Source organism: Anas acuta, chromosome 6, assembly GCF_963932015.1.
Source record: "Anas acuta chromosome 6, bAnaAcu1.1, whole genome shotgun sequence".
NCBI classification, from domain to species: Eukaryota; Metazoa; Chordata; class Aves; order Anseriformes; family Anatidae; genus Anas; species Anas acuta.
Genome location: NC_088984.1, coordinates 21,031,361 through 21,175,539, shown reverse-complemented (window position 1 = coordinate 21,175,539; position 144,179 = coordinate 21,031,361). Strand labels below are relative to the sequence as shown.

Below are 144,179 nucleotides of genomic sequence, written 5' to 3'. Positions count from 1 at the left end.
AGTCTTTCCCAGATGGTTGAACAGCCACATGAATGTATAACAGTATGAATATGGACATATTCTGTGACATCTGTTTGTTCAAAGCATACAAGGTCTCACTGCATAGATTTCCAGGCACAACAGGCCACCCAAAATGTTGTGCCTTACACCAAATACTACCTACTTCAAAACACAGGCCATGATTTTCAGAGGTGCTGAAAAGCTAAAGCAACTGGATATATCTGCTGTAGCTATACAGAATTCCTAAGGAAAACCTGCATATAACAGTGTGGTCTTGGACTTGGCAGTGTTTTCACTCACAGCCCCAGCCCTGATGATGAGTTCCTTACGCTGTGTACTGCTCCCTGCATATATCCTTGTGCCACATCAGCCACCATCTGCTCTATCACATATGGTGCATACAGCATTTTGGGACACATCTGTTAGTTAGAAGCCAGGGTTTACATTTTATCATTGTAGCTATTCTGTGCACCACCTCCCTGTGTGGACACAGTTTGCAGAATGCCTTCCTTCTGCTTAAATTAAACCACTTCCACAACAGGTTACTCTAACAGCCCCAAAACTTTACTTTTATTTTCACACCTTAGTGTATTCCTTGCTACATGCCTTGTCCAGCCAAGCCATTAGATAAGCGCACCCCTTTACTTTCTTAGTGAACATGTAAACCAACTGTAACAGCCTTTGTAAAAGCAAAAAATTACCCTTCTAAATATCTTTCTCTTTCTAACTGGAGCGACCAAATTGCATTCACACAGAATGAAAACACGTTGCCTCAGAAAATCAAGTCTTTTCCATTCCTAGTCTTTGAGAGTTAAAAGAGAGCTCAGACAGAAAGCAAGTGAGCCAATCAAAGCATTCTCCTTTTTCCCTTTTCCTATGTACCATATATTAACTGGTTGGTCTGTCAATTAATAAGCACTGGGAATACAAAAATAAATGTTAAACCTCCAAAAAAGAAAGTATGCTTACCACTTAAGTGTACAGCTTTGTACTACAGGATAAATGTCCCATCAGATGCATCAGCACGGAACAGTGGGGACATCCTGTGGCCACTTATTTTATTTACACTTGAATGTTCCCATTATTAATATTTTCAATTGATTTGTTCAACCAGTTTTGCAAATTATATGCAAAGTCACTTAATAATGTAAGGCCTGAAGACAATAGAGTTTTCTTAGCTAACTTCCCATCTACCACATCATGTAATTCCTTATTGGAAATTGCTGTGCCCTACCTCAGTATTCAATACTTTCCATTCTCTCTCTCATTCTGTGTTATACAATTTCCCATTAAAATAAAAAAAATAAATTAGGGAGCTTGAGCTAGTCTAGGTGGCAACACTAACCCCTGACAGCCATGCATACATGTCAAAAGCAACATTGTAATTTCATTTATTTAGATTTATAGCAGTGTTCATAAAAGGCATGTAATTCTCAGATCTAGGCATTCTGCCAACAGGAAAATACTATCCAATGAAGTACATGTGTAAAGCACCTGCCAATAGTGTAAGCTAAGAAACCACAAGAAAATGAAAGGCAGAAACACTTGCGAATCCAAACACAGCTCCTTTCATCCCCTTCCCTCCAAAGGAGAAGAATTTTAGGATAGATGTGTGTGCAGAACATGAGGTTCAGAGTTTCTCATGGACAACTCACTGTCACAAACCTCCTCTGTTTTCATACTTCCAGCCATACAGCTTGAGGAAAAGGGTCCCCCAGCCAGTTCATGGGACGGCTGTGGCTCTGTAAGTCCAGTTCACCTTGACTTACTCACTGGTGACCATGTTGACTTGGCCACTTTTTAAAACAAAAAGGAAATGAATTTCAAGGACAGTTTTTTATTTGTTTTGTTTTGTGGTAGTAGGTACATATTTCTCACTACAGGAAAGAAGAAAATTTTTCTTTTAGATTTATGTCTTCAAGCAATTCACCGGCTCTACCTAAATGGCCTACAAAGGCTGGGCATAGCCACTGGCAAATCCCAGAACACATGCCCAAGTGCTCCCATGAAGAGCTCTAGAGTCTGCACCACCCACAATTTGGGTCCATTTAGTGTGTTATTCCAAATGGAAGCCTTCATCTAGTATTCATCTCAGGTGTGTTGCAGCTGTATAATCCACTCAGGAGGCATGGTTTTGCGCATATCTTCCTTAAAGAACAATGAATATTCTGTTCTTCCAAGCAAGACGTTCATGTTTTCCAGCAGGGACAGACCTTGCTATTTGCCCGTCAAAGGAGGCATCAGTTCAAGAAACAGGCTGCAGCAGAAACTGCACTCCACACCTCAAATACTCCGCTGGTACTACAAATCAGAATTCATCCGAGCACATTGAGGAGATACAACATTTCTCAGTTCCAAATAGCATTGTCCACTAAATTGAACCTTAAAATAATCACACAAAGTAAAACCAAAGCAGTCCAGGTTATTTTCCATGTTGAACAGCTTGCTTAAACTGTGTTTAGACTGTAGAGGTAGGGATTGTGCAGATGTTACCATGAGAAGGCAAAAAAATCTTTTCTCTGCTACCTGTGACAAATGGAGCTCATCATGACACAAATGATCAACTCAGACTAGATCTGTTCCCACAAAACACAGCTCTCTTCTCTCACATTTGTCATCTCCAGCAAAATTAGAAATGACTTAATGATTCATCCTGAGTGTTTTTCCTGCATGATCTTACTAAAGGTTTTTGCCATCTCACAAAGCATTTTAAATAAAGATTTACTTGTGGATAAACCTGAATTTGCTCAAATCCCCTAGGAGGTGGGCTCAGATCCATTTGCTCCAGTGTGTATACATGTCCGCAGACACGGCTACAAAGCCTGAAGCTGGTTAATATTGCTATATAACAGTATAAAAAGTATTTCCTAGCTGTTCTACCAACTCCCTGCCTGTTGAAAAAAAAGATTATAGCTTTTGTCAGTTCTGCTACTTTGGTACAGTTGGCTATGAAAAAAAAAAAATATCTGGAAACACAAGAGGTGGTCAGAGCAGCCAGAAAGGCCTTACTTCAGCACTGGGGGGGACTTCATAGCCTTAAGAGGCAAGAGCAACTGCCCAAGCACACTCTGCTTTATTCCCCAAACGTGTGGAGGGCTGATGCTTTAACACCCTGAGGGATTAAGTGTATCAGAGGGATTAAGTGTATCAGCTTTACACTGATAAAGTGTAACACCCTCTTGTTCTGCACACACACCTCCCATTCCACCCCCTCCCATCTGTAACAATAAGTAGACCCCTGAATATGCTGATATTAGACACTCGCCCCAATGCATCAGGCTGTGCATTTCCTCAATACAGTACATGGAAACAAGGGAAGAACACCTGTGATAAATAACACTGGGCAATTCCACTATTAAAAATCCTGGATTGTGCTCCAGTCTGCAAAGGCTTCTACTGAAGAAAGGTGCTGAGCTGCCAGCAAATCTTCACTGAGAAAGAGAAGCTGAGGCCAAGACAGTTTAATAAACAACTCTGAAAGGATTTTACAGAGCCCATGTCTCCTATCACACTTGTGTAAGCTGTTTACATCAAGGAGCTAAGAACTGAAACCTTGGGGAGCCAAGCAAGGGGGCATATTCTTCCCAGAAGAGTTTGTGAGTTTTGGAATGAAGTAATCTGATGCACAGATGGATGAGACAATAAACAGTTTTTGGAGAGGCAAATGGTAACGCTGGATTCTGAAACTAAGCACAGCAGGTAGCAAGCTTCCGGATGGGTGTTGAAAAGACTCATGCAGTTTCCTAAAAGCTGATACACTTAATCCCTCAGACATGGAAGATTTAACTGTTGCCATTATTAATACCAGATCCGTTGTACCATAGGTACAATGCTAGCATAAACCCTCCCCACAGCTTCATGTGACACAAGATTTAAATGACCTTTCTATTATGAAGACCAATGCTCAGGACCATGCCAGGCACTGTATCACTATGAATCCACTGGAAAGCATTTCAGAAAGCCATGAAAAGAAACTTGTACTTGTTAATGTGCCATTGCAGCAGAGACTACTGTCTAATTAATTTTTTTAACATTGTCAGAACAAATAGCAAGCCCATTTCCCAAGATTCATCAGATTCCCACTGAAATAAGTGAAATAAATTGTTCAGAGAGGTGTGGGATTATAATGGATAAAATAATAAACACAGCAACAGTGGATTAAAAACTAATCTCTTTCTTAACGCTGAGTGTGGTTCCCTTCAAGTCAAACTTGAGATAAAACATCATGGGACAACTTGCTGTGCTGATCCCTAGGTTAAACCTACACCAAATATATAAAGACTGGGGACACCAGGCTTTAATTGTGTTCACATTTATCTCAGATGAGGTCTGTTTTAGGAGGAGAAGCACAATAATAATATTAATTAATAATAATAATAACAAAACATACCAGGCAGGCGTTGCTGTAGACTTTTCTGAGTCATATACAGTTGCCCTGTAAAAAAATAAAAATAAATAAATAAATACATGTGTACTGATCAGCTGGAGGGAGGGATGATGATTTTGAAGAGTGATGGTACTTTCTCGAGCCTGTACACAGTGTGTTCGGTATATTTGATAAAGAATGCCCACAGTCCTAGCAGCATGTGGATGCTTCTGAAACAGAAGTAAAACAAAGTGAAACACCAACAAAGCCGCTCACCTGTTCTGCAGCCCCAGGCAATGAGAGCTGCACAGTTACGTAAATAAACCTCACAGCCCGGTCTTTGAACACTGACCTCCTCTGCAGTGCAGGGCGAGCGCCCTTCTGTCGTGGGCAACCGAACGAGCAGGCTCCAGGAGAGGCTCGGTTGGGCTGATCCACGCGTTGCTGCTCACGGGACGCAAGTGACACCACACGGCCTGTCACCCCGGCACGGAGCAGGGCTGACGGGCACGCAGCACACCCCTCCGCTCCCTCCTTCGGGTTTAACCGCTCGCCCTGCCCCCCCCCCCCCCAGCACCACGCACCGCTTCTGAGGCGGGGACCGGCGGAGGTAGGAGCGGCGCGGAGATCTCCACACGACCCACGTAGCCGTGGGCCACCCGCTCCCGTTTTGCCCCCTCACTCCCGACTAACACCGAGCAGGCTGCGCGCTGCGAGCACCCGGCGCAGTCCTTAATTGCTTCAAAATCGATGATTTTGCGGTTGCTTTTTTATTATTATTATTTTTTTTTTCTCCTGAGCACCCACAGCCGCTCCCCGCCGCCCCGGCCCGGCCCCGCTCACCTCAGCGCCCGCCGCCTCAGAAGCGCCCCGGGGGAGCCGCCCGGCGCCGCCGCCGCCGCCTCACGGTGAGGCGCTGTGAGGGGCTGAGGCGGGCGCGAGCGGGACCGTTGAGGGGCCACGCGCTGGGCGCGAGGGGCGCGAACATGAGGGGGGCACGCGGGGAGCACGCGGGGGGCACGAGGGGAGCACGCGGGGAGCACGCGGGGGGCGCCTGCCCCGTGCAGAGGCAGCGCGGCCACGGCGCCCCCGCCCCGCTGCGTGCCCCCTCCCGCAGGGGGGCGCCACCCGCGGCCGGGGGCTGCCGGCGCCGCGCGGGCGTTGCTGCGGCCGCTCCCCCCGCCAGAGGGCGGCCGAGGCCAGCGCCGCCGCCTCGCCCGCCCCGACGGAGCGGCGCCGCCGGCAGCGGGCGGGGGCGGCCGCCGCCGTGCCGGGCTGTGTGGCGGCGGGCACCGGCTGCCCAGCGGGCGCCGTCGGCGGAGGCTGCGCGAAACGCTCGGTGCGCCCCGACGGGGCGGCCGGACCGCTCCTGGGCCGGCAGGGAGGGACCCCGGGCGGGGATGGGAGCGCCCCGTCGGGGCGCGGGGACCGGCAGGGAGACGGGGAGCAGCGGGACGGGGCGGGACGGGACGGGACGGGACGGGGCGGGGTGGGGCGGGACGGGACGGGACGGGACGGGGCTGCCGCGCGTCCCCGCGCGGTGCGCGCCCCCGGTGCCGCACGTCCCCGCGCCCGCGGGGCCGGGGCGCGCGCGGGCGCCCCATTGGCCGTTGCTAGGTGACGTGCGGCGCGGCCACGTGACCGGTGTTAAATGCCGCCCCGGCGGCGCGCGGCGCCGCAGAGCCCGTCCCGCTGGCGGCGGCGGGAGCGCGGCTGCCCGCCCCGGCCCGCCCCGGCCCGGCCCCGCGGGCGCGCAGCGCGGCGCGGCGAGGCGAGGCGGGCATGGTGGGCATGGTGCCGCGGCCCTGACCTCCGCGCCCCGGTGGGGACGGCCGCGGGGCGGCGGCCCGTGCCCCGTGCCCCGGCGGGAGGGCGGCGGGCGGGCGGGGGCGCGGGATGACCGGCGTCCTGGAGAGCCTGGTGCCGGACATGCACGCCAGCCAGATCTCCGCCGGCGGCTACCAGCAGCAGCAGCAGCAGCAGCAGCAGCACGGCGGCCTGCACAAGCCGCAGGAGTCCCCCACGCTGCCCGTGTCCACCGCCACCGACAGCAGCTACTACACCAACCAGCAGCACGGGGCGGCGGGGGGGCCGCCCTACGGCCCGCTGGGCTCCTACCCCTACGCGGCCGGCGGCGCCGCCCCCTACTCGGCCAAGGCCGGCTACGACCTGGGCTACGCGGGCGCGTACGGCTCCTACGGGCCCTACGGCGCCAGGGCCTCCCCGGCCAGCAACGACCCCGGTACGTCCGAGCGCCGGGGGGGGGCCCGCGGGAGCCCGGCGGGGCCGCGCTCGGGGCCCCGGGGAGGGAGCGGGGAGGGCGCTCGTGCCCGGCAGGGCCGCCCCGACGGGGCGGGCGGTGCCGGCGGGCAGGGCCCGGGGCGGCGGGGGCGCCCGTCCTCACCGGGACCGCCGCGTGTGCCGCAGCAGAGAAGGAGGACTGCGAGCCGGAGATCAGGATAGTGAACGGCAAGCCGAAGAAAGTGCGGAAGCCGCGGACCATCTACTCCAGCTTCCAGCTGGCGGCCCTGCAGCGGCGCTTCCAGAAAACCCAGTACCTCGCCCTGCCCGAGAGAGCGGAGCTGGCGGCCTCCCTCGGCCTCACCCAGACGCAGGTAGGGCCCTCCCGCCGCGGGGCCCCGGCACCTCCCGTCCCGACGGGGCCGGGGCGGGCGGGCGGGCGCCGTCGGGGCGCGGGAGGGGGCTCGGCCCGCGGCGCCTCGACGGCCCGGGGCGGGCCGGGGGCCGGGGGTCGGGGGCCGGGGGGTGTCTGTCTCGGGGCCGAGCCAGCGCCGGAGCCCGCGGAGCTGCGGAGCCCGCCCGGCCCCGGCGCGGCGGCGGCCAGCTGACGCGGCTCTCCCCCCAGGTGAAGATCTGGTTCCAGAACCGCCGCTCCAAGTTCAAGAAGATGTGGAAGAGCGGCGAGATCCCGGCGGAGCCCCCCCCGCGCCGCAGCGCCTCGCCGCCGCCCCCCGCCTCGCCCCCGGCCTGGGACTTCGCCGCGCACCCGCGCACGCCGGGCGGCCCCGCCAGCCCCAGCCCCGCCGCCGCCTTCCTCGGCACCTACCCCTGGTACCCGACGGCGCCCGGCGGCCCCGCGCACCTGCCGGCGGCCGCCCCCCTCCCGCAGCCGCCGCAGCCCCCGCACCACCACGGCGGCGGCATCTTCTAGGCGCCGCAGAGACTCGAGCCCGCGGGGCCCCGACGTGCAGCACTGGTGCTTTGGAGCAGCCCCGTCCCGTCCCGTCCCGTGGCGGCACCGGACCGAGCTCCCCGAGCTCCCCCCAACGCCCCCCGCAGCCGAAGTGAGCAGTGCGGGATCGGCGCTCCTCTCCCCTCCTTCCTCCCCGTCTTTCTCGTCAAATCACCAGTGCAGAACTTTGCTTAATTTTATTTTTTATTTTTTTAAAGTTGATAGGTGCCTTTGCGGAAGACCTCATTTTGATGTTGGGGACTAAACAAAAAAATAATAATAAAACGATAAAAAAAAAAAAAGATAAATAATTTTTATATGTAGATTTAAAACGAGAGCCTCCCGTGTTTAAGTTGTCCCTTGTAGCCGTGTAGGAAACAGCCCGGCGAGGGGGGTCTCCCGCCCGCACGGTGCTTTCGGGCGGGGGTCGGGCCCCGACGGGGCCCCCCCGGCAGCCCCCGGCCCTGCCCCGGCGCGGTTCGCCGTTCAGACCCGTGAAACGAAACGAAACGAAACAAAAAAGGGTATTTGGGGTTATTTATTATGGAAAACTTAAACACTCTTTAATGTTTCTTTTACGATAAGCAGAGATTATTTAAATAAATTATTGTTTCCATGGTGCCCGAGCTGAGTTTCTTTGGGGACGGGGGAGGTCGGGGTGCTCACCTGGGGGGAGCCGCCTCTCCTGCTCGCCACCGCGACGTTGCCGCAAGCCGGCAGCCTCCCCCCTTCTCCCCCCCGTCCTTTCCCGTCTACAATAAAGTCTCGCCCCTGCCAGTCTTCGCGGCGAGGCCATGAATCACTCAGCGCTGCCTCCGGCAGCCCAGACCCGGCCCTCCCCCCTGCCTGCTGGCGCCAGGGACATTTCGCCCGGGACTGGCTCCTGCCGTCTCACCGCCTCCCAGACGTGCCGGAGGGGTTTGGGGCACGGCCCCGGAGTAATTTCTCTCTTCTGCCTCCCCGTCGTTTGTACCCAGGCCGGAGGCACCCCCGGCTACCCCCTTGCAGGGGCTGCCCCCTCCGAGCCGCCCCCCCGGGGGATGCCGAGTCCGCGGAGGTGCCGCTGGGAGCGGAGAGGGGCGAAAGGCGGCTGCTGCCGGCCCCCGCTGCCCCCCGCTGCCCCCCGTTGCCCCCCGTTGCCCCCCTTGCCCCCCTTGCCCCCCGCTCCCCGCCAGGCCGTGTGTTCGCCCGGGACCCTCCGGCAGATGGGGGGACGGCAGGGGGGAGTCCGGGGGGCGGCTTGTGCCTGAGAGCCTCGGGGAGAGCACGGGGAAAGGGGTGGGGGCAGAAGGCGAAGGAGGAGTGCGGCAAGGAGAAGGAAGGGGGGGAAGGACGGGAGAGGAGGCTGCAGGGGAGGAGGGAGCGGGAGAGACAAAGGCGAAGCCGCCCCGGGGAGCGGCGGGGACACCGGCCCCGGGCGGCGGGGGGCGAAGCGGCGGGGGCCGGGCGCGGAGCGGAGCGGGGCCGGGAGGGGAGGCGGCGGGGGCCGCCTCCGGACACACGGACACGCGTGGCGGGGGGGGGGCGGGCGCCGGGACACCCCTCCGGCAGGTGACGGGTTTTGCTGACACCCCGCGTCCGAGCTGCGGGAGGAAAGCAGGAGCGCGGGGCAGAGCCGGGACGGGGACTCCCCGCCCCGTCGCTTTTCCAGGCGCTTCTGGTTACCGAAAGAAGTTCCCCGAGACCCCCCCCATCCCCTCCCTGCCCCTGCCGACCCCCTCGCCCGGCTGCAGCCCGGTGCGGCGGCGCCGAGCCTGCCTCGGCCCCGTGGGGAAGGGCGCGGTACCCGCAGCTGCGGGGGGTCCCTGCTCCGGGACTGCCCCTGGCCGGGGCAGAGCGCGGAGCCCTCCGCGCTTTGCTTCTCCTGCTCGGCGCGTTGCTTTTTGCTGATGATCCGGCGGCACTTGGTTGCGGCCCGCCGGCAGCGGCTCCCCGGGCCGGCTGTGCGGGAGCCGTCGGGGCACCCCGCGGCACCCTCGGGCACCCCTAGGGGACAAGGGGACGCCCAGGCGTGCCCACGGCCACCCGCGCCGCAGTGGCATCCCTCCGTCCATCGCATATACACGTCCCCGCACACGTGCGGCGTGAGCTTTCTCCCCTGTGCCCGTGCTCCCGGCTGGGGCAGGCTGCACCGCAAACCGGCCGCCCCCCGACGAGGCGGCTACCGGGGGCGGGCAGGGGGGAGCCCGGGGCCGCCCCGCCGAGGAGGGCAGCCCAGGGGGCGAGGAGCGCCCCGGCCCCGGGGAGACCCCGAGGGGGGGGCTCGTCCCGTTCCTCCCCGGCCCCCAGCAGCGATCCCCCCCCCGATCGTCCCCCCCCGTCGGGCCGGCCCGGGGGGCTCCGTCCGCTCGCCGCGCACGGGCGGGGCCGGCCGCGCTGTGCCGAGGGGAGGCAATTTGCTCGTTTGCCCCGGTGAAAAGAAAAAGCACGAGAAATTCAATTAAAGCGGCTCTGGCAAAAGGAGTTATTTGAGGCATGAATGTCTCCCCTAAAGCTGTAGCAATCATGTGGCATTAGACACTTCCGGAATCCTATAGCCAACTTGAAAAATCCCAGACCCCTTTTTTCCCTAATTTTTGCTCTGATCTGTAATTTTATCCACATTTGCACTAGTTTGAGCATTCTGGCTCTCCCATCTGAAAGCCTGCAATTACTATATAATTCTTCGCAATTTCACATGTCCTAATATGGACTGTAATTTTTGCGCAAGACAATTTCCTGCTATTTCAAGCATCAACATTGTCAAAGTTGTATGTACATAATAAATGGGAATATCAATGCATAGTTTTTAGCATAACATCTTGACTCCTCGATAATTATATCCGTTCGGAGCCTACGCAGAATTAGCCTGAATTGCATGGTAACTGCTGCTGCTTTAAAATTTTTAAAAATTACTCATAATTTTCCCAAAGATTACCAAGATCTCGAGTGCACAATGTCATCAGCGTAATGAAGAGTAAACATTTATGCTAATAATCTGCAATTTTTTTCATCAGCTATAAAGACAGAGGCTATATAGCAGAAAATTTCAGTCATATTCTGCAAGAGCAGAGCTGCAAAAAGGCTCCTGCGCTCAGAGGCATGTACATCTCTGGGGGATCTCAATCCACATTTGCACTCTCAGGATATTATTATTGTGCTTGGCTTCTTTTTTTTTTTTTTCCCCATTTTTTTTTCCCTCCCCAGCCCTCTCTCCCCGTCTCTCACACTCTCTCGCTCCTGTAACTTTCATAGCCAAAAAGCCGCCTTCGGTCCTTCGCTTTGCCGCACGGAGCCGTGCCCCGGGGCGGAAGGTAAGGGCGGCGGCGCCGGCTCCGCTCCCCCGGGGGTCGAGGTGAGTGCGCGGAGCGCGGCGCGGCCGGGAACCACCGGCGGGGCTCGGCCGATGCCTCTGCCCCGCGGACTCGTGCCCGGGGCCGGCCGGAGCGGGGCCGACGCCGGGCCGGGGGCTGCCGCCGGGCCGGGGGCCGCGGTGCCGCTGGGCTCCGCCGGCGGCCGCCCCGCGCCCGGGCGTGCTCGGAGCGGCGGAGGCCGGAGCGGTGCGAGCGGGAGCCCCACGGCCGGGCCGCCGCTCCGGGAGCCGGGGAGGCGGGGGGCGGGCGGGCCGGCGCGGGGGGGGACTGAACTTTTTCCGTGGCGTGCGAGTTGCGCCGGTGGCAGGAGCGGGGCCGGCGGAAGGCGGCGGGGCGAGCGCGGAGCGCGGCGGCGGGGTCGCTTTTTTTTTTCCCTCTGTCAGGCGAAGGGAGCGAGCATCGAATGCAAACGGGTTTGGACTCTGATATTTGATTTTTTTTCTAGTTTCAGGGGCTGCTCTGTGCTCTGCAATTAGATTGACACATGTACAACATCCCCAGCCATTCAAGGGGGTTCGCAGGGACACTCCAAAGGGATTTTTTTTTCTTTCTTTCTTTTTGGGTGGAAGATATTAAAGAGGTATCTGTTGTTTGGCAATTTTGCTAAGTCTGTCTTCATTACTTCAACATTGTGCATTTGCTAATTTGGAAGCCCCTTCCTATTGACAGCTCTGCTCCATACACCTGCAAGCAATTTGCAGAGCTCCAATATAGGAGAATTGCAGAGATGGCAGCTCGCACCTATTTTATTTTTTTTTTCTTCGCTTTTCTCAATGCACAGCAAATTTGGCTTTCAGTGCGTTATCTCTTTTGTTAATGCAAAAAGATTCCCTGGGCGAAAAAATTGCTCATAATTACCAGAGAGATGGGGAAACTGCATTAGAATAAATAAACCTGAAATTACTGTAATTATGTTGTGTTTGATGGGCTCGGCTTGTAATCAAGAAGAGAATACAGTGAAATGATGCTGACCCTCTTGGGTTTGCAGCTGTACGCGCACTTTGGGGTCTTTTTTTGCAGAAAAGAGTCATTTTGATCATCATTAAGCTGTGTGTAACCTATTTCAGAAGTGTTTGAAAATGAGGGGCACTTTTTTTTCCCAACAAGGGAAAAAATATATCCCAAAATTACATTTTGCCATTTACAGACTCATCCATAAGGTTGTGTTTGCGGGGTGACAATTGTTAAAGGTATAATATTCGAAATCAGGACTTAATCATTGTAATGAGGTATTGTTTCAATATAAGCACCTTTGGATTATTCATAGTTTAATTAATATCCTCATTATGAAAATCTTCGAATCAGATATTTGATGAACTACTTGTCAGCAACAAGGCAGAATTAATTAGGCCTGTATTGAGATTAACATTTTCAAATGTACAATTATAATAGACTCTAACTCAAGACCGCCTCGCCGAGAGAAAACTAATAATTTCTCTATTTGAACTGTTAGCAAGACGTTATTGAATTACTAGGAGCTAACATATCTTAAAGTGCTCCCCTCTGCTCCACCGCACCGCTGCTGTCCGGCCAGGGGCGGTTGGGCTCGGGACCTGCGCGCGTCCGCGGCCACTGCGCGCCCGCAGGGCCGCCGCGCTCCCGCTCCCGCTGCGCTCGGGCGCGGAGCCGAGCCTCTAGCCCCGGTTGCCGTTCTGCTCGCCCGACGGCCGCCGGGCAGCCTCGGGGCTGGGCGAACCCGGGAGCAAACCGGGACGGCTCCGCCGCCGCGCAGCGGGCGGCCCGGAGCAGCCGGACCGGCCGTCGGGGCCTCCCTGACGGGGCGCGGCGGGGGGACCGCGGCCCCCCCAGCCCTCCTCCGACGGCTGTGGGGCGCGACCCCCGTCCTGCGACCCCTCTCTCGTCCCCCGCGGAGCGCGTCGGGGCCGCGCAGTTTGCGCGCTGCGCGGAGCGGCCGGGGCTGCCCGGGGCCGGGCACGGAGCCCGGCCGCGCTGCGAGACAGGGAGCAGGCGTGTCTCTTTTTCCAAACCATAATTTTACTGTCTCAAAGAAACTTTATAACTTATGTACAAAGATTTGTTGTGTGTTTTTTTTTTTTTCCTTTCCTTCCCCAGATACAAAGCAATAAGTTAACATTCTCAATATAAAACTAAACTTTGACATATAGAACACTAAACACAGCTGAGCTCAGTTTATCACATCTTCCGAGTTTCACAAGTAAAATGTCAAGATCTCAGTACACAAAGCATCATGTTTTACAGCCACACGAAACAGAACGGAAATAATCATTTAAAAAAAAAAGAACAAAACAAAACAAAAAAAACAAAACAAAACAAAAGGCTAAATTTGTGCAACATGTTTACAGAACAATAATAATAATAATAATAAAGAATAAAATATGTACAGCGAGTAGCTCCTGCACGTCGGTTTGGGCATCTCTGCTGCGGCCGCCTTTCCGCGGGGAAGCCTCGGCGGGGCTGTGTGGGGCCGTGCGGGGCCGCGGGTCCCCCCCGCCGCCCTCGGGGCTCCCCTTGCGCCCCCGGTGCCTCGCTTCGCCTCCGCAAAGCGGCCGGCAGCTGCCGCCGTCCCCCTTCAGTCTCAAACAATGTGCATCTCTTCCCTTTGTCAGAGAGGTGAAAAACGCAAAGCATTCGGACCAAAGCTTTCCACGCACCACCGAAGTAGAAAAGTTATTTGTAAAAGTTAAAAACCGCATCCTTCTTTTGGGGGGATTTTGTTTGTTTTTTTTTGTTTGCTTTTTTCCCCCGGAGGGGCGGGTTGCGGGGCCGGGGGTTTTGGGTCGAAGTAAACCGTGCGTCCGAACCGTGCGCTCAGCAAACCGGGTCGTCCGTTTGTCTCTAGCACTCTCATAGTGGTAATTTAAGTCAATAAATAAAATCCCTTTCTTCCCCTCTTAACAACAACAAAAAATATACAGATGAATAGTGAGAGTTACAGAAAACGTAGAGGAAAAAAAGCTCTGGAAATTGTACAGCTCGCTCCCCCCCTGCGACCGCAGAGCCCGTCAGATCGGGGTGGCAAATAGCTGACCTACATTTCAACAGACACAGACAGACAGACAGGACAGAGGAGAGGGCTCCCCCCCACAAACATATTTTTCTGATTGTCCCACAAAGCCGCGGCCGGCGCTCGCTCTGCTCCCAGGCTGTTGTGCGGTGCTCGGGGCCGCTCCGTCAGCTGTCAGCGGTGGGAACCGGCCCGCATCACATCTGTGCCCTCCTGCACCGAGCTACAGCGCAGCGTGCTAACGGCTCTATGGGCAGAGACCTCCTGTTTGTTTGTTTGCTTCCTTTTTTTTCTCTCTCTTTCTCTTTCCCCCTCTTTTTTATTATTTTTTTCCTTTTACTTAATTTCATTTTTTTTTTTCCGTGATGATTTTAATTCTTTTGGGGACCAATAGTGCTTGCGGTAGGGGATGGACGGGTGTGAAATCACATCAGCTGAGGCTGCTGCATAGCTTCTTGGTGGGCCGAAGGGTACCACGACGTGTAGCTGGGGATGTAGGTGCCCGGGGTCCCCGACGAGGCCTTACCAGAGGCGGAGGTGGTGTTCCACACCGGGGGCACCGGGGGCGAGCTGCCCGAGAGAGCCCTGCCGTTGGTCAGGGCGCTGCTCTCCAGGGCGGCCCCTCCCTGCTTCATCAGCTTCTTGAATTTGGAGCGCTTGTTCTGGAACCAGATCTTCACCTGCAACGGGAGCAGGGCACGGCTCAGCACGGCTCGCCACGGCTCGGCGTCCCCCGGCACGGCCCCAAGCGGGGCCCCTACAGCCCCCCCCCCCCCGCCGCCCGCCCGCCCCGACGGGGCCCCCAAAGGTCCCCTCGCCTCGCCCCCCCCCGAGCCCGCAGCTCCCCCGCTCCTCTCCCCCTGCTGCCCCGTGTCCCGGCCGGGCCCCCGCCGCCGTTTCGTGCCGCCGAATCGCCGGGACGCGCCCCCCCCCACCCCGACCCCCTGAACCCCCAGGCCGGGCCGTGCCCCACGGACGGGGCGGGCGGCGCCGGGCCCCGCTGCCCGCGGCTGCGGCCCGGCTGCGGGAATCGTGGCCCGGGGGGAGAGGGGAAGGGGGAGGCCGGGAGCGAGGCGGCCAGGGCCGTACCTGGGTCTGGGTGAGTCCCAGAGAGGCCGCGAGCTCGGCTCTTTCGGGGAGAGCCAGGTACTGAGTTTGCTGGAACCTCCTGTTCAGAGCCTGCAGCTGCAAACTGGAATAAATAGTCCTGGGTTTGCGGATTTTTTTCCCTTTCCCATTAAAGCGAACTTCCCCTCCTTCTACCACAGTGCTTTTCTCCGATTCGGCCCCTACAACCACAAACGATGCACAATAAATAATAATGATAGCGGCAATAGTAATAATAGCAGTAACAGCAACAGCGACAGCAATAGTAACAATAACAGCAGCGACATCGACAACAACAATCATGAGAAGGAAGAAAAGTGCGGCTCGAGTAACGCTAACAAAGGCTCCGGGCGATTATGGCAGCCCAGGCTTCTTCCCAGAGAAAGTTTGCTATTTTTACAGGCTGCAGTTTAGGTTTAATTACCCTTAATTGCATACATTGTTTATAGCGCTACGCAATAAATAATTACGAAGACTAATACGTGCACATCTGGGTTGATTTCTTTTCCAGCCGGGCATTGTGTGCTCTGTGTTCTGCTCCCCTGTGATCCTCAGCCTCTCCTGACTAACATTTTGTAATTTAATTTTAATCCCCCCCCGATAGATTGCTCTTTTTTTTTTTTTTTTTTTGATCCAAGCATCCTCCCTCCCTCCCTGCCTTCCCTGCCCCCCCGCCCCAAGCCGAGTGCACCTACCTGTCTCCTCTAACCGGGTCTGAGTCAGGCTGGAGCTGTTGGGGTAGGACTGCACTGAACTGATGTAGGGGTTGGTCGAGTGGCTGCTGACCGAGTTGACATAGGGGTAGCCCAGCGGTCGGGAGAAGGACGAAGCTGTGCTGTACGAGCTGTCAGGCTGAGAGTGGCCCGCGGAGTGTAAACAGTGCATGGAATAGTGTCCGTGGGACATGGGAGAAGGAGACATTTGCTGGCTGGGCGGCCCAAACTCCATAAAGACAGCCTTCCCTGAGACGGGGCTATTTAGACTCTCTGGCATGGTAGTCATGGTCATTTCTTGTCGCTTGGTCTGTGTGTGTGTTCTCTCTTCAGCTTGCCTTTTTGGGGTCTGTTGTGTTTCTCAGGACAGGAAAGAACCCAATTTAAGCGGAACAGGGTTTTTCACTTTCCATTCATAAGAAAATGGAGTTTGTCTCTTTGAAAAGTCTAAGCATGATGCTGGAGATCTACACAAACTCGCCTAAAAGCTTTGACTCAGCCAAGCCTATGAATATTCATGAGACGGCGGAGCTGATTGGTCCGCCGTCTTGCATAATCGCTTTGGATTGGTCCGAGCCGCTCGGGGCTCGCCTGGACCCCGGTGAGCGCCGAGAGCCGGACTCGCAGCGCCGCGCGGCCCCGAGCGCCGGCCGCACGCCCCGACGGCCCCGACGGCCCCGCGGCCCCGCCGCCGCTCCCGGCCCCGCCGGCCGGCCCCGGCGAGCGGCTCCGCCGGATCCCGGGCGAGGCGGGGGCCGTGGCGCCTCCCCCCGCCCTTCTCCGCCCCCCGGCGCGGAGGGGCGCGGGGCCGACCCGGGAGGGGCCGCCGGGGTGCTCCCTCCCCCCCCCGGGCACCGGGCCCCGCGGGCGAAGTGGGGCCGGGGGTCCGGGCAGCGGCTCCGCGCTCCTTGCCGGGGGTCCTCCGGCTCGCCGGGCAGTCATTGTTTGTCTGGGAGGGGGCGAAGGGAGGGGGAAAAAAAGCAAAAAAAAAAAAAAAAGCAAAAGAGCTCCGGGAAAACAAATGCAAGGAAGCAAAGCTTGCCCCGAGCGGCGGCACTGAGCTTGAAATGGAAACTTCCGCGCGCGTGAGCGGTGAATGAGGTGGGACTTGGGAGATCCTCCCCAGAAAGCCCCCGATGAATCCCAAATTACTTTGTTAGATAATTAGAAAGTGTTGATAATTATTTCTTTCATAATTCGGCGGTGTGGCTGTAACAGGAAAATGATCTCGTGAAAGTTCACACGTGCAGATGTATTAGTTACTGATTCATTTGATTAAATGCTAGTCTCAAGTGCTCTGATCCACAGCTGAAGGCGGCCCCATTAGCATAACACTGATGTTTAATTTTCATACGCATAATTAGCCATATATTTAACACTAATAGCAACATGCAGCCTTTCAGCATTAAACAGCCTGGGATTTGATCTGGCCTGGGCTGAACTTTCCCGGTTACACCTAGGCTGTCTGGGGCGCGCGGTTATCGCGGCACCAAGTCTCTGCAATCGAGCACGTTTTGGCAAAGGGCGAACACCAATAAAAACCAACACTCAAAACAAATCGCCTGGCTGAGGTCGCCGGAGGTGGCAGCGCCGACTTCTCTTCCCCGCCGCCGGCTGCCGCCTGCCGTCGGGGCTCCGGGGCTCCCGGCACGGCGGCACCGGGCACCCCCGGTCCCGGTCCCGGCCCTGCCTCGCGGCAGCCGGCTGCTGGCTGCGCCGAGCTGGCAGGAGCGAGCCCCTCTGTTCCTCTTGTTCCTTTTTTTTTTTTTTTTTTCCTTTTTCATTAGTCGCTCTGTCGGTTTTAATTGCCCATTTCCCAACGCCTCTTTTACTCCCCCCCCCCCCTTTTTTTTTTTTTTTCGCTCGCGACGCGTAAAGTTCATTTCCACAAAATAGCTGCGGATTGGTGCGGGAAGGGGCAGGAGCGGTGAAGCCCACACGGACTCCTCCGGCAAGCGGCACTGCCCCCGGCGATGTAAGTGACCGTCCGAGGCGGGGCTGCGCGCTTGGCCGCGGAGGGGACGGGGCGCGACGCCGCCTTCGCCGTCCCCGAGCCCGGGGCCGGGGGTCCCCGCTCCACCGCGCCCCGAGGACGGGCGGGCAGGGCGCAGGCAGCCGTCGGGAGCGGGGCCGCCGCCGCCCGGAGCACCCCTCGCCTCCCGTCCCGTGGAGCGGGGCCGCCGCCGTCCCAGCGGAGGGGGCGCGGAGGCTGCGAGCGAGCCCCGGGGAGCGGGCGGGAGGCAGCCGCCCCGTCGGGGCCCCCCTCGGGCTCTCCCGGGAACGCGTCCCGCCTGAGGGGAGGCCGAGCGCTTCTGCTGTTTAGTTTGTAATTAGGATTACAAAGGGGTGCCGCAAATGCCGGGATTACCCACGGGAGGCCTCTGCGCACGGCGGCCCCGCGGCATCCTCCGCGACGGGACGGGACCGGACATGGTCCGACGGGACGGGACTGGACAGGACGGGACGGGACAGGAGAGGACGGAGTCGTGAAGCTGCGGCGGCCCCGCGGGGCCGGGGGGAGCCGCTCGGGCTTTCGCTTAGCACCTGCGGTGCCCCCCGGGGGCTGTGCCCGGACCGCGAGGGGCCCCAAACTGCTCGGGACGGCCGCCGCTGGGATTTTGGGAAAGCCAACCCGCTTCCCCGGGCAGTGCCGGGCGTCCCTCGCCTTGCCGGCCCGACGGCACGCCGCGTAACCTCTGCGCGTTTGTAAACTTGTTTGATGCATCGTTTATTTTTACAGGTTTTAAGGCCTTCCAAACTAATCTAGGGGACGAGCGAACTGAAAGGCTGCCCTGCGGTATTAGAAACGGCCTGGGGGGGGTCCTGCTTCCTGAAAAGATGCTGTTAGAAACGATTCGAGCTGACAGCTCGCTGTACGCGGGTGAAAGCAAACAGCGCGGACAAACGGGAAGACGCCGGCTCGCTTCTGGCCCGGCCCAGCCCGGCCCGCTCCAGCCCCGCCAGGCGCGCTCCCGGGCGGCAGCGGCAGGACCGCGGGCCGGGCGCGCTCCCGAGTGCCGCCTGCTCGTGGCCGAGGCAGGAGCGGGTCCTGCAGCCGGTAAGTGTCACCGCCGGACACGTCCGGCCCGACGGGGCGACGAGGCGGCCGCCCCCCGCAGCCCAGAGCCGCCCTCCCGCCCCGTCGGGCCCGCAGCGAGCTCCGGGGTCGGTCGTTCCCCGAGGGCCGTCCCCGCGGGCCCCATCCTTCCTCCGCCGCGCTGCCACACGCCGAAATCGCGCAGTGTCCCCCCGTTAGTCCCCACGCCGGCCAATTCTCCAAGCGGGGCAGCCATCGGGCTGCAGGAAAGCGCGCCCCGCATCTCGCCTCCAATCGCTCCGTGTGCCGCGCCGGGAGAGCAGCCGTGGGCAGGGGGCAGCTGCTGGGGAGAGGCTGCAGCCCCCGGGCCAGCCCCCGGGAAACTTTCCTGTCCATCCGAGCAGAGTTATACAGCCCGGGATGCAGCACCAGGTAGCTACAGTGAGGCCAAACTGAGCCACAGCTCAGCTGTGAAGTCCTGTGTGTGCCCCACATGGGACGTGGAAGAGGGGGACCCGCTCGCTGCCCTCACCCCAGACAACCCAAGCCCCCGCAGGCTGTGCGTGGCTGCCTCCAGGGTCACAAACACACCATTGGGTTTTTATTAAATACTCACCAGGTAACACACAGAGAGGACCATGTCCAGAGCCAGTCCCTCGGGCTGCTTTTTCTGCCCCCTGCAGCAACTTAGGCAGCACCCGTTCCCCAAAGAAATTACAAAAATCTTATCTCTGTCCTGGGTGACACTGGCAATTTCGCAAGCACGAGTCCCTCCGCTCCTTGCTCCATCTTTAGGCTTCTTCCACCACTTTAGAGAGGATTTCTGCTCCCTCTGAGGTAACCACGATGGTATGCTCAAACTGCGCTGACCTGCAGGGCACACGCAGCGGTTATCAGGGGGCAAACGCGGCCACCACCGTGCCCAGCAAACTCAGGCGGCTTTTGGCTGCCGGTGACCAGCTCGGGGGCTTGGGGAAGGTAAAAAACCCAAATCAGGCACCTTTTGTTGTCTACAGAAATCGCGGTCCATTTATCCTCCAGGATCTCAAATTCGGGGGAGCCTTCCATTATTATCGGCTCTGTAACAAGGAAAAAAACAAACAAAACCCTGTTTTCTCAAGTTAGTCGCGCTCCCTGCGAGCTGCGGGGTGAGGCAGGGGCCCAGCAGGCAGCTGCCCTTCGGTGGGTCCCGGCCCCGGGCCGGGTCTGAGCTGCCACTGCCACGGGAACCGAGGAGGAAGACGAATCGTTAAGGTAGGGGCTTGCCCACTCCTCTTTTGTAAAAGCGAGGAATTTTAATCAAGCTTTAATTAAGACCCCGTGGATAATAACCAAAGCGCCAACCACGCTTATAAACAGCAGATAGTTTGAAATATCGGAATTTTTTTTAAACAGCCTTAAAATGTTCATTAAAGCAGCAAAACAACAATTTTCTGATTTCCCTCTAATTGCCGCGCCATTTAGCCTCGCGGGGAGGAAGAGCGGCTTTTCCCCAGCAGCCCCGTGCCTGGCGCTCGGCGGCTGCGGGGCCGGGCTGTGCCTGGCAGCTCCGCGCTGCCCCCGGCCCGGCAGCGGCTGCGGCAGGCGGGAGGCAGCCGACAGACACCCCCGGGGTCGAGCTCTTCACCAAGATTCACGCCACGGGCTTTTTCCCTTTCCCAAATCTCGGTGCTCGGAAGTCGTCTCAGCTCAGCGCTTCCTTATGGCATTTTAAGAGTAAGGTTTTAATCTGTTGCCTGAGGGGTCAGTGCCGCCTGCACCCCCACATCCGACTGGACATTTCTATATTCAAATAAAGAAATAGCTCGCAGCTGGGTCGTTGTGTGCGTGCTCATTACAGACAAACACAGAATACATTTACTAACCTATTGTGAATGCCATTCCCTCTTCCATTAACAAGTCACTGTCATTGGCTAGAAAAGAAAATAAAAACGCATTTATACACACACACACAGATATATACTGGCAAGAACAGCCAGCTCGCCTCAGAGCCCATCTGGGTGTGCAGGTGCCGTGCTGCCCACAACCAGCCCCACAAAGCGCCAGGGCCTCCTTACCGTGGTGCCACACCTCGGGGTGCCCATGGAAGTACGACCCGATGCCATGGCCGACGAAGAAGGGGCAGACCTGGAAGCCGCCACGCTGCGCCACCAAGCTGTAGGGGCAAAAGGGACACTGTGAGGGAGCACGCCCCAGCTCCCGACAGCGCACCAATGCCAGAGCATCATATTGGTGTGGGGTTGACATTTCGTGCTCACTCTGAAAGAGTGGTCATCAGAGCTAGTGGCAGTGAGCCATCGTTAGGTTTCAGAGTTAACACACCCATGGGCTGAGCTGAGACCTCCCTGCCCGCAGAGCCCCCACTGGACCATGTGCCTGCGGCATGCACCGGGTTGTGAGGGCAAGGAGGGTCCTGCTGCTGGTGGGGTTGGTAGAAGGCAAACCTATTCCCTTGCAAAATACTAAAAACACTCAATGCCGAAACATATTGCAACTCCAGATCTGTTCACTTCAATTCACAACGTATTTCTAATGAGCTCACCACAACAGTACCGAAAGCAAATTATAGCAGATACGGCATTTGAGTTCTGCCTGGGAGCTCTGCCTTCTCCTCATGGCCTATCTCAGTAAGGAGCATCTCCGAGCAAGATGTTCTTGCCTGCAGGAACAGGGCCCAGCACTGCGCCTTGCCCTTGCTGGGAAAGCAAAATCCTATCCTAATCCCTAAAAGCTGGAGGACCTGGAGACAAGTGGGGTGTCCTCTGGCTGAGGGGCTGCCCGATGCTTGCAGGCCTCTTGCCAGGGCCCTGCTCAGTGCTGACTGGAGGCTGCTCAGGCAGCAGGGCCAGCCGGGTCCAAAATGGAAACACGCGGAGATCTGGGGGGCCGGGAGACGGATTAGAAGTGACAAGGAAGCTGCTCCTGCATATCATCCCCACATTGTTTCTAAAAGCAAACTGGATCACAGGAGCAAGGCAGGAAGACACTCAGTCTGAACAGATTTTGTCTGTGAGATCAAAAGCCTCATTTGTTCATTTTAAATCAAGGCAAGCACTTAACACTTATGGTTTGGCTATAGCTGTGGCTGAGCAAATCCTCCTCAGAGTGTGACTACAGGCTGACGAAGAGCGGGAAAGACGAGAAAAAAGAATAAAGGTGCCAGCTGTCTCCTCACGTAGCCATTGCCCTGCACACAAGGCCATGCAGCCTCCACAGCGCTCGTGCCGGCACCCGCCTGTCACTGTCCCTGGAAGCAGCTGCCACTGCTGAAGGACATGGAGCGCCTCCACTGTGGTGCAGGAGTGAGAGAGGGGAGACAGGTCAACAGTTGACAGTGCTGCCATGTCCAGGCCTTAAAAGCATGTTTTAACAGGATTTGTGTAGTAGCTTTTACCTACCCGTCACCCCAATACAAGGACTCATCACATTTCTTTCATTACTTCTGGAGAAGAATGGGAAATTCAGGTTTAGTTGTTACTAGTAACGCTAGAAATTGGGCTTCATTTAGTTATATTCAAGGTCCAGAGTTTCATCTTCTACACAATTTACATGGAAAAAAAATCATGAAGGCTTATGCAGTGAAAAGTCCTACTAGTGATGGAAAAGTCTTTCTGCTGTGCCTCTGTCATGCCAGCCAGGTCTGGGTCACAGACCTGGACTGTTTAGGATGATGCTGAAGGCCAAGGAAGAACAGGGAGGAATTAGAAAGTCAGATTACTCAGAAACATACACAAAATGAAATGGAAGATCTCCGGTGACCAAGCCCAGAGCAATGCAGATAATGGTTCCCATACGGGGGAAGTGATTCTCTGAAGAGACGGGAGAAGCCGTATATGCACCGCAGGGTAACCTTTTCCTTTGCCTCCTTCTGTGAGTCTTTTTGCAAGAGCCTAAATGATGCCAGCAGCTGTTCAGCTCCACCAGTGCCTGCCCAGGGCACCCCTGACTGCTGCCAGGCCCCGCACCCACCCCCAGCTGCTGAGTGGCAGCAGGGGCAGCTGCTCGCGGGGCACCCAGGCATGAGAGGCACTGCTGCAACCACGTCCCCTCCTCTTGTGGTGAAAGAAGTGGTTCTTGCGCGTTTTAGTGTTGAATTCTGCCACTTTCTTGACAAAGAGCTTGAAAACAACTCAGCTGGTATCAGTACTCGGGTGGTTACCTTCTGTGACACCAGCACTGCCAGCCACATGCGTTCCTCCGCCTCCCCACTTAAACGTGTCTACATACAGAGCCTGGGCCTTCTTTATATAAATTTTAACGTGACCAACGAACTTGGAGTGACACACAGAAAACCTGTGGAGAAAATAAGCTGCAGGCATGAAACTCAGCCATGTTCAATCTGGTTTTAATATCTGCATGTGCTTCGGAAGCACTGTATGGGGAATTTCAAAGCTCTCCGCAACTACTAGCTTCACTTTGGAGTATTTAAAAAATCCTAGTGAGCTGTCACATCCGTGTGGAGGTACAGTGAAACACATGCAGCTTCCATAAAAGAAGGTTGCTAATGCCAGCTGCGACTTGCAAGGGTAATTCTGTAAGCACGAACGTTCATGTAGACCGTAGATACTTGCAGGGAGGACATTGAAAGACAGGTCTGGGAAGTGTGAACTGAACTGCTGATCTTGATCATTCCTCTGGCCACTGGAGCTCCCAGGCTGTGGAATCTGGTTAAAAAGCCTGGATGTCACAGAGTGGAGCAGTTTTGCCTAAGTTGGCCATTTGCTGCCAACAATAGCTCAATGTTTTGGTCTTGCTGCCTCACTGCCTGGCTCGGGATCTGTCAGCAGTGGCCTTTCTCTCCAGCTTTCTCCAGAAGGCAGCTTCATAAGATTACATTTCCTGCTCTGTAAAAACAGGGTGCCGGAGGAGTCCTGGCTGCAAGTGGGAAAGAAGTGAAGGAGGGTGGCAGGAGCTGGTCAGGCTGAGTGGGGCTGAGGAACTGGGCTGCAGGGCCTCTCATCTGTGGGTACATCCCAGTCCCACCACTGCCTGCGGTGCAGCTGGGCAGCAGAGCCACACTGCACCGACAGCATAAAGGGAGGACAAGGATTCTTCAGTACAATCGTTGTTAAAAATATCCATTGATAACATTTACCATCACACATTTTATTCTTCGAGCCATGTTGCGTGCTTGGGCAGAGGTGAATTGGGCAGGATTAAAAGCATAATCATTTAATGAGCTCAGTACTTGATTTCATGTTTTGCTGCCATGTGTTACAGCCCAGCGGCTGCAGAGTCAAGAGTCCCTGCAGCACTGCTCCTCTTCTGCAGGCGGCAAAGTGCGTAGTGTCGGGATGAATTGGCTGTGGCCAAGCTGGTAAAGGAAAGTCACTGAGGGCAGGTGTCTGCCTAAAACCCATGGGCAGAGCCTCCCAGGTGGTGCCTTCATGCTTCTGAGAGTGGACAGCGGAGCTGGGTGTCAGTTCCTTCCCAACTGCTGCCAGACAACAGCTAATTCCCTGCAAAAGGAGGGATGAGCATGGAGACACTCAGCCTTCCTGCCAGCAGCCCAACGGGGAAATTCCAACAAAGCAGCAATAGGCAGGACTGCTCCTCTACAAAGCTCTCCTCGATGTTCTGGAGCATCCATTGAGAGTTTTTGGGTGAATGGGATAAATCCCTCTTGCTGAAAAGCAGCTTGAAAGAATTTCTTTGGGGGGCTGGCCCTGTGCCTCCCCAGAGAGCCTCAGATAGCCTCTGGGAGCACCCAGGGGACAAGGGGCATCCCAGCTCCAGAGGAAAACACCATACACTCAGTCTCATGACTGGGACTCCCATTCTGGGACAAAAAATAAACAAACAACAACCCAAACCTACACTTTATTTTCTTTTTACCAGATTCTGTTGCTTTTTCCTCAAGGCAAGTCAGGCCCAATAATCTAAGCCCTCACTGAGGAAACAAAATAAACCAAATCCTGCTTTCAGCCTGGAGCAATACCTCCCTGTGCCCTCTGGTGCCAGAGTGGAAGAGTTGGCTGATCAGCTAGGGCGGCACAGACTTGGGCTGAACATCCTGGGGAACTGATTCCCAGCTACAGCTGCTTCCCACTCACTGCCTGCGTCTCTCCCCAGAGATCAAACTTTTACACCGATGCTCTGCTGCACGACACCAGAAGCCAAAGCTCCCAAACAAATCTGCCCTACACCACTGGGCAGGGGGCACGCTTGGGAAACACTGGAAGAGAGAACAGATCTGTGATAATTGTTTTCTTGTTCAGGGACCTGTATGAATGCATCTTTTTTATTTAAATTAAAAGTATTCATGCTTTTCTTAAATATATTGTTAACAAAATGACCATTGAATAGCATTTTTTTAAACATTCTTGAAAATGGCATCAGCCTGAACTAGATTTGCTTATGATAAAAATATTTATTTTCAACAGCACTATATTAACTAATTTGAGAAATTACAAATGTATATGGGGAAAATATTAAAGTATTTTTCTCTCAAATAGTAATGCTAGACTGAGGGAATGCACAAGTTCAGGGATTCCCTATAATGACAATAAATGTTGAGGTATAATTAGTAGTATTTTTGAAAGCCAACAATTGTTTTTTGAAAGAAAGGTACATTTTAGTTTCAAACTGGAACACAAATTACTGTATTTTTCTTACAATAGTGCTGAACTTTTATTTGAGGTTCTCTGTTTCTGAAAGCAGACATGATGGATTGAAATAAAAGATAATTTATTGCAATGCTTACTTTCAAGTGCAGAGAGAAGCAGTGTAATTGTAATTTACAGTAGCTGTCAAGGAAAATCTATCACAGATGACATTAAAATGACTTATTTTGCCTGAGCCACTTATTGTTTAAATGTGCATAATCTGATAGAAACAGATTTTTTTTAAATTCTGCTTTATATTGTTCTAAATTAATATCAAAACATATACTTACGAGTTAAACATTTTAAACCATTTATTAATACTTTCCTCACTACTATTTTTTCCTAGGACTTGGAAACTGGTTTATTTAACAATATCACGTTTATGTTTTTTAGCTCTATACACTCACCACACTTGCACATATCTAAACTCAATGGCTAAAAAGTAGATTGCAAACCAGATTTATTTCTGTCTGAAAGAGAAATGTCATTAGTGTTAGAAGGAAATGGGAACACAGGGCCCGATTCTGTTCCCAGTGGAGTTGATAGACAGTTTTGCCACCATCTTCAATAGGAACAGGTTAGCAAAGATTCACATTTCTCTAAGCAGAGTTACTCATGAATCCATGTAATCTTTTATTTGCAACTTCCAGCCAATGTAAGAAGGAACCGCTGCCCATGAAATACTTGCTTTCAGCTATCGAGCTTCAGTAACAAAGAGTATGTTACAATACTGAATGCAAGCTTACCTCTGTGATATAATTATTCCCAAGCCATTTACAGAAAGCAAATACTCTGATTATTGTGTCTAAGATATGCTCTGCATACCACTTGAGCACGTTTATAGAAAATACTAATGAAAGATACCTAGACAGATCTCCATTCTGATGGGCCTAAATGTTCTCAGGTATTTATGATCTCTAAGTCTCCTGAAATGGAAGATTTCTACGTATTTTTGTATGTATGTATGCAGATGCAGAAAGATAAATAACCAGAAACATACAACTTCACTCAACCAAGGCGATCTTTCAGCAGAGGCAGTGTTGAAGTAGTTCTAAACACATCAGCACATTTAAATTGTCTACACGATAAAATCTTGAAAAATAAAGCTAATGACCTGCTATTTCATATGTAGTTTTGGACATCTACTAGCTTTGATTAATCTGCTTTTCAAAGGGGGTGCTGACTATATATTTACACTTTGCAAGTAAACTGACCTCCGTAGCAACACAGCAAAAATCCAATGTCAGATTCAATTCTGTTCTTTTTCTTCTTCCCTTTTTTTTTTTTTTTTTTTTTTTTTTTTTTTTTTTTTAATACAGCTAGAATTAATGTAGTGAATCTGTAATGAAATGCATTATCCTGCATGGAGATTTATCAGATTTTCCAATTGAATGCCATGCTTTGCTAGCACTAGCTGGAGTTCACCTGCATGTTGGTGTGGCGTGTGGCTCTTTTTTGTAAAGAGTTAAGTTGAACACAAAAAAAGGGAACAAAGGTCAGCACCCAGCCGCCACTTGAATGTGAGATTTTTCTTTTTATTCCCCTTGATGTATACTAGGCTCTGTGTTATTAGTCTTAATGATGGAAAATTGTAGTGTTGATACAAATCTTTTTTTCAAAGTAGTAGGCGGGAGCTCCATTTGTTAGTAAGTTTTTTTGTGACTAAAAGCCATGGACAGTACATTTATGTAGCAGTAAAAGGCCTAGATGCTCTTTCCATAGCAGAGCTAATTATTCCTACTGTGACCTTACTGATCTACCCTGTTCCTAGTACATCTCATCTGCACGCCTGTTCCTCTGTGTAGATGGTGTCAGAGAATATGAAAAACCCTATAATGAAACCATTTTCATGATGGAGAAAGGCTACTGGAGTTGCACTTGCTACAAAGAGGCTCAATTATATGAGTAATTGTGATAATTTTCTACATTCATAGCCTTCAATGGGGAAAAAAGAATGAGAGCCACAAAGGAAAATTACTTTAACAAGAAAGTACAGAGAGTAAAAATGGAAGAAGAGACAAAAAGGGGGAAAAAAATAACCAGAAAAAAAAGTTTAAAAAATAGATCTGGAGGGAGGAATAGCAAGACAGGGAGAACAACAGAAATGCTCAAAAAGCCTATGTGCAGCTGTGTTGCACAATTAAATTGAATTTTTTTTCTGCAGTTGATGAATGTGACTACTGCAAATGTGCCTCTGTAGTTAGCTATCATTTGTTGTTCCGTGACAGGAAAAGGATAATTACCTCTCAGAGAGAATCAAAGGCTGACATGCCCTTTAGACACAGCCATGAATGCAGAGCTCGATAGAATGCTTGAATAAGAATCTAGTGTTCTGTGCCCCCTTCTACTCAAGAATAAATTTTGTTAAAATGCAAGAGCACCACCAGTAAATTTGTTGAACCCTAGGTGTTCAAAAATATGAGGTGCATCTATCGACTCATCCCATTTGCAAAAATAAAACTACATTTTGAATTCACTTCTATTATATTCATGGACAGTAAGATAGTGAGATATGCATTAAATTTCTTTTCCCAGTAGGGGTCTGATTCAACATTTCCTATGAAAGAACAGAAAGACACTATCCTTTTTCTCCAGGCTAGTTAGCCTATAATTTAAAACTGTCAAAAACACAATTTTATACAAAGTCTTCAATAAAAGCTTCTCAGATATAACCCAAAGAGGTTTTACTAAAGTTTGATTCAGACTCTGTTACAATATTTTTAAAGCTATAAATACATCTAACTGATATTTTGCCGCTCTCTTTTTTCCTTAAAGTATTTGAAGATTTACAAAGAAAAAAAGCAGCATCCTTTCAAGGTGACTAAGCCTTGCAGCTTTTAAGTAATCGCAACGTATTCAATAGTATGTTGGGACCATTAACAGTCCACTGAAGGATTGCTTAATGAAATGTATACAATATATGTCTTTTTTTTTTCAAACATTTAGAAATAATCTATAGGTACCTTCAAAAAATTAAGCCATATTTTTATTCAAAACTGCCAGAAGAAAAGTCATGACTGCATTTCTGTAACAGCTAGAACAGATGCAAAATAGGGAAAAATCTCTTAATGTGAGCTCTTTCTTCCCTCTGACGTTAGTCTTTGTAAGATAAGAAGCTCTCGAGTTAAATATTTTTGTACGTTTTAAACAAAGAGACTTATTTATGTTGACTAATTCCTTTGTAACAATCATTATTGCTATACAATGAAAACAATGGTTTCTAACCTTCTTGCATTGTTAGACAGATGTGATATAGTTTCACACACAAATAGAAAGAAAAAAAAAAACTCACCACAAATTACATCTGTTAATATAAATCTACCTTATGAATATCTTTGACTCTTTCCACAGTTATCTTTGCTGACCCTGGTGTAATTCACTTTAAAAAAAAAAAATCTCTCTTACCCAAGGAACAACATTATAGCTTGGCAGTTCACATACTGATATCAGACTGAAATGATGGTTTTGAATCATAAAACATGTCATCAGCTTTATACCAAACCACCAATAACCTTTGTCCCACTTGCCAGCCCTCCCTTTACTTGTCAATATAAGGCTTACCTGATTGTGTTTCCAATTACAGAGAAGGGAGCCCCTGGTCTGCAAGCTGCAATTGCTTCATCTCTACATTTCCTGGCAACCTCCACTAACTTTTGACCAGATTTATCCACATTGCCCACCAAAAAGGTTTCAGAAGTGTCACCATGGTAGCCATTGTAATACACCTAAACACATGCAGAAATGTAAAGACATTTTCTCATTTTGTATTTAGAAACAGATTACCTCCTGCATTAAATCTGTTCTTTCTAGGAATGAGCTATGTGTTGCAACAGATAGGTCACTGGTAGGCTGCATTTATGAGAATGAGACCAGAAAAGTGAAACATTGGAAAAAAAAAACAACAAAAAGCACATGAAAGACTGCAAGGTGCGTAAGGGTTGCCAATTAAAAACTCAACAAATGAAAAAGTTGTGCATCGCTGCCTAGCAGAGCACCAGGAGGTGACACAGGCAACATTGCTCAGCTACGGGCCATGATGCCAGCGGGGCCGTGAGCAAGATGATGTTTTCGTGCCATGCATGGGCTGGAGGGGGGCTTGGGGGCCACCCAGAGTCCTGAGGGGTCCCTGGTGTTGGTCTCCCATTGGTGTCCTGCAGGGGTGAGGTGCTGAGCTTTATGCTGGCCGCAGGAGACCCACCAGCATCTGGCGGGGAGACCCGTCCCTCTGTGGGGAATGTCCCCTGAGGGGCTTGGGGGTTATGCTTAGGTGGCAAATGCAGCACCCTGTTGAATTAATGACAGGCTTTTTTGTTTTGTTTTGCTTTGTTTTTGACATTTCATAGGCTTCAAGCCTTAGCTCTCCTGAAGTTCCCTCTGGGGCACGGGAAAGCCATGCAGAACTCTGCAGCGCTGCACAGAAACGCGTTTTACAGCTCTGCAGTACAGCAGGCAGACACACAACTGTGAGAGCAAGCCAAATTTCCCTACCAAAAGACAAATTATAATGGTGCACAGTTTTGATCTTCTAAAACATTTTTTTTCCCCAAACAGTGGGCAACTATCCTCCCAGGACTAATGATTCACAAAGCTTGAAGCACTGAACTTTTGCCACTTGAGAGCAATTTGTGAAAGACACAGACTCACATTCCTTTTGGTCAATTCCAAACTGAAAAAAAAATAATTAAAAAATGGCTACAGACACTTTATTCCAAGGCCAGGTTTGTGTTGGGGGAGAGATTTAAAGAAATGCAAGCAGTTCCCAGTGAACAGCATTGTACAGGAAGATGAATGTCAGCGAGGATCCAACTTTGCCGTTTCCCCGTTGTACACCTCCCTCTGTCAGCTGAGGCTATCGCTAAATCTGCTTTTACAATTTAATGCCTGATGGGCAGATTTTATGCTAGCCAGTTCATATTTAAGCTGAACTAGTTCATTTTTAGCTCTAGCAAGTACGGCACTTAAACAAACAAACAAAAACATTACACATCATCATCCTGGAAAAACAAATACAGATTTAAAACACAGTAGAGCTTAAAATTAATAGTATTTACTGCAGGCTATCAACCACAATGATGTATTTTTGACATTAATAAACTACAACCACAGCACTAATTCCTTAAAAGTCAATGAAAGATTCAAGGTGTAAGAAATGTTACCTGGTAATGGCTGGCTGAAAATTGCACTGTGTTGTAGATTCTCTGATGCATAATGCTTCTGTTTCTACACTTAAATACATCCTAAAGGCTATTTGAATCAAGCCAATAAAATCTGTGTTTCATCTATGAAATTCTACCATTTTAATTGTGCAAAAATAGATTTTTTCTTCAAATAATTTATACATTGTGTGAAGTGTTTATAGTTAATAACCAGAATATTATTTAATCATTTTATAGAACCTGTACATAATTATAAACAATTTGTTGTGGCACATTTACTTTGATTTTTACTCTCTTCCCCTGAGAAACATTCCAATTTTGCTCATTAAAATAAACTAAAAGATCAATTAACTAAACTGTAAAGTAATATTTCTTTCTTAGATAGTTTGGAACTGAACAGTTATCAAACACAACACAGTTCAGTTTCAAATGTTAAAAAAAGTCTTTACAAAGATAATCAGCAATTCCTACCCTTGTAGGAATCTTCACTTTTACAGAAACTTCAAGATTTAGTTTATTTTTTGAGGGTAAACAGAAAACAAATAAAATATATTTTCAAAAAGACAACTAACCTTTAGTCATACATAATTTGTAAACCAGGGTGAACAAGATGTGCAGACCACATTAATATAAAAATGTCTCACTTAGAATATCAGGGAAAGGATCTGTGATGTGAATTTACACTTTTTTTTTTTTTTTAAATCTAAGGAGTTAGTATTCTGACAGATTAAGCTAAAAAAGAAAACACACAAACAAACAAACAAACAAACAAAAAACTTAAAAGTACCTAAATGACTTACAAAGAAATCAGATGTTAAATCCTTAGCTGTGACAAGCTGACTTAGTCTAGCAAATTAAGTAAAACTACATCAATTCACCACAGTGAAAAAATGAGGCCCAAAATATACTTTAAAAATGGTAGATCACTCTGTGTAAAACTGGCAGTCATAATTGTACAATTAGAAAGTACGGAGATGGGGAAGAAATTAGTAGAATTAAAAAAAAAAAAAAAAAGAAACAGTTCTGGATCAGACGCGAGTATACCATGGAAAAAGGTCACTGACCCTAATGTTCATAGAAAAAATATTTTAAAAAGCTTGAATCCCATGCTCAGAGGTAAGTCCACTTGAGATTTCTTTGCTTTTGCCAGTATGAAATTTGGGCCCATGGAAAATAGTATCAAATTACCAAGAATTTTTTAATGATTAAAAAATCGTGTTCCTATGTTACTCCCATATTGTAAAATAATGGTAGAATTCAAAAGACATCTGCACCCATATTAGAAATAAATTCACATTGGGAAAATAAAAACATCTACAATAAAAAAGGAAAAAAAAGCTTCTGCAAAACATGAATGCTTTTTGCTTTCTAAATGAAACAGAATTAGGTTCCCAGTTTCAGTATTTTCTTGCTCCTACAAAAATCCAGCCAGTGTTTATTTAAGTAGCTATAATTGGCCATTCTCTGGAAATATTAAGTCACGGTTATATCACACTATTTCTGTTTCTGTGCAAAAGGTTCAGGGCTTTTATACCAGAAATGGAACACAACACTACCTTCGGGGATTTTAATAAATGTAGGGAACACTGCTAGCAAAAGAGTTGCTGTCCAAATAGACTGACATACACAGGCCAATGTAGCCTCTAATGACAGAGTAAGATAATGACAGGCCCCACTCAAAATCAGCAGGAAGAGGAAGATCAATCTTGGCAGAGTGAAGGAAAAATGCTGGCTTTCTTCATGTTAGCTCATCTCATACATATCTATCTTCAGCTGCTGCCCAGTACTGCGGTGCTCTGCATTAACTACACAGTGGATCAATAACAATTACACCTTCTCAAAAACATGACACATAGCAGGATTGGGTTGACATTTCACTTAGGCCAACATTGATCTCAGTGCATCTGATTCCAGTCCTAAATTCAAGTCAGGCCTGGGTCTAGCTGGAATAAACACACAGTTAAAAACAAAAAAGGAAACCAGCTGCTTGTGCCTTGCCTTAGAAGTAAACAGCACATCCATCTGTGCGTTCCCCATCTCCGATCCACTATTCTTCCTGTTGCTACCAGGGACTCTAAAGTTGATCAAAGACTATTTTTTATATGAATTACTCACCGTGACATCAATGTTGATAATATCTCCATCCTGAAGAGGTCGACTGAAACATAAACAGAAAAGAAAAAAATAATGGTGACAGACAGTTCCCAACAAAGGGAATATAAGAATAAACACCTAATGACACATACATAAAAATCAGGGGGTAGGTATTTTGTGACGGAGGAAGGCAGAGGCAAACAGAATAACCATTTTTAATGTTCAGCTCTCACTACGTAGAGAACAAGTGTAGCTGAATATAAAATAATGAGAAACAACTGGCAGAAAAACATATCAACATCTGAAAAATCTACCATTATATTCATTCTTTTTCTCTCACTAGGGTTCGTATTTTACTTTGTGAGTAGCTGAATGTATTGCAAATAATAAAAAAAAAAAACACAACATAAATTCAAATATATTTATTCCCTACCCTATACTTATTTTGCTGGAGAAAAAAGAAATCAGAATTATTCTTGGTTCTATTTTTTCCCACACACTAAACTCTAAAGGCATTATGTGCTTTTTTGTTGTTGTTTTCTGTTTTTTTTTTTTTTTTTTTTGAAGCACTTGGACAAGCAGGATAATATTATTGTTGTTCTACTTCACATACATTTCTATAACATCTATCAGCATTGTGTGGTAACATAATATGCATCTGCAATACATTTACATATGACATGTAGTTAAGCTGAAATATGTTCAATATTAAACACAATTTATTAATTTCAGTTTAACATTTTCATCCCCGGCGGTAAAATGTATATTATTGGGGAAATACCTGTCAGGAATACCATGACATACCACGTTGTTTACAGAAGTACAAACAGACTTTGGAAAACCTCCATAGCCCAGAGGTGAAGGATAGGCATTCTGTCTGATTATTTCATGATGAACAATGGAATCTATTTCTTCAGTTGTCATGCCAACCTAAAATATCAAACATAACATTCTGTTAAAAAAGCAAAGATAGTTTCTCATATTTACTGAATGTGATTGCAGCCAAACGTTTCGATGAAACCTTGAATGTTTCAAATTCACTGCTTTGATACAAAACACTAAACTGTCTGATATACTTTATTGATATATTGGACTACTTCTTTTTTTCTTCCTTTAAGAGAAAAAGGTTTTAAATCAAGCATGCAGTAGAAATAAGCATTCAAAGGTTCCTAGAAAACCTAAAATACGATCTACTTCCTTTCCATCCGTTTTTCCACATTTGCTTTCTCAAAGACACCAATTTTCCATGGCATCTTGTTTCAGTAGCTGCTGTAGAAATGTCTGGTTTTAATGCTTCCAGTCCTATAAAACACATTACTTTCCCCTTTTATTTGTAAAATAAAGGATATTAATTCTTCTAACTGTGCAGTACATATATCATTATGCATTTGTGCATTTTATGAAATTGTTCTCCAATTATTCTTTAATTTTGTAAAAGATTTAAATATTTGGGTTCATATCTTGAAGATATTTTACTTAAAGTTTCCACAGCCTAGGCAGTCGTAGTGAATCTACAGGCACTTATTCATCATTTTTAGGAATGTTCACTTCTATGTTTGACATTTTCTAGATTCATCTTTTTCTTGTGATTTTATATATTTAAAAAACTCATAAATCACTCAGCCATTTTCTGAGTATCTGTGGAGTGGAAAACGCACATGTTTAAAATAACATTCTTGTAGCTTTTCTTTTGGATAGACTGTCTCCAAAATGGTTAGAGCTGGGATTTGAAATTTGGTAGGGAAACCTCCCTCATTGAGAAGAAGTGCCTTTGAGGGTTCCTGTGCAAATTGATTTTGATTTGAATGAGTTTTGAGCCTTTGAAAATCATACTTTGTACACACACGCTACGGCAGCTATGATTTTCGAGGGCTTTTTCGCAACACGTGGAATATAGGTAGGCTGTGGTGCAGAAGGCATACATAACCGTATGTTGAAATATTCAGCGATCATGTACAGTGAATACAACAGAGTGCACTTGTGTCGTGCACTGAGGATAAAACCAGGTCTATTTGCTCAGCTTGCACCTTGTTCAGCACAAAAGCATATGAGGAGTGACAACCCCACCCAAGACACAATTTGGGGTTTCTGTGCAGCTCCCCTGCTTTGTAGCAGCTGTGGTGGTTGGGATGGCAGCCACAGCCCCGCGCACTGTCTGTATCGGATGCTGCAGCCACTGGTTCTGGATTAACACAGGTCTGTTGCTCCTGCCTTCGCTCACCCATCTATCACCTTCAGCATGTAGGCAGACTGAAGCGTTATGTAGCACAATGGGTGCTGCCACCGCCCAAGGAATTCAGTGTGGCTTTTGGATGCTCAGTGGACAACTCTGTGTTCTCTGTGGGGGAGGGGCTTATGTCCTACAAATAAATCTTGTTTTAGTGGTACCTGTTTTGCTTTTAAATGATCTTTTGTTAGCTTCGCAATTTTGGGGAGACACCTACTGCACACCTCATCCCTTACATGGGGCAGGGCAATGTGATGGTATCCAACAAAATACTTCCGTGTCATAGATTTTGCTATTTTTTCCCAAATCTTTTCCCCAAGCCTATGAAGTGCTATCATATATAATACCATATGGTGGTTTTAAGTCCAACAGGCAATATATGGCAACAGCAAAAACATATGCCTGGCCCAAACATTGTTCTTCTGCATCTAGATGTTATAATGCCACCTTTGTCATACTGGGGGATGTTACTGCTGTTAGATAAATCACAGACATGAGCTTTTTTCAAGGGCTGTGTGCAAGGTAGGCTTAGCAGGACCACAGGAACAAGTGGAGGGATGGGGCTCTTCAGATAAAATAGGAATACAGAGCCTACCTTACAAGGATAGCCTAAAACAGCTTGGTTTATTTCGTCTGGCACCCTGAAAGCTGTAATAGCTCTATTACTGCGTGAAGGGGATAGGCTCAAGGAAAGGCAGCAAGCGGTTTAAATTAAAGAGTAGGGTTGGCAGAAGAATAAACTTGTTGCACGTAGAAAACGCTCCCTGTTGATAATAGAAGGCCTTGCAACATCCCTCCATTCAGAGCAGCCATAGCCAAAAACTAGTGCAGAATGGAGCTCCCACATCTCTGAAATGGGCTGGGGCTGGCCTGGGCAGTGGTCTCAGCTCTCTCTGCCAGCTCCCTCCCTCCCAGCCCCACTGCCCCATCTCCTGGTGACCACTTTTCTTACACAATTTCCTTCTCTACAACCTTTGTTAAAATATGTAGCATTTTGCTATTATGTACTATATGGCACCTACTACCAACTGCATCATAAGCTACACTGTGCTGCATACAGATGCATTTTCTGCATAATAATAACCAAAGAGTTTTAGTGAAAAACTGCTCTCGTTCATAGTCCACACCGCACTCTTGAGGTAAGGTCCTGGTTCTTCAGAAACAGGTATGTGTCTGTAACTTAACACAACTAAGTTTCACTGTACTGGGAAATAATTGCACATAAGTTAAACACTCATGAGCATATGTAAGATTAAAAGCCTCAGGCATTTTTGCTATCGGCCACCCCAGCTCCAGAATTAAACCTCTGGGACAGCATGATGAGAACTGAAAGAAAAATGCATGGTAAACTGATAATTTTTTCCCCTTTTATGTCAATGGCGTTGACTTACAGCTCCCATCTATCTCTGCATCTCATAGCTACTCAACCCATTTTACCTTATTCAGTATGCTATTACATGAAATACCAAGGCAAGGTAAAAAAGCACTCCTTCATCTGCAAAAACTTGTAGTAGGCTCCTCCCGGTACATTTTTACTTGGGTGGTATCCCAAAAACCATACTGTAGAAACATTACTGGAAACCATGAGGCTTTATTAGCAATGCACTCTGGAAAATTGTATGGAGCCTGGCAGCTGTTTTTTCCAACAGCAGTTCAAAGATTTGTGTTGCGCTGACCCCATGGGACAGCGAGGAGCTGAAGGATGGACGGTAACAGAGGCAGCAGCCCAGCCCCTGGGCCTTGCACACATGCAGAGCCAAAAAGCAGAACGTATAGAAAGATGGGCCATGAAATTACAGGAAAAAATGTATCATGGGCCTTATGAGAAACTCATTTGATTTGGCACATCCAAACAGCAGGAGATTATAGACACACATGAGCCAGCAGCTCTAAGTACCACATGGGTCTAAAATACTGAAATAATTAAGCAGGTATACCATGGATGGAATCAAAAGTTAATAAATCCTTCTTTTATCAGAATCTAACTTCAGGTTGGATGCATATTAAGGTCCGTAAACAAACAAACAAACAAAAAGTAGGAAAAAAAACAAAACAAGTATGTGAAAGCATAAAAGACATCCAAGCTGTTTTGGGACTTACGCAATCATTACCTTTAAGCCCTTTCCAGCCAGAAGCAGGACACGACGGGCCAATTGACAAGCTTGACGAAGCCCTTGAATCTGATCTTCATTCTTAATTTCTATGTCGTCTCCCCAGTCTGGTACAATGCCTGTCGTCACATAGTCTGGCTTCTTTATGTGCTTGGAGAAAAAGGATTGAAAATGAAGATCAGAAAACTGAGCATGACAATGGGATCATTTTCTCAGATACTGCCTCCTGCTCCATGGCAGCTTGCCCTTTCTGTCGTAGTATCGACCTTCCTAAGCCATCAGGGCAAACCCTCAAGGCTGCCTCAGTATTTCTTCCACTGCCCTTTTGAACTTAACATTGCCTGTTACTACTGACTTATACAGTCTGTTAAGCTCCCTGTACTGAAATCCCGGATACTGCATCCCACTTTCAGCACAGTCTCAAGTTCTAAAACTGTGGAAGACTTAAAAACTTTTTATTTTCTTTTGCAAAGAGTGACACATCTTATAGAAAAGGCATCTAAACACCAAAACTGACTGGAAAACAGACAGAATTAGACTCAATAACAAAATCGTTCAATTCCTCAGTTTCTTGCTCAGACAAAACTTCTATTAACTTTCTTCACAAGATTGTGTTTTGACTAAGAATCTTAGGATTTAACTTATTTTAATTTAGAGGTTTTACTTATTAATCCAGTTTTCATGTTTATGTGCAAACCTATCCATCTATAATAGTACGTGAGGGTATCCCAATTTGCTGTGACAAGGAAAGTGTAATAAACTTTATTTTCTGTTCCTGCAGAAAATTCTCAGACTTTACATAGAGGTGAAATTTCATTTCTCATTTTTTTAAGAAAATCCACAATAATTTCATGATGAGTACATAAACACAGCAAACTAGTAACAACGGTAACATCTTGCAGTGTGAGGGAACCGTGCTTTGTCTCAGTGGGTGCTGGGCTGTTTCACCTGTGGGGTGCGAGAGTCGCTTCACCCACCACAGCTGGGCTTTGCGTTGATTCACAAAATACAGAATCAAGCTGGCAGGGCAGAAAGTAAAGTGGCCAGTTAGGCTGTATACAACAAGACCATACAACATCCCGGTGTAGGAGCGAAGAAGAGTGGTGTAGCCTATTAACTCCAGTGGGACTTCCAATAGGGAGACTATTGTTACTCCCACCCGTATTTTGTCATTTCTACTCTGAGAGAGTGCAACTGTATCCTTAATGAACTCACATCAACAGAATTTCACATTTCCATTCCATTCCAAATAATAGAATATCAGCCCTTACAGCATTTGCAATAGTCTGGGACTTAATTTAGAAGAAATTTAGAATTAATTTAATTTAGAAGAAAGAACAAAAAAAACACATTTGCTGGATTACCAACTCCATACACTACAGCACCCCCACCATCCCCTTGGAGGGCACTGATCTTGTAAACTGCTGAGACCTGACCCTGCTGACCTGTGAGATCTGTTAAGGAAAAAGCCCAAAGCAGTGGATGTACAAGTATCTATGTATACAGTTTCACACCAAGATTTTGGAAAAAAAAAAAACAAAACCACCGTGTTATTTTAATATGATTTCTGGCACACTCTGTATAAAGTGATAACCTTGTCCTCAAGTTTTCAGAATTGAAAAATTGGACTGATTTTTGACAGTCTAAGCACAGTAATCTGTGAACTCTACTTTTCAGTATGATAATGTATTTGTTCCTCTTTATCCTAAAGGAAGTATCTAAATACAGAAAAAAAAAAAAAAGTTCTATAATTTTTAAACCTTTGAAAACATATAAAGCACAAAACTTTATACTTCAAAGCTTTCTTTCCCTGCACACCAAGCTTCCACGGTCTTTAGGAGACCTGATGTAACTGCCCTACTACATTCAGCATCATTACCTGCTTTCGTATACAACATGGTTTTTGTACTTTAGGCCCATGGAAGTATTCCATATTTTGCATAAGAAATCTATAATCACGTGTAAAGTAAGATAAAATATAAGTACTAATAATCATCCTGAAAAGCATGGTTTAGAAAGGGTAGTTTTTTGGCTAAAGGAAAGATACTAAACAGTTGAACTGTATGTTGTAAATAACAACAACAAAAAAGGAAACCATCAGTGGAAAACATGCTTAAATTACATGAGAAAAAAAAAAGTTATTTTGGCTGTAATGTAAATAAAAACAAAAATATATGTTGGAAGAAAAAAAAATACTCAGAGACGGTAAAAAATAGTTTAAAAGGAGCAGTGGGGCTATGCGGCAGCTACCAGCAGGTATTGTATGCTCTTATCTTAAATCTGATGTAACCAATTAACAAAACATTCAGGAAGAGATAAATATTTTTGTAATTAGCTTGTGAGAGATTTATACAGAAAAGGATTCAGATGATCACAAATGATTCCTAATGATTTCTGGTAGGGCTGTCTATACTATAATAGAAAGGAGAACCTGGACCCAGAAGCGTTAAGTGTTGACAGATGATTATAATATTCCATGTTTATACTACAGTAACTTAACAAGCCCCAGGTTTAAACTCCCTAATAACTAGATATGTCACTCTGTTTTACATGGTAGGGAGCTGAAAACTTCTCTCACCAGTGCTCCTATTTTAAATACCTGATCATACCACAGGACTGTATCCAAACCCCCAGCTGTTGGACAACGAATGCACTTGAACACGTGTGCAGCCAACTCCTGTATTGACTGAAAAACTGATTAGATAATAGAAATTGCAGTACCTTGGGAACTGGGTGAGCCGGAGAAACTGTGGCTGGCAAAACTATACTATAAGCAGTATTTCTTTGTCCCTGAAAAAAGAAGCATCTTCGTTGTTGATTGCTTGACTGCCTGTGCAGGTAGACACGATTGCACGAAGAAAAAATTCTGTGGCAGCCAGTCACAGAACCTGTTAACAGATTAAGTTAAAATTGGTTAACATTTTTTTCCTACTACTATGGTATAAAATGTAAGTATGAAAGAAGAAAGACACCATGTAATAGAAATTGCAAAACACATGCAGCAGCCATAGGTAGTTCAAGAAGTTGTTCAAATCTTGTACCATTAGGGCATTAACACCAAGAAGCAATGAGAACAAAAAACCTCCCAAAGCAATACATCACAGCTTTACAAAGCACTATATCTAATTTGGTTTGATGCATTAAAAAGCAGTGTGGATAAGTTCCCCAAACCAGGACTGACACCCCAACCTGTTTGTAACAATTTGCACGGCTGGGAGGGGCACTGCACAAGGCTTGGGGAAAGGGTATATAAGGCACAACAGCAAGTAATCAAGAGAGAAAAAAATAATTTTGTGTTTATTTCAGACATTTTGATCTGTATTCTTGATGAATTGGTGACATATTTGAGCATAAGCATGTTAACATTGCTCTCGTCATTTGCATGAAGATTCAAAAAATGGAGTTCAATCTGGAGTCACCTCCCGCCTGGCAGGGAACAAAACAAACGTCGAGAGATTTTTAAACTTGGCCAAGGGCAATTGAGGGAATTGAAGTTTGTAATCGACTTGGAATATTTGAATCAGATTTCTACTTAATTCATATGGGAATTTGGAATGATAGTTCCTCAGAGTATTCATTGCCCAAACAAGCATGAAAACAGGGAAGTACACTAAATTTGAGAGGATTCTTTACACTGCCCAGCTAAACACTGATAAAACATAGCACATTTTTTTCAATGCATAAAAATTCTATAATGTAAATTTGTTTATTTATTTATTTTAATTACCTTAGAATAAATTCCACATAATAGTTAAGCTACTTTTGAAAAAGATCATATGTAGACAAATACATGAGCAATCTTCTCTGGCAAGTAACCAATATTAATAATTACTCTTTAGTAAAATAAAGTGGCTTTGTTTAGATGGAAGTAAATAAACTTTTCATCACAGAATTTAAGAAATTCATCTACTGCATATTTTAACTACGTAAAGATGATTTCTAAAAGAGTTTCTTCCATAATTTGTACATTTTTATTTTACTGTAAACTTCCTTCCTTTCTTTGGATACATTTATCATGTCCAGACGCAAATAATATCCTTCCACACGCATGCTGGGCTTACAGATGTCCCTTTTACAACATCCCATGATATACAGATTTGAACTACAAAATTCTTTTGGAGCCCCAAGAAACTGAATGCAGTTGTTGAGTGAGGTTTGTTTCAGAAGGGTTTGTGACTGTCTCTTTGCACACCGAGCGGTGGTAAGTTTGGCTAACAGAATCTTAATTTGTGCAACACCTGAGAGGTTGTAGAGACTTTTAGTCAATGCAAGAAGATTTTTACTGTTGTTTTAACTTGTTTATAAGTAATGAGGTGGAGTTGGTGGGAGAGGCTCCGATCTAGCTCCCAGTATAACCTGGGTACCTATGGAAAGTTGCCTACTTCCAGAGGGAAGAGAGTGCCTGCGTGGAGCTGGAGCTGTGCCCTTAACAGGGGGCTAGATTGGTTTGAGGCTGTGTAAATAACCACCTAATCATTAGCCTCCTCACATACGACTTTCCTAGGGTCATCTTCACAAGAAAAGATTCTTGTCCAGTTTAAAAAAATAAACTCTAGGCCATCTACCATACAGAGCACAGACACTCATCCACAGAGCCTGAAGCATCTTGCAAACTCGCCAGCCAGTTTGCACACATTTCTGGAAGCTAGAAACACAGAATCTGCAGAGGCAGCAACTTCTGGCTCCTCAGAAGTAGCGCTCTACTTTTACAAAGAGCAGCAGAAGTACCTGGCTCTTACCGCGGCTGAACGTATTTACACTCAGCTCCATATGGCTGCAATAAACGCACTGAAACCCCACAGTCAGGGACATGGTCAGCTGAAGTCCACACAGACATCACTACGTGACCGTGTGTTTCAAACACTCTCCCTGATGATCGGCACGCTGCCGCTGCACCTGTCCTACCGCTGCAATTTTAATTGGTGGAAAAAAAGGTGCAAGTGCGCCTGTCAATTACTCTACAATAGAACTTCAAATGTCCCAAATACGTGATCTCAGATGCATCAAACCTATTTAGATCCGTGTGTGTGCGCCTATCGACTATCCCGCATTCAGGAAGGGATGCCTTTTTATTTAGAATAAAATTTTTACCTCTGTTCCCCCAAAGACACACTGTAAGTGTTGTCACAAGATAACAGGATAATAAGGTAGTGTAGCCTGTTGTTATACCACTAACTACTCATTATAAACCAGACACACACAAAATATCTCCTACTCGAACAGGTGAAATGCGACAACCAAATAAATATCACTATAGTATAATCTGACTCCTATAGCACATCGTAAGAATTACAAACACAGGACAACTAAACCTTTATTTGAAATATAAAAAAAAAATATAAGAGAAAACATTCTCCTTCAAAGTAAAAATAAAATGGCATTAAAACATAATGAAGTTACTGTTTTATAATGAAAATCTGGACTCCATCCACACACTTCCTTCCTTAAGAAGGCCTTCCTAATGTCTCCACAGCTTCTTCTATTTTTTAAGCTTCCATATTCACAGCTAATTTGATATAGCAACATCATCAATCACCGGAGACAGGAACAACTGGCTGTAAGCTCCAAGTCTTGCTCAGATTGCTGGGGCTTGCTCCCCAGCCCTTCCAGCCAGCACAGCTTTTGTCAGCATCCGATTCACTTCCACAACACCGACGCTCAAGCGCATCCTTTTTGTTACGCTTTCTGTGTATATTAATTACGACGAGATGGCTCATAAAGGCAGGATTTATGCGGCTTCCAGTGGAATTGCAGCCATCAGAGAGCCGGGTAGCCCCGTAACACACACCAGCGCAGGCAGGATGCAAAGCTGCCCATCTGCGCCTTTCTTCTCTCCCTCAACAGCAAGGCCATGCCACTTGCCATGAATAACAGAATATTTACTAGCAACCGCAATAATGAAAATTATTATCGGTGTTACTGAAATTACATCAGCAGATACGATGCTCCGAGCGCAGAAAATTACAGACAACTGCTCCCCTGACTCCATGGTGAATCACCCTGTGCAGTCTGCATGCACGCGCCTTCTGCTGGAGCTGCTGGATTCCTCAGCACACCTTCTATGCTTTAATTTGTATTAATAATATAAATATGCACTGCGAGCTTTTGTGAATTGCCAGATGGATTTATCTTTTGTGGAAATTACATTTTCTTTTCCTTTTAAATGAGCCAGCCAAAGGGGCTGAATACAGAATTTGAGTATGATGATGGGTGGGAGCATTTTAAGTGACTGATTTTGCAGCACAAATGTGCCCTATATTTATTAGCCTTTTACTCTAGGTCTATTTTAATTGTTATCTGTTCATGCATGCTACACTATATAATGAAATGCTCCCATTTCACTCTCAGAGCAGAGAGTTTTTTATGTGTATCTCTATTAATGACCCTTAATTAAGTTGATTTTAGTCATTTAAATGTGATTTTCCTCTGGTCAAGAAGTATTTTTAAAGAGAGATGTTGGAAATGAACTCTCATTTAAGCACTTTTCTTAATGCTTTTTGTTCAACAGTTACAGCAATTTACCAGCTATGTTTTCAATGAGGTACGAGGTGGCCATGCAAAAAACTGTTCATCTACGTGAATCATCATATGTGATTGTTAGCAAACAATTTTTTGGTATTTATTTATGATGGACTTCAAATTTACAAACAATTAGCAAAAATGTTACCACAGGCTAAAGTTCATGACAGTTCTAAGCCACAACAAGCACGAGTACATGGTATAACAGCCAAAAAAATAAAATTTGAATATTTTAAAACAATTTACATCACAAAATCCATCAAAGTGTCTACAGAAGCACAGTAGTGACATTATTTAGGATTACAAGAATTAATACCTAATTGATTTAGTAAATAAAACTAACTTGCTCTCATTAAAGTGAATCTTACTTAATATATATGAACAATTAATAACATCAAAAGCATTGTTCAGATAACTAATTTTTAAAAATGTAATTATATCTATTTTATAAACTGTAAAATAATGACCAAGGAGATGTTCTTAGTATATGGATATTTGAGGATAAAGAGGATAAAATACTAGAGATCCTTAATTTGGCTTGCCGGGTCATCTTATTATCATATCATAATTTTGCATCTTGTGAATTTTCCTTTTTTTTTTTTTTTTTTCCTGAAACTTCAGAGCAATGAAGTTTACAGTAAGGAACTAAAAACACAATAGGCAATAATATATGGAATCCAACCAATGCAACTAGGTAAGATTTTATACATTTTTTTACTGTTAATTACTTAACGCTCACATTTTTCAATCTGAAACAATGGTTGTGGTTTTGTAGATCTTTATTTGTTACTGTAATTACAGCTGTCTTAATAAAACACTGACTTTGTAATCCCAGTGTTTCAGGGGTATATATAAGCTTCAAAAATAGAATGGGAAAGATTAAAGGTTCTCTCCAACTCTGTGTAACCTGTGTAACAGAAGAGTAGCTCACATTTCACAAGCAATAACCTGTGCATTTTCTAAAAAAAAAAAAAAAAAAAAAAAAAAAAGAAGAAGAAGAAGAAGAAAAAGAACAACATAGGGAAATGCCTCAGGCAGAAGTTGAAACTGATTGGGCAAAGTAGAAGGACAAGAGCCCTTGAAATTAAACAAAAGCAAATTCATTCTGTTGACAGATGTTGATTACATCAAAGCCGCGAAAGAACTTTTTTCTTTTTCTTTTTTCCCCTTTTTTGCAACTAATACCTCTGCATTCTCTATACATTAAGGATATAACATATCTTAATCAACACAACCCAACATGTAATAATTTTTAAATTTGGTCAAAGTATATTGTAACAAGGTCTTAACGACAGGCTTCTCTAAACAAGAGTGTATTCACATGGTCATGTCTGCATACCCGTGCTGGTCACGCCATCATCAGCCCCTTACTTCCAGGGGTTAACTGCTCTGGCAGCCAAATAAAATACAGAGAGAGCTGTGTAATTATGGAGACAGTCAAAGGGCAGACTCTATTTTGAAATCTATTTGCACAGACAAGGTCTTCCAATTTCGCTTACAGGAAACAAGCTGGTAAAGGGGGTCTCCTCCTCTCCAGATGCTTTCCACACTTTTTTCCCACATCAGGAAATCATGGACATGGACACCATGCAGCACTGTTTCCTGGATTACAGGACTATGTCATTACAGGGAGAAGAGCAAGCCCATGCTCTTGAGAAATATTTCCTCCTAATTGCCCATATTAGGGGAAAGCAAAACCCACAAGGACTACTGAAAATGCGACTAGCAGCAATTTGTAAACAGGACACAGCCACAGTCATCACGATGGTACTGGAAAAGAGAAAACAGAAATGAAAGGGTAAAAACACTCTGTTTTTAATAGCATGATTGGGGAAATGAAATATTCATCAGGGTAGATGTGACTTCAGTTATAACAGCAACACATTGGTGAAAACCTCGACAGCAATATGATTATGACCGTACCCTGACCAACCAAAATCAAGACCAGTATATTGCAAGCATTATATTCAGGTTGTCATTGTTCTATTCAATTACTGAAATTAGCTAGATATTGATGGTAGAAGTTGTTTAGTTAATAAAGGAAGTGAAGGGATTGCTGTCCTTATTACCTCCCAAGAGCCGGTAAAGCAAGCCAATGGCCAAATACTGACCGGCTCCAGTGCAGCAGCACAAGCCCTGGTGCCGCTGCCACTGGGATTCCCCTGCGATGCTGAACAAAGCCGAGCTGGGCCCTCAGGACCAGTGACGCTCCCTGCTAATTAAAATTTTGCCCTTACTTCACGGAGAGTGGAGACAGGCAATTTGTTTGCTGTGCGCTAATACAAACGAGTGTTTTAATTGGTTGTAAATTTATAAACTGTATGGAAATGCATTCTTGTTTGGCTTTTTGTTGTTATTACTCGCTTTAGACTGGCACGCTAAAATGATGAATCGGAGCCTTCTGAATAATACAGTTCTTCTAATTCATTATTCAATCAGACTTATGGCCAACAAAATAGCTGTTCTGCAAGTTGGTAAACTGGGAAACCACAGAGAATCAGAAACTCTTCTATTTACAGGAAGGATGACAGCCTAAGGGTACTTCATCCCAATAATAACAACATTCAAGTAATAGTGCCCAGGTCACGACAAGCCATGACCCTCCCCATAGCTCCGTCAGGAAGTTGGCTTGGTGCCACCTTTTATCAGCAGCAACCGAGTGCAACTTCAACAAACAAGAAGAAAAGGAAAAATTAATGTTATAGTCTCAAAACCCTCTTCAAACACTTCCCTGAGTTCCTGTGTGTATATATATATATATATATATATATATATATATACACACATAGTCACACCAAGCCAGTGACTGAGCAAAATTCTGGTGTCATTAAACAGCACTTGTCATTTTATTACAGGATTTAAAAAAATTGAGAGTACCATCTAGCTATATCTAAATTATATTGATTCATATACCAAGGGAAATTAATTGTCTGCTACACAAAATGTGATTGGGCTGTAACACTTAACTTTGGAAACAGAGCACTGTAGCTCTCCACTACAGTTTTCCATCCCAGTGCAATTTCTACTAAATCTCTCTCCAACAGCATAACACGAGTAGAAAATAAAAAGAAAGAGTTGCCTAAAGCAGTATCACAGCAAAACGAAACAAGTCAGATACAAAAGCTGGACAAAGCAATATTAAGAGTTTCACACACAGTTAGGGGAATTTAGGCTCCAAATCACAGCATCTGGCAAATTTCAACTTCTGTGACTAGCAGAAGAAACATTCCTCTTATGTTACTACATTGCTATATTGAGTAAATTAATTTATCATGAAGTCAATAAATTAGAATGAGAAAGATATCTGCTCAGGTCTGCATATTTAAATACACCTTTCAAACACCTTCTGTCTATCTTAAGGTTTTGTAAAACATCAGAGGAATTATTTATGCTTGACAGGTTAGTTATTGTACTCACTATTTTCATTTTGTAGGGAAGTAACAACTGTTGGAACAAGTTCGTCAGTTTAAAAAATAGCAGTTGTTTCAGATTAAAATAAAAAAGCTATTCAAATAGTCCTCACACATGCACAATACAGGATCTTGTTGTTAATATGCACCCACCCACAGCTTTAACATTCACCGAATCCTACTGGGATAAAATCTTTTCAGGTGCTCTGTGAAACAACTGTTTTTCAACTGGCATGTTTATGTCCTATGTGCATACCTGATACAGTACTAAACGTTACTGGTGGCACGTTAAAAATAATCTTACTTTAATAACTTAAATTACCAGCTGAAATGGGAAAAATATGTCTGAATCACCACAAAAAATGTTTTCAACAAATCCTTTCAGTGGATGAGCAAGGCTGCTGAAATAAGAGTAACATTTGCACAGAAAACGTAGGGGCTTCTGAACATTGTATCAGGATTTTCTCCATAGCTTGATATACGTGAAGAGTACTGCCAGTTAGCAGTCTTTTCCCCACGCAAAACTCAAGACCCCTTACAATAAACATCTGCATCCAAATCTCTAAGGATAAAAGATGATTCCTGAATCATAACACAGTCTTACCTCTAAATGAAAAAAAAAAGTGTACATCGCTAGCAATTTTTGGATGAACATCTTAATAAAATGCTTACATTACTTCTCATTTGGTAAAAAAGACAGCTAGCAGCATTTCTTGCTTTGTACTGATTTTTGTTAATTACTTGTATTATCCTGTTTCCACTTGAAAATGCAAGTTTTATTGGGACAGTGAGTCTTTTAGTGAGAAAAGATGTATGTGTCCTCTGCTGGAGTGGAGTGTAAGTTTGAGGCACTTTATCCTATACACTGGACTTCAAAATATATTAGCTGATAGGTGTAAGAGTTTACAGCTGTTTCTACTATACTGTTGTGGTATTGGAAACAATCTATGATTTTTATTTTTTTTTTCAAGAAGATGCTTTGCACAAGGAAGATGCTCCAGTCAAGAGCTTGCTGCAGATAACTTCTAGTATCCTTGATAAAGCATTTATTTTTAAACCTGACAGTCATCAGAATGTGCTTTTAATGCATAGCTTGGAAGCTTATTCATAAATATGTGACACTGGGTCACTGAATGAATTATAATGATAGGATTATGGATTGAATTTGGAAGAGTACGGTATAATGTTTGGGGGCTGTTTAAAACATTTTTTAAAATACCTTTCATTTATCTCCTTGCTTAACATTTACAAAGACCTCTTTCTTATCATAAAAGTCCCTGTTTATCAAACACTGATACAGGAAGAAGTTGTTTACGTTTTCAGAAGTACCAACATACATCACTTATGACAAAAAAAAACAAGCACTCCATAAGAAATGCTCAATCACTGTCAATCATATGCACTAAAATATACATAAACCAAAGCATGTGGTGTGAACTATATTGGATTCAAACTGAACACAGAATTACAACTATAACAAACAAAAAACAAATAATTACAAGTGACTCATAGGCCTATTTACACATCTCACAAAACCGCTGGAAAGGTAGGTAACCATAGAAACCTGACAGCCTAAATTCAGTATTTTAAAATTTGTATTTAGTTTAAAATGCTGAAAATGATGTTTATATTAGATGAAATTCATATTTTAAAGGCTTCAGTTTTTGCTTTGATACTTAAATAAATACTTAAAATTATTTCATCTCTCCGTTATTAACAATTTGCCTTTTAGATTTGATTTTATTCAAGTAAAGATTACGATTTATCCTTTGTTATAAAATGTCACAAATGAGGTATTTTAATACCACAAATTAATATTTCTAGCACCTCTTTAATGATCAAAATTAAATAATGATATCAAACAAACATTGCTGAACTTATTATTAAATGTTTTACATACGGACTTTCCTGAGCTGCACAGCAGAAAAAAAAAATAAATTACTCAAATTAACTGTTAAAGCTGAAATGCTAATAGCCTTTTCTACTTATAATTCTTTTTCACTGACAATTACAATTTGCATGGCTTAAAATTTAATACTATGATTAGTACTAATGTCCTATATTTTACTTCATAATCTAAATGAGTAAAATATTATTTTTGTAGTTCACTGGCTCTTATACTTAGGTTGTAATGTTCAGTGTGTATTTCATTATGCAGATGAGCAATGGATGTCGTATAACGTGATTTAAATGGGTCAACAGTATTTTCCTATTCACATTAATCATCCAGACAGCCACAAAAAAAAAATAGGTTTTTTTTTTGAAAACTAACCCAGGAAATCTCTCTCTCTGCCCCTGATCCTTCCCACCAGCCCACCGCCACGAGCCGCAGCCATGGGGCTGCGGGAGCTGGGCTGGGTGCTGGACTCCTGCTGGGGCAGGTGCCAGGCCCTGGCGGGCGCAGCTAGGCCAGCTCCGTGCCTCCCTGTGCCAAGAATGATTCTCCTCATGGAGCTCAGCAGGAGCCACGTGTTGACAAACTGAGCCGATCTGGATCGGCAAAATTCGCTCTTGGCACGGGGACAGGTGGCCGTGATGCATGCCCAGGCGGCCTGCCCGCAGACGTGGCGCTGGCAGTGAGGCGCCTCCTGCCTCACGCACTTGTCAGGGGTCTCCCGCTGAAGGCAGCGGAGACAGGATCAGGCCACTTGTTGCCAGTTGTTTATAGAGCACATCCAAAGCACAGGCTCTGCTCTCAAGCCACATAACCATCACCAAAGGCCTTTTTTTTATCATATATGGCACCTTGCAAATAGAGTGGCTATTTATAAATAACATAGCGCTTCTGCAGGAAGGCAAGCCATGCTCACGCATGCTAAAGGGAAAGCACACAAGTGCAAGAGGCCAGAGGCAACACGTGTGGCGGTGCTGGCAGTGCTGGCCTAGGCTCACCCCAAGGGGCAGGCCCCACAGGATGACCCGTGGGCCACCCCAGCTGCCCAGGGCTGCCAGTGGCCCCTCACTGGGCCCCACGCCTCAGCGCTTCTGCGCAGCAAGGCCAGCTGCAAGGCTGGGCAGGCGGCAAAGCTGGGGGGGGCTGAGGGAGTGAGCTCCATGGAAGAATCAAAAAAGCAGCCTGAGCTGGGGAGAAGCTTTGGGTTGCATCCCCTGCTGCCTCGGTAGTTCCTCCAATGGATACAGACAAACCTCAAAAAGGGCAGAAATTCGGCATGTGCTGACACCGTGCTCTCAGCAGCCTGGGGGAGGTGTCCATCCTGAGTCAGGATGGCAACTGCCTCCCCCACAGACGCTGAGTTTTAATAAGCCTTCATGAATGTCAGACACAAAAAGGGGCTTTATTCTGTGGTAGAGAAAGGGTAATAAGGTGTTTTGCATTTTCCATGCAGTGGTTTTGAAGCGCATTTTCTGGCTCCAGACACAACACCAGCCCTTCCCCACAGCACCGCCACATCCAGGAATCTCCCTCCTGAAGGCACCAGCCACCCTTTCCAGCACGGTGCCCCCCTTGCTCTTTGCACAAATGCTGGGATGTGCCAGCTTTTTTCTGTCAGGAGCAGGAGGGAAATGGTTCAAGGAAGCATCTGGAAAAACTTCCCCTGGGTTTGCACAGAGCATGGGGCTGGGGGAGAGGGCTGCAGTGCCCTGGGCACACAGGCGGTATGCCCCCCTGCCTACCCGGCTGGAGACCCCGGGGGCTTTTGAGCCACCACTCTCCTCACTTCACAACCACCACCTTTCCTCTTCTAGTTCATGGACACAGATGAAAAGGAGTAGGACCTGAGCTTCAGCTTTTAAAGTAAACTAATCAACATATGGCACAATATGAGGTTTACAACTATTTGGATCTCACCAGATTATATTTGCAGTGCTTGTGTCCCTGGACAAATGTTTCACCAGTATCTAATAAACAGCTGGCTACAACAGGCACCTTAACTGGGAAAGAGCTAAGGCATCTGTGGGCACCAGCTTTGTGGTTGATTTACAGTAAATTAAACAATAATCACCACAACAATGACTACAGGTTCAGTTTTGACCATGACCCTCCCTAGGTATCAGGAACATGAAGGAATTCAGCATATTTCATTGGAGTGACAACCTATATGCAGGTCAGGATCTGACACACTTGTTTCCCCTGTGCCCATCTCATGTAATGCACATCAGGAGGAGTTGAGCCAGATGGCATGCAACATCTATGAATTTCCGATGCATGTCTTCAGGATGGGCTCCAGCCCTGCCTATCTGCCCCGCCACTCTCCAATGAGCAAACTACACATTCAGATCCCAAAAACTAGGTGGTAAGGAAGGACCTCTGGGTTTCCTCACTACTCCATATCCTGCCAACAACACCCCAGATACTATTACAAGAGATTTCCTGGAGGAACTACAAGCAGCACTTGTTGAAACAGACAATATAACACAAACTACAGCACCTGGTTATTCCCTCAAGACTGGATCAAGTCCAGTTGCACTTTAGGAAATGCTTTCTTACCCCCCAAACCTTGACCTTGCTCCCTGTCACTTTTCCTCCTGCACATGTTACAGGTGTAAGTTACCCAAACAAAACCACGCTGTCCTATCAGGTGCTTTAAAGATGGATACAGCAATGCCAACAACTGTTACTTCCTACAAAACCGGCCTTTAAATAAATAAATAAGCAAACAAATAATTAAGTTCTAAACTATCTTCATCAGTCTATTCCCTCACTGTGTACATTTTATTGGGCTATTCCACCATCTGAATTTCTAAAACACATCAAGTAAGCAATGGGTTTCTCAAGAGAGGAGGTCTACAAATCCTTTTCCTGAACTGAAAAGGATTTGAGCATTTTTTTTTCTGCACAGATAGTGAATCGATAAGCAACAGTAAATGTTTTGCTTTCCCTAAGATGAAGATAATCTAACTTGCCAGCTAAATATGACAGGCATTTCTTCAGAGCATGCTTAGCTACCTTGTCTGCAATGCTGGGCAGCAATCCATGAAATTCTCCATGGGGACATCCCACTTAGCCAATTACTAATTCACATATTCAACACAGAACACTTAGATTTTCTTGCATGATTTGTCAAACATCCACTCTAGTGCTCTTGTTCTTGTTGCTACAGGTTTGTGGTTTAAATATACAGCTTTACAACAGTATTGCCCACTGGAGATACAGACCAATGGCAGCAATTTGAGCCCACAGCTGGATCTCCCAGTTGCTCTGACTGGACTTGTCTGCTTGCAATTGAGGAAAAGTTTCAACTAGAACCCAGCTCACTTTTGAACTTATTAATTCAGAACTTTGTTTAGATAGAAGGAGCTCTGGAGGCAAATCTGACAGAACAGACACAATTTGTGGAGATACTAATTGCATGAAAAGAACTATTTTGCAAAAGACTTCCCATTCAAATTGACACACCAAAAAAGGCATTTTTACCTTTTTACTTAAAGGCAGAGGCATATATAACCTTAACATGACTGGAAGAGAAGGCTGTATAGCCATCTCCTTGTGAGCTGTCTCTCACACGTGAGACATGGGCACATACTGCATTGCATGATGCTCATGGGAAAGACTGAAGAAATAAAAAACAGGCTACCAGTAAAGCCATGTATATGGCAAATTATACAGACTGGTGCTATCAAGGAAGGTCAGTGATCCCGGCAGCCCCTGGTAAATCCAGTGACAGTGCACACCCATCTTGAGAGTACTATACTAGAACCACAGATCTGCATGTGGAAATTTTGGTGTCTTAATTTCAATAGTGCCATTGCAGCTGAAACCATCATCTTTATAATTTAAAATGCAGGCTAGTAAAGCTCTTCTTTAGACAATAACAATTAGCATGTTATTGCTCCATCCAGATGTGTTTCATGATGCACTATAAATTATTCTGACAATTATGAAACAGAGCTGGACAGAGAGAGTACAAAAGCTTCATCTGGAGAATGAGCACTGGTATTCCCACAGCTTTCTGCAGCAGTCCAGCCACAGAACCAGACACATTCCACGTTCAACCTGTCTTTGGTCTGGATCTTGGCAGACTTTGTCCCAACACCTTTTTTTTTTGGGTGAGGAATTTGGGTGCTAAAATATACAAAGGATGTGACAACAGATGTTATGTGTATTGACAGAATCATACCTGAAATATGTACTGGAGAAGGTATCAATTCATTTTGACTCTAAAATCATCCCCAGATCAGCAAATTCAGTGAATTATGTGCTAGAAGCCCTGCTGTACACTTAAATCATGGACAATGCGAATTCCATTTCAAATTACCTGCATGGCCTATTGCAAAGTAACATGATCATGAATTTTGATTTTATGATTCTGACCACAACTTTATTAACATCAGGGATCCTGAATCCTACTCAGTGAACAAAACAACTACAGTGAAGTCGACTGACTTGTTTGCTACCACTGCAGTGGTACAGTCAGCAGAAGCAGCATGCCCGTGCCCCAGCTATGGCTGCTCACAGTGCAGTGTATCATCACCTGTTGCGCCAGAGGTGACAGGAGAGAATGTGTGCCTTCACCTCAGCCACATCGGCAGATTACTTTCAGCTGGCTGAACTTCCAGTCACAACTTCCAAACAACCTGTTTGCAACCTCCAACAAGGAACATGGTCCCAGAGCTGAGGATACTGCTGCAGCAAAAGCCACCCAAATTTGTCAAGCAGTTATATTATTCTATACCTAACTCACATAACTGGAAAAAGAAAAATGATTTCAATTACTCAGTGAAGTTAACATGAAAGGCTATCAAAATTTACTTTAGCCTGCTTCCCTCGGGTGATTACAGTGAGAGTCAGTATCACCAACTTAGATGCAGAGAGTTAGGTTGACTGAATTCCACCTTTATTGACTTGGATAGTCTCTTCAGGAAAGCTGAGATATACCTTATATTTCACTGAAGAACCAAGACTGATTTTATGCAACAGTTCTCATAAAAAGAGTTATTCGGATAAAAGAGACCAAAATAAACAAAAGCAAGATTGTCTTTATCAAGCAGGTTTTAGAAACAGCTGCCATATACTCCTTCTGCACTTTTGCAATTTTGGGTTGCTCTGCAATTAAAATTTTGCCAGAAAACATGTAGTAGTTAAGGAAAGTTCTCTGCAATGCTAAACTCTTAGATAATTTAACTACACCACCCAGAAAACAGCTGGGACAGAAACATACCAGCAAAGTAATTCTGACTGGTACAACTTGATCTTTCTGAGGAACTATTTAAGATTTCCCAGAAGAGAAATCTTCTCATGACTAGAGCTTCTATTGAATTAGTAGGGTCTGCTAGAGCATTAACAAATCTTTAAATAATAAACCTAGACAAATCCCACTACTTGATATATTTCTTTTAAGAACACCCATTTCATTTAGGTCTCTGTCTTGAGCCATAAGAAGTATGTCAATAATAATCAGTACACAACAACTAGAAACAGCTCTCAGAAATGAGACTTGCCCAGTCACCTCACAGGTGTTAATTCAGAAAGCACAGGGCAATGAAATTAAACCTTGTCACCACCCACAATTTCACCCATAATGCAAAAGCGTAATTCAATTCTCAGACCTGCACAAATCAATGCAGGCAACATCTCATCTTGGTGTCAGACAAGGATGGCTTTGCAAGATGACTGTCCGCTTGGTTATTAGAGTAGAAGATCAACTCGTCTAGATGAGTTTACAAGCACATTCAAGAGCTATGAACTCAAGCAACATACAAGCAGACCTGGAGAGACTGCATCATGTATTAAATAAAGTTCCTCATTTTTATGACTTGTGGAATGAGGTCAGGAGCTCACTGTTATTTTTTTCCAACTCCAATCAGAAGATCTGGGACCAAACGGCTGGATTTCTGTGAGAAAAATAATTTGTCATTTTCTTTAAGTGTTATACCATGTGTGTTGACTTTCATAATTCTGAAAAATACACAATGCAGGACCTAAATTTAAGTTCATGTACATCTCAACATGAATCAGTTAATCTGAGAACATCTGATATGCCCTAGGTGTTAATGTATAAATATAGATCATGTTCATTACTGCAGTAGCCTTTCATGGTTCAAAATAAGCTTGATCTAAAATCGAAATATCCTTTTAACAGGTATTTTAAGTATAAATACATGAAAGTAAACATCCTTAAGATGTGAAAGTTGGAGACTTTACACAGCTGGTTAGAGTGGCTCGTTATTTATCTTCTAAACTAGAGAGACTACAATATGACCTTCAAAACCCTCACAAAAGTTTTCTCAGGCTGCACTCTATAGAATAAGTCTGCCAAAAGACTTCTGAGGAGCACTGAAGAGTCCTTTATTACCATTTTCTAAGACTTCCATGTAGCATAGCAGTTTATTGAACACTTGTTTTACAACATTTTCCTCTTTGTTTAGAAATTAGGACATACAGGGAAAGACATCTACTGATTTGGAAAGGATAACAACTCTAAAAGGAAAACTCCCCAGGGAATCAGTCATTTAACAAAACAAACAAATGAACTTTTCCATACTTTGTTTCTATGTCATAAAACATTTCCAGATTGTTTTCCATTCAAATAATATGTTTTTAATACGCACTATGTTAAAGGAACTTAAAAACTAATTTCAAACTTCCTCTGTCCAAGAATCTCTGTGGTATCATATGCTATCATATGGATAAAGCCCTTTGCCAACAAACAGTTCCATTTGTAAACATTACCTTAGATGTTTTCTCTTATACCCTTTCCATATTTCCTTTTCCTATGCCCAATTACAAGGACTGAAAAGACTTTATTTAAGTAAAAAAAAAAAAAAAAGTTTATTATCAATGTGTTCTACTTCTCTACACAGGAAGAGAAGTTACAGCTGTTCAGACAGAAGTGTAAGAAGGCACAAAAGGAGCATTTGCCAAAAGAGAAGAAGGAAGAAGATCTACATGTTTGACAAACAAAACCCAAGACATACAGACATCGTGAGATATGACTGAATGAGAAGAAACCCTTACCATATAATGACCTGACTTCAGATGTTCTGACATGGTTCCTTTAAAAAAATCTATAATCTTTGTATCACTACAGAACACAGCCATCCAATGGTGTGACTTGAACTGCTGAACACAAAGTATGAGTAACTTTTCTTAAACGGAAACTAGAGCTTGACTTCATACAGTGCCTTTCATACTTAGTGCATTACAAATTACTTTAAATACTGGCAGGCAAACAGCCATTATACACTCAAGAGCTCATACATAATAATACTTAGCATTTTTATAGAGCTTTTCATCTTCAAAGTGCTTTACAAACAACTCATTACTCTCAACCAACGCACCTGCAAAGTAGATAAATATCTGTACTGTAGGTGGAGAAAGAGACAGGAAGTTCACTGGCTTATCCAAGGCCATGCACCACCAGCCTTGAAGCCCCTAGCTTAGAGGCTTAGAAGCCCCCAGCCTAGAAGCTCCTGGCTTCTAGTCCTACAAATAACTTCAACACAGTCTTGTGTTGAGACTGTAACTCTTCTTCAGCCATACAGCTGCAGGAGGACTTGCCTCACTAACAAGAGGATGCCAGCAGATGAGCCTACCATTCCTGATGCTGGCAAGCTCCTCAGGGCTGTTTTCTCCCACCAGAACCATCAACCCAGAGATGTATGAAGCCCAGACACCAAGGTGAGACTCACGATGTACACTCTGAAGCTGATTCGCCACCAAACAGCAAGCTGGCAAAGCTTCTACTTCAGCAAAAGCCTCGGTGTCTCCCTTACTTCTCAAACTGCCACACATTTTCTGTGGCAGGAGACTCGTACAATACAGACCAACAGAAAACTTAAGTTTGTGGCCTCCAGGTACAGCCACAATACAAGAAAACAACTTCAGCTTCCTGCCTCAGGCAATCTAATGATTCAAAACTTTGAATGAATGGCAGTAACTCTCTCCCTTGCTGGTGAATGGAAAAATAATCTTAATGGGATTTTACCACATGATTATACTTCTACTTTTTGACACATAAAAATATCCGATATGATTTTTTTTTCATGCCTTTTTTAAACCTCAGAAACACCAAGAATGTCAAACCTGGAACAGAAAAGAAGCCTGGGAGATGTAAACTGTAATACAATACATGTAATGTACTACAGCAGACTTTCTATTCCCTAACCACAGGAACAGAATCACTGAATTTTTAGTAAAGGCATCTTTATTTTAGATACTTGTTTGTCACTAGATTTAAATGAATAAATCTGAGAATCCTTATCTGTTCATTTTTCACATTTATGATGCCAGAGCTTTACATGTTCTCCAGACACTGTAGTTCCTCCCACGGAAAACAGCTCATGCTCAGAAAAGTAAGTTTCAGACAAACTGCTAGAACAACAGAAAAAATAAGAAATTGTTGAAGGCCAATTTTTCCACATTTTTTCTACAAGTAATGGTGTATATATAAAGTTAGGTAGGTAAATGTGAGCAGTAAGAGACAAATGAACAATGGCAGAAGTGTATGTAGATAGAATAATAACTAACATGTTCTGCATGCGTGTCCAATCAACCTGGTCATAAAAGCTAGAATAGGAACAACACAGCAGCTGTTAATTACTCTTCTCATATCTTAACTTTCTAAATTTTACAAAAACAAAACAAACAAACAAAACAAAACACAAGGTCACACAATTCAAAACAATGAGGAAACAACTCTTGACCATTGAGCAGAAATTACGAGTTCCCCACATTTAGAAGAATTTTAAGATATATATTTTTTTAAATGACAAAAATACATTTTCTCATGAACATAAAGGCATATATATAAGAGCAAGCTAAAAATAAAACATACAGGAAATGCAATTAAATTTAATTAGATTGACCAGTAACTCTCTCTCTGCACTCAAAAAAAAAAAGTTAAAACATTTTCTAAATACAAAAATCCAGCATGATAAAGTTCTGCTGCTAAAATTATATGCAATGTTTGTGTAATGCAGCTTTTCTCACAGAATGAAACAGATTAAAGGAGAGACATGTAAGAAAAAAAAAATCAACATGCACTAAACTCTGAAAACATAGAAATGACAATATCATAAAAAAACAACACATCAGAGTAACACTAATGCTGCAACATTTTTTGTTATTTTGTTTATTAACTTGTTGCTTTATTTGTAAGCAGTAATCAAGAGATGCAAACAGAATTTATTTTGTTGCCTGTACTTTTAGCTGCTCCTATTTTCATTCTATTTTAAAAATAATCTTTTCTCCTAATCATCAACAAAGTAAAACCAGATTTTACTAGTGGTGAAGTACATTATCCATCAGCATAAGGTGATACTATGCAAAAAACTACACAGAAAATAAGAGGAGTCAGTGCTTGAACACAGCTTTCCTTCAATTCCCTTGGGAATCCTGGTACTACAGGTCTTGGATTCCCAAGCAGAGGGGATCATGTTCATCATGATCTACAGCTCATCTGGGACTAAATCCAGGTAAACTGCTTGATGAAATATAGGCGCCATCAGGTAACAGGAGTGGTCATGGAGACTACAGAAATGTGTAACTAAAAACTACAAAATGAAATTAAAACATTGCTGTAGCCAAACAGCCCCCTTCTACTGGATGCAGTAACTCTAAGTCAGAGAACACACAAAGCACAGACCACGCCCTATTTACTTTCTCTTCCTTTTTCACCTGTGTAATACAAAAGTTAGACTAAGCACACAAGTATGTTTTAACAAACATTTCTGATTTTAATACAAATACTTAGGAAAGGAACCACTGGGACAAATGCACACAGCTTGAAAAGACAAAGCATAAATAAATAAATAAATTTTACATATCCTACTCCTCCTCCCACTTCATTACTTCAAAATATTTTCAAATTAAAATTTATTGCTAATAAATATAGCAAGATCAACAGCACTGGGGTGTGGTGGTCAGAAGCACTGCAAGCCATCCAGCAGTGGCACCTCACCACCCCAAACTGTCAAAGAGAAGAAAAGAGCAAGTGTTTTGCCATGTGTGAGTTTCCAAGGGCTATGGGACTGTGCTTGTTCAGGAGCGGGAGGAGAGAAGGATTAGAAAGAGGAAAAAATATGCAATCCCAAATGGCAACTGAAGAGTTCATTGTAATGAGGCAGTTTTAGCACAGAGAAGGCCTTGTACAGACTGTATACATGATCAGTCTCTATATTAAAATTACAGTTTGCAATGAAACTGCAAAATTATCTCTGAACATTGTTAAAAATTCCTAAGCTTTCACTTAAATTTGCTCATGGATCACAACTGGCAAAACCACAGCATCATATCTCATATGTACAAATATAATGGAAAGAAAAAACAGCTTAGATTTCACAACATTGATCTCCACTGCAGCTTTAGCTGCAAATCCAAAAACAGAAGGAGCCTATCTTCAATTTGACTTCAGCAGAAACCCAAACTTCAGAATAAGAAATGAAAATACCACAGCACTATGTTAGGGCAATTGACTAAAACAGACTTTTATTTGGAGGGTAGCCTCAAACTTATCCTCTAATTATAGCTGTACGTAAAAAAACACACAAGAAATAATTGGTGTTGTATCAGAACAGAATAGTTCAGTTTCCCCTGCAGAACTGTTAACCACCTGTAACACAAAATTTCAGATCTTTATAGCTATGTGGGATGTCATTTTTGTGTACATCTTTAATGCAGCTTCTGGTCTGCTTAGGGAAATTCAGCTTTATTACTTTATCAGAATCTGGAAAGCCACTTCATATACATCCACTTTTAAACTATGTGTTAACCTGGCAGCTTAGAAATAGCAGGCATTAGCGCAGGCTTCAGACTCCATTTAATTCTCCTGATGACACTCTTACACAAGACCCTCCGCAAATTACTCCCTTGGCACTACAGTTTCTCCATCCATCAACTGCTGTTAACAATTTCAGTCCCTTTTGTCTGCTGTAGATACCTGGGCTGTGAGCTCTCTGAGGCAGAACCTGTTACACTATATGCTCACGTGGCATCTCATCCTGTTACTTCAGTTAGAGAAGCTATCTGATCTAAAATACAGTATCACTCACAATTTGAGATCCAGAATTTCCTCAGCAATGTTTCAGTCCTTCATCCTTTCCCTTCAAATGCTACGTATTGCAGTAAACAAGCTCAGAGACCACCAGAGACCTGTCATATACTATACCACTGTTCCTGATGTTTTAGTAAAAGAACATGCAAGAACCAAAAAGCCAGACTTTACTTGCAGTTTAACTCTGCAAAAAGGCTTGTCAGTGTGATCTTCTGATGCAGACTTTAAAGGCCTGGATCTTTTTTTTTAAATTGAATCCTTAGATCTTGTGAAGCAGTATCTGTTATATCACTGATACACTATATCCATACAGAGAAGCCTGAATCAGTCATTTAGGTCTCTGCAGAGCAACACTAAGGCTCACATGCTAACACCACTTCTGTTCCGAGTATAGATTTCAGCCTGAAGAGACTGACCGCTTTAGAAAGAGATGAAGCAAAAGAGTTCAGAACAAGTTTGCCTGTCCCAAGACAACACTGAAATACAAACCATAGACATGACTTTGTTTCAGACTTTTCATTCTACTACACAGTGTTATTTTAAGCCTTTGCTTATATACCTGAAGCCAGGTAAGGAAATGTCACACAAGGAAAGCAAAGTGGAAGTGGTGCATGCAAACAGGGAGTGCTCATCATTGATGGGTATCTTAACGTCTAACTCTGAAGACTGAGTACTGCAAAACTGTGTAGAACACAGCTGAAAGCCAAGTTCCTGTAATGGGCCACATCAATTTCTTAGTAGATGACTTCTCAGAACATCTGGGCATTTTCCTTCAGGGTCAGTAGCCCACAAACACAGCTGGGCACCAGCCCTCATAGCGAATCACTGCACTAGGGCACTGAGTTGCTGCAGGCTTTAAAAGTTTCAGAGCTCTGTGATGGAAATAGATAGAAAAAAGCTCCCTTCCATCTAGGAAAAGGTCCGGCTGAATGTTAAGAAGAGAGACTCTGCAAAATGGAAAAGGATACATGTAACACATATTTCCCAAACAGTTCAATTTTGCCAGGATTACAACTTGGCTTACCATACCACTTCCAGTATCTAAAAATGTACCTGTCCAATACATTTACTACAGACTAAATACTGGCTGATGTAAGATACTGTCTGGGACCTGGCCACCCAAGGCACAAGGCGTACAGAGCAGAAAAAGCTTTCATAAAACTGGTGGAACTACGCAGTCTTCAGGGATATGTTATGAATTTTGTCTCCATGTGGATATTAGTTACAGCCACAGTGGTGGCAATCCGGCACAAGGCCAATGTGTACCCTTCCACAGAGAAGATGACCAAAACTGGGGCAAGTGGCTGCATGAGGGGGCACAAAACAGCAGAGCTGATTGTAGCAGAAGACTCCAAGTTTCTGCTGCTGGGTGAGCCAGCTGCTGCATGGCGACGGCAGCCTTCCTCTCCCAGCCATGTCTGCAGCTGAGGGCCAACAGGCCCGGGGAGCTGGCCAAGGCTGCATGGCCTCCACTGCAGCAGCCGGTCTATGGAGAGGTGGACAAGGTGATCCAATTCTCAGCCACGGCTGGACACCTGCAGAGGACAGTCCTCCCTTTGAATATCATCTTGGCTGATGCCAATTGAGAAAAAGAAGCTAACAGGAAAACCGCGCCCTACCAATCCACCCCCAGTTAGAAGTGATGTATCTTGTCAGAACAAAGGCTCTGTGTGCTGCCAACAACACATTACCTCTCAGCTGAAAGAAGAGAACAATTAAACACTTTATTGAAAGGGGAATATTTTTTCTCTCATGCCTCAAACCATGAAAGTATATGTCTCCCTGAGAGTTACTCATTGCTGCACTGTTGAAATGGGAATAATTCCTTGTCTGCCTGCTTATTTGCAAGACAGGGATGGAAATACCTCAGGATCATTTGAAAATGTTAAAAGTGTACTACGATCAAATGGTTTGAACTTCCACCGTGCATCATTTGCAGCTGATAATGCTAATGTTAAATCCTGGAGACATGAGTCTGTCTACAAATTAATGGAAAATGTGAATTAACATTTGCTTCCAGCTAATTGCCCAGCTCATATATTGCACAGTGCAGCCAAGCATCATTTGATCTTGAAAACTCTCTGACAAAAGTTTTCAATCACTTTTTCTCATCTACCAAAAAACCTTCAGACTTATAAGACATATTTCATTATCAGTCCGGAATACTAGGCAATGTTTAGTCAAGTCCCCCAAAGACTGATATATGTTTATTGTACAGTTATTTTTTTTTTTTTAAGTGAATTAGATAGCTTTAAAGTATTAGAAGTTACCATAGATGAGGACTAAATATTTGTAAATTTTTGCACTGTACATTTCTAAGTTTAACAGTGATGAAGATAGGGGTGAAAAGATGTTTTTTGTATTTGAATATCAATAGTGCTGAGAATTTTTTTATGATTCATTCTTAATATGAGAATAATCTCATATATGCTAAAGTTTATGGGTACACTTATGAAAAGGTAGGCTGCTTTTAAAATTTTACTCCTATTCCAAATCTCATTACCAAAAAGATGGAAACAGACTGATTCAGTAGCATACGACAATTCAAAAACCTGGCATTCATGTTTCAATTTGACAGAGAAGGAAAACAGTCCTCTCCCTTTGCAGGTAGTTGAAACTAAAGAGGTTTTGGATATATATTACTCAGTGAAGCTACAGATTTGCCCTTGACTGTGTTCCTAAAATCAAAAACCCATTACATGGGTTATTTCCAGCAGGTACTTTATTAAGCTATTTATTTAACCACCTCTCAGATGTTAACTCTATAGAATGTTTCTGTATGCTAGCATGTAGAGTTCACCATAAAATGATACTGTAAAAATTGACTGTCTGTTTTACCATATTAAATGGTAAAGCCATATCTGATCATACAGAAAAAACAAGATGTGAAATTAAATATATACGCTTTAACTAGAGGAAGTAAACTAATTGCTTCATAGTGCCTCAGTTACTTGTCTGCATCTTTTCCTATTACTCCACTCTCTGCAGGGTCTGAGCTAACATTTCTGATTTCTGTGATGCTTCAGAATAGCTTGATTATTTTCTTAAAATTACCTTATTGGAGAAGAGGTTGTTACTCCTTTGAAATACTCAATTTTGCCTAGAGTAGCTCTGAAGGATAGACAACATTCAATCATCGCATCATTGACTACACTTGCAAACTGAACAGATCTATACAGCCCAACTAAAATGCATTGCAATATTGAAAATTATACTAATTAAAAAAGACCTCTAATGAGATTCAGCACTTATAGGCAAACTTGGATTTGCATGGTTTTGAAGCCACAATGCAACAAAATCATACTCCAGCTATGCCCTCCTCTCTGTTTTTTTTGAGGGGGAAGATTTAAAAGCATGTATTTATGTATCTCCTCTTCATGTTACTAAGGGAGGTGAAAAAAATGAAATTCTCAGAAAAATCTTAAAAAACTAACATTTTGAAATAGCTATGCATCCAAAGAAGAATAATATCTCACAATAACTCTGGTGCTGGACATAAAAACAGCCCAAAGAAGAAATCTACTGCTTCTACACATGAGCGGGGGTGAAGTCTTATTGGCACCTGTTTAGGATGCTTGCACAATTTTCCAGTTGTGCAAGTATGCAGACTAGGTAAAGCACAAGCAAACATACAGCCTGTGCACACAGACTACATATCTGAGAGATGTATCACACACCTTCAATCTACAATAACCTAACCTTAAAAGTCTGGCAATAACATGCAGCATAGGTGGACCACTCATTCATTGGTAGATAGGGAAGCAAGATAAGAAATCAGTTCTATCTATTTAACACAGTAAGTGACTTGTTTTACATGAGATGTCTACTCATCAATTATTTTCCCATGGCTCCAAGTCCTGAAACTTCATTACAAGCAATTAGGGGCTTCTACTCTACAATAATTTACTTGCCTAAAATTAATAGATCAATAAAAGATTATTATGCCTTAAATCATAGAAATTGTATTTGGAGACATGCAGTTCTTTGACGTCTTCCACTTTATTTTATTACCAATGAACATCACAGATGCAATTATTGTAATACTTGAGACTATCGTAGTATGCAAGTAGACCATTTACAAGCCCATAAAACACCATATAATCACTATCATTTATAAGTACAAACCCTGACAGGTCAACATACCGTTTGATGCGTTTGGATTCTGTCTTAGTTTTCTTTTACAAATGGTAAATGCAATTGGCACTCCTATGCCCCTCACACTCTTATCAAGTTGTGTACCTTCTCCTTAGGTTGACAGTATTGCAATTCTGACACTAGCAAGACAGGGACTGTTCAAATAAATTGTCTGATATGCCTAACAAAAAAATCACAGACTGTCTTTTTAACTTTCTGCAAGCACAATCATTCAACGTTTCTTTTTCAAACATATTAAAGACTTCTTTATGATAGCCTAATTCCTTCTGATATGTGGAGGAAGTATTTAAACAGTATACAAACTTCCAAGATCTCTGCTTTTCAAGTGTGCTAGACACAGTTCCATAATTATGAAAATTTTCTTTTCATCATTTACAGAAATATAACATCAGATGTATGAAGAGATATCACATAAGGGGCTATCAAAAAGTAATTTTCATTCTATTTAGGTAGAATAGACTCCCTTCGGTGAGCAGAAATCTAATTTAAATTACTTCTGTCTTTCAATATTTGCAAATTAAATTATACTGAACTGTCCAATTCAGGGAAAATTGGATTTAGCTTAATCAGTCTTGTCTGAACTATGACAGTTTTGCTTTTTCAACTTCTGGAAATATGCATCCACTAGGGGAACTGAATAAGTTTTGATGTCTGGAGGGAGGGATGAAAGCTTAACAAATTTAAATGGCTTGGGTCTATTAACTGGATGATAGACACAGAGTTTCCAGGTGTGGATGCAGCTGGAGGCAGTTGTACTGGTCACACATGACCACAACAACATCCAGAACAAAGTCTGCAAATGAAGAAATGCAGAAGCAAGAAATCAAGAATAGTATGAATTTGTACAATAAATTTCAATTAATTTGAGATTCAAAACAAACCAACAACAGACATTCTATGGTACTACAACTACAGATGTGATTCAGTTTCTAACCGGCACATGTGCTAGTGTAAAGGTTTTGACCAGTGTCAAAAATAAAAAGGAGACAAATGCCAAATGCCCCAGCTCTTCCTAGTGTTCAGTTGAAGCTCAGATTCTAAGATTCCAGTCAAACTGAAATTTCCTTATGAATACGAGCCTTCATCAATGAAAAATTTGATGTGGCTCTCGTGCCCTGCAAAATTCAGGATCAACTGTGAAGAAAAGGCTGCTATATTCTCAAAAGTTTGAAAAGACTTGAACAGAACAAAAAATAGAAGTACAGCAGAAGATTATTATCAACAACATGAGAAAATGGATTGAAATTTTATGTCAGCTGCAGAGCATTGCAATATTGTGCTTTGGCTGAAAGATAAAGAATTTACGTCTTAAAAAGAAAAAAAAAGACTCATACAAGTCTTTCACTGAGACCATTGTAAGGAGTTTCTTTCTATTCACACATTTAAGATTTTACAACAGGAGCCAAAACGAAACACTCACTTAACTGTATGCCCCAAAGAGCCTTATTTAATCTGAGAGACAAGGTAACGCAGAGGGGAAGGAATGAGAGGTAAATAACATAACACCAGTACGAAAACACGTTTATCAGTGAGGTACAGAACCGCGTACAATTGCTCTGATGTGTCACCAAGGCAGTAAAACACACGGGACTGAATCGTTTCTGCTGGGCTGTGGTAGAAAAGGCACTTTCAGGAAGACTGCGCTGTGAGGGACGGCAAGAGCTGAAGAGCCTCTACATGCACGCAAAAGTTACGCGACTCAGTGGGATCGGACAGTAAACGTACTTATTTCAGTCACTATTAATTTTATTCATTTTTTAACAGAAAACTAAATTTCTGACAGGAATAGCACAGTAACACAGCCCCGCGGCCGCCAGCAGCGCTCAGGGCCAGCTCCCGGCACGGCGCACACCGGGGCCGAGCGCTCCTCACCCCCTGCCCCCCCGCACGGCGCCGAGCCCCCCGCTCCCGGTGCCACCGGCCCGGCCCGGCCGGGCCGTCCCCCCGCCACCCTGCCGGGTGCTCCCACCGCCCGCGGGGCGAGGCCCTTCGCGCCCCGTGCGCTGAGGCGGGCGGGCACGGCGCTCCGGTAGTTTCTCCCGCCGGCATCAGCCACCAACGTCCCCGCCGGGCAGCGAGACAGCAGCGGCGGCTGCGGGCTGCCGCGCGCTGCTCCGTTTAACGGGCGGCGCCTGCTGCCCGCCCCTCTCCTCCTCTCCTTCCCTCCTCCCTTCCCTTCCCTTCCCTCCCCGCCCCGCGGCGGCGCGCTCACCTCCGCCCCGCAGCACGTTGACAGCTCTGGGCGCCGCCATCTTGGCCGCGTGAGGCGGGATCACGTGGACGCGACAGGCGGGGCGCGGCGGGAGCCGTCCTGCCTCGCGCCGCGGCCGTTGCGCGCGCGCTGCGTGAGGCGAGTGCCGCCCGCGGCCGTTAGGGCAGGGCCGGGCCGGGCCCCCGCGCCCGTCAGCCCCGGCGGGGCGGCAGCGCCCCCGCCGCGGGGTCTGCGAAGGGCGCCCGGCTGCTCGCCCCTGCGCCGTGTTGTGCGCGGTGAGGCTGAGGCGTAACGCCCCGCGGTCTGACAGCTTCCTAGGGGGGCCGGCGGTCCCAGCGGGGCTGCAACCATGGCACTCCCCAAGGGCTAAAGCTGCCTCAATGTTTTATTCGAGTTCTTTTTAAAGTTTTTTTCCCCCTGTACTTTTTTATTCCGTTGTAGCAGAGTAGCTTTTGTGAGGAAAAGAATGAACTACGCAGTCCAGAATGCTGAAGTAAGTTTTTGCTGTTAAGTTTGCTGTAGAGGCATATGCAGAATATGAAAACTTAAACCATAAAGGTAGAAACGGCAATTAACAAGAATAGACTCAAAGCCCAAGGCAGATAGGAATGGTGATGTTATTTACCCCCATTATTTACTCCGGAAAAAAAGCTTGAAAAATATATGAACTTAAAAGTTACACTATAAGAATTTTTGCCTTTAAGGAGCAAATTCCAAGAGTTCTCTGATCACAAAAAAAAAAAGGTGCTACAGTCTTCTCAGTGGTCCTGCGTGGACATCACTAGCACAAGTGCATCGGCTGATTAGCTGCCACGGCACGATAGGCGGCCTATCATGTAGCTTATACCCAGACCACATAGCAGTTTAAAGATCAATACAATATCTTGCACTGCCTCCAAAAATGAAACAATTCGCTTTGTACAGCCACATTCCGCACCAACTGACATGTTTCATGATAGTTACTCAGTGAGGGCACTATGATAGGATTTTAACAGAAGAAAAATAGAGCTAGAAATAAGTCAAGAAACAGCATTCCTAAGCTGCCTAGTTACACCTTATGAGCATCGTTACCAACTACTCCCTGGTGAGAGGTATGTACACATCTAATTCACAGAGCAAGTCTTTTCCTTGTTGCTAGTTCAACAACACAGTATGGTCTTTCAGGAGTTTGAATTTCATCAGGCACCATCTTACCTTATTTTTCCTCCTGGCAAGGCTTTAGGAAGGCAGATACCCAACCACTGGTTCTATGACAATGATGTACAGCGTAAAGCAGTCACACGTTATGGCTGCTTCGCATACGTAACTACATGTCTGCTGGAGTGGGAGTGCTTATATGTACCTGTAGAGAACAGTGTACTTCAGATAAAAGTAGCCATGGATGATGAGTAATTCACTATCATCTTTTCCTGAACTGTCACTGAAGGAGAGAAACAAAATGCCCCAAGTTAACCTAGTCTCACCTATCTTACGTGAGTCAAATATTTCCTACTTGGGGGAATCAAAGGCCACTGTGAGAGAAAATAATGCAAACATTTGGCTTTTGTCTGTTGCTATAAGGCTGTAATTCCATATTGTAACAGCCTGAAAATGGGTTGATGGCATAAGAAAATGCAAGAATTGGATACAATGCTAGAATTGTGGTGCTGCCACCCTTGTAATTACCATGTCCTTTAGCATTACGTTGTTTCACAAATACTTGCAGATATCTGTTAGTGGTTAGGCTGGACCAGTTCCTTTTGGAGATCAGACAACAGTCATTATTTGGTAGTCTTTAATTTGTACTTAGATTAGGGTTTTCTCCTTTTACTAAGGAATACAAATAACAGATTTAGGTTTGTTAGGAAGTTTATACAAATAAAACAAGAATGAATATCTCAGAAAAAGGAGAGACACTCTATATCCTAACACAGTAAACCCAAAGAATCATACTCTGCTGTTTTCAAGTCCTGTTACCAAAATAAAATGTCACTTTTTCCTCATGTATATAACTATCTTTTGTTCACATTTGGAAAATCCTCTGAAATATTTGAGGTGACCAGTGGTGCCTTGACTTGTCCTTATCTAGAGCAATATAGAAATATGCTTCTAGTTAAAGTATAGCAACTGGATACTTTGGGTTTAGGCTCAAACTCCTTAGACTTCCCTATTTGAGATTGTCTTAAGAGATGATTTAGTTTACAGCATTTTTTGCTGGTCAGGCTGGTGCTGTTTGGGTCCTGGTCTAGTCACAAGTAGGTGTCCTTTTTTCAGCACTTGTGTTTATCTGGTCCATGGTGAGATAACTTGAAGACACAACAATAAAAAACACAAATCACTAGCTCTACAAGGGGAAAATAGTAATAATAATTTTGTGCTAGTTTAATTCAGTGGAACAGTTCATGGTGAGACCAAATGAATGCCAACGCTGATGCCCAAGAAAGTGGAAGCACACTTATGTGTGGCTGGGAGACTGCAGTGTGGCCACTGATTTAGGGTGGCTTTATGTGCTGTGGAACTGAATTCTTAATCATTACCACTTGCCCCCTAATCCAGCAAATTCAGTGATTCTTATTTCCCTTTATGATCCTGAATCCTGGCTTATTGATCCCGTGTACTTGCGTGCTGGTCCTGGAATGCATCTGGTATCTCAGTGAGACAGCCCAGCATCCTAAAGCCAGTTAGTTTTTTTTTTTTTTTTTTTTTGTTTGTTTGTTTGTTTTAATCAAAGACAAAGGAAGTGGAAGAGCATGTAAGTAGGAGTAGGGGCCGCTTCTTGCAACAGGAGCTAAGTTATGAGGTTGCCTCAGGTAGTCTTGCTGAAACGTGTCCTTAAAAAAGATAGACAAAAACAGGAGAGTGTGTAGCTTTGGTCCCATCTGTATGATTATGCCTTCTAGTGATACCTGAAGCTCTGAAACTTTGATACATATCGTCATTTGTCAGTGAGCAGCAGGCATTTAGAAGCTGCTCCTACATCAGTGATACAAAATGTATACAATCAGGCAAAGCTACACCAAACTGTTACAGCTCTAAGGAAAGCAAAGGCAGGATCACAGTCGCTATCATATTAAACTTACTCTAGGGAAAAAATGTATCATCTTTTCCATGAAACTATGAAAGTCTCAAAAATATGAAAACTCCATACAATTTTGAGGAAGGCTTCACTGGAAGAAAACCATCTAAAAATAGCAGATATTGAACATGGAACACCTCCCTTATTGTCACACCATTTAGAAACAACAACAACAACAAAAACCAACCTGGAAGTCAAGCTCTTCCCATTGATATAGATTTCCTTTATGGTTGATCTCTTCTGCTCAAACTGTAAAACAACCTTAAATGGAGCACATACCCCCTACCTGAGGAATGCTTACAGCATTATGTGTTCTTTATTTGCTGAAGAAAGAAGCTAGTGCTACTTTAGGAAAAAAACAAAGCGCAGTTCTGCTCTTGCTGTATAGATTTTTTTGCAATGGCAAAGAGGGAATTCTGAAACACTACTCCCAAGGCCATGCCTTCATTATGTCATTACCTGAGATTCCTTCAATTTGAGTGGGAGTCTTGTATCTGCAATGAGCTTTGAAGAACGGAAGGATTTTTTTCCCCCTTTATTCTATTTGCTTCTCTACACTGGAGAAGTGAAACTATCTTGAACATGGAAATCTGGGAATTGTTAGATCAATGATCCTTTTCACACTTACTTGTACCGTTATAGGTCTAAAAGGAGGCTCCTACAGCGTCTGTAGTCTCATTTCTAGCAATGCCTGTTATGGCACAACTAACAAAGAGTGAGGTAAGCAATTATTTGAATGAGTAGTTCTGAGTGCTGGTATTTGTATTATTTTTCTTTTTACACTGTAGGAAGATTTGAGTGGGACCAGCCCATTCCCACAATTTTCCCTCCAGAGATACAAGCCACTATGATGGCAGCTAGTATGCCCTGCATGAGTGGGGCTTGCATCTATTTGTATCGCTTTGGGCAATAGCCTTCTATTTTTACTAGTTGCACTACATTTCTAGCCTCACTGTTCCAAATACTTCCAACTGTGTGGCTAATAGCCATTTGTATATGGAACATTTTAATAGAAAGAACTCATGGTTTGATTGAAATCTTTCTGACCTTTGGAGGAAGAACTAGCAGAGTAAAATTACTGCAAATATCGATGGCATGGGGAAAAATGCTCCATGACTTTTAGTTGATTTTTTTTTTTTTGAGAAAACAAATGTCTGCAATAGATATTTGCTTATCAGATTTTAATATTTTACCATGCTGTCTTTTTGTCAAGTTCAAATTATCTTAGCAAGCAACATCTCACAAAGCAGTAGCATTAGAAAATAATGTTATTTTCAATTTCAAAGCTGAGATTCCAAGTTCCTAGGTGATGGGCTTACAAATATAACATGTATTTCTAGTTCTAACAGTTTGAAACTGATGAAATCAGGTCAGAACTGACACTGTGAGAAAAAGTGAAATGGTAAAATACACAACATCAGATTTGCAAGCCTTCTGATGTCTGACAGTCATACAATATGATAAAGGGAAGCATAAAGAGCAACAAAGTCTCAGTGAGAGACAAAAAGGAATTGAAAAAATGACCTATGTAAGCAGACGTAAATCCTTCGTATAGACATTATGGGCTGCTTACCCTCCTGCCGACATTGCAGAGAGAGACAATAGGTCAGTTTTGAATTGCCTAAACTGCCACATAGCAGCTTTGTGTGTTGGCTCAGAGGAGGCACGTACATTTACTGCTCAAGATACTGCCTCAGTTATATAGACTTTTATTCCCACTACTGTGGTAGTTAAACTTTCCTTCAAATCCTATGACTTCAGAAGAACTTCCTCAGTTCTGAAACTATAGGTATTTTGTTATATTTCTTCAAGTTATTAGCTGTTGAACTAGAAGTTTCATGGTATATGAAGTTTGTAACATTTATTTTTCAAAATACATGAGAGGGAACAGTTTGACCAAGGTTGCCAAACAAACATTTTTCACATCTTCATTTAACTCTTAGGATAAAGCTGGAGTTGCTCAATATTATTCTGTATTTCTGCTCTTCACATGCATGATGTTTATGTATGTTTATTTGCAATACATCTGTTCCTTCTGTCAATAGGAATGAATTTGGCTGGCCAGTAAGTTTGTGGAAGCTAAGAGAAGCAGAGTTATGAATAACTCCTGGAATCTGTGATCCCTTGATGACTACTAAGAGAAAGCTATGGAAGAGAGGCAAGTTGTCTACCTGTATAATGACATAGGAATACAAAATTAACCAGGAAAATTTAGTTCTCTGAATTCCCAGACAGAACCTAAAGGAAGACAGGTTAAAAACACAGATGGACTCAGGAAGACTCAGGAAGTGCTAGATTGCAAAATGCACATGTACTGGTGCCTTATGGAGCACAGCAAATGGTGTAGCCATTGCAGGCAGCTGGGTACAGTAAGTCCTGCAAACTTTGAGCAGAGTTTATTTCTGGCTTTAGGAAAGAAGGACAAAGCAGTTGCATAAAACTTTAAAGGACTCAACCAACATCTCTGTCACTACCTGAGACACGCACAGGGGAATAGAATTGAATGCCTTTTGCTTTGGCTAGTCCCTCGTAAGGCCTTGTGTATGTGGGGCTGGCAGAAAGGCGACACTGTCTCAGACTGAAACTTACTTAGTTGGCCACCAGAGTTACGATGTGGCTTTTGACTTGTGATATTATCAGGCATTACAATTAGAATAAAATTTTGTCACCAGAACTATGAAGTTTTTGAGAAGTATTCCTTTCCCATTCTTAGTGAGTTATGACAGCCTCCATTCTTGCAGAGGAAACCTAGAACCATGTTTTGAACTTTACTGCTTAGTCTCCCTGTTTGAATGTTAGTTCAAGCAGACTCACCCAGAAAGCATACAGAACTAAACTGACACATGCTACCCAAACAGAAGTGCCAGAGGAACCACTACTGTTCTTTAGCTGTTACATAAGATATTACCTCTTTCTGTCTGCCAAGGGAAAGGACAGTCCAGACACTTCTTTGATCACTTCAGGCAAAGTCATCATCAGTGCTAGTTTAATTTGGCGATGAATGTTTTTTCAGATAATTGGCTTAATTAACTGTAATGGATTATGGAGTATCATGCAGTCTTTCCTGGCAGCAGCACTGCAGAAGCTGTAATCTGCTGCAGGATAGCAGGATTCGAAGTTTCCATATCCCAAAGAAGTTGCTTATTCATTGTCTTGGTGCCATGAGTTTTAAGATAGTTCCCAAACAGTTCAGAATATTCCCAGACCATGAAGAAACCATGCTCAGGCTAAGACAGCACTTTTACCACAAAAAGACCTGGACTCACTATCTCACTAACTTTCAACAGTATCAACAAAAAAAAAAATCCAATAGGTTATGAAAAGATGAGTTTGCCCCAAGAGGTTTCACAGCATGTCTAAGAAAAACAATTTTGTGCTCCTTTCTCAGTAGCTTCTTTTGTATCTATCTTCCACCATCAATGGAATATTAGTGTTCACCATCTCTATGATTTCATTACATTGTTCAGCCTTTTTAGAATATCCATATACCCTGTGGGTTACAACAGACAAACCTTCCCCACAACAGGTGCTAGAAAGCAGAAGCAGACCTACAAGACTCTTCAGCCTTTCTATTCTCCCCTCATAGGGATAACAACTTATAAAGAGGGTAACAACATTCAAACAATATAAAGGGACAAACAGCCATCAAGTGTTTTTTTCCTTGTTAGTCCTACAGTTTAAGTCTTAAACTTCTTCCATCTACCTCATGAATGACTTATATGAGCCTCTGTAACACGAAAGGTGAGGCGATGTTATTATAACATCTTCAGTAGACTTACTGAGAGATACAAATTCAGAAAACCGAATTAAAACACAGTTCTTACACTCAACTTTCCCTTTTGGCTTAACATCAACACCTGAACATGCTCAATGAAAAACAAAATGAAAAAACTCAAACACCATCACTCTTCCCCTTCTACATTCAGGGATTACTACTAAACTCAGGAGAGACCTTTCATTATCATCATTAATGATTATACTAGTTTCTGATACTGCTGTAGGTGAACTACATCATACAGACAAGATATCTTGGTAAATAGCTTGTACTCAGGAAGTATGCTGGACAGACCAAAGCACCAGCCTTGTTACTTGTTCATGTAGCATTCAACTAAAGAGTGCACAGGCCTACATGGATAGTAAGAAACAAACAAAACAGCCTGAGGAAGATAAAGTTAGGAGAAATAAGACAATTACAATGTAAGTATCACATATCTTGCTATTCAGATATCTGTTAACCGTTGAGGCAAAACAGAAGGGTAAAAGAAAATTCAAACAATTGAAGTGTTACTGTATCTGAGAATCTACATTGTTTATTTCAGCAATAAGTGCTCCCAAACCTAAAGTACATTTTAAAATCTACAACACAAAAATAGAAAATATTCAAAATGCACAGAAACACAAATCACCTTTAATGTGATTAAAACGTCACATGAGTTTTTTTTTTTTTTTTTTTTTTGCAGTTAAGTGGCAATTAAAGATGTGCTTCACAACACTGTATAGAAATTTGCAAGTTTCCTGTACAGGTAGGATCCTCATGCTTGTGCAAGTCGTTCCAGAACTCTTCGATAATCTGAAACAAGTTGTTGGAAGCTCTCTTCTAACTGTTCATGTTGCATGTTTAGGTCTATTTGGTTCAACTGATTTGTCAGCTCCTCTGGTCTTAGGCACCTTCTCATTTTGGCAAGTTCTCTCTGCTTTTTCTGAACAAAGAAAAACAGTAGTTTGAACATAACCAGCAATTAAAAATACAGTATTTCATTGTAATTATTCCATTTCATTATTTAGTTAAGATGTCCCTAATAATAAAGAACATGCCTACTGATTAGGTCTAATGTTACATTACTAGAATTTATGGCATGAAAAACTAGATTGTAGAAAACATGACCACAATATTTAGTTCTGTGTTGTCATTAATCAAGCAATTAAAAAAAAATATATGCATTATGTATGCCTGGTATCTCATCGGTAAGTATTTCCCATGCTCACGGAATCATCAAGTTTATTAAAAGAAAATTCCCTCAAACAATTTTGGTTTTCCCATCAGTCTCAAGATCAAAGCCCCTCTATACTCTATTTAACTTCACACTTCTCTCTCAAAGGAAAATTTGTTTGATTTTGATGACTGATGCTGAGGGTCAGGAAGTGGGAGCCGAGACCATGGTAAATTAGAAGTGGGTAAGATCTGAGAAACTTTGGTATTCTCCCACAGATCCCATAGATAGATAAACTTCAGTTCAGAAAAGGAGAAGGTTCTGTACGGGAGTCCTGATGAGGCCTCCAAGTACATCTTTGGCCAACATTCAAGAAACATTTCCTTGTAGAAAGGATGACAAAAGCAACATAATTGCTTGAGTTTTAGATTTATATTTGCTCTATCCAGTCAACATCTAGTTATATTTGAAAGCAATTATGGCTAACAATGAGTAAGATACTCAAAATGTGAGAGTCACCCAAGTAAAATCAGACATGAGAACCCTTCTGAGCAACAAGTTTCTGTCAGTAGAAAAACTAAAACCTCTCTATTCTAGAACTAATTGCAAGTCTGCTTAATTAACAGAAATATCTAGGTATATTATAATCTAATTTAAATTTGAGACATCTAGAAGTTTCATATCCCAGCAGTTGGTACATGGAGTATAGCAAGAACAATTCTGCTAATAATGTATAAGAAAAAGCAGAACTTCTACTTGCTATTTATTGAATGCTCTGCATTGGCTTTGTAGGACTAATAGAAAACTAACCCCAGGTAAGCACACTTTTTGTTTTTGAATAAAGATACTCTTCACTAAACAGATTTTACACTGTCACGTATAGCAATGGCTTTACAGAGCAGAAGAAAATGTCCCCTGTTCTACAGAAACTAGCTCCCTACTACTTGACTAATCAAAGCTTAAAAAACATTTGTTGAAGCATAAAATATTTAGGCTGTAGCCTTTTCTGTGTAGAATATTTGATAACACCAAATTTCACAAGCTGTTCACTCTCTCAATTACCAGGAAGAAGCTGTAAAATACAAGTACCACTACTACTAAATTAAGGTAGTGGAAACTTATTCTACATCTGGACAGCACCGTCCAAATGAAGTTATCAAGTGCTTTATATAAAAGAGTAGCATTAAGAATGCTGTAATATTGCCAATTATTTACAAAAAGCTACTTTCCTCCTCCAAATTACTACATATTGAGAGTTTAGTTGCAGTTCTGGAAAAGCTTTTTATTTATTTATTTATTTTTTAAAAACAAGAACATGATTAAACACTGCTTCCAAAAAAGTTTAAAGTCAGTGTACTAACCTAAGAGTCAGCCAACAGCCCTTCCTTTGTTACATTCTTTTGAAAAGAACTACTGGTGAAAAATTAAATGGAACACTCTTAAATTAAAAAAGAATATTCTAAAATTTTAGAGGACCAATACTACATATCTTGCAATACAAAAATCTGTATAACTTTTTGTTCTTCATGTATTTATTACATGCAAAGATTCAAGTTGAAATGATTGTTAGAAGCAATAGAACTGAAGATGCCTATGGAATTTTGGATTTTCCCCACAGGACTTCAGTGCTGAATGAATGAATTGGAACCATGTAACAGTCCTGTTAGATGGAAAATCATGGCCTTCTTTGTAGTGGACACTGAGTGAAATTTAGCAAATGAGACAAGACACTCATGAAAGAATAGAAACTGTTTTGATTAAGATCCTGTCACTCAGCATGACATGGCGTTATCTCCAGATCAGCGAAGTGTTTAATGCAGTGCTGGGTTCTCATTTCTGCTAACAGCCTCCCTAAGTCCAACATGAGTACAATCAGAGTTCTGCTATTTTGATATAACAGGGCAAGTGCTACTTTAGGAAGGCTTGCAAGCTAATCAAGATAATTCTGATACTTCGCCAAACTTTTCCAACCAGGTTTTGGTTTGCTCAGTGAGTATGTAATTGCAGAGAAGCTAACAAGCTAGTCACAGCAATAAACCTACGTTCATCTGTGGTCTTTTATCTCTTAATACAGATACTGACGTGATTAGCAATGACAATATATACGTATATGTGTCTCAGATGGTCAGTTAATGCAGCACAGGCCACCTATATTGAAGGTCCTCAGAAGCATATTTAGTAGGAGCTATGAAAGTTACTTCACACTAAGCTCAATAGTTGCTTGAACTTAACTTCTGAAATTACTTTATATTCATCTGCATGGAGTCCTATATTGACGTGGCTATATTACTTATAACAAGGTGCTTTGTTAGACCTTGTTAACAAGTAAAACAAGCATCTAAACTATATCTCATCTTCTGTGTAAATGTGCTACAACATTTACCCCTCACCTCCAACTTCGTGGTTTAAGATGTTCTTAACCTTTTCAGGAAATTCACTTTTTTTTTTGCCCTTAAGTCTATCTGGATGTAATGTCACCTTTAGAGCTAGATACCATAAGCTCAACGACTTAATGCTGGAATTGAGCAAGAAACAGGAGACAAACAAGACCTTCAGCAGTCATGAACAAATGTTCTCTGCGTCTGTGTACATGTCAGTTGATCACTGCATAACTAATAGTAGTTGATTGGCAACATAATTAGCATCAGCTACATTTATGGAAATTAAAGTAAAATCAAGTATAATTAGCCTTGAAATTATGATACTTAAGTCATATACACCTTATAGGGGCCAATCAGTCTTCTTTTAACGTCCAACCGATAGCTTCTGGACTGTTCTGCATCACCCATATCTGTTGCACGCAATCGGAGAATTTCATAAACTCGTCTTGTGTGTTGCTAATGAACAGAAAGAATAGAGATGTCCAAATAAAAAGGTCAGTTAACAGAACTCTAATATGACAGTATTTATCCACTTCGAGTAACTCTTCAGCTTATCGGACACCAGTCAGAGGCACTGACGAAGCCTATCAGCCTGATCCTCCTCACCAGTGGGTTAAATGAATAAATATTAATTTCCCTGTTTCTTCCACGCAGCCAGTGTCTGATCTCTCAAAATGCTGTACCAGCCACAGAGATGCTTCACTGACCTACAGCAAACGAGCAGCAAAAAGTCCAGAGGCCATAGTCCAAAATGGCTTCAAAGAACTGAGAACTAGATTGCCATTAAGCAATTTATTACTACACAGTACCTCCTGTACTGATTTTAATAATCTTGACATATCTACTACTCTTCACAAAGCTACCTGGAAGTTTTAAACATGAGAAAGAAACAATATTTAAAAGTTTCCCGTTTCCTAGGAAGAGAATGGAAGACTAATTGTTTCTAATAGAAAATTGAAGTGATTCTGGAACACTGATCAGCTAAGGTCACATTTGGGAAGGAAACAAGGATTTGTGTTGCTACTATATTACTACTAACTGCTGCAATATTAAAACTGAATTCAAGATCAAGTATTCCTTTGCTGAGAAACAGAATAAGATAGTTTTCTACATGTGTAGAGATACTATTAAAAAAAACAAATTATTTATTCTCTAACGTTTAAGATCTCATACACAAAAGGCTGCAGATGTATTTCCCTTACCCAAGACATACGATTTTTCTGAATGTAAATACAGCTTGTCCCCATTGCATACTGTAAGACTCATTCAATGTTTTCACAAAACTATACTCAAATATTTGAGTTAAGCAACTCTGCCTCTTCACTAGTATACTCAGCAATGACTTTAATCACTCACTGCGAAGATTACCAGTGAATTTAATTGTTAAATTTAACTGTTTAGTTCTCTAAATGTTTAGAGCTGCCTTAGGAGTTGCTTGCTACTTTAGTGTTCCGCATTCCCAAAACAATGGCTCTTTGTATAGATATACTTGAAAAAAAAAAAAAAAAAAAAGGAAGCTGATACCTGAAAAATTGGCAACTTTCTAATTCTATTACATCAACAACATCAGTAGGAAAAAAAATGCATTTCAGACCATGAGCTACGTGCCTCTCTTTGAGATAGATCCTAGAAATCTGTTAAAATATGCTGGAATATGCAAATTCCAAGTCTCCACATCTATGTTTAAATTTCCCTTCTACTAGCTTCATAAGAATAAGTCCAACTACAACAGTTCTGATTTAATACCTTATTTATTTTCAACTTCTGTTGAGCTTCCATCACCATTTCTTGACTGAAGCCTTGCATTAAGTTTCCTGGTGAAAAGCAAAGCAAGTCTTGACAGAGCTTTACAAGAACAAAGTCCCTTAGCTTTATGTAGTTTTCAGATGGATCTTCAGCTAGAAAGAATGCACATAAGAGCACATCATTAATATAGATATTATTTGTTGCTTCACTTCCGGTATGTAATTACAAGGACTGTGAAAGACAAAACCAGATACAGTATTCATCACTATATAAACAACCGTGCTTAATTGTAAGAACTACTATCAAAGTTTTCGGTGTATGATGTTTATTTTGCAAAAGAAATTGGAGAAGCTGTACTGAAATTAATTTACTCCATTCCTTTTCACACAAATTAGTTAAAAGTTAAGATAATTTCTATATAGAAATAGAAATTATATAGATAATTTCTAGCAATATACATTTCACTTGTCAGCTAGGATGACATGTTATAACCAGGACAAAACATTCACTGCAAAAGTGAAACTCTGAAATATTTTAAAGCATTATTTCCTCCAGGAAATTTAAATTTTAACCTTTCTGAAAAGAGGAAAAGGCTTTACTTAATTTTACTAAGTATTCTGGCCACATATCACAGTTGTGGAGCCTGACTTGCTCATAGAAATTACAATAAACAATTTTGTAAAATATTCCATAATTTGAGTGCCAAAGAGAATATTTCTTTACGGAAAAAAGCAGGACAAAGCCTATAATTAAAAGTTATTTTAGAACAAATTTATACTGTTTGCTACAACTCTGCATTTAAGGCACTGAGCTGTGAAACATGTCAAATGATTTATTCAGTGTTAAGAATTTGTTTATCCTCAGTTATAAAAGCTACGTACAGCTTTATAGTATTAGCAGGAAAAGAGATAATAAAAATACCGCTCCATGAACAAGACTGTGTTGCAAAGAGGAAGTTGTGCTACTCTAGGTTCCTATGAACTGGATTCAAATTACCAGGTGGATTACCTTGTGTTAGGATTATCCTGCAGTGATACATGAAGAAAGCAAATATTCTGTTGCATTTTAATTATTTTTTTGGGGAGGTGGAGGACTATTTTTTAAACTAAGACCTAAAATGAGTTCTGAGATGGCACCTACAGTTGAATAGCCGATTCGAGTTTAAACTGTGTTTCTTCCTACACTGGTCTTGAAACCACAAGACAGATACCATATTTGTAGCCAATTTTCATGCTATATTTTTTCAGGTGTATATACCCCCCCCTTCTTCCATAAAAATTGTATTTTTATGTATGATGCACACACCTCTGACATGATGGATGCATTCAGCTACCAATACATGCTTCTGAAGCACAAGTCCTGTACAAATTTTTAGTCTGTTAAACTTTTACCTGCACAAATATTAATATGCTATTTTAGATTTTTCTCAGTTTTGAGTTTTGGCTAATAGGAGTAAATTGAACAAGAAATTTGACAAAGCTTGATCTCCTGGCAAATTCAGCTGCGTATCTCACAATAAAATGGCTAATTAGCTGGTAATCCGTGCATGCTAGGGATTGAATTTTCCTGGTGTGCTGTTCTCTAAGTAAAGGATTTAGGGAGCTACATTATATACAGTTCTTCTATAAAACAGGGTACCATTAATCCTGAACTGAGCTAAAGCTAAATCTTCAAAAGGCCATTTAATTCTGACAAGTGAACATGAAAGTTGGTTTGTGGGCTAGCAATCTGTGAATGCTACAAGTTGTGTTATTGAACAGGTGAACTTAGTTAAAAATTTAACACAGACCTGTTATATCAAGTACTGTAGGAGAAGACATATAGTATCTATGAACTGTTTCAAGAAGCTGAGCACCATGGCCTTCTCCTTGGAATGGTGGCAAGATCAGCATCTGGCTATAGACAAAGGAATGCATTGATATTTCAGTTCAAATGCATGCATTTGCAAACATTATATTATAAAGACTTAAAAACTAGGTGGTATTTCATTTTTCATTGAAGTACATGTAGCAATCTTAATTTTAAACCATAATTCTTATGGAGTCTTAGAATTGCTAAATATTCAAGAACTTGTTTGAGATTCCCTCTGCTTCAAGAAGGGAACAATGAAATAAATCAGTGCATAGCCAGCTAATAATGGGGATTTTTTTAAACAAATCAACACCATTATAAACAAGTATTGGGAACTTCAGCAGTTCCCTCTTCTGAAATAAAAGGCAAGGCACGAGTTACGCCGCCAATTACCTTACACGTGGCCGGGTTTTGTCTGGGTACACATAGTAATTATAGACTGTCATGTAGCCTACGGTCGCAAAGAGCGTAGCTCCATCCTTATTATACTTCTCAAATCTGCAGATAAAACAGAAAGCCAAGCAGGTCAATTACAGTCGCGCTCCCATGCAGTGTCCATTTTCTTTTCCATTCTCCAACTGAATTTTCAGTGTCAGCAAGCTACTCTGTGAGGGCCCAATGGGTACACCTGCTATGTTCTGAATGTACAATTCACTTAATTGGTGTGCAGCAACTTGGATAAATCAGACCTCTTTGCAGCACTTCAGTGCACTTGCCTATTATAAAGATGAATAGGTGGCAAGTAAAAGAAAACACAGGCAAAGCTCATTTTACTGTTTAAGCCTACATTCAGGGCTCTAACGGACAACAGCATTTAATTCAGCTCTATTCTCAAGGTTTCCCAAAGCATAATGGAGCAAAACTCAAGCCTGATAAACAATGGTTTTTCTTTCCTGGGAAAAATATCATTATACTGCTCCAATAATTGGCCAGCCACAATTAAAATGCAGGCTTTGTGGAGGTAATAAGGTCCACTGTTGCTTTAGAACTGTACTTACACTAGAAAGTAGTTCCATCTTTCATCATCTACATCAATAAAGCTAGCAGTTTCAATAAACCACATCAAGAACGTCTGAAGCCTTTCATGATATTCTCGAAAGCCTGGACATGTCATGTCAGCCTAGGGAAAAAGCCAGGAGAAGTCAGGTGAAGCCTATCACAGATGTAAGAGGAAAGAAAATCTGCAAAACCTAATTAAATTCTCCAGTACAAAAAGAACATGATCGTAATTAATAAACTGGTCAAACAATAGCATTTATATACTACAGTTGAAACATTACACAAAGTTCCTCACTTCAAAATAAACTAAGTTGTCAGCCTGAGAAGTTTCACTTATTTTTCATACCTTATATATCTGATAAGTTATGTCTTCACCAGCTTCCTCGTTATGAACAGAATACGTGTGTAGCAGCATTCCAAAGGGCTTGAAGTTGACCTCCTTTTCCAGCAGAGAGACAAAGTCATCTGTGTTTGTACAAAAACCAGGAGGAATGATTTCTCTAATTTTACTTTCAACATCATCTGCCTGGGGAATACAAAAGGGGTCAGGATCAGAGGAAGATTAAAAAAAGACCAAGTTATCACTGCTAATAGAGATGAATATAAAAAGAGGTGCTATGGCCTATCAGCAATTTCAAAGAAAAAAAGGCAAGGAAGCGTTCCTGTTGTTCAACAGTGACCTCCCAACAGACAAAGGGCTGAAGAGATACAGGAAGGTCACAGTCCAGCCACCATCAGTATCCAAAAACTAGTAGTTACATCATAAGTTTCTGAACATTTTTATGTTTAGGGACTGTTACATTTATCCAAGAAAAATCTAAGAGTGTTGATAGCTATTCTAATAAAAGCATCGTGTGAAGGAATACCACAAATGGCAAGACAAGGAAGGAGGCTATAAATTCAGTCACATGGAAAGAACACTTCTCTTGTTTTTCCTACTTTGTTGGATGCAACACATTTATTTCTGAAAGAGCAGTAAAATCAGAAGCCAACACTTTTCATCCCACAAGTCTCTAAGTCTGCGGCACATAGCCTTATGGAGCTGGGGCTCCCAAACAAGCAGCTTAAGAGGTATTAGGTGGTGCTGAACTAAGTGGAGAAAAAAGGAACAAAGACTAAAAACAGTAGCCCCCAAACAAGAAAGTGACAGCTAGCACACACTTGCATTCTTACGTCTCGCTGCTTGAAATGCCTGTCTATAGTCAGCTGCAAACTACATTACAAACTCAGAAGACAAACATCCTGCGTCCTAGTCAAAGAACACTTTGAAAACGAAGTTGATAAAATAATAAAAATATCATTTAGGGATACTGACAGCATATCTAACCTGTAAAATCTAACACCGGGGAGGAAAGAAATATTCTAACACCAAAACTAAATTCAGAGATTAAAATTATGCTTTTCAGTTAACCAAACTGAAAGTTAGAGACTATCAGCTGAGCAGACTTCATAATCCTTTTCAGATCCCAAAAAGACCACTTGATTGAATACATTTACTACTTCTTTTTAACCATGAATATTTGATGAAGTTTCACAATAACGTATTACTGCTTCTCACCAGGCAATAAAACTTAATGAATTGGTCTCAACTTAACAAAACCGTACTCCTCAATACAACCCCTAAAAGCCTGACATTACATTCAACAAAATGAGCTTACATTCAATTCAAACTTTCCTCTGGACAATGAATCCAGGTTTTTACTTAATGGAGTTTGCCGTGAGTTCAGCTGTAATGTTTGTATTGTATCTATTTCCACAAGGACTTACACAAGAACACTTTGTGTTAACTTACTAAGCAGCTCTTTCACACCGTTTACATGCATGATGGGTATTAGTTCAAAACCAAGACCCTTGCTACTTAGCATTCAAAACAGGGAAATTAAGATGCTTAGAACAAAATACACTACAAAAGGCTAATACAACATGCTACTAATTCCTGTCCTTTCAACCATCCTCCCTTAAGTAGAAGCAATGCACCTGCAAATGAATAGCACTTTATCATTCAGTTACATTTTTAGTGTAGAGAAAGATGGATGTGGTTCAGCACAAACAAGTTTTATTCTTAATGGTTTGGTACTACCAACATTTATATTTATATTTGTAGAGAGCGCTATTAAGCAATTAAGATATAGCGCTACAGTACTCGGTGTAACAACCCAGTTAAAACATCTACAGTCTTTACATCTATTTCATTCTCAAAACAAAAGACCTTTTCTGTTCATCCTAAAGTAATACCGGTTTAACATTTTCTTTACATTTGCTAATTTAACTGCATAACACAAAATTAGCTATGTTTTGCAGAATCATGGAATTATATGCATTAACAAGAATGAGTATTTGTATGAGCACAATATTTCAGAAACTCATTTCTTTTCAAACTGAATAAGTGCATTATTTACACAGATCTTAAGTATGCACTGGTGATAAACTTGTAGGAATCCTCAACTAAGAATCTCTACTGCCTTTCATTTTGCACATCTGCAAAAAACATGTAAAAATCCTCTAGAATTAAAACAGGAATTCCAAGCGTTAGATCAATAACAGACCATGTGGATGACACATAAAAAGGGACAAACATGCAGTACGAAGTTTGATATGTCACGTTTAAAAAAACCTGCTCCCCTCACATTCATAAGATTCGTCTATCATTGACAGAAGACAAACCTTCACCTGCTGAAAGCACATAAGATAACACATCTTAATTCTACATGACCACAATATATTTTTACCTATTGCCTCCCTAAGGTTCTCTCCACTTGAAATGAAGCCTGACTATCTAAGAAATGAAAGAAACTATCATCAGTTACTTTTAGGGTTAATAACATCTCCATTTCTTACAGAAGGAAATCCCAGAATCCTCAGTTTGAGTGGTGACATACATGTAAGTTTAAGTGTTCCAATTTTCAGTTATTGAGTCCTGAATTATTGGAGTCTGGAAATACCAATAGCATACAAAATATTTGATTTATTAATACCTGTAGCTGTTTAGAGACACACCCATTACATAATAGGCACTTTAAAAAAAACTTCTCAGAAGTTTAATCAAGTAGTTACTGAGGTTTGTTTACTGCCTTTCCCTTGTGTATTTATTTGACATTAGTGAGAGGCTTCTTTTATTGAAGCAAGGCACTTATATCTTACCAATTTGCAAGGATTTACACAGAACAATTTCTGAAAGGAAAAACAATCCTGTTGGCTACTGTAGCAGTGTTAAGCACAAATCATTTCAGAGTGCAAAAACCCTTGCTGACTTACAAGACTTGTTGAGCTTATGGTTCATGCAAGTGCTACCTGTAACGTACTGCCTTCACACGCAAACCCTGTGAGATGATTGGGAATACAGTATGGACTTTGTAACTAGACTTGATTTGTAGTAGGACTACTTAAGTGGGCAATGTAGTTAAGTGTACATTATATTCAACTCTGAATACTTCTTAAAAAAGAAATTATAATTGTCTATTAGTACAATTGTAACGTTTGTGTATCACTTTGAAATAACATCAAAGTGTCTTCACTTAAAATAATTATGGAAATGTATTTGAAAGCCAAATTTTTCTATCAGTTATAAATATTAATTCTAGCAGGGAGCAATAGAGTGATCTGTTGTATTACCTAAAAAAGTATGTCTAATATTAAAATTGCACTCATTAACTCGTGTTAAAGCAAATATATTAGACTAGCTGCAAAGATAATAAGAAAATAAGATAATAAGATAGTAAGACTGTTTTACAAGTTAGTGAAATACTTTCCTTCACTCCATCATGAAATCCAAAAGAAAAGGAGGTTCCTTCAACAGCTACAAATCTGAAAGCTACTAGCAATTCAGAAGTCAATGCTATTCGTATTTACCCTAGAAGAAAGCAGCCTCTGTTCAGGTATTTAAAAGAATCAACTCCACCCAAGGAATAAATTTTGTTCATTATCATTAAATGAAGCGCTAACCAAGAACATACTTCTGTTCAAAATATAATTATACTTTGCTGAGCCTTCCTCACTAACATGGGATATATAGGTCCATCAGAGAAACAATATTAAGATGCATAAATATAGTTGAAGTTCTGGCTACTGGCATTTCAGGATCTTTTACCTAATGTTTAAAGATGTTGGAGAAACAGCACACTGTATTTAGGCAAGTATTTCAGTCAGTCCCTAGCAGACGGAGATAGTAGCAGCTGCTGAAGCAGTAACAGTAACAAACTTCCTATCAGAGAATAAAGTCACCTGCTGTTGAAAGGGCTTGTGTGTGGATAACATGTAAATAACTTGACACCACATTAAAACTCACTTTTAACCAGTTTGTTCAAGGCAGAGACTGCTGTCCTTTCCAGAAGGACATTTGCAGCAGAAAGATTAACAATCATGCATAGTATATGGTTCGTATCTTAATATCAGTATCCCAAATGAGCTAAGCAACTAGTTTACTTAAATACATGGTAATATGCATGTAAATTAACAACCTGCTTGTTTTCAAATATGAACACATTTTCAGAGATTAATGTAGTGTTACTAAAGCTAAATACAAACGGCAGAACGAGACTGTTGACCACCACGTCTTTTTTCCTTACTAAGGTTTAGATATAGCCATATGAGCAGCTTATTAGGACACAATGTGTTAATACCAAAGGAAGCACAGCAAAAACGCTTCAGTCAAAGTCTGTAAGCATTCTAGAAAAAGAGTATATGGAAGTCTAGCTCAAACAGATAGTCTTTTTGTCCCCACCTCAGTCCCTTAAACAACTGGGAGAATAATTCAGTAGAGGCAATGCTGGGCTTGAAAAAAGCCAGGATTCTGAGTGATCAGAAAAGCTGCAGTGTTAGCCTAAGGCATGAGATACATGTACCTTGTTTACTTTGCTTGTACTTCTAGAAAAGTAAAGCAGCTTTGTTACTTATACAGAAAACAGCGTGTGAGTAAAAGAGGTATTGTGGTTGGGATTCCCACTGTGACACGATTGTGAAATTATATTAGTGAAAGGCTGGACAGAGAAGTGGTCTGTTTGATTTTAATATGGCTATTACTTAGCCAACAGGCTTTCCTTTTTTTATTTATTTCTAAAAACTTCGGAAGATTGAAGGATATGACCTTTCACTTCTAAGATATATTGCCCTAGCCTCAGAAATATTTCAAAATACAAAAGTGTATTTCCAGGGACTTAGCCTGCTGAACTACGTACATTTAACACAAGTGCAGAGCAAGGAAGGAAATATCTATAGAACTTGCGTTCCACTATCTTTTTCTTTAGAAAAACAGGCTTTCCCCTGAAAGCATTGAAATAAGTTCTGATGAATTTGAAAATAAGAACTTTAAATACAGCTTCAAATCAGAAAGACGCTTACTCTTAGAAAAGAGAATAGCTTTTCTCAGGCAGAGTAATTTGAAGTCAGTGCAAATGTATAACCACACCAAAGAATATTACGAAGATTCACCTATAACCTCATCAGTATCTCTTCTCAAAAGAGAACTTTTTCTTCCCTATAACTAAGCAAAACTCGGATGATATGAAGTTTTCTTGATGCATTAAAATCCACTCTGAAAAAAATCAGTTCTTCTTACTGGATTCTCTTCAATATGAAGAAAACAACTAGTCCTCCTGGAGGCGTCTAACATAAAAATTGAGTTGCCTTTTTTTTGTGGAATTAGCCTTGGCATTAGTACCTCATGTTTGGCACATTTTTGATGGCAGTACTGAAGTCAAAGGAAGAGCAATGAGAAAACGTACAGCAAACATTAGGGTTTTTTTAGGTTAGTATAATAGGAAGCTTTCTTTTTAATGTAACTCATGTTTGGGTGGGTAATTACTAAACCTTGAATTTTGTCCATATCCCATTAAACCTTCCCAATAAATACAGGTTTGGCTCTGTCTTTACCTCCACACAGTCAAACTTCTCATTAACTTTAGATGTATATTCGATGCGGAAGAGTGTTGATAGGTTACCAGCAATATAGTACAAGAGGATCTTCAGTCCCTTGTAGCCGAAGGCAACTTCACTGAGGAAGGAAAAAAACACATTCAGGAGATCTAAATTAATTTCATAGAAGAATAATCACAATACAGCACTTTCACTTATCACTTTAAATTCACATCCTCTTTCCCAGCGAGGTATTCTAAAAACTCCTTATAGGAAAATGTGAATCAAACTGCATGTGTCTCTCTCTAGAGAGAGAGAGAATGCCTTACACTACTTTTGTTAGTTATTTTGCTCCTCTAGTGCAGAAATAGAACATGTCCTTGGACTCAGTAAGACAGTGCCTATACATTTACTGTGATAGCTCACAAAAGAATACCTGAGATAACTAATATTGTATCTATGTTTCTAAATGTTCATGTCATTAGCATTTATTTATTAATACCAACTAATATCATTTACTAAAACTTAAGCTTGCAGTGTAGCAGTCTAACATGTTGGAACACTACTGCAAGTTACTGTATAAAACACAAATAGATAATGAATCATAACAATAAGTGTTTCTGGTGGAAAGTTGCTATATACTGATCTGACTTAATTAGAATCAAGTAAATACAAAAAGGTATGAACTAGAGATGCTTTTTTTTTAAATACACTTTAAAACAATGTGAGTTGTCTGAATATAAATACTACATTGTTTTAAATCTAGAGAATTTATTTTCAGGCAAAAAAAAAAGGAATGCAGAAAATTGTTATGTTCACAGAGAAACATTAGCATCTTTCCTTGGTTATTTTAACTGAGCTTTTTCCTTTATGGTAGTACATTTCTAATTTAAAGTTTGAATTGCCAGAACAATAATTTGTATGTTAGCTATACTGACAGGTCGGAGAGTTCTCCCATTACTAAAAGCACAATTATTTACAGTGATCGCTGCAGTAGATGTGCAATAGTGCAACTAATTTTACTACAATTACTATAGGTAGCACGTAGTACTTAGAATGTTCTTTAAAGGAACTGAAAGTTAAAACAAATTGTTTCAAGTAGACAACAGATATGTGCATATATTTTCCTTTAACTTTTTTTTTAAAAGCTTTAACTTTTTTTTTTTTTAAAGCTACAGCCAGACTGTTCACTATTGCTCTTCTGATATTAAATGACATTCTAGCACTAGGGACATGGTGGCTAGCTTCCCTACTTAAGTTAGAATACTTGAAAAAAATTAAATGCCATTTTAAAACAGTTTCTGTATGTCCTGAATATTTAACTGCTTAGACGTATACATATTATGGAAAACAAACACCTGAGTTCAATAGTTATCAATGATCTATAACAGCCAAGAATGTGAGTTTAAGTTAATACTTGAGTCTTTTTCACTAAAAATTGCTACATTGTAGTAAGAAAATAAATTGTTATACTGTTGACAGATACCTTTTTGGCACTCATTACTGTGAAAGTTTTAACAAAGAATTATTAATTCTTGCAAATTCTACAGATTACCTGAATGCAATAGCCACTGAAATAAGAAATTCCGTCTGCACAATCAGGCATTTTGTCCCCTGCTAGTATCTTAAAAGTAGCACATAAAATGACTACAAGGCCCTAACTCCACATGCTAAACATGAGGGCCATTATTTAACTATACAATCATAAAATTGAAGTACTGTATGTCATTTTAAATAGTTTGGTATAGTAGTATTTCCTGTTCTCTAGCAATTAAGAACCAACCTCCCCCTTACAGACCTAATTTTACTCTGAATACTTCAACTTACTCATCTCCAAATACTTGATGGCTATACTCTGGATTAAATGTTGTGTTGTCATCTTCCAAATCCTCAGGAAAGCGAACTGAAGAAAAAATACGCATGACCAAGTCATCAGTTTGTTCATACAGAGATGCCGTGCTAGATGTTTATGTATTCTTTCACTATAAACAGCTTTATTTATGAGTCTATGTTAGGCTGACATACAAATGAAATAAATACATCTTGTGAAAATTAGATGCACATTATTTCCTCAAATCAGTAAGCACAATAAAATGAAGAAATTAATGCAGATATATGCATATTCAGACATATATACATACAGTTTCATACACATATATATCCTGACTGTTACTGCCTTTTACCCCCTCTTGAGCGCTGAGTACACTGCCCAGATGGATATTCCTACGCTAAACAAGACCAATCACGTAATCAAACTGCCTTCTCATTTTGTTGTTCTTCTCTCATATGTAGTTCAGAACATTGTAAGGAGGTCTTCAGAGAGTGGTGAATGGAAGAAAATGTTCACGTGCATTAATGTTGATGTTAAAATTTTTAAGAATCAACACGGATACATTCAAAACAATGGCACTAATACAATAGTGGTATTTGCATCAAAATTACAAAAATAACTAGTGATCATCTCCCCATGACTTTTTTCCAGAGAGCTAAACAGTTGAGGTAAAGTAGCAAAACAAAACAAAAAAAGCAAAAATAGAGCAATTCTGAAATATCACCATGGATCAAATGAAGACCTAAAAGAGGACAGTGTGCTTTTATATGCACATGGGAAATGCATGATTTTTTTTCCTCTAAAAAGTCAACTGAAAAAAGGCAACTGAATATATTAGGAGAGATAAGGCTATGAGTAACAAGTAAAAAGCCTCTAGCAGTCTCCCTGAAAACTCATAAGTAGCTCCTCAGATTTCTAGACCAAATTCACTCAGATAGTTCTTGTTATTTCTCATCCTTTCCTTGGGTTTTAGAAAGACAGAAGAGGAAATGTAAAACATTAGATAGTCCCAAAATGATTATTTCAAATACTGTTTAAGTGCAAGAGAAACGTTTCACAATTATAGTGACCTAAAGAATTAAGTACGTGAGTTAGAATGACATTGTGGCTCACAAGGCTAAAGTTATTATGCATTAAAAATAATATTAAACTTTATGGAACAGACTGTTAGTGGTAGCTCTGAAGAGTACTTAACAGGTTCAAAATTTTTATTTTCTTAATAAGTGATGCTATTTATTCTGTTCAATGAAACAAAATGCTGAAGAGCTGGAAAGATTAAAAAACACAGGTATGACCTATTCTCTTCTTAAGAAATTACTGCTACAAGTAAGACAGTTTCAGATATAAGTCAGTCTATCAAGATTTCAGTAATTTTCAGTAATTCTGCTTGTATTATGGATGTTCTAGTATAGTAAGTTAGCTATATAAAGCTACGAGCAGTTCACTTCATTAAAAATGGCTTGTGTAATCTAGATGAGGGGGCAACAAAAAACTCAACAACACAGCACTTCTTAGCTTTCTTTCCTTCATTTACAATTTCCTCCAAAAAAAAGAGGAGAAGGAAAGATGTAAAATAAAAATACTTAATTAGAAATTTGTATCTCTTAACAAGATGAGCTCTGCTGCTAAAGTCACCATTAAAACAACAGACACTGAGGACTACATCATAGCATATGGCTTGGAGAAGAAGAAACTGAAAGAACATACTGAATACTTAAAGAAAAATAAGGTAGGAAAACTCCAACACACTCTAGTAATACGTTAATAAATTGCAGATAACATTATGATGCAGGGACAGGCCTGAGTTTCTATAGCTGTACTTAACTGCACTAGACTCAGCAAAATTAGGCTAGTATTAGACTGTGTTCCTATTCTTGTGTTTGTATATTTACATTAACAGGTACATATATAAAAACTGTGTGGATTTCATTATAAGAAAGTTTCTTAATTCAAATGCACAGGACTTAAAAACGGACATTACCTAGTTTTAGCTGAATCGCTTCATTTGTGTTACATTTGTATTCAGCCAGCTTCTTCTCCATAGCAGTAAGTCCTGAAGAAAAAGATTTTAAAATGGTTTAGATGTGAGCAATCTGCATCAGTATTATTCAACAAATATGTTTAGAGAAAGGTTCTCAAGCACAGAAAGAACCACAATACAAAAACACCAAAGATACTGAACAAGTAGAAAAATCCCCAAACAGTACGCACTCCAAATGTAAAAGGAATGTCGAGGTTTCTAAAACACTTTTCTGGAACTACAAACAAGAACTAGAAAACAGACTAGAAGTATCTTTCTCTTTAGTTTCTGAGAATGAAGGGGACAATATAACATAAATATGTTGAATATAAAGTATTTAAAATTCACCACTAATAGAACACATTACAAAGCAACAGGTAAAAAACTTAAGAATTCAGTCTGACAAATGTTTCTTTTCAAGAACACATGCATGTGCACATCAGTATTTCAAGAAACCTAGTTCATCCCAATTCTAATTTCTTATTACAGCTCTGGAGAGCAGGTGTGCACTGAAGCCTCATACCAAAGTAAAGCTCTATTGGACATGCATTGCTAAGCTCATCATTGCAGCTCTGTAAGAGATAGAGCCTCTTGTCATCTATCTGTGTGACTTGTAGTCAAACGTAATGTTCTGCCAGAGGACTTCAAGTGTACTTTTAAGGGAGAACACCTTACTTCCTGTAAACATTGCCACTTCCTTTAAGAGGCAAAACAAATCTGTTCTCATAATAATCACACCTTTCAAAAAAATTCATGTCACCTCCTATAAGCATGCTTTGGTTTACAGAGATTTAACTAATCAAAAACTACACAAAACAAACGCAGTAAGTACAGGGTATGGTTGACTGTTACAAGTTTCACATCCCCATCAACCTCTACCCCAAGCAGTAGAACCATATTGGAACATGCAAATGTTGTCAAATACGTAAACAAGAAACACTGCAGAGACTGTTGGCTCAACCACTGAAACAGAAGCAAGAAACATGCACCATTCACACCCCACCTGCCAGTTTTCTTATTGGGACTTAAGGAAACATTCTTCTGCAAATGGATAAAGAGGAGCCAAGTTCTGCGTCTGAGATCTTAAAAGAATCATTTTCCCCCCTAAATTTCAGAGCTCTCAGCTGCCTAAAGAGTCTTTGCTAACACAGGATTTTGATGCAAATCCATTTACTGAAAGCTTCAAATGGCACTAACAAAGATTCCTGCATTTCATCCAGTAAAAGATCACTTAAAAAGTGATTATGGAAAGAACATTTTTGGTAAGCTCTTTTCCCCCCAAAAAACAGAATTCGAACAAAGAAGTACTATCATGTAGAGATGTGCAGACGTGCCTCTAGATGTTACATTACAGACCTGTCTTGGTATCTGTATAAAACCAGGAAAATGAATTTCCTTCTTACAGGCTGAGGACTCAACAAGGATTTGAAAATAAGTAAGTCACATGGAAGGAATACTTTTTCACCCAACAACGTAATTAGAGACAGGTGGTCTCAAAATAAAAAGAACAGACCTAAAGCTGAAAAGCATACGTCGGCTGCTTTGGAAAAGTAAAGTTTGTAACATTAAGACTTCATTTCAGAACACAACATCCCTCTCGTACATGTTAGTTTTTTATTGTTCCTACTTTTTAAAGGCTCTGTTGTTTTTTGCCTTAAGACTAGCAAACCTGTTTTCTTTTCCGCACTAAGAAGTGTTTTCCAAATGACAGACAGACACTGTATTTGAAGAGCAGTAAACAGACTGAAAAACAAAGCTGGTGACAGACTGTCAGCCAGGAAGAACTAAGTTACAATACGCTCCTTTCAGCTTCTCATTTTTTTTCAAAAGTGTTTGCACACACGGGTGTACAACATACCACCCCCAAGCCCCACGCGTTATGTCACGCGGCCATTTGTTTACCCAGCAGCTATAGGTGTTACAAGGGAAGATGACACCCCAAAACCTCCAGCACACCCACGACGCACCCCTTTCAGCTACCCGTCCGTACCTCAGCACCCCTTCTGGCTCCTATTCCCTACCTCACTTCTGCGCCTTTTCATTATCTCCCAAGCAGCTGCTCTTAGGCAGCTACACCCAGCAACGCCCCAGCCGCCCCCTGTCCCAGCGGGGCCGAGGCGAGGCGCAGCCCCCGGCAGAGCGCCGCGTCCCCTGCTGCCGCCAGCGCCATCACGGCTCCCCTGCAGCCCCGAGCTCCCCGCGGGCGGCTTACAGCGCAACGGCGGCTCCGCCACGAGCCGCCCGCCCACCCTCCCTAACGGCCGGCCCGTACCGGCCACCCCTAACGGCCAGCCGCTGCCCCCCCCCCCCGCCGCGCCTCACCCGCCATTTCGGAGCGGGACAGGACGAACCAGCCCGCGCGCCCACCCGCCGGAAGTGCGAACACGCGCCCCCGCTCCTTCTTCCGCTTCCGGCCGTAAGCACAGCTGGTGCAGGCAGAAGCGCGGGGCTCGCGCGCATGCCCGCTGGCCACACCCCGCGGGCCACGCCCCCCCCGCGGCGGCAGCCTTTGGGAAGGGCGTGCGCGCCCAGTCTCATTTGCATAGCCCCGCCCCCTGCCGGCCCGGCGCGGGCTGCACGCTCAGTGCCGCCGGGCTCGCGCCTGCCCCGTCAGCGTCCGCGGCGGCGGCCTGAGGGCGCTGAGCACAGCGCGGGGCGGGGCGGGGCGGGGCGGGGCGGGGCGCGCCGCCCGGTACCACAGCGCTGCGCTGCTCTGGGGCGGGGCGCGGCGGCCCCCCCTTGTCTCGCCCCTCCTCCTCTCGCCGCTGTCGCTGCTGCAGGCGGCCGGGCGCAGCATGGCGGTCAAGGTGACTCTCTGACTCTGCCCCCCCGCCGCTCGGCTCCTGAGGAGGCGGGGGGCGGCCGGGGGGCGCCGGGCGGGGAGGGGGCAGCCCCGCGGGGGCCGGGGGAAGGGGCGAGCGCGGCCCGGGCAGCCTCCGCCTCCTGAGGGGAGCCGCGGGGTGGCGGCCGGGCACCCTCCGGGGCGGCCGTGGTAGCGGGGAGCCGCCGGGCTCCGGCAGCGGCGCTGGGGGTACGGGAGCGCGCGGCGGTGACCGTGGGGGGCTGACCTCGGAGAGCGTCCTTATCGCCTAGATAAGGGAGCTGATAGCGCAGCCCTTATCGGTGCCAATTGCAGGGGTGTTCACGGCTGTGTCGGTAGCTCAGCTGGTGAAGCATTAACGTGCTTTTGTTTGCAGGTGCCCTCCACCAAGAGAGCGGATCCTGCCGAGCTGCGAAATATTTTTTTGCAGGTAAACGGGGCCTGTCAGACGCTGTGTGATGGGCAGACCCGTGTTGGGGCCTCCCCAGCTGGGTGCCACAGCGTCGCGTCTGTGGCTGGGTCACGGAGCGCTCAGAAGCGCGTTTCTGGTACACTGTGCGGTGAGGGGGTCCTCATGCGTTGAGGTGAAACTGCTCCTGGCACAAGTGGTGGTCAACCACCCCAAAGTCTAATCTTAAATAATTCTCTGAAGCATTTTTTAACTTTCTATAACAAATAACTTCATCCATAGCTGTTATTTTTAAATACATCTTTGCATGATTCTAAAAAAATATAAGACTGTGTACTTGTATAGCTTTCAAGCAATCCTCTTGTAAATGGATAGATTTCTGGTGATATTTTTAGAATTTAAACTTATTTTTTTTAAGGTTAATGTATTTCATAATATTATCTCTTGCAGGGCATTAAAATTACCATGCTTAAATAATAATGTGAAACTTTATCCATTCCACTTAGTTACAGTGAAGCATGATCTGAAAGAAAAATCCAGTCTTAAAACGTTGATGAGGTTTGAAGGTCCTATGTTTTGGGTCCACGAGTAGTCCATTGACATTTCCAAAATCACTATAATATCTTTTTTCTTTCCTGATGAGTATTAGACAGTATATTCAAGAAACTTAACTCTATGAGGAAGGGAAGAATGTAAATATTAGAGCTAATACTGTAAATGATGTGCTCTATTATGACATCTCTGATGTGCAGCTTTTGGACCTACCTTGTTATCTAACATGTAAGAATTAGATGAAGAAAGCTTTTTGCCCAAGAGAGAGACATGATATCTCAACTATTATTTGGGGGGGATTTTTGATTTTGTGTAACAGATTACTCTGATAACATCACCTGAGTGTTAAAATTTAGAACTTTAGAATCAAATCATGGAAGTCCAGCTGTGAATTTCTAGTGAAAATTATATTATCACAAATTCATTTATTGTTGACGTGACATTCAGCTTTGGTATGTAAGGGATACAATAGAGTATATTAATCAAACAGGAATCATGAAAATACGAATTTTCACTTGTAGTGCAAAATTGTGTGGTTTTAGAATATCACACAACTCTTTTCCAACTCTTGCAAGACACTTCTACGTGTTTCCAAAAAAAACCCAAGCCTGATGTGAAAATATTCAGTTTGTAAATGGGAACTTTGCATGATTCATGACTTCTAGTTACTAGAAGTACTTGCTTCTGCAATAAGTAAATTGTTTGAAGTCCTTGATTTTGGTGATACAGGGAAAAGTGAAGAGGAAGGACGTTGCCCTACAGACAATTTAGAGATTAAGTTGTACAATATATCCTTTATTCACCTAAAAAGCAAACAAACTACAGGCTTAAAAGAGTTTTTTGTTTTTCTCCATACAACTTAATGTACATGTTTATTTGAAAGTTATAGAATGTTTCATGCCCTCAGAAATCAAAAATACAAAAGCTCTTGTGTATCCCCTTGGGTACGTGAGATTTGTCATAAAAAAGACATAACACAGGCACTGCTTCGAATAGGAAGAGTTTATATATTTGGGGAGGGTTATTTGATTCTGATTGAAGGTGAAATTATGTTCTTTCTGTGATAGGTAGCAAGCAAACTTATTTGCAAATATTAAAAACAAAAATCTAAAGAGAACACAGTCTTTCTAAGACTAAGTTATATGTAGAGTCTTGTTATGAAATAGTGTTGCACACATCACGGGTCAGATATGTTGTGCTCTTTGCTGAGGGTGCAGGCCTGTTCTGTGAGCTTCAGTTAAAGGGCGTGCATTCCTTCCTAAATTTGGCTTCCCTTGGAAATGGATGCAAGGGAAGATGTGAACTCTAGGCCTCCTTGTCAGCCACCTTATTCATAGAGAGTGTGCTTAAATTTCCTTCTGTTTGTACGTATTCTCTAATGGGATAACACTGACTCCTCTGCCGGTCTAAGTTGTATCTTAACCGATAAAACATTTGCCTTTCTTTTAGAATTTCTAAAGCTTGCTAAATTTTAAATTTATTTTAAACCATTAAAAATTAATGGTTTAATTAATTCACTTCAATACTCCACTTGCATAAAGTAAATATTGTGCTATTATTTCCAGGTAATCCTTTAACTGTGGAATGCAGGCATTAAAACCTTGCATGTGTACACCATCAAATAAGTTACCTCTCAGATGTTTGTTAACCTCTGACTTCAGTGACAACCTTAAAAGAATAAAACAGAAATCCACAGGATTAAATACATGCATAGAACAACAATTACCAGTTTTCTTAGTGAGACTTCATTATTTTTTCTTAGGCAAGATACAGTAAACCCTGGGGAAAGATAACTGAATTATTCCCCATCTGCTAAATGCAAATGAAGCCTGTTTAGCAAGGTGGAGAAAGAAGCCCAAAGACTTTCAAATATTTGTATGTGAAACTTCCCCCTACCCCCCTTAAAAATGTCCAGGGTCTCCTGCTCATATCTGAGACTTAAAAATAAATAGATAATGTAAAATGTTGAGAGTATCTATAGGTCTCTTGTTTTGGAAATTCTTCTCTGCCCAGATAAAATCATTGGGATAGAAAGCCCCACTTTAAACTGAAAACTAAGCAATTTTTCAAACAGTGCATCACTTCTAAAAGCACGGTGCTACCTAACACGACATTGTACAAATAGCATAGATTTTTTGTGTGCTCATATTTTGTGATGAAGCTTAAAAAATTCATATGCAAATTCATGAAGTGCCTTTCTGAGATAGGCTATACATGTATTGTAAGTTTTAGAATATATTGTACCATAATTCAAGACAGGGAAATACATATTTTGAGTGTTATATTTTATCTGCAAAGTAAAGTATAATTAACAATTGGTTGTCTTGTTGCAAAAGATACTTAGGTTGTATGGTGAAAAGGTCACTTAAGGACAGAAGCTGTAAATACTTGCCAAAAGGGAATAGCCTAGCTACTTTGTCAGACATTAATTTATTGGCTCATGGCCAAGCTCATGACCTTCTCATGTGGAGCTGAATGTTTCTGTCCTTTAATTATTTTAGTCTCAAAAATTTTTTAACAAAACTTCCTCTATGCAGTTTTTGTTGTAAAAGAATTCACTATTTGTAATAAACTCAGGTAAGTTGGTGTGGTGTCTGAATTTAAAAAAAAAAAAAAAAAAAGACATTTAGATTTTTGATTCTTTCATAGGCCTTCCATTGTCATGGAGTTGAATTCTGTTGTTCTTAAGGATATGCTCAATGCTCGTCATGTTTGATGGTCCGTTGTATATAAAACCTCATTTAGATTACATGCATTGCAACAGAGCTGTGCTTCACAGTGCATTTTTTTAAGTCACATCTATAGATGGCTGAGAAGAGAACCTTTATGAGTTGATTCAGCAAAGCCACAGTTTCATCGTATCTCATGTCAGCAGCACTGCTAAATTGAACGATTCCTATCCATTGCTTTGTGTTCCCGTTTTTGTGGAAATCCTCCATTAATTATGGATAAGTTCAGTAGTCTGGTGTACAGTCAGTCTTGCAAACAGCTGTCATCACAACTATAAGGTGGTAGAGGGAGAGGTGATGTGAGGAGCTGGTGTTGTGGAAGAGAGGTGGGATGCTAAGGGAGATGCTTAAGGAGACGATAATGCTGATGCAAGCTCTTACGGTGAAACTGGGTTTCATAACAGCTGAAAAAAACACGAGACCTGTAAATGTTCTCCTTTATCATAGTGGAGTGTTACATCTTAACAGGTTTGTTGTGTAGATGGTGGTGTTAGCATTCTAATTCCTGTGGGTCCCTGGCTGTGTGAGGACCTGTTTTGTTCCTCTTTCACAAAAAAAGCTGTCAACTGCAGTGTATAGTGGAACAGCTGAAAAATTACATGTAAGGTTACTAATTGAAGTTTGGATTTCCAAACATAGATGTTGCATAGATAGTTCTTGGAGATGTGGGGGGCATTACCTTTTCTTTTTCTGCAGAGAACACTTACGTTGATGACTTTCAATGACTAGAATCTAGGAAGGTGAATTGCCTTTTCAAAAATGAATTAAAAGTCACTACTTTATTTGCACATCAACATTCTCATGAAACAGATGTGGAATTTTGCGACTTCCATATCTTAGAAGGAAGACAGTTATACATGTATGTATATGTGAAGATTTGCATCAAAATCTTTGTATCTACAAGTGGAGAAAGTGAACAGAAGAGATGGATTTAAAGCTATTTAGTAAGTTTCTTACAGTTTTTCTGAACAAAAATGCAGAGAAAAACTCAGACATCAAAGTGGACTGGATCACAGTAGGTTAGTGAACTAGAAATCTTTTGTGAGCTTTTATCCTCTGTTACAGGATGCAAACATAATTTAATCTTCCAATCTGGAAATTTAGGTTTTATTTCTAAGATTACTGTCATATCATAAATGAGAAAAAAATTCTGCAACAGTGCTGCCATCTTGAAACAAGACCTGAGGGGTAGGAACTTTCATAATACAATTCCCCTTTATTAGTTTTCCTACACGATGATGACTTCAAATATTATATGCTACTTAATGTCCAGTGATGGCTATAGATAGCAAGGAAGTAATTCATCCAGTGTAGATAGCAAGAAAGTGTCTCGTGCTTCTGTATCAAGGCACATAAAAAGAGGGCTGATAGTATTGGTTATCGACAGGAATGACCGATGCATCTAGTTCCAGTAACTCAGAAGTAGGCTTGATTTGTAAAATGAACTTGTGATGCTTTCTACTTCTTCATCCTCACATTCTTAGTCCTAGATTGGTATTATCCAGCCTAACTGGACAGTTAAGGGTACGGAATTAATGTTAGGTTGAAAAGTTCACTTTAAATTAAAAGTTAATAACAGTCAATGATTAATGATCTGACAAAGAAAAGTAACAGAATACTTGTACAGACATATGGCAGTTGTCTTGGTGTACAAATAAGAAAGATGTACTTGATAATTTTATTCTTAATTAGTTTTGTTAATATTTATTACTTACATAATTGTAAAATTTGCATGTGCTTTTTTATTTGAAAATGTGTTAATAAAATCAAACCTCAAACCCAAAACATATCAGTTGACCTTTTTGGGAGTATATGTGAGTGAGAGAGTGTGTGTGTGAATTTTTACTTAAAAGAGAAATGTGAAAGCCATTAGTTTCAGGAAAAACAAATCTGAGAAGTTACTTCTCACAAAAAGAAAAAACTAATACACGTTTTTCAAAATGTTATTATGAGTGATTAGGAACAATTAATTAGAAGGTATCTACCACTTGAAATTCAAAGGAAGAATTTGTGCTGTGTTTTCGCAGTGTAGCTGCAAATGAAAAGCTATAGCATGGTTGTAATTTCTGCAAATTTATGCAATTATCTGACAGTTTCTGAAAGTGTTTAACCATCTTTTTATTAGAAGGTATTGGTTAGTTTGTGTACACATCTATTCCACAAGGATAGATGTTGTTCTGGTTGGTGGTGGTATGCTATTAGTTGAACTGTACGCTGCAGTTTCAGAGCAGTTGCATACAGTTGTGTGCTGTTTTGAGCGATACTTGGTAAAAATAATAGTTTGGTAATCACTAATAATTAACGTCTAAATCGATTCACTTTTGTTTGTGTGGTTTTGTTTTTTTGTTTTTATTCTAGTATGCCAGTGTTGAGAAAGATGGAGAGCATTACATGACCCCAGAAGACTTTGTGCAGAAATACCTAGGACTTTATACAGATCCACGTTACAATCCTAAAACAGTGCAGCTGTTGGCTGGAGTGGCAGATCAAACTAAAGATGGGTGAGAATTTTGCTTTCCGTTAGAAGCCTGTAATTCATTGGTAAATGAGTGAGTTTCTTTGGTAATTTCATCTTCTAAAATGCATTATTGATTTTATTATACTTCAAGCTTAATACAACAAGCTTTTTCTCAAGTACAATAGACTATACATTTGTGGAACTTGGGGAAAAATACAGTGTTTAACAGTGCAGAGTTCAAGGCATTTTTAAAAAGAATCTTTGTTTTGAAGGCATTTTGACAATTAGTACAAATGGAGAGGAAGTTAGTTAAACTACAAATAAGCTTAATACAGTATGATTGCCATATAAAGTTATTTTCTGTGTACTCACATTTGTGACATGACATTTCATAAATGTCCATTCCACTGAGATACTATCCTCTAACTCGCTCTTCAGAAGAGCCTTCTTTCTTTTATGTAGGCCTCTAGCTTTGGCCTTGAATTCGGCCTCTAGCTTTGGCCTTGAATTCGGGTAGGAAACATGGGCACGTTAAAGTGAAGAGGTTAAGATAGACCACAGTAGAGGTCAAGCATGCAGAGAGGAGTGGGTGTGTTGTAGAGAAGAGATAGAAAGTTGCTGTTAAAATAGGATATGTAAACAGATCGATGTAACTTACTTTAAATGGAAAGTCCCTTAACTTACTTGGTTTTGTGAGTCTGATTCTGACCATTGACATCACTTCAATGTTTTTGTTTTCCTATATCTTGTTTTAGACTATTTTATTAGTTTGCACAGTATTCTGAGCAACTTGCAGTGTCTGTGCTTTACAAATAAAATTGTATATGCTGCCTACATTTTATACTAAATGACAAATACAGGATCTCCCATTTGACATAATATTACATGATGCCTTTTAAAAAATAAATCTGCAGCATTTCGATAATACGTTTGGTATATACATACATTTTGATAAATCCAAATAACCTGTTTCACTGCTCGCAATACATGCTGTACTTTTTTGTGTTGTTACAGATTGAAATAAGTCTAACTGATGACTACTAAACCAACATGTTGAGTGTCTTGTTTCTCTGAAAGCTGTTGGTTATCTTTTAGGGTGTTCGTTTCTTCCGAATTTTTTTTAATAAAAGGACCTTTTTTACAGTAAGAAGTCAATCTGTTTTATTGCTACAACAGAACTCGACAATGAGGCATCGCTTTTTTGTTATTTACTCTGTGAATATAAGTATTTTTGTTTTGTTTTTTAATCTGAGTAATGTTGGAAGTGAGGTAAACAAATATGGGTAAGTGTACTTTATCTAATTTTATATGGAAACATTGAAATAAAGAGAATTATTATTGTATAATCTGCAATACAAAATGTTTATCTGTCTGAATACCCGTTTTCTAATCAGTAATTCATTTGAAGATTGTTATACCTGTATCATCATAATTGGTTTACTTCTGCATTTGTAATATTCCTTTTATAGTGAGCCGTAATATACCAAAATCCAGACTCTTATATCATCTCTACAGAGAGTTTAATATGTAGCATGAATAAATATTGTAATCTTCTACTGATTTCCATTAATTACATCTTTCCAAGGACTTAAATTTGCTTTACAAAGTCCAAGGAAGTATCGCCAGTCCTATTCCGTACGGGCCTTTGTAACTTAAATGACAGGCCAAGGTCACAGAGCAAGCCACTGAGAAGCTTTGGTTCTGTTACGAAATTCAATTCCTGTATCTGTTGTCATAAACCATTAGTCTTGCTTGCCCTTCAAATAAGTACTCAAAATGTTCTTTGTAACTTTTCTTTGTTAATATCTGTTGACTTCATTTAGGCTTAACTTTGTTGCTTTAAGAAAAAAAAAAAAGCACATTTTGGAACTGTCTTTATGCAAATATATTTAGATTTATTTTTATTTTTTATCTTCTGCTTGTAATTTAATACTTAACTGTTCCAACTGTTGCCTTCTCCAATTACTACAGTGTAAGACTAGTTTGCTTTAGTAGAATTCCCTACGGCAGTTCTTATAACAAGAGATTCTTCATTTTCAAAGCATTTCTTCCACACTGCTACAAATGCATGTTCTGATAAATTAATATGATGAGGTCTAAATTTGCGTTTGGCCTTAAATGACTGCTTACTCTGGCATCTATTTAATACTGTAGGATTTCACTGATGCTGCACTTAAGCATTCCTATGCCATCAGACTACTGGCACTGCTTTTAAAATTAAGATTTAGGGTACGTGTCCTTTCTCATACGTAGAGTGTGCCAGAACCAGCTTCTTCGTTACATAAGTCTAATCTGATGTTAGCTGGTATTCAAGTTGTAAAATCAAAGATTTTCTTCTCCCTCCAAACTTGCAAAATTTCACAGTATTCATTCTAGATTCTTCATTTTAATTGCTTATTTCTGGCTACTCTGCTTATCAGTATATTGTTCTTTGAATTTGCAAGTGTGTTCCTAAGTGAATTCCTGAAGAGAGAGCTGATGGTTCACATAATGGATGGTCACAATAGGGTTATACATTATATCTAAAAGCTATATTGTATGTGTAAAGAGCAAAAAGTTGTATATGAAACAAAGAAAGAGTAGAATTTAACCATGTGGCTTACTTTGAAGAATAACAGTACAGAAGAAATAAGTTAGTTTTTTTTTTTAAATGTTACTAATAAAATGAGAGGTAAGTGATTTGATGTTGTTATGGACTCTACAATACAGCAGCTTCACTGAACGATACTTGAATAGTGATTGGATGGGAAGCTTCATTGTTTCATGTAATCTACCTCCTGTTAACTCCACCCTGATAATGGAGGGTTACAGGATCCTTGCTCTTAGGCATTGCAAGTTGAACGTATGGAAAGGAAATTGAATGTGTCTATCTCCTTTTGCTGTAGGCCCTGTTAAAGGGAGACCTCTGAAGAATGGCTTCTTTCAGGTTCAGGCTTCTACGAATGCATTCTACAGAGATCATCACTTGATTATGTCTGTTACAAAGCTTCCTGGTTAGGAATTAATGCCAGGTGTACGCCTTTGTGAGATATGTTTGGAAATTATAGTATTTACAATTATTTTAAGGGATGTTCTGTTTCTTTGATATTAAGCCCTTATCTATCAAAATAATCATTTGGATGAAGTTGACTTCACATCTGGAGAACCATTTTCTCATCTTTGATTTGATGGCTAAAGTGTGACAAATTAGTATCATAATTCTATATTTGTTATATCTTAATTCCTTTCAAAATCACGATGTTTTCTGCATTTTTCTGTGTGATACATTTATGCAAGAATGTTAAAATATGTGATCTTGTTTAAAGTATCTTGATTCTGCATATACTTTGTCAGAGAAAGACTAGATAAACTAATGAAGTGTGGTTTGATTTTTTTTTTTTTTAGAGGAACAGAATTTATATGTATATCTTCAACAATAAGTGGCATATATGTGAAGTAATCACTATGAGCTAATGATCTTCTATGAAGAGTACATTTAGTACTTATACTAAGATATGTTCTAAAGAGTACATTTATAAATTCAGATCAATTATGTACACTTGGAACTGGATGGAATATTCTAAGTTGTCAGTCTAAGTCCCCTGTTTTTACAAGGGTGAAATCACACAGTAGTTTTAAGAAACCATATTTGCTGTTAAAACCTAGGGATTTTGTCTGCAGCATTTTGGAAAGGCCACAGTATATGCCCACTCTGAATATCTTTACAGATAACACAATGCAATTTTGTTCTTGTGCCAGTTATCCTTCATCTTCCAGCTTGAGGCTCATCTTTCTGTAGCTTTTCTTATATAGAGCATTTCTACATATAGAAGAATATAGTGCCCTTATATAAAGCCCTTGTAGATGTTTTTTTTTTTTTTTTTTCCTGCTTGTCAGAATAAGCTGAGTTCCTCTAGAGAAATTCTTTATGATTTTCATAATAAGCTACTTGTGCATCCATTCAAGTCTGAGTTTATATGTGTTGAACACAAGGACTTTGATTTGTATGCAGCGTTCCAGAGATGTCGTGAGAGCCCTATCTGGTGATACTGCTGCTTCCTCATCTCGCACAGAAAAGCACCCCTGATGCATCCTGAGTTGCATTTTTCTGTATGGTGAATGTCTTACATGCACAACTCGTAGTCTTGTGATCAATTGTTACACTTCAATCCTTAGCTTCCTTGGTCATGTCCAACTGTCCAAATGTTCTTATAGTTTCTTTCTTTCTTGTCTTTTCTTTCTTGTACACGACTTTGCAGTTCATGTTATATTTGAAGTGTAATATTTTTTTCTATATGCATATTAAAGTATAACTTTTTTTTGGACTTTTTAAATGAATGTTATGCACTGTTTTAAGAATATGTTTATTGTATAGTGTTGTATTTACATTAAACTTCCTTTTCTTTCTCAGTAGAAATACTGAGAAGTAGTAAAATTAGTAATGTAATGACAGGTCTGTAAATTTCATGCTGATAGAATTTGTATAAGTTTTTAAGTTGTGTCTGCCTAAATATATAATTGCAAGTTAATAAATAATAGATACTCACTGAGAATTAGTTATATTTTGTTGATGATGGATAGGAATAATTCAGTCCTTTTCTATACTAATTGGGTTGTAACACTTTCTAGAGCATCAAACACAAAATACCAGAGATATTCTGAACAATCTTTTGACATTTTTATAACTTCTATATTTTCCTTTGTAGGTTGATTTCCTATCAAGAATTTTTGGCATTTGAATCTGTTTTGTGTACTCCAGATGCAATATTCATTGTTGCTTTTCAGTTATTTGACAAGACTGGCAATGGAGAAGTAACATTTGGTAAGAATATCTAAAGAAAAACAGTTTAAGAAAGCAATAATAATAGTATAGATTATAAGAACAGCTCATCACAACTAGAAATGCATATTGTGTAGTACTATACTGACTTTCTAAAAGAGTTTGCATGAGTATTTTTTTTTTCTTCCAAGTGATAAAACTTAAGAAATAAACGAAACATTTTGCTCTGTCTTTTTGAATCAAGATTTTTCATGTTCTTTAAAGTAGTTAATACAATGCTACTTTGTTCAGCATCATCCTAAGTAAAATTTTCCTGTCACGGACTTTGAGCTCCTTCGTTGTTGAGGGATTTTTAAAACTTGATTTGGATCTCCTGATATCTTTGGAGAATTGTCATTTCATATAGTAAGAGTTCAAAATAGAAATGAAGGATTATGAAATGAAAGAATTAGAGTTCCTAGAGCTTCTACTATTGAGGAACAAGTCTTACTTCAATATGATGAGTGTAACTTCTAGCTAGATCATGTATTTTCAAAAAAAAATTAGGAAGAAACTATGGCCTTTTAAGTGTTTTTTTTTTTTTTTTTTTTTTTTCCTAACACATTAGCAATTGGGCAAGTTTCTTTAGGCTAACCATATTGCTTTCTGATGATGCAAAATAACTGTTATTAACATTGCAGTTTAGGGAGTACTAGATTATATTTTAAAAAATTTGTATTTTTATTAAAATTAGATAAATCATTGCTAAGAATTTTAATAAAATGGAATGAGAAATAAATGTTACTTCTATACAAAAGAATAAACTTCTTAATAAAGAAAATACAAACTATGCTTGGATTTGTAACCACTTACTGCTTGTACTACTTTGTTTTTTATGAAAACGGTTGCAGCTTTGGAAAAAAAAAATTGAAATAATGCATGGGTCTTTGTATGAAACAAACTGCTTGAATTATGACATCTATTAAGTTATGTGATTAACTGAATGGTCAAATACTCAACAATTTAGACACAACATCTTGAAAAGAAAATCTCTTAGAACTTAAGTAAAGGTGAAGTCAGTAAATGTAGTCATTAGAATGTAGACAAACTATCGCAAGCAGTGTAACCTTATTAATCATGGTATGTTTAATTTCACAAAAGGGGGTATGCATTTTGTAGCTCATATGAACACACTTGAAATAGCTGGTTCTGTAAAACAACAAAAAGCAATTTAGGTTATATACAGATTCCTCAATCAGACTGAGAATCATTATTTGTATGAGCACATCATTATCTTAGACGCTGAAAACGCAACACAAGCAAGAGAAACAGCAAAACAAATATTTTTTCAATATCTTTCTCATTTTTTTCAAAAAGCTGATAAAAATTAGATAGCAAACTTCAGGGAATTTAAAACTTACTATTGGTCTCATGTTTTTGAAAAATAAATTTTATTGCAATTATGACTATATGTAATTGTAAGCTATAACCAATGCTACTGCTGCTTTGATTTTTTTTCATTTTTATGTAGTTTTTAAAATGGGCTACTTACTTTTACTTGGGTTTTATGCAAATAAATGTATGTGGGGAAAAATGTGAATGATGATATATGATATTTTCAGATTTTGGTAACTGCAGTAAGTTTTCAAGTCAGTCTTGTCGCCTGTGAAGGCTGTCTTGTAAATGAGACCTGTATTCTTTCATTTTCATACCACATAAACAGAAAGGCACAGAGTTTAGTTTCATGTAAAGACAAGAGAATATATAAAACTAGGATTTTCCAAGGTCTTTAGAGGAAGGTGGTCATGGTGAAACATGACACTTTCTGTTCTGCTTTTTCTTCGAAGAATCCTTCCAAATAGCTATTGAGAAGAAAGGAAAGACAAGGTCTCTTCAGTTAGTAGAGAGAATTTTCTTCTTTGACTGAAGTAGAAAAAGTAAATGGTGTTATATTGTGAAACATAACATGTACAATATATACATTTCTGTAAACTAAAAGCTCTACATACTAACAGCTGAAAGTTGTAGTAAATTATTAGAAATATATAGAATATATATATAGAATAATGGAATAAGCTTAACCAATTAGTGTGAGAATTGCTATTAAACAAGTCAGCTCTCTTTTATTAGCGGGTAATTTATCCAGTCAGCAGATAAACCGTATGGACATACTGATTATGGAAGCAAACATGTCAAGATTTTCTAGCTCAGATGCAACACTGTGAATGTGATTGTACTGATTCCAAAGCTACCTCAAGCCAGTAAGTCTTGCTAGAATTGAAAGTAATTTATTGAGATTTTCCTGCACTGTGTTTTTGGAGCAAGGGAAAGGGATGGAGGTGCTGGAGAGTGGAACACAGGATCAAATTGTGTCTGTTAGGCCAGTAACTTGAACCAACACTGCTCTTGCTGGATGTGAGATAATGTTGGTGTGTATTCAAGCTGGGCTTAAACCACAAAAGTAGAGGAAAGCTGTGCTGGCTCTGAATTTGATATTAAGAAGTACATCCGCACCATATTAAGAACTACACCTGCACCCAAGTTAGCCATATCCTCAGATCATTTGGGTATGACTGTATGGCATTTTCAAAAATTATCCTGATATAGTCAAATATTTCACTTATATGGAGAGAATTTGCTGATTCTTTAGACCCGTCACCGTGCTTGAAAGCAAGTTTTTCCAGGTGTTTTCACATCATCTGCTTTTTAGGATTTATTTACTGACATAGACCATACATGAACACTTAAGCTTCTTGCAGTTCTCTTTACCTTCCATATGACGCTTGACTCTGCAAAAGTTTAGCTTCCAACTTTTCAGTTAGGAAGCTATTAATTAAATTGCATTACAGAACAAACTCTTTCTTTTGAATTGACAAATATAAAAGGGCAAGCAATTTTTCATCCTTTAAAAACTATTTGGTAGAAGTGTTGGCTATGCTGCATTAATCAATGTCTTTGTCTATGCAATATGGGTTAATTCAAACTGTTGAAGCAGGAAGCCTTCTGTATGCTGACTTTGTCACTTTAATGTCATCTACTTTCTTATTGCTTTGGGATATTTTTCCAGGAGTTCTGGACATCCTGAAATCCCGTATGAATGACTGCTATAGATACGCAGAGAGTATGCTGCAATATGTGTATAGCAGCTCTATTGCAAGAAAAATGAATTGGTCCTACTTTGTTTGAGCAAATTGGTTGCACAACATGTTTGTATTCTTTACATGTGTCAGCTGCACTGGACTACTTGTCAGCTTGCTGAATAAAAAGCAGTAATATGACTAACCCATTAATGCAAGCAGTGGTGTAATTTAAATTACCTTTTTAATCATGAAGAAATAGAAAAAAATCTTTCATACTTAAATGTTTGTATGTCTTCATAAAAGATTGCTAGGTTACTATTTTCTGAGAAATGTGTTGCTGGTGATCCCTTACAATATTGCTTTAACCATGAAATATTTAAATGGTAACAGCCAAGACAGATAAGGAAAGGCTATTTTTTTTTTCCATGCATTATCTTTCTTGTTCTGGGTTGCTATCTGTAGCCAGAAAAGATAAGAATCATTCTGCTCTTTTGATCACAGGATGTAACTGACCAAGCTACTTAACATGAGTGAATATTTAAAGACAGACCATGAATTTAATGCTGTTGCACAAAGGAAATTTATTTTTATTGGTATTCTGCAAAGGACTTTTGACCTGAATTCAGGTTAAAGCAAACTTATATATAAAATCTGCTCAAGCTACTTGGTGTGCTCTATTCTAAAACAGGTAGTCCTTACTGTGGTTAAAAGATGAAGTCTGTGACCATCACTGAAACTTCTCTCAAAAAATAGGTTGTCTAACTGGAAGTAAAAGGTTTCTTTATAATTCTTCCCTTCAACAAAACATACATCTGGACTGTATCAATTTTAATTGGAATGTACAATTGCAAGGCTTTTCCAGCTGTTCTTCCTTGTAGATTTACCACAAAGAAAGCTATTCTCTGGTAAACTAGCATTTCAGAGATTGCTTTTAGTCAAATACCCATGCTAATGTGGATAGAAATACAGATCTAAAACAATGAGATTTTGAAACAATTTTACTGCCTTTCTGTTTGTGATTCTTCTGAGTTTTTGAATTATTTTTGAGATTATTGGAAAATATATATGAAACTAAACATAAGGTTTTCAAAACATCCTTCAGCTCGACATCTCACTAAAAATAATTATGCAGAGTATAGTGGCCTCTTCTTTCAAGACATTCTGGGTTGTAAAGGGATTGGATACCTATTAATGCAACTATATTAAACGTTACAATGATACTGGTGAATTGAAATAATAAATATCAATCTAACGAAATAGTTCCAGAAATGGAGTGTACTGTGATCTTGTCCTATTTTCTTAAACAAAATAATTATTTTGTAATATGTTTTAATGTGGGAAAGAATGTTCAGATTTCCCTTAAACATGGTAGACTTTGAAAATACTTGAAGAAGACGAGTGACAAGGATAAGAGAAAGGAGTTGAATATATGTTGTTATAATTCTTTGCTTTTGAGTATTATTTTTCAGGAAGTGCAGATCATTGCTAGTACTCACTCCTCCGCCATTTCTAAAAGAGTAATAGGATTGAAAATGCAAGGATTTGGAGATAAGAGTTATGATTTATGAAATATTATTTGTAAGCTTTAAAAGAAAACAGAAAAATCTCATAATTGCACAACTGTGGATCTGAGGATGTAAGAAAAACGCTATGTTCATACCAAGTGTGCAGTAAACTAAAGCTACTATTTTTCTTGGCTTTCTGTTTGCCATATGTTAGTTGCCTGTTTTCAAGGTGTCTGTTGCCTAATGCATGCAGATAATACAGAAAATGACTATAACTTTCTTTTGTTGTCATGTTGTTTGGTTGTTGTTGTTACTTCTTTTCTGGTGTAAGATTCTGGTTTAAGCCACAGATATTTAAATACTTGTGAGCAGCGTAGGATGGGAGACCATTCTTATTTATTATAATAGTAAATAGCTTAAGAACATAAAGAGATCTCAAATGTTCTCTATAGTATTAAGTTCAAAATCATAGTTCAGCAGGAGGAAACAGGAAAGGAGAACTTCACATTAAAGTTATATATATTGACAGTTCATTATTATGCCTATTATGTCGCAAATCTTGATCTTAATCAGAATCACTGATTAAATCTTTTAAAATAAGAGAAATACAAGGCAATTATTTCTAGTTTATCTTTCTCACTTTTCCTGCTACTTGTCTTTTTGCTCTCACCTCAAAGTAATTATTGTATTTATATTTGGAACACTGTTAGTATACTTCTGTTGTAACAGGCATTAAAAATGTCTCCTTGCTTTTACTTGTGATTTTTCATTTTGTGCTGAAAGTGAAAATACATGAAATGTATTCTTTTAGCAGAAATAGTTAAAAAAAAAAAAAAAAAAAAAAAAAAAAAAAAAAAGCATAGAAAGCATTAAATGCCTTATGTGCATTGTGGCTGAAATATATACGAATGAGGCCTTAAATGACTGAGTAGACACATTAAAACACCCTCTTAAACAACAAACCTCTGGTATACTTATGCTAGTACTTCAAACTATTTTATTTCCTTTTCTTTTGTCACTAAGAAGCATGATTGATGTTGCATCACTTGTGAGAGGGAATGGCAAACTCTCTTTACAGTCTGATTGCACTGGAAATTTGTGAGGTTTTCACTCTGCATTTTGGGGAGCTTTTAATAAAAATAAATGATAGATATCGCATCAAAGTCCACATGGTTTCATGAGCTCATCTCCACCATGAGGGGGGCCAAAAATGTTTGTTCAAAGATACAAACTCTAGCAGTATCCTCTGTGGATTTAGATGTGTAATGCTCTGTTCAGTTGTGTTGGTGTTCTGTTACATCTCATCCTCATCAACAAAATATCTTGGTGTTTATAACTTGAAGTTGTCTTCCCCTTTCTCTGAAATTCAGTATTTTCCAAAAAAAACCCCTTGTTTTTCTTGTGTCATTTTTCTGAGCCTGCTAGGTAATGGTGTTGATGGAGGTTGAGCCAGTCGTGTGTATGCTGCTTGCAGATAGCTGCTCCAGGCATCTGTAATTTGTTTAAAATGATTGGGTGGGGAAATTCTGAAGCAATCTTGAGAGAATGCATGTCGCCTTGGAGGTAATGTACTAGTGCACTAGAGTAGTAGGTTTATTGTTCCTGGGGCTGATGGTAAGTTGAGTGTGTCATCAGGATGCTGACTTGTATGCCTATCTGAGAAGAAAATGCTTTGCTATAAGCTCAGAAAGAAAGTTATCAGCTCAGTAGGAAGAATTCCACTGCAGAAAGGTGAGCAAAGAGTAAGAGAAGACATTAGTAAATGAGCAACGTGTATTGACAGGGACAATGAATGCATTCTGTAAAATGTCATACTAAAATGAAAGGGTTTAAAAATAATTTGCTGTTTGCCCCCTGCAGAATAGCTCTGTTGGAAATTCCTGTAGTTTATTTTAATTCAGAAGCATTACTGGGTTTTGACTGAGAGAGATTAAAAAATAAAATAAAAAAGAAATACCTTTACTGTAACACTTAAGTTTTATTTGTTATCATTGCTTTGCTTATGCTGTGAAAAAAAATAAATTGAAAGTCAGACGTGGTCACAGTTCAAAGTGGTCAAAGTGCAGATCATGACCACACTGTGCATTTCTGAAATCTGATTGTCCATTTGCATCTTTTCTCATCATGGAGTTGTTTGTAGTAGTGGTGGTGATTTCCTTTGAAATTAGAGAAAAGCCGACAAAATTGGATTAAAGAAGCTATTCTTGATATATTGGAGAAAGCATTGCTAATCTTGGGTAGAGAAGTAGTAAATTTTAGTGCTTACTGGAGATGTTTGAGAATCCCAGACCAGTTTGGAAAAGTAGAGTTTCAGTGGTCTTACCTATGTCAGTTATTTTCAACTGTTTTTATTTACAACTCATACACAGTTTTGGTCCTGCACCCCAAATGTTTCATAAACAAAGCCAACATGGCATTAAGCTTTAGATACAATAGTATATCTTAAAACACAGACTGTAACAAATGCAGTATATGTTGGTGATTGTCAGATTCTGCTGATTGAAGAAAAATGAATAAGGAGTCTGAATTTTCAGAGAAGCAACAGTCTAATTTGGATACTATTTTTTAAAGCTAGCTAGCCAGTATTGGGATTCTTCAAGTACCAGTATACTCAACTATTGAATGTAAATTTATTACTTCATTTACCAGTATTATTTTTATGTGCTGAAAAATATCAACCTATGATGTTTTGATGACTAGTTATAAGTTTCTTTAGGAAGGAAAATCAATACTGTGGGAAAATAATCCTCAGTGGTTTAAGTCATACACATTTAAATGCTTGAGTGAGAGCAAGGAAAATTCCAGTGGCTTCAGTCTCATTAAAACTTATTGGAAGATTTGTCTATATGAACATGTATGAATAATTTCATATAAGAAAAAAGTGACACTTTTTTTTAAACCTTCCTCTGACATCGTGAAATAATTGTTGGAAATAATTGAAATACAATTTAAATTTTTTGGCTGCTTCAGTAAGTTTTTTCCTAAATTTGCGTTAGAAGAATTCAGTATTTTAAAAGCAGTCAGTGTTACAGATGTTTAATCACTAGCTGATGCCCTGGTTTTACCTAGTAGCCAAGCGAATAGATCCAATTAAGCAGGCCAGTCTTCTGCTCCATTCACAGTTCAGTGCCATTTTGCAAGTTCAACAGAGGGCTGCATTGATCTGTTTGTAGTACATGCAGACTCGAGGTAGTTTGGTCAGAATCCACAGTGAATCAGTAGGAGGTGGGGAATTTAAATTTACCTCTCCTGGCTCCTTGATCTCTAGCAATGGTGAATAAACCTATTACAGAAAAAACTTTCAGAGGAAGTGTGGCAAAATAAAGCAGTTTAGTGCCATGTATTTGACGTTCCGTCTCATTTTAATCACTGTGTATTAGTGAGTAGATATGAACAGTTGCAAGTAGTCAAGGTTTTTAAGGTTCCTGCTTACCTGAACACCTCATTTAGCCTACCTTGCATTGGAAACTATGGTTTAAGTAGCAGTTCTTTGTTGTCTGTGTTCAACCTGTAAGGGCTAAAATACAGTTAAGTCACTCACTAGTCATAATCTTTAAATAAGCAATCTTTAAATAGCTCTTTAAATATGCAATCTCAAACTATCTGTGGAGCAAGTGATCTAGCCAAAGATCCTACTGTGTGTGTTCCTGTTCTGAAACATACTTGTTCTGAATATTTCCCTTACTTTCTTCACTGAAAATATAAAACCATATAGTGATTTACCCACTGCTAGAATAGCTACAGAATTGAAAGGATGAATTGAGCTGTCTCTTAGCATAGAGATTCACTCGAAATAAACACATTCATTTGAAATAAATAGTTCTTAATGGCAAATGATATCAAAGTTCTTCTGATTACATTCTGTCGTCTTTTAAAAGAACTGTTTAATAGTTCCGTGGTATGCCTTTAATGCAGCTGATACTCATGCCACTCCAGTGTTGAGCAAATTATCTAAACATATTACAAAAGAGGTGTGTTTTCAGCTAAAATAATGTGTATTTTGTTTTAAATTTGAGCTATATGCCATATTTTATTTTGGTTGTTAGCAGGTTCAAGATTAGCTGATGAATGCTAAAGTCAGTTCAGGTACTTTTGAGGTAGATTTCAAAAAGGGTTCACAATGCATTCATAGATGTCCAGTTATACTGTTTATTTGGTCAGATAATCTGCACAAAAAACAGGCTTGTATTGCAGAGTGGTAATGCTATATATGAATAAGGCAAGCCTTTTTTCTCAGATGAGTCTTTTGATTGAATTCAGATATGGTAGGCACTGGTATTGCAGTTGTACAGTATGCATATGGAGAATTACATATTGTGAAATGACAGGATTTTTTTTTTTTCATTTAAAAGAGGACATCTCTGTCTTCACTTACCTTAAAACATTTTAATAACTGAGACTACGAATTATGTTTTATAGGATTCGATTTTTGTGCTAAGGCCTTATCAAAAGCTTTTAATAAGGTGCTTTCTGCTGAGTTAATGATATGTTTTAAATGGCATTTCTTATACCTATCTTCAATAGACATATTCAGACAGTGTGATTGTAATAATCAAGTTTCAATCAAACCATACTTACTATGACAAATATTGCATGAGATTGTAATGCAGGTATTGGTGCTCTTGATAAAGGGCTTAATTTGACTCCTGGCAGAGATGGAGAACCACTATTGATTTTTGTATCAGAATGCAAAATAGCTCTTATTTGTCATGTACAAGGGAAATTGCTTCTTAATTAAAACTAAATAAAACACTCCAAGGTTTTATGGAGTAATACAGAAAGTATCACATTGCATAGTGAATGTGTTCTTTCAAAAGTCTGTAAAGGCTCTGTTAGCGATTCTTAACAAACTAAAGCATTTCTTAAACAGCTGCTTAGAACTTAATTTGTTTGTATCCTTCCTAGAATGTTTGTAGATTTACTATACCCCAAAGCTTACTTCTTGTTTTTTCCCTCCCACAAAGCAAATGTCAAAGAAATATTTGAACAAAGTACTATACATCTTCAAATCCCCTTCAACTGGGACTGTGAATTCATTCGACTGCATTTTGGACATAACAGGAAGAAGCATCTTAACTATTCAGAGTTCACTCAGTTCTTGCAGGTCAGTTATTAACCTTCTTTTAAAGCACAGTTGAAATTCATTTTCATCTCTAATAATACATTTATACCATTATAAATTTTGAGCTTATTCTGGTAATGATTGTCATTATCTGATACTAATCCTAACAGTTACAGTGAACTATTATTTCTCTATACCAGTTCTGTAAGCAGTATTTACTCATTGTACTTTAACTTGAATATCATCCTATAAATACATGGAATTAAATATATTTTTTAGGAAATTGACCGTTCCGTTGATTGTTAAACTGGATTGAGCAGTCTACTTTTTCTGTCATAGGAATATGATAGCAAAACTAACTTCAACCAGAGAAAGATTACATTCTTGTTATAATTGTTCTGTTAACTATGTAGTCTTCCAGGTAAAGTTATTAGATTGTTGAACATTTCTTTTAGTTCTGTAAATATCATCCTAATACTTACCCTTATACTACACGTATATTGGGAGTTTAGTCTTAAATGCAGCCAAATTTGCAGGAGGCAAATCTGATTTTCTGAGATGTTGCTGAAGCACCATCTATGGATAAGGCATTAAAAGATCTCACTCTTAGAACTGGACTTTGTTCTAAGCCGAAAAGTTACAGGAAAAACATATGAATTAATCATTATACTAGAAGGAAGTAAAGGAAGACATCAATTATAGAGGAAGGTAGAAGAGTAAAGTAGGAGAAATGTACGTTATAATTCAAGAGAAGGAAGTTCACAAAATTGTAGGTAATCACACTGAATTCTGTAAGTTAAGATGCAGTGATCGCCTGATTATGTTACTTCTAGTTTTCTCTCTAGTAGACCTGAGGAAAAATAGATGATGTACTTCCAGAGCTGACCCTTTACAAAATAACTTTAACATACTGTCTTAAAAGTAGGGAGTGATAGATGTGCTCTGGTTTACACTGCAATTATTGTCCAGAATTAAAGTAGATCTAGAGTGGATTCTAGAGAATTGTGACTTGATAGAATCTGAAATCTATCTTGTAAATTGAGATGCTGGAGTTAGGCATAGTCTTCTAAGGGCGTAGCGTAAGTTGGTGTTACTTTCAAGGAATAAACTGTGTCCTGCCTTTGATGCTACATATTTTAAGTGATCCCAGACACAAACTGGGGACACAAGTGCACAAACAACAACAAAACCAAAACCGAACGGATTTCTATTAAGAAGCATCTTTTTGCTGTTGAGCCCAGATCAAAATGATAAATATCTGATTTTATGTTTGTTGTTCCAAAAAACTGTCTTGTAAGATAAAATAACCTTGCTCTCATCGTATAGTTAAAAAAAAAAAAAAAAGACTCTTAGTACATACACATAGTATGGACTGCAGGATTTAAAAGATGTACATGAGTTTGATATTCCTGTCCCTCCCTTTAGATTCCTCTTCATAGTCTTGTCTTACGGGGCTTGGGATTTAGGGTGCAGAAAGCCTGCTGTGATCTGATCGAGAGAACCTTAATCTTGAGGTTACAAGACTTGAGAAATTACTGTAAAGGTGATATAAGCTCAGTAGTTTGCCCTCTTACTGGCTGTCACAACATGGTTATTATTTTAGCTGCTTCTAAAGGTCTGAATGACAGCTGAATGTGCTTTATTGTTTGCTTGAATAGACGGAAACAAGTTTTTCTGGACATAGAATTTACAACCATCATTATTATATTAAGGTTAGGTTACTGCATTGTGCTTTATATGAAGATTTTTTTACAGATTGTATAGGAGTGTTAAATTGCCTGAAATGAGTGACCATTTCTGACAATATGGGAGGTATCTGTTGGGCAATCTGAAACTATATTATATAATCTTCACTGTCCTCCTGTTCATTTTCAAATACTTTTTGGTTATTTAATTTGTAATACCCCAATCACATTTAATATTGGACATGAAAGAGATCAGTTCACTTTGAGTCTTTCAGATCAGTATTAGAAGTTTCTCTACCAGGTAAGTATTTAATAAAGGAATATGTAGCAGCCAGGACATGGGTATGTGAAAGTTACTTCTCAAATCATTTAGCGTTAAGTGCAAATTTCTTTACAGTTGAATAGGGGCTTTTCTATGACAGAGGAATGAATCTGTGCATGAAATGAATCATTGTGCAGACTTCTTATTTTATTTGGGCTGGATTGTAAGTTTAAACTGCAGTCTTTTTGTGGTATATATGCACAAATATATTCAGGCATGCTGTAAGAATACAAAATGAGCAACAGTTGTGTGAACGGTGAGTTACAGAATTTGCTAATATGCTATTTCTAAATACTAATTCTAGGAGCTGCAGTCAGAACATGCAAGACAAGCCTTTGCAATGAAGGACAAAAATAAAAGTGGTATGATTACTGGGCTGGACTTCAATGAAATCATGGTTACCCTTCGCTCACATATGCTAACTCCATTTGTGGAAGAAAATTTAGTTTCAGTAAGTCTGAAGAAAAGTGCCTTGAGTTCAGGGTTTAATAGCTGAAATGTCTTAAAATGTTACTGATTCTCTCCCACTTTGTCTATTCCTACCTGCTTATTGGTTCCTCAGTGCTAGAGATTATTCCCTTCATAATAGAGCGGGCAGAGCATGGAAGTACTCCTTGGATGCAGTATCGGAAAAGTTTGGCAGTGTAGTTCACACACTTAAAGTGCTATTGGAAGCAGTTTGAGTTAGTCTACTATGCTTTCCCCTAAAGCAGGGCGAACTATACTTTGCACAGAAAGAATATTAATTTGGGGCAAAAGCCTGACTGATATGACATACTATCTCTCTGTAGGATTTATATTATGTACTAACTGTAGGCTTTGAAATAAATGGTTGTTGCTGTACCTGGTATGAGAAGCCAGTCACTGCCTTTATCTAAAGCTGTGGTTACATGCATATCTCTATTAGAAAAATAGTTACCATGTAGAGTGTGTATCAGATACGTTGAATAATAGTACAAGAAAGATGTGGACCTTATAGAACAAGTTCAGAGGAGGGCCACAAAAATGATCAGAGGACTAGAACACTTCTATGTAAAGATGCTGGGAGAGTTTCTTGCCTATAGAAGAGAAGTCTCTGAGGAGACCTCTTTGTGACCTTTCAATATATAAAGAGTGCTTATAAAGAATATGGTGAAAAATTTTTTACCAGGGCCTGTATTGACAGGACAAGAAGAAATGTTTTTAAACTGAAATATTATATATTTATATATATATATATATATATATATATATTTTTTTTTTTTTAAACCATGAGGGTGGTCAAACCGTGGAACAGGTTGCCCAGGAAAGCTGTGGATGCCACATCACTGAAATTGTTCAAAGTCAGGTTGGACAGGGCTTTGAGCAACCTGATTTAGTAGAAGATATCCCTGATCATGCTAGGGGAGTTGACCTTTGAAGGCCATCTAGTCCCTTTCTAACCCAAACCATTCTATGATTCTATATGAGTATTTCCTGATCATTTCATAATGTTCAGTTTGTACAAAGAAAATAAAAAGCATCCTGTCTAATAATTTTCCCCTCATATTTCTATTAAAAATAGCTTAAAATTACGTTTGTCCATAGGTTCATGCCCGGTGCACCCTGCCAATACATGGAATTACAGGAATAGAAAGATATCTTTAATACTGTACTTATTTGCCCAAATGGATGTTTCTGTAATTTGTAATAAGATGTTGTTAAAAGCCTTAAGGTACTTAACCACATTCATTTAACTTTTAAAGGTAGCTGGTGGAACTGTTTCACATCAGGTCAGCTTCTCCTACTTCAATGCATTTAATGCCCTTTTGAATAACATGGATCTCGTTAGGAAGATATACAGCAATATAGCAGGTATAAGAAAAGACGTTGAAGTCACAAAAGGTAAAGTATATTTCCTGCACTTTATTAATTTCTTAGTTGTCTCCAATCTGTAATCCAGTAGTGCATATACGGTAAGGCAAGTCAGGGCCTGCGTAGATTTAGCACTTAGCACAAGGTTAGCACTATTGTATAGGTGTTTAAAGGGTGATTTTCATCCTGCCAGGTTAGGAAGGATTTTCAACCAGATCATTAAGGGAGAAAAACTGGGACTCTGGCAGAAACCTTATTGGCCTTACTAGTTTGAATGGATATCTGCAAGACAATATATTATTGAGGATTTTACCACCCCATGAAAGATATGCATGGTTTCTTAGAGATGAGGTACCTAGGAAATAAGATAGAATGGATTAAGTTTGAAAATCCATTCTAAGTAATCTCCATATTGTTTAGCTCTAGTTACTTTATCTGTGATTAAATCTTTTTTAGAAAAATGGTTATAGTAAATAATTCCTTAGTGTTTATGGACCTGAGTGGTTTTACATGAAGTTTATGTCTATATTTAGGACATAGTTAATACCTGTATGTACAAAAGGTGGCCATGTGTCAGTCTTGATGCAGGCATGAGTGGATTGATTTTGTAGTGATTTTATGACAGATTTTATCATTGATTTTATTACATGTGTGGATGGGACCAACCAAATCTGACTGTGATAAAAAGCATGCCAAGTTCCTTCTTTGCTTGGCTTAAGTTCATATGGTCTGCATACCTTTCACCCCTAAAGAAAAGCATAAAATGCCTGTCCTCATACTCCAAATTGTGCTAACAAATTACCTAGCTTATTTATTTATTTATTTTTGATTCAGATGCATAAATATATCTTGGCTGGATTTGTGTTGTGAAAATTGCTACTGTGTTTCCAGTGCTAAAACTTGTTTATTGTAGCTTGGCAATTATGTCATGAACATGTCATGTAATTTGGCTAGATAAACATCTAAATTTGGTGTCATTGAGAGCTAGCAGTTAAAAGAAACATGGATGTGAAGGCGATAAATGAGTCAGTTGCCCTTAAAAGCTGTGAATATCACTATCCTGTTCTGTTTTGCAGAACTTCAGAAAAAAGAATCACATATTGTGTGTGTGGTGTTATTAACCTTACTAGAATGAGGATTTTTGTTGACTTTGATGATGAATTCTTGCCATGAATCAGAGTTGTGCAGTCAGATTTCCTCTATGTCTCTAGAGGCCTGATTCAATATCCTCCTGAAAATATTTTTTCCATTTGCAATATGGATTTTGCTCCTTGGTGATAGGTCTCTCTCTTTTTTTTTTTTTTTTTTTTTTAAATGATAATGAAGTTTTTTGTGAAAGTTGTGTATAAAGAGGAAATCTGACAAATAACACAACTGCTTTCTCTTTCCCTTTTAAATCCAGAGGAATTTACCCACTCTGCAATCCGATTTGGACAAGTTACACCACTGGAAATAGATATTCTCTACCAACTTACAGATTTATACAGTGTTACTGGGTAACTTATAATAATTAATTTTATCATTAAATAATGATATTGCTGTTCTCTATGCAAAAAACCCCTACTCATTTTCATCTTAATTTAAAAAAAATGAGTGTCTTGTTGTATTTCTTTACAATAATTTATTTAATGTAAAATGAGTTCGGTGTATGCATGGATTTTCTAATTGAATTGTGTACATCAAGCATAGGTATTAATTTTCATATTATAGGTATACATTTAAAATAGCAAAACAAATTACTGTAATCCCCAAAGGCTATAATACACTGGTATTTTTAACTTTATTGATGTTTCAGGAAGGTGTTCGCATGTGGACTCTTGGATAGGAACACCTACCCAATTGTATTGTTTAATTGTGATTGGCAAAATGGTTTAATTTGTGAATTATATCCTTTATTACCCTTTATTACTAGTAATCAAGGACTCCTGAATAATCTGAGGTCCCTTTATCTCCACTTAACAGCTCTAAGAAGAGAATGCCCTTCAAACTCCAAGAATTCTTTATGGCAGCATAGCAGAATTCTTAGATATGTATTCAAATATGACAAGTGTTTTTTTTAAACTCAGGATGTATTCTGTGAGGTGTGGCCAGGAATACTGTATTGAATATGTTTATTTTATCTAACAGTAATTTACTTTCCTCTGTCTTGTGTTAAGGCGCTTAACTCTGGCAGATATTGAGAGAATAGCACCGCTGGCTGAAGGTGCGTTACCTTACAACTTGGCAGAACTACAGAAGCAGGTAGGTAGAAGTGACATATATATACAAATAAAATTGCTGAAAAGAAGTGCATGTTTATGTACATGCATATGAAAAGTTTAAAAAAACAAAAACAACGTACTTAAACAGATACCAAAGATGTGGAATGTGCTATAGGGATAGAATTAGGACACAATATTGAGTGTGTTTCTAAACAAGATACTAGGTGTCATATTGAATGATGGCCTATTCAGATAAAAGAATGTATACAAACTTGGATTCACTTCACTTCACAATCTAACATTGTAATTATACAATTAATTAAAAATAGTAAAATATATGAGTATTAAATGCAAAGCTTATAAATGTCGTCTTTTTTTGAAAAATGTGATGAAACAATTGGCTTAGCCATTTATTTAAACAGATCATTGAATTTTACTCTACTTCCTGGCTCTCTGAGCTAGACAGTGGAAGGGGAATTCAGCTTTATTGAGATTGATGAAAAGGGTAGAATTAGAAGATGGAAAATAACAGTAGTAGAAAGTTAACCTGCTGTTTTACCAGACCTTTACGGTTATCGCTCTATTTTAATACACGCATGTATAGTACAGCATAAGAGTCCTAGACTGTCCATTAGGATTTTTAATATAAATTGTTTCACACTTTTATGGTTATTTGTACAACTGTAAAAAATAAAGAATTAGGACCAAACATTGTGCAGGTCTGTAGCTTATTGTTTAGACTTTCCATTATAGTTACTGGGTACCATACTGCCCACTATCAGGAGTATTGTTAGCAAGTTTACATGATAAGGATGTCTAGATTTGGAGGCTTTATCTTCTGTTTGGTTTTGGTTCAATATGTAATTGAGAAGTTTTCTTTTGCAAGCAGATATGTCTAATGCTAGTTAAGCTGTGATTTAAATTTTACCTTAACCTTCTTCTAAGGTTGAATCCAAGTACTACTGATATCAAAACTAGCAACTTGATGGGAAGTCTCTTATGCTGTGCATAGAAATACTCCGTTCTGTTCTTTTTCATTTTGGGTATATGCTAGGGGAATCCTTCTTCCGAAGCATTTTGTAGGTGATTGTTCTCAGTAGGGTTACTCAGAGAGGGAATTAACTCAAGTGTTAATAATGTAAAGCTAATTATGCAGTCAAGAAAATCCTTGAAACAGGTACACAGCAGATTCAGAAAGGAAGACATACGTACATGGTGAATTACATGGTTACATAATTATTCAATACACAGATCATTAACACATTGGTATTTATTATGCAAAACAACAAAAAAGGTAGGATATGATCTTAGAAGTTTCTGATGCACGATCTTTTATTTATTTTTACTGTTAGAACTTCATAAGGAAGTACAATTCCACATAGAGCTGTACATTCCCAAGTAAGCTTTACAAGAGAATACAATAATGTCCAGTGTTCATCTGAACCAGGGCGTTTTGCTCCAAGGATGTCTCCATATCCTTTTTCTCTCTGTAATACATGAAGAAGGGTAGGATATCTAATTCTTAACATCTTGTATGAGTGAATCTCATAATTCTGACTAAACACATCTTTGTGTACTCAGGAGAGAAATACAGTTTTTCATTGTGAAGGTTTTTCCTACAGTGTCGGAACAACTCCAGTTCTCTCAGTCAGTGTTAGAAGTTTGTGGTGCCCATGAAGACACCCAAGGGCTCTGATTCCCAAGTATGCGAAGCCTGGTGGAGGCTGAATTCTGCTCACAGCTGCCTTGATTGATACACAGACAGTTGAGCTTCTAATGAATCAACTGCTATACTGCCACATCCAGCAGCTCAGCCTGTATGGTGAACTGAAGCTGGTGATGACGTGCATTATAATACTTCTCCTAAATTGCAGTGATTCAGCAACTGATTCCCAAGTAGCTCAGTCATCTGGGTTGTTGGGGCAGGAGGGCAGACAGCTGCCAGTAGTGACCTGGCAAATCCAAGCTACACCATCTCCCAAAAGGTGAAATTCAGTTCCTCTACCCTGTACAGATAGTACTGCAGTAAGGTGTTCTGAGTTAAAGCAGGCAGCACAGTGCAGTGACAAAACCACCTATGCCTTGTTCACCATGTGAGAGTCCTGTATTTGCCAGTGGATGAGGGTCCCAGGACCCTCAATAAAAGCTTGTATATACAAAGCCTGTCCTTTTTCAGCTCACTTTTGTACATGCTACAATGAGTTTCCTCTAAGTAGGAACCTTTCTATCCACTAGAAAATCTAGGATACATCTCAATGACAGGAAAATCTTGAATTAGTTCAACTGCTGTGGTGAAAACATTCTCCTACATAAAATATAGGTAGTATGTGGGACTTGGAATTTATTCTATTTACTCTTGTGACAGCTTGGTCATCCAGTTGTCTTTCAAACAAACTCATCTGAAACACAGTGTCTGATCTGTTCTTAATGTTACCGTTCTGTTGTCCTTAAGGAATTAGACGTATCTGAGGCAATGAGATACATGTATGTGTCCCAACCCTACTTAGCGGTAACGGTCTTCCTATGGATTCCTGAAGACAAGAATGACGGAATTAATTGATGCAGAGATGTGTATACGTTTGTCCAGACTAAGGAGAAGTGTTTTTTATGAAGTTTCATAACTGCATTCTTAACTGCCAGCTTTAGTTTTAATCAGTGTTTTTGTGGCACTCACTTTTGTGAGTAGATTATTAGGAAACAAAATACTTGTCTCGTTGTATTTTATACATCAGAATTACCTGTGTAGCTCGACACTGTTATGAAATAAGCTCGCTGAAAAAAGTGTCACTCCTCACTAGAACATATTCTTTTCATACTCTTGGAGTAATACATTATGCTTTCATCCTGCTCTATGTTCTGTGTTAACAGCGCACAGCAAAAGGAAAGTTCTTTCATTTTCTTCATTTTATAAGGAGTGGTCTTTTACTGGGCCTTATCCTAAGTTAATCTTTTATTACCTGATGTTGTGGTTTAACCTGGCAGGCAACTAAGCACCATGCAGCCATTTGCTCACTCCTCTTCCCCATAGTGGGATAGGGGAGAGAATCAGGGAAAAAAAAAAAAAGGTAAAACTTGTGTTGAGATAAAGACAATTTAATAGGACAGAAAATATGTCCAGCTAGGGCTCAAGCAGGGCACCACAAGAAGCTGAAGAGTCCTTGGCTCTGTATGAGCACTGCTCTGCAACAACTAAAACATTGGTGTGTTATCAACATTGTTCTCATACAAAATCCAAAACACAGCACCATACCAGCTACCAGGAAGGAAGTTAACTCTATCCCAGCTGAAACCAGGATATTTAATTTAACTGTATTAATACAATGAAAGATACCCATTTGTGAAAGAGAGAATATCATTCCAGTGAGGTTCAGCTGTCACTAGAAAATGAAAACAAGTCTCTAATCACTTCTATATGGTTTTAAGATCCCTTCTAAAAGGAAAATTAGATTTTTACATGAACTCACTCCATCTTTGTAGATTTGGTGGAAATGGAAATTAGTTTGCTTTCAACCATGTTTACTTTATTGTCAGTTTTTTTCATTGTGTAAGATTTTCTTAAAGCCTGGCAGCTGAATATCCTATGGGGATGACAGCTACAGTAATTTTCTGTTTATAAATATTCATGATTTGAAAGCTATAGCATTAATTACATTCATTTGCATATCCATCTGAACACACAAGTAAACTGCAAACTTTGTGAACGCTTATCTAATAATATAAAAGTGACATTTCCTTCACAAAGAATTTGATTTTTAACATCCAGTGATGTATTCATTAAGATTTATGTCTGAATGTAGTGACTGGATTTTGATGAGAACTCTGGAGCTTCGTAGAAAAAGAATAACCTTAAAACAGCTAAAAGGAAGCAGGTGTGCTAATGTACCAGAAGATTTTTGTGGAATGAAGAACCAGTCCTGTTTCATTTCTAAGTCTTTTGGGGGTGTTATTATTGCACGAATCTTTTAATTACATGAATCAAAAGATACCCCTGTATTTTGGAATTTATTTTTGTGACTATTTTGTTGTGATTTTTTTTTTTAAATCAGGAAAATTTAGTGTTTTGAATAGTAATTTTTTCAGATCTGTTGTTTTTCTTTACATTTCATTTGATTTATGCTTTTTATTTTTTTAATAAACTGTTCCACATGTACAATTTATAATTTTTGTGCTATCCAGATTTTTTCTGTTTTCTCTGTTAAGCTGTATTGTTGGGGAGGAAAACGTCTTGTCGAAGAAAATGGTAAAAGCTGTATCTTTTTCTTCTGTGGAAAAACTATATATTTTTTACTAGTAAGGAATGCATCTTAATCTTACAGGCCTTTGTCCTACATTGTGTACACACAGTGTAACATTATACAATAAAGGCACATTTTCGCACATCCAGTGTAATACCAGCACAAACAGGGTTGCTGACACTGCAGAACGTGCTGTCTTTCTGTGGATGTTCCACTTTTCAGAGCCTCAGTAAGCTGAACATAAATGAGTTAAGAAGCCTTGGTGAATTAGCTGTGAAATATCTGTGTGAAATAATCTTTGTGGAGAATTCAAAACGTGCATCGGGGCAAATCTCTCTGTAGCTTCTGAGGTCCATATCAATCCCAGCTGTGCTGTCTGAAATGCATCTGCAAATGATACAGGTTGCTACTAAGGACAAAAAGGTGGTTGTGTTTGGGAGGTGGGCGTTATTTTGTTTGCTTTAATATGGGTTTTAACTTCTAGTATTTTGGCTAGTTATATAACTGAGAGAAGTTGTACTACATAGTATAAATTCTTCTCTAATGCCCTTATGTATGCTCAGAAGAAAACTTGGCTCATTTTGTGTACTTCACTGTGCAAGTTTCTGAATACTTACATCTTGTTTATCAGCTATTATATCTAATAATCATCTAATAATATGATTATGAATCTCTATAAATATTTCCTGTAGAGATTTGTATTTATTTTAAACCCTAACATATTTATAATAGTGTATGTGATTGAAGTGAGTGAGGTCATCATTGTGTCTGTAAGTCATCAACTGTTTGAAAAAGTCTTGCGGACAATGCTTTGGGGAATAATCGACTTTTTTTTTTTTGCTTGTTTTGAAGGTATTAAATGTCATGTTTATGTTATGTGGCAATGTATATGTGATCTTAAAATATTTTACCATGATGATGGATGGCGCCTGTGAGATACAGTATTCTTTTTGAGATACTGAGTTTTATTTGAGACAAAGGGGGGTTTCCAGGCCTTGCAAGTTCAAAAGCAACAGAATAAAAAATAGCAAACTTGATTTCTATATCTATCTACTTTGTCTTGACCACAGTTTGTTGTTGTTGTTATTTTACCAGGAATGTGTAAGGAAGAACATGTTATGAAAGGCGTGTTTGAAAAATATGCTTTACTCATTAGGGATCATGGAAGTTAGATGAGAATGACTTTTTGTCTCTTTAACATAAAGCTACGAATTTTTATCACATTCTTTCCTTAACTTCACAAAAGCCAATTCATAGGCATCTTTGTTTTCCCATGCAGGTTTTGAAGTATCATTTTTTCTTTTATTTTCTTTACACAGCAATCTTATGGAGAGTTAGGCAGGCCTATCTGGCTCCAGGTAGCTGAGTCAGCTTACAGGTTCACTTTGGGCTCAATTGCTGGAGGTGAGTAATTTGTCTGGTTCCTATTTTCAAACCTGGGTTAGTAGTCTGTCTTGTCAGACTACATGGGATCATCTCAAGTGCATTTCTTGGTTATATACATGAAGAAATGGAGGGCGGAACTACTTCTGGTTATGCCATTCCTTTATCACTTCTGTTCTAGTATTCCTCACAAACAGCTGAAACCCTTCAGTAACAAATTTATTTACTGGTAGTTCTCATTGCTTCTTTTCCTGATTTAGTTGTCTTTGTTCTGGACACATGGTTTTATACAATATATAATAAATCCATTCTCATTGAGACTGTTTTCTGGATTTTCAGTATTGTCCTTTCTTACTTCCAAGATGCCAGAGACCTTACCATCTTATATGTTCTTTGTGTTTAAATAAATGTAGAAAATAATCATAATTATATACAAACCAACAATGATGTTGCAGAAATAATACTTCAAATACTTTCTCATAGCTGTTGGTGCTACGGCAGTATACCCCATAGACCTGGTGAAGACTCGTATGCAGAATCAGCGTTCCACTGGTTCAGTTGTAGGAGAGTTGATGTATAAAAACAGCTTTGACTGCTTTAAAAAGGTTTTGCGTTTTGAAGGCTTTTTTGGTCTTTACAGAGGTAAGTGAATAAAATACATGTATCAAGTTAGGGATTTTCTACTTTTTTTTTTTTTTTTTAATACTTCAGGAACTAGTCTTACGGGAAAACTAGGAAACTTGATACCATATGCAATTTTGCTTCTGTTTCATAGAGCTGAATATGTAACTTCCCTTGAGCACTGTTCATCATAATTGCTGGGAAAAACCGTGCCTTTCTTGTTGTTGTTACTGATTTGCTCCTTGGTGCTTAGATTGTTTAAAGTCCTAATCTCTGTGGTGTGAGTGTTGTGGACATGATTATCTCACAAACTGAGGATTGTGGCTTTTCGCTGGAGGCGAACATCGGGAGTAGATTAGCCTGTGAGGAATGAAGATCAATTTTATGGCAAATATTTTTTTATTAAAAGAGAAGAAATACAGTCATTTTGAAAGGTACTTGTTAAATCAGATGTCAGTCTACTTATGCCTCATACCTTTGCAGGTAGCGGGACTACTGTGAGCTAGAAATCACAGCCTGCAATTCATGTTGCAGTTTATGTATCATATTGTTCTAATTTACTTTAAAAAGTAAATAATGTAACTTATATTAAAAAAACACTCTTCTAAAGTACAGATTAAGAATTCAAAGCAACTACTTATCAGATCAGTTAGAAAAGGTATCTTAGTTATCTTATTTTAGTTTAGGAGAAGGTTTTGAAGTAATTTTTATTGCACCAATAAGGTGACTTACGTGAAGGTACATACTAGTCAGTCTTATATTGTTATTTAGTTGAATTCTCTTATTAATTGTCATTTCATACAGAAAGCACAAGTTTCGTAAGGATCTGTACATCTTTAGTTTATTTTTTTAATTGGAGAAAAGTAACTTCTGTGATGGTCACAGCCTTTTATTCTGCATTGCAATGTGCTCTGTCCATGAAGACGCTGGTCAGTGCTAGTGTCCTTTAAGGACAGTATCTGAGAGGTCTTTGCATGTCTATGAACGCTGAGGAGTATTTGGTGATGTTACAGGATTTTGCAATGCAAGCAAGTAGAGGGAGGAATACGTTCAGTGAATATGTTAATGAAATAGCCGCAATCTCTGTAAATTATGATTTACTAGTAAATTTCTTTCCATTTTTGTTGCCAAATTTTTCATTAAATACTCTGTGAAGTTGCATTTATGACTCTATTTCGCACTTTGATTTCTACAGTGCTTTTCTGTAGTACTGATTCCTTTCTCCCTCCTGCACCCTGACATGGTTTTGCACAGCAGGTCCTAAAGCTGCTTACATGTTATTTTTATTTTGGTTTTCTAACCTTTGGCAAATGCTTTTCATTGATAAGTTAAAAACAATGCCTCTCACTTGAGGAGAAATGTGCTTGTTTTATGGAATGTCAGCTTGTTTAATTTTTTAATAATATGTTTAATAACTGTCTTTAAGATTATTTAGCATAAAAGGTTCGTGTGGTTCTTTTGAAAATATTACGTGTAATGGTCAGCATGTTTCTAAGGTCTTGGATTCAGTATTGGAGAGTATTAAGCTGAAGCAGCAGAAATGTTTACAGAGTCGACTCTCTGTAACTGTGTTCTTATATTCCTACACTGAATTATCCTAATAATATTCCCATATAATGGCACAATATACTTATTTACTGCAGTTTAAAAGATAGATTTGAATGGATATTGCAAAGTTTATATTTTTAAATACGAACTTTAAATTTTTGGTCAAGAAAATCATGACACTTGAATCCTGGCATCCAACTTCAGAACTAATTACAAAATATTTTCTCAGCTCCCTTGCTAGTCTATGGTAGAATACAGAGTGCATGTGTCTGGGATGTTCAGCTGCATGTAAAGGGAGGAGGCAGGCTGGAGGGGAAGTTGTCTTGTGGTGTTTTGTCTGGTAGGGTTTTTTTTTTTTTTTTTTTCTTTTTAAGAGTAGGCACTGCAGAACTGGATTTTCTTTTCATGGTAGATCAGAGATTCAGGCTGGGAGGGCAGCATTTCTTTTTGTTATTGTCAACCTTTCTTTGTATTTAATAACTACCTTTCCTCAGCATAGTAAGTCTGTAAATCGCACGGAAAGTACTGTGTTGGAAGAAAACACTACAGTGCATATATTAACTGCTGCTCTTTCTGCTTCAGCTCTGAGCTTCCTTTTAAGGAAGTACTAAAAAAAATCTACAGGCTAAGAACTTCTGGGAATTTTGAATACTTTTCATGAATTTTTAGCTGTTACTCTTTTCACTTAATGGATAGTGGAAAGCTGCATCATTATAGTTTTGTTGATGTTGTTTGATATTTGATATAATTAGCCTGGGATTTTTTGTTTGTTAATTGGCAGACGTTTCTGACAAATTGATATTCCCCAAGCACGGAATAACACTAAGAAATGAACACTTTTAATAAAGATAAGCTCTTTAAGTTTTATAATCTTATACATATGCCAAGATGAGTATGGAGAAAATGGATTTTAAAATAACAGATGCTGCTATAATCTTGTATGTTAGGAAGTTAAGACTGCCATCTACTGATTTTTTTCTTAAACCTATTAGTTCCTAGAAAGGTGTATGTGCTTTTGTCAAAAGGCAGTTCATTTTGATAGCAGCTATTTTCCAGGAGCAAAAGCCTTTCAAAATTGGTATCTGCCAACTAATGCTTCCCCTTGGCAAGATAAAAAAAATATTTAATAGTAAGAGAGTTTAAAGAATTTCATTTTGGACTGAACTAATGAAAATCCTTCATTTTCTTTGTTGACAGAAGCCTTCAGAAATCTCAGGTTTAGTGAGCCAAATGGACAATAGTTGATAATGTATATATCTCATAATTAATCTCCTGTTTTGAAAAGTAATTCAGAGCTTTATGGGAAAATGATATAAAGGGGCTAAAAAACTCTAACTAAAACTTAGATTAACTCTTACATGAGTAGACATGTATAAGGTGTTTATTCGGTCCTTTACCTTTTTACCTCTACAGCAACAGCATCAGGCTCGACTTGGTTGTAGAAGGTGGCTCTGCTCACCCTTTTCATTACAAATTTCAAAAAAAATCTTAACATAAAATCATATAGGTATGAATATGCAGTGCTCTAGCATCCTCGCATGTATAAATGACATCTACCTCAAAGGGTAACTGCCATATACTTAAAAGGGTATCCCATGTGCAGGAAGGCGTTTCTGTAGAGCTCTTGTAAAATACTAGTTTCTTTATTAGGAAGATAATGTTGCCTTATGATGTCTTTGTTTCTATAGGCTTGTTACCACAGCTGATAGGTGTTGCTCCAGAAAAGGCTATTAAGCTAACTGTACGTATCTTTTTTATTTTATTTTCTGGCATCTTTTCGTTTGTTAACGTGCACAGGATTTATTTCCTAAAATATGTGAAAGATGCCCACTTAAAAGCACTCTAATAAATATGGTTACACATGTACTTGATAGAGGTTAATAACGAGGAGGAATAACTTTAAACTGTGTGTAATTTATTGTATCTTCATTAGGTTAATGACTTTGTTAGAGACAAATTCACGAAGAAAGATGGTTCCATTCCACTCCCCGCAGAGATCCTTGCTGGAGGCTGTGTAAGTATCCATCCTGTACTATTTGTTCCTAGGAAAAATTGATTCTCAGTCATGTGCAGTACAGTTGGAGTGGCAGTTAATGCATGTGCTTTGGTGATTTGAACAGAATTTTTTTTTCCCATTCACAAGAACTGAGGAAGTACTTTAAGTTACTTCATGAAAATGTGTTCAGTGAAAACTGAATATAGTCTTATCTTTCAGATAACAGGTCTGAACGAATCTTCAGTTTAAATTACTTTATATAAAATATACCTACATTACTCCATACCCTAACTACATCCCTCATCTAAATAGTTCAAAAACAAATTGTGATTTCATTGAGATGGAGAACTCTATTTCAGCGGATCTCTAAGCAAGATCTAAGTGGTTGGAATTGATATTGATGATAGATTTTTTTGTTTGTTTTTTGCACATTGGATAATTTTGTTTGTGGGATTCCCCAACAGTTGTTAACCCTATAAAATGTTTAAGGCTTGAGTTAGTTTTCTTTTGTAGCAGAGAACACTAATAACTTCCAGTTGAGTAGGCTGACAGGCTGGTATAAAACCTCCTCAGCTTACAACAAAACCTGGGGCAGAAAGGTTGTTGACCTCTGCAAACTTTTAATTCAAAGAAGCAGCCCTGAAGGGAGGCTGCTTATAGTTCTGCCTGATTGAATTTGGCAGCCTGGTACATGCTTGAGTCTTCACCTGTCAGTGTACAAAGTTTATTTTCTGAGAAATGTGAGAAAGCAGCTGTGATGTATAGCTAGCAAAAGACTAACCTTTCTTTTTGGAAAGCTCAATAACACAGAAAGAACATACAAATCATTTGTAACAGAAGTGAATATAACTCATTAGTGTTCTTCTCTGTGTTGCAGTTAAATTCACAGTTTAAATTGAACAACTGATAATTATATTATTTTTACGTTCTTTTGTACTGAAATGTGTAATATTAAATACAAACTACGTTAAAGGTGTTTTCTCTTCCTGATAGGTACTCCTTTTTGAAAATAACTTCTTATTGTCGTACTGTAGTGAACATACAAAAATCAGGGAGAAATTTTAGTTTCAGATAAGCTTTCGGAAATTCATATGCTTTTGTGAATCTAAGCAGATCTATAATCTGTCCAAACACAACCCTTTCTTCTAGCTGATTCTATTAGCTGATATCCTCAAAAAGGAGAAACATTTTTCACTCTATTTGGGAGAATTTTAGATTAAGTTGGCCTTTGTAGGAGAGGTGTTGGTCACAGTTTAGGAACTTCAGGGATGCTTTTCTGTCTGCACTGATGCTTAATTCCTTTTTAGCTATTTCTCTTTTTCCTAGGTAGCAAATTTTTTATTAGTAAGCCTACAGAGTTTATTCAAAAGGTTTGAAAGGAACAATTGACTAAGGCAGTATCAAGTTAATATGTTTGTCTCTCATGTCCTTTTCATCCATTGTGATAGCTCTCTTATTTGTTGATTTACTTGGAATTAGTGTTGTTGTATGCTTTTTGTTTGTTTGACAAAATACTACATGAGACATAACCAACGGTTATACTCAAGGATGTAACTCGTGTTACAGGGGCTTTGTGTATGCAGGGGCAGAAAAGATTTTCTGTTTGGGAAATACTACCTTTCTTTTCCATCTTTCCTTAATTCTGTTCCTTCTCTATTTGTTAGTATAAATTATGGGTTACTGTGGCACTGTTTGGCTTTTGTCTGTGCCAAAATCACTTTCAGTATCTGCATTTGGGTAGCTTTTTATTTGTATTTGTGTGGCATTTTATAAATTGATACTTAAATGTTTTGCAAATAGTAGATTATAAATAGACTGAATTCAAAACATGCTTTTCACCACATTATAGCATCAGAAGAAACTGCATTATATCTGTATGTAGTTCTGAGAGGTGTACTTCCTAATATCTCTGCCCCTCACTTACCTGTGCTTAGCATTTAGCCTTCTCTTGATTAACAGCAATAATACAGTTCATCATATGAAAAACATAGTGGGACTGGTAGTGGATGAGCTAGCCATATTTTTAGCAGTTTTATAGAGAGGCCTTCCTCACCTTTGAAAGTCTGCCTCCTTTCAAGCAGTACACATTGTGCACACCACTGTCCTCAACCTGGAATCAACAAAATTCTTGTGAGGAAGTGGTGGCAGTTTGGGAAATACTGCAGCAGACCTAGCAAGCAGTGCTGTATCAAAGGCTGTGTATGGTGTTACAGCCCTCTAAGATTCACAAATGAGGACAGGTAAAACCTTTGACATTAAAACAGTAGTGATTCAGGACAGCCAGCACACAGCTCTGGATATCCTCAGCTCTGGAGCGTTCGCAAGAAGTGCCGTAGCACCCAGCAAAAGGACGACCCGCAGAAATGTGTTTCCTCCAGAATCAGCAACTCCAAGAAGACTGTATTAAGAAGATGCTATTTCTGTCTCAGTTGCTGTAAGATTTTGGAAAAACCTCGTGTCCCCAGTAAAAGCACAAGTCTCCGTTCTCATAGCTGTTAACAGAGACATCCACCCAGGCACTGGCCTGTTTGTACGGTCAGCTGCCTGTCAGTTGTCTTCCTTCCTTACTGCAGGGCAGGGACCTCCCGCAGTCAGCCAGTGCTCTGTGTTTCTTGAAACTTACCTGCTAGCCGCTGGGCAATGTAAATGTCATTGGGAAGTGTAGGGTCCGCTCTGTCAAAGCCCAAATATTCCCAGCTGCTCCCAAGTTGTGGCTGTATTTGAAATCTGCAAAACAGCTTGTGGGGCGGCTCAGTTACATCGGTCAGGTCATACCTGTCAAGGAAAGGGTTTCTGGTCACTGATGGAGGAAACTGATATCCTATCTTCCTACCTTCCTGAGAGTTTACTGGTTTGTTAATCATCAACAGCACTACCCATGCTTAGACATGTTCTGAGAAAATGATTTCTTTCCCTACTGTTACTGTAATTAATTAAATTACATTTCATTGTAATTCAGTGATTAGCCTGCATTTCTGCATTTGAAATTTTCAGCTACCATTAGCTTTGAGTTGCAGGGAGACTGAGTGAAGTTTTGGCAATGCTTTCCTGTATCCTGACAGCAGCTGGGGAAGCAGAGAGCTCATAGCTGATATGGACAGTGCTACCCAAAGGAACTTAAACACATGACGCATGTGAGTACGTCATGAAGGGCAGGGTGCTGTGGGGTAGCTGTTCCTCCTCAGCTGGGCAGGGAAGCTGAAGTCAACATCTAATGCTGTATAAATGATACATAAGTACTGTTACAGCAGACAAAGATGCTGTGAAGTTACACTGTAGTTCCTATGAGTTACGTAGGAAAAAATGTATTCTTCCCATCAATGAATTGTGCATTGCGCCTGGTATTTTGAATGGATAAATGGATCCCTTTTCATCTGAAAGACTTTTCTGGTTTGTGCTGCAGGAGGTGGGTGTCAGAAGGAAAGGGTCTAAGAACCCTTCCTGAAGGTGTAGGCAGTGCATCTGTTGACAATTAGGAGTGGGAGGTGTGTCTCTGTGTTTGCATATATATACACAGAGGTCTACTAAAATGTACCATTGATTAGAACCTATTATGTATTTAAACATTAAATCTAACATCTAGTCTAACTGATTTGGTGTATTTGTAGATAAATAAAAATTGTCTATTTGTATATACATGCATACAGACAGACGTGTACATGATTTATTTATAAGGCAAATAGATATGTCATAATTTAAAATATTAGTTTTTTATTTAACATGCACAAATGCAGAATTTTAGCTGCCATACTACTACTCTTTAAAATCTTGAGGATAATCTACCTCTTTTGATATACTTTAAACAGATAAAGTTAGAAGCAAAATTGAACTTTACTGCTTTATCTTGATCTCAGTGGCAGGCATTTAAAGTCAGGGAGAAATTTCTTGTTCAGTAAAAGAGGCAAAAGCTTGCTACAGGTACTTGAACAATGAAAGCTTTGCCTTGAGAAAGAACTGCAAGTCCTTTTGATGTTTTTAGGATAGACTGCTTCAAGTAACATCTTATTTTAGCTGCTTGTATGGGACGTAGTTGTGGTCCAGGATGTGGTAGTTTCAAAAAGGAAGGAAGGAAGGGCTCGAAATAGGCCTCTCCCCCTTTGTAGCATATGCCTCTCGGGTGGAATTGGAAAGGGCAAGAGGTCTCATGTTGCGGGGTCATTTGTGTATTTCCTTCAGCCTTTGGCATGTCATGAGGCGTTTGCTGTGGGATCTCAAACTACATCTTTTCTCTCATAACCTTTGCTGTCAGATTTAGTTCCTTTATTTGCTCCTTGTAGAGTTATTTTACATGACATTAAGGTTAAGTAGAAGCTTTTATTACTGGTATTTTTGATGTGTATGAATAACCTCCATTCAGAAACAAATTTGTCAACCTTTTTTAAAGTGTCTGTTGTAATTTATGTGTGAAGGGAGGTTTTCTGGGGGGGAAATCTAGGTTTAGTGCACCTTCTCCAAAAGAAATTGAAGGACTGCAGCATATACCTCAGTGAGTATATACTCATGTGCACGTGTATTTAAAAAACATAGCTGACAGCTGAAGTAAGGTATTTTGAAAAAGAATGATGATGATTGCCCGTGATTTGCACAGAAGCATAGAGATTTGTATTGTGACCCTGCACACTGCCAGTTCATTTTTATTTGGAGATGCTTTGTGTCCTTCTCTTCTGCATCCTCTTCTGGAGCACTTCCTCTGCTGCTGGAGAGCCCAGGCAGAACATGCCCTCCACTTCATTTATCTTCAGATAGGCAAAGATCTTCTTAAAAACAAAACAAAACGAACCAACCAAATAAAATAGAGCTCTCGCTCATTTCTTAAAGAGCACTCAATGAAAAAGCCAGTTTTCTTGTTACATGTTCTGTGTTAAAGTTCATGCTTGTCTTGCCTGTCCTTGTACTATGGCTAAGGACCTAACTCATTCAAGCAGCTCCACTGAATTCAGGGCAACTCTTCATGTGAATCAAATTACTCCTGTGCAAAATATTTGCTGAGCTCCAGACATAACTGTATCAAAAATCTAGACTTGGACCGGAGCATTTGTTTGTAATATGGATCGTTTAATTGGGTATCTTAACAGTTACAGCTCTTTTAAGAAAGCTGCTTATTAAGAGGTTTGTCAACAAATGGGCATATGGGAAGAGTTATTTTGGCTGCTCTTCAGGATGTGCAGATTAAAAATAAAACAACTATTAAATAAAAAATTTAAATATATCACATTAAAAAATAAAAATGGATTTTCACATACATATGTAAAGAAATAATGTATATTAAATAGGCAGGTAGCAGATTATTGTCTGGAAGGAGTGAATTTCTAGCTTAGTGTCTAGATTTTAAGTTATTTGAATGTTTTATTTTTTGTAGTGCATCATATAATGTAGTAAGAGCATTGTGCTTAATGTTTTATTTACCAGGATTTTAAAAAATATTAATGTGGGGAAATTGTAAACATCTGAAATTGTTATTTTCTGGTTAATGCAAGATCACAGAATCACAGAATTTCTAGGTTGGAAGAGACCTCAAGATCATCGAGTCCAACCTCTGACCTAACGCTAACAGTCCCCACTAAACCATATCCCTAAGCTCTACATCTAAACGTCTTTTGAAGACTTCCAGGGATGGTGACTCCACTTCCCTGGGCAGCCTGTTCCAATGTCTAACAACCCTTTCGGTAAAGAAGTTCTTCCTAACATCCAACCTAAAACTCCCCTGGCGCAACTTAAGCCCATTCCCCCTCGTCCTGTCACCAGGCACGTGGGAGAAATAGGGTTATTGCTTAACAGAACTTGACAGATAAGATTTTTTAAAAATTTTTTTTTAGATTGAAACTTGTCCAAGCAGGACAGTCATTTCATCTTGCATGCATAGGTGTGTATAAACAATAGGAAAGGGTAAGTTGAGAAATAAACAGTGTCTGAAGAACAGCTTTGGACATGAGTGCTGTCAGGGAACCCAGAAAACTCAGAGCATTAAGTCCAAGAAACAGAAGAGGGGATCATTTTGCCTGTTCTGGGAATCCCAGTGATCCCAGTTGCAATAACGTCCACAAAAATGTAGGCTTTGATTTTTTTTTCAGAGGGGTGAAGAAGTGAGAGAATAAAATCAAGACTAACACCATAGATCGGTTATTTGAGCAGAACTGCCAGAGATATTAATCCCCACTGCAGTAATCACTCAGAAGCAGGGGTTGATCTGCCACTGTTTGGATCAAGGTGTGTTAGTAAGTCCATAACAAAGATTTTTTAAAATGTCAATAGCGAGTGAAGTAATAAACAGGGCTTGCAGGATGCCAGTACACTCAGCAGAGGTTCAGTGAAATGTCTGATGCTTGGTCAATGAAAATTTTGAGATTTCATGCTCCTACATTCCGTAGACACTACCTGAGTGCTTAATCATTCTTGGTAAGAGCTGTTGAAGTCCTGTTCTCAAGTCTAAAATAAACTTAAGACATGTTCCAGGGCTTGTCTCAGTTTATTGTGCCTGTTGCTGGAGGGAGGAAGATTGTGCTATAGCCAGAGACATAACAGAAAGGATTAGTGTTCATTAGTTCTGAATCAATTAGCAGAGAATGCCAGGAGGTGTTAGTGCAGACTATTGATATTTTTTTGCATACACACACACAGCATCACAAAGAGAGTTTATTTCCTGGGCAATCTAGAAGTGAGGAAAAAAAAAAAGCATTAATTGCAGATATTCTGCATCTTTTTTCTTTGTTAATGTTTGATGGGTTAGAGGAAAAGATCAGGCATTCATATGGAAGAAATGCTGCTTAAAGTTGGTTGTATTCAAGTGGCTGTATACCATACATTTTAAGGAAATGGTCTCAATTTTTAAATCAACAGAGATGGCCTAGAAAAAAGGGGAAAAAGCAAGTTAGTAACATTTATTTGTTTTGTGATGAACCACACACTTCTCCAGAGGTGAATGGTAGGTACCAAAGAGAATGCCAAAGAGAAATCTCTGTCATTTTAAATAGGTGTACGCATGTACCTATCATATGGAAACTGAAACATAGCTCTTTGGTTAAAGTGTAGAATCTGAAGCTGCTGTGCAGCACTATTGATAGGAACAAGTAAGTAAGGCAGTCCATCAGCACTGTGTAAAATATCATGCTCAGAGAAAGACATGACTCCCATTTTTATTCAGTATCATATTTTGAAATGTTACTCTCCCTATTTAAATTTTATATTTTGTTTCCAATTAGAACAATTAGTCTGCTAAACAAAACTCCAAACACCTTTTCTAGTAATTTAAAATTAGACCATTAAATGCAAATTTACCTTTTAAACAGCATCACCACTAAATGCTAATAGCATGTCTACACATTGGTGATGGATTATTATTGAATAAACATAAGGTCTTCTTTGTAAGTGTTTGATGCTCTAGTAGCACGAGTGTAATGACAATTTTAGTCTAGTATTTAGTCTAGTATTTAGTATTTATCTGATAGACTTTTACACAGTTTCAGGACTTTTAGAAAGGAGAATAGCAGAGACAAACCACATTAATCACCTTAGTGGAACATAAACATATAAATGTACATGAATCAGGATTTTGTACAAAACCATGATTTCTGATTTGGGCCTTTAACTTCCAGACAAGTGCTTTATTAACTGTCATAGATTTTTATATGAGAATATGAGCCAATGCAGCAAGAAGTGAAGGCACTCAGCACCTTGAAGAAACCAGCGTGTTGCCACGTGCTCTAGTAACGCAATTTACTTTCTTTTTCTTTGGGTTTGCAGGCAGGAGCTTCTCAGGTCATCTTCACTAATCCGCTGGAGATTGTAAAGATTCGGTTGCAGGTAGCAGGAGAAATTACTACAGGACCCAGAGTCAGTGCCCTCTCTGTTATTAAAGATTTAGGTCTACTTGGTCTTTATAAGGTATGTGTTTCTGCTTTGAGTGACTTCATTATAGCTCTGTTAACCTGTTTTATGCTAAACCTTTACAGTGTTGAAACAAAAACTGTGTTAAAAACAAAGAAACCTTTTGAATTTAAAACCGATTTCTTCCTGCAGGGCAGCCCCACAGTGGAAAACTGAAGAAAACCCACTTCTATATTAATGGCAGTGGGATACATAAAAGTACTCCCCCATTCTATCCTCTAGGCTTTTATACCAAGCTACGGGGAGTCCTGTATTGCAGACCTGCTGGCTTCTGGCACTGATAATTTCATTTGGTGTGGTTTTGTGAAAAGTTTCTTGAGCTTTCCCTGTGTGTTTTTCTCACATGTATTTTGAATCTGTTATCTCTATTGTTATCTTTGCAGCAGGATATTCTCTTTGTCTTAATAATTTGATGGTAGTGAAACAGTAGTAGAGTTTAGTAGGATTCAGATTTTTAAGAAGTTAAATGGTGGGATTTGTCAATAACGAATTCCACTTAAAAAAGCCTGCACTGTACTGTACTTCAGCAGAATGCCAGTCAACAGATTCCTTCCCTGCAGGTATACTTACTACCATCATTACAGATCAGGTGTAATGGAGCAGAAGCTATTAGTTTTCTTAAACAAGGAAGAGTTCTTCCTTTATCTTCTGTCAGTGCAACGGGTAATACGTAAATTCAGCAGTTACGTTAGCTGTGCACTTACAAAACATTGTTTTACCTGATTTGTCCATAGACCTGTAATAATACTATAAAAACATAAAATTTACTTCTAGAGCTGAAGCTTTTGTTTAGAGTTCAATAAAGCTGATTCATGACCATCTCATTTCCTAAAGATCACAGGTGTTTCGGTACATGGGGCAAAATTGCTATTTCTATTTGCAGTAATTAAATAACTGAGCTCACTAAAAAATGTGCTGTTCTTCAGAATTGCATTATCACTTGTGAATAACTGCACAAACTCATTTTAGAGAATAAAAAATCTGCATGAGAAGGCATAAATTTTGTTTTACCAGTGTCTCCTAATTAAGCCACCAAGCTTTGTAACGTGTGCTGTCTGTTCCATCTGTTCCACTTAATCTAACCACAAAGGGTGACTGGCCTCAGGTGGGTGCCCTGTGTGGAGGCTGCTGTCTTGGAGCATTGTTCTACCTGTATGCTAGTTTGGAGTTCAGGCAAAGACTGCTGGTTTTGTAACATGTGCGTTTGCAGGGTACGCATATAAGATCTTCAGATACCTAAGTGATCATTTAAGCCATGTACAGAAGGAGTTATTTTAGTTGGTAAAAGACTGATGATTGAAGTTACTAAAGGAAAAATACTAAGTATGTTTGATTAGGAGCATTCCACTGTTTTTATAGCATATGTAGTTCTTTTAAGGAACTCTTTCATATCAGCTTTTGACTGGGAGCTCCGAGTAGGAGCTCTGAGTAGGAGTGTTGTCACAGGCCTAAAGGTTTGTCTTCCTGTATCTTCCCTTTATTGAAAAACTTCTGTTTTGTAACTGCTTACCTCTTTTTGCTACCCTTTGGCACAGCATCTTCAGTCAACTAGATGATGATCAGTATGAGGTCTTAAGAAACCTAACTGATACTTCAGTAATGCTTTCAGGGTTGGTGGAAAAAAGGGCATGCAAGGGTTTGTCTTGCTGCTTCCATGGTTGTGGGCTGTTGTCAGAAAGACATCAGGACACACCTTTGTCACTTTCTTTATTGCGTTGGGACTCATCACATCTAAAAGGTATTTATCCTTGGTACTGATGTCAAAATTGATGTTGCTTAATGAACTTAGATGTGAACCTTGAGGCTTCCTTATTCTAGAAACTTGCATGAGGATATACTTTAGACTTTTTTTTTTCTCCAAGTTCAATTCTGCATCTTCTGTTTCCTGAAACATTTTATTTTCTGTTATTTAACCAGTGGATCAAGAGAGCTGATATTTCCTGGGCTCAGGCTGCTTGCTGGATATCAATTGTAACCATATTTACAAAATTTACTTGTATTATCTCTCTTCTCTGTGACAGGGTGCCAAAGCATGTTTCCTCAGAGACATTCCCTTTTCTGCAATCTACTTTCCTGTTTATGCTCATAGTAAACTGATGCTTGCTGATGAAAACGGCCATGTGGGAGGGCTTAATCTCCTTGCAGCTGGAGCCATTGCAGGTAATTCTGTGAATGTTTTCTAGAAGCAATTTTTTTCTTTTAGTAAGTAATATTTAATATTCATTCGGTAGCCCCATATAAAGGAAGGGTATGGTACTATTGTATCTGATTTAATCTAAATTTGATCACTGTTATCCTTAGTGGGAGGCAATGTAATTTTGATGAGAACTAATTACATTTGCATAATGTGGATAAACAGCGTAATGCAGCTCAGCAACTTGTAGTCAAATTTGATCTGTCTGTCTCAATGGGGTTTTACTTGTTACAGTGCTCTCTGAGTTGAAGGCTAATTTGAATCTTTGATGAACATAAAATGGGATATCATAAGAGCTAAGAAAAAAAATGACTTATCTAGTTTTGGATTCCTGAGTAACTTAGTCCAAAGGCAATTGCCAAAAATAGGGCATTACTTTGTAAAGAAGCTGAGGTGAAAATATTGCAGTGGGCAATTTAAAATACTTTAAAGACTTCCCAAAAATGTTCAGTATGAACAGAGTAAGCAGCCGTGATAAAAAGTTATTTTTACTAAATGGCAAGTGGTATAATACACTGAATGTAGGAAGTGTAGTGATGGGTATTTAATAACGTGGATAGAGATGGCCAGATTCTGCTCTGTTAGGTATAAGTTTTCTAGGGTGAAAAACAGGTAACAACAGCATCTTGATCACAAACCATTTGGCTTTGACTTCTGCATGGTTTAGAAACACCCTTGGGCTAAACAGACCTTTTGTTACTGGTTACAGTCATGAGGAATAGCTATATATATGTGTGTGTGTGTATATACATATAATCATACCAATCATGGGCAGTCTGGGTGTAAGCAGCTTCCCATACTGGACTTGATGCAGAGCTTGACTATACCTGCTTTGCCAGTTGTCTACGTTGCTTGTGTCAGGGTGGAGAGAGAGAGACCAGCTAGGAAACCAGTAAAAGCAGTTAAAGCACTGTTTACTCTCAAGTAATACAGAGCTGTCAGATAGGGGGAAAGTTCTGAGTACACGTTAGTATTATTAACATATATCTTAAAATAAAGACTCACTTTTTATTTTTAGATTCCAAACTTCACAGTTTCTCTTTGCTTGATTAGTGTTTCTGGGTCATTCAGATACTAAGTGATGAACCGTATTATAGAGGTGTTTAGATCTTGTAGGCCTGTTTTTTATATCCTGTACAGGAATCTGCGTTCCTGAACTGCAAATTTCAAATTCCTGATTGCTTGATCTATTCATGTTTTGCATGCACAGCAGGGAAGAGTACAGCCTGAACATATCTGCCTGCAAGGGAAAATCTGCATATGGCTGCTCTTAGCATGTGCTTTGCAGGCTTAACTAACTTGCTCCTGTTCTCTGAACTGATCAGCAAAGCTTGTGAGAATTCATGATCACCTGTGAAAATCAGGGACTTGTTAAACTTTTAATTCATTACTAACTGATAGTAAAAGTTCAACAAAAAGCAAAAATCAGTTCAAAATTCTAAGTCAGTCAGAGTATGTTCTTTTAAGAGAGAGATAATTCTGAATACTGTAAAATTTCAGAGATATCACAGTTAAATACTGTGGAGTACACTTCGGAAAACTTTTTCCTTTCCTTTAACTAGAAAGCTGAGAGTGGTGCCTTTGAAGTGGAGATACGTTCTTTCATCACTGTTGGCTAATATCACACTGCTGGTACTAAGCAGACTTGTCTAAAATCTTCATTGTCCTCAGTCTTTTTATGGCTTGCCTAATTGAATTAAGCAGCATCTATTCTCCTGCAGAACAGCCCAAAAAGCAGTACAGAAATAATTATGTAGAATATTCCTGGAGAATAGCTAATTTCCTTACTAACACTTCTAACAAATGGATGTGTAAGATTCAAGTTCCCCTATCATCTTTATATAATTCAGAGTATTTTGTACACTGCACAAATACAGCAAGATTGAAAAACTAACGATTTGTCATGGATCTCTGATTGCATATAGGGCATGTGGGGTTAAAAATGCTTTATTTGAAAATACCAATGAGATGGTGAGAGAATTGCTGTTAATTTTTTTTTTTCTTTACTCTCATCTATAGCCTTTAAGTTTAGAAGAAATGCAAAGGATTATACCAAGAACAAGTTTATATTAGCATCAAGTATAAAAACTTGTATTTTAGTAATCACCTGTTCTTGCAAAAAACAGTGAAGTTTGCAGTTTTATTTTTCAGTTAGAAGTGTTTCATCTTTACAAGAGTCTTTGTGCAAATTAAATGTGGTTTTCTTCTAAAAGGTGTGCCTGCTGCTTCTTTGGTAACCCCTGCTGATGTCATCAAGACAAGACTGCAAGTGGCAGCTCGCGCTGGTCAGACAACATACAGTGGAGTTATTGACTGTTTTGGAAAGATTCTAAGGGAAGAAGGCCCTTCGGCTTTTTGGAAGGGTGCTGGAGGTGAGAAGTGCACACTGAGTTTTGAATTACAACTGACCCCAGTTCTCTAAATTAGCACGTGCGTTATTAAGGACTCTAGAACAGTATTTACAAGGTCTGATTTTGAGAAATGTAACTTACCATTTATTTAAAAAGATATTTAGCTTCTTTCTTGAGAAACTCCCTTGTTTGATTCTATGATTTGTAATATTTAACAGCTCGTGTGTTCAGATCGTCGCCCCAGTTTGGTGTTACTTTGGTCACATATGAGCTTCTGCAGAGATGGTTTTATGTCGATTTTGGAGGCCTGTAAGTCATTAGTTTGCTTTTTAACTTGCACAAAAATATCTGCAAGGTTCAAAAATCTTACTTTTTTTAATGCATGGGACCACTTAAACTTGGGGACTTTGAGCAGCTAGTCTTAAGAGTTGTAGTACACAGAAAGCAGATTAAGAGATTAAGAACAATTTCATATGTATTTTAATACACTACATAAAATTTGTTTCTTCGCTGTAACAAGACACTTTGTCCTTCTTACCTGTGTCACAGGAAGTTATAATGATTTACAAAAGCTCTCAGTAAAAATGTAACTTCAGTTTTGGCCTCAGTTGCCCATTAAGTAGTGCTCTGAAACCACCCTCAGCTGACTATAGAAGTGAATTAAGGTCATCTTTAACAGTCCTGCATGCTTAGGCAAAATCTTTAAGTACTTACTCTGTATTTTGTAAAATTTAGGCTTACCTGTAAATAACAAAAAGGCTTTCTTTCTTCTGTCTTCAAACAGCAAACCTTCTGGATCAGAACCTACACCAAAAACTCGAATTTCAGATCTTCCCCCTGTTAACCCTGAGCACATAGGTGGATACAGACTTGCTACAGCTACATTTGCTGGTATAGAAAATAAATTTGGTTTATATCTTCCAAAGTTTCGGTCTCCTAGCACTGCCTCAATCAAAAAGCCAGCAGCTGAATCCTGAAGACATCTTTCAGCCTAACAAAGTGATGCAGTGCTAAAAATTCCCAGGAGTAGTACTGTATTTTTTCCAGTCAGCTGCATGTTGTTCTAGTTGAACCGAGCTTGCGCATTAAATTACTCCTTTCTAATATTAATATATACACATGCATTTATTTGTTTATGAACTAGTCATTGGCACACAAACTGATTGAAGCAGTGGTTCTATGCCTTATTTTTAACTGGTGGCATGAATCGTTAAGACGACTTTGCCTTGCACAGCTTGCATTTAATGTTACTGTACATATTGTACATCTTTGTACAGAGACATCATGGCATCTATACACATACGTTTATATAAGGGGTAGTGCAGTTCAAAATAGTTTGAAATGTACAGAATGTTTTGAAAGCTTTTTGTTAAGACTCATGTGACAATAAAACATTTAAAAACATATTAAGTTGGCTCATTTTTTTGTTTGTAGAAAAGTAGACTGATTTTTTTTTCCCCCTCCACAGATTAGGGTTAGGTATTTAGATACAACTATGTAATGAAGTTAATATAGCCTCTGAAGAAATGCATTTTACTCTGACCTAGTTACAACGGAATTATTACAATGATGGCTTCTAAGTATAAAAGCACACAGTAATTAAAATACTGCATGTGCTCATCTATTTTGCAGTACTACTTTGTTACAAAGAATTCCCTCAAAATACATAATGCTAACTCTGTAATAGATCTTAACTCTGTGGTAGCATACT

General features: G+C 40.3%; 5 protein-coding genes across 13 annotated transcripts; 2 read left to right on the top strand and 3 right to left on the bottom strand.

Moving 5' to 3' along the window:
* The first annotated feature begins 6,109 nt into the window (after nucleotides 1-6,109).
* DLX2 (distal-less homeobox 2) lies at nucleotides 6,110-7,685 on the top strand. 2 transcript variants are annotated; one of them, XM_068685702.1, is made up of 3 exons: nucleotides 6,110-6,608; nucleotides 6,797-6,981; nucleotides 7,233-7,685. In XM_068685702.1, exons 1-3 carry the CDS (start codon nucleotides 6,263-6,265, stop codon nucleotides 7,536-7,538), a joined length of 837 nt encoding a protein of 278 aa, XP_068541803.1. In that variant the 5' UTR covers nucleotides 6,110-6,262; the 3' UTR covers nucleotides 7,539-7,685. The 2 variants fall into 2 exon arrangements, with proteins under 2 accessions (XP_068541803.1, XP_068541802.1); XM_068685701.1 differs by having other exon boundaries at nucleotides 6,794-6,981.
* A 5,918-nt stretch (nucleotides 7,686-13,603) lies between these two features.
* Nucleotides 13,604-19,177, bottom strand: DLX1 (distal-less homeobox 1). Its single transcript, XM_068685687.1, has 3 exons — nucleotides 15,701-19,177; nucleotides 14,988-15,187; nucleotides 13,604-14,578 (listed from the first exon to the last, which is right to left on the bottom strand). The coding sequence occupies exons 1-3, from the start codon at nucleotides 16,011-16,013 to the stop codon at nucleotides 14,324-14,326; spliced, it is 768 nt and encodes a 255-aa protein (XP_068541788.1). The 5' UTR covers nucleotides 16,014-19,177; the 3' UTR covers nucleotides 13,604-14,323.
* Nucleotides 19,178-19,327: 150 nt separating this feature from the next.
* On the bottom strand, nucleotides 19,328-66,345 carry METAP1D (methionyl aminopeptidase type 1D, mitochondrial). Of its 2 annotated transcripts, none has more exons than XM_068685684.1 (10): nucleotides 66,198-66,345; nucleotides 39,670-39,836; nucleotides 36,949-37,098; nucleotides 33,392-33,540; nucleotides 32,632-32,674; nucleotides 28,922-29,085; nucleotides 20,813-20,910; nucleotides 20,621-20,668; nucleotides 19,756-19,834; nucleotides 19,328-19,625 (listed from the first exon to the last, which is right to left on the bottom strand). In XM_068685684.1, exons 1-10 carry the CDS (start codon nucleotides 66,235-66,237, stop codon nucleotides 19,547-19,549), a joined length of 1,017 nt encoding a protein of 338 aa, XP_068541785.1. In that variant the 5' UTR covers nucleotides 66,238-66,345; the 3' UTR covers nucleotides 19,328-19,546. The 2 variants fall into 2 exon arrangements, with proteins under 2 accessions (XP_068541785.1, XP_068541786.1); XM_068685685.1 differs by lacking the exon at nucleotides 66,198-66,345 and adding an exon at nucleotides 44,967-45,190.
* Nucleotides 66,346-73,536: 7,191 nt separating this feature from the next.
* Nucleotides 73,537-93,316, bottom strand: HAT1 (histone acetyltransferase 1). Of its 2 annotated transcripts, none has more exons than XM_068685681.1 (11): nucleotides 93,184-93,316; nucleotides 90,823-90,894; nucleotides 88,838-88,913; nucleotides 87,029-87,149; nucleotides 81,507-81,686; nucleotides 81,160-81,281; nucleotides 80,555-80,659; nucleotides 80,100-80,206; nucleotides 78,311-78,462; nucleotides 76,904-77,020; nucleotides 73,537-73,952 (listed from the first exon to the last, which is right to left on the bottom strand). In XM_068685681.1, the coding sequence occupies exons 1-11, from the start codon at nucleotides 93,188-93,190 to the stop codon at nucleotides 73,785-73,787; spliced, it is 1,227 nt and encodes a 408-aa protein (XP_068541782.1). In that variant the 5' UTR covers nucleotides 93,191-93,316; the 3' UTR covers nucleotides 73,537-73,784. The 2 variants fall into 2 exon arrangements, with proteins under 2 accessions (XP_068541782.1, XP_068541783.1); XM_068685682.1 differs by having other exon boundaries at nucleotides 93,188-93,270.
* Nucleotides 93,317-93,447: 131 nt separating this feature from the next.
* Nucleotides 93,448-143,874, top strand: SLC25A12 (solute carrier family 25 member 12). 6 transcript variants are annotated; one of them, XM_068685672.1, is made up of 18 exons: nucleotides 93,448-93,668; nucleotides 94,059-94,112; nucleotides 99,731-99,873; nucleotides 104,516-104,631; nucleotides 114,118-114,257; nucleotides 116,527-116,673; nucleotides 117,947-118,085; nucleotides 119,458-119,551; nucleotides 120,212-120,296; nucleotides 125,811-125,895; nucleotides 126,358-126,516; nucleotides 129,732-129,784; nucleotides 129,977-130,057; nucleotides 137,780-137,920; nucleotides 139,945-140,083; nucleotides 142,331-142,489; nucleotides 142,687-142,777; nucleotides 143,253-143,874. In XM_068685672.1, the coding sequence occupies exons 1-18, from the start codon at nucleotides 93,657-93,659 to the stop codon at nucleotides 143,443-143,445; spliced, it is 2,031 nt and encodes a 676-aa protein (XP_068541773.1). In that variant the 5' UTR covers nucleotides 93,448-93,656; the 3' UTR covers nucleotides 143,446-143,874. The 6 variants fall into 6 exon arrangements, with proteins under 6 accessions (XP_068541773.1, XP_068541774.1, XP_068541768.1 ...); XM_068685667.1 differs by lacking the exon at nucleotides 93,448-93,668 and adding an exon at nucleotides 93,868-93,892; XM_068685670.1 differs by lacking the exons at nucleotides 93,448-93,668; nucleotides 94,059-94,112 and adding an exon at nucleotides 103,822-103,924 and having other exon boundaries at nucleotides 99,732-99,873.
* The last annotated feature ends 305 nt before the right edge of the window (nucleotides 143,875-144,179 follow it).

Coding starts and splice junctions, on each gene's coding strand:
- DLX2 (XM_068685701.1), top strand. CDS start 6,263: ATGACCGGCGTCCTGGAGAGCCTGGTGCCGGACATGCACGCCAGCCAG. Junction 6,609..6,793: donor CCCGGCCAGCAACGACCCCG/GTACGTCCGAGC, acceptor CGTGTGCCGCAG/CAGAGAAGGAGGACTGCGAG. Junction 6,982..7,232: donor TCGGCCTCACCCAGACGCAG/GTAGGGCCCTCC, acceptor CTCTCCCCCCAG/GTGAAGATCTGGTTCCAGAA.
- DLX1 (XM_068685687.1), bottom strand. CDS start 16,013: ATGACCATGACTACCATGCCAGAGAGTCTAAATAGCCCCGTCTCAGGG. Junction 15,188..15,700: donor GACCCGGTTAGAGGAGACAG/GTAGGTGCACTC, acceptor TTGTGGTTGTAG/GGGCCGAATCGGAGAAAAGC. Junction 14,579..14,987: donor TGGGACTCACCCAGACCCAG/GTACGGCCCTGG, acceptor CTCCCGTTGCAG/GTGAAGATCTGGTTCCAGAA.
- HAT1 (XM_068685681.1), bottom strand. Junction 81,282..81,506: donor TAACTTATCAGATATATAAG/GTATGAAAAATA, acceptor CTTTTTCCCTAG/GCTGACATGACATGTCCAGG. Junction 73,953..76,903: donor GACTGATTGGCCCCTATAAG/GTGTATATGACT, acceptor TTCTTTGTTCAG/AAAAAGCAGAGAGAACTTGC.
- SLC25A12 (XM_068685672.1), top strand. Junction 94,113..99,730: donor TGCGAAATATTTTTTTGCAG/GTAAACGGGGCC, acceptor TTTTTATTCTAG/TATGCCAGTGTTGAGAAAGA. Junction 125,896..126,357: donor TTTGGGCTCAATTGCTGGAG/GTGAGTAATTTG, acceptor ACTTTCTCATAG/CTGTTGGTGCTACGGCAGTA.
- METAP1D (XM_068685685.1), bottom strand. CDS start 45,030: ATGTGGGAAAAAAGTGTGGAAAGCATCTGGAGAGGAGGAGACCCCCTT. Junction 33,541..36,948: donor TGGCTGGAAAGGGCTTAAAG/GTAATGATTGCG, acceptor TTGATATTTTAG/GTTGGCATGACAACTGAAGA. Junction 32,675..33,391: donor TGTCATGGTATTCCTGACAG/GTATTTCCCCAA, acceptor TTTATGTTTCAG/TCGACCTCTTCAGGATGGAG.